The sequence below is a fragment of the Leiobunum rupestre genome, chromosome 6 (genome assembly GCF_980474605.1).
Source record: "Leiobunum rupestre chromosome 6, qqLeiRupe1.1.hap1, whole genome shotgun sequence".
Taxonomy (NCBI): Eukaryota; Metazoa; Arthropoda; class Arachnida; order Opiliones; family Sclerosomatidae; genus Leiobunum; species Leiobunum rupestre.
In genome coordinates, this window is record NC_143389.1 from 64,615,520 (window position 1) to 64,737,415 (window position 121,896).

General features: G+C 36.4%; 5 protein-coding genes and 1 non-coding gene across 9 annotated transcripts in view; 4 read left to right on the forward strand and 2 right to left on the reverse strand.

The window, feature by feature from the left end:
- Positions 1-18,247, forward strand: part of LOC149942976 (uncharacterized) — a 23,104-nt gene extending 4,857 nt beyond the window's left edge. The window contains exons 4-12 of the mRNA XM_090178632.1: positions 283-424; positions 1,859-2,085; positions 2,638-2,826; positions 3,045-3,253; positions 3,317-3,396; positions 3,480-3,624; positions 4,664-4,836; positions 6,273-6,360; positions 18,009-18,247. Of these exons, the coding sequence (XP_090034758.1) occupies positions 283-424; positions 1,859-2,085; positions 2,638-2,826; positions 3,045-3,253; positions 3,317-3,396; positions 3,480-3,624; positions 4,664-4,836; positions 6,273-6,360; positions 18,009-18,081 (1,326 nt within the window). The 3' untranslated portion in view covers positions 18,082-18,247. The remainder of the gene's footprint in view (positions 1-282; positions 425-1,858; positions 2,086-2,637; positions 2,827-3,044; positions 3,254-3,316; positions 3,397-3,479; positions 3,625-4,663; positions 4,837-6,272; positions 6,361-18,008) is intronic.
- Positions 18,248-26,821: 8,574 nt separating this feature from the next.
- On the reverse strand, positions 26,822-42,498 carry LOC149942977 (RCC1-like G exchanging factor-like protein). Of its 2 annotated transcripts, XM_090178891.1 has the most exons (9): positions 42,473-42,498; positions 32,536-33,004; positions 29,135-29,379; positions 28,721-28,805; positions 28,538-28,648; positions 28,314-28,472; positions 27,156-27,329; positions 27,002-27,087; positions 26,822-26,943 (listed from the first exon to the last, which is right to left on the reverse strand). In XM_090178891.1, exons 2-9 carry the CDS (start codon positions 32,996-32,998, stop codon positions 26,866-26,868), a joined length of 1,401 nt encoding a protein of 466 aa, XP_090035017.1. In that variant the 5' UTR covers positions 32,999-33,004; positions 42,473-42,498; the 3' UTR covers positions 26,822-26,865. The 2 variants fall into 2 exon arrangements, with proteins under 2 accessions (XP_090035017.1, XP_090035018.1); XM_090178892.1 differs by lacking the exon at positions 42,473-42,498 and having other exon boundaries at positions 32,546-32,636.
- A 2,540-nt stretch (positions 42,499-45,038) lies between these two features.
- Positions 45,039-64,712, forward strand: Hydr1 (abhydrolase domain containing Hydr1). 2 transcript variants are annotated; one of them, XR_016481179.1, is made up of 9 exons: positions 45,039-45,594; positions 50,905-51,071; positions 51,144-51,332; positions 56,507-56,549; positions 57,055-57,341; positions 61,130-61,181; positions 61,238-61,403; positions 62,109-62,392; positions 63,762-64,712. XR_016481179.1 is itself a non-coding variant. In XM_090177694.1 (8 exons), the coding sequence occupies exons 1-8, from the start codon at positions 45,460-45,462 to the stop codon at positions 62,300-62,302; spliced, it is 1,233 nt and encodes a 410-aa protein (XP_090033820.1). In that variant the 5' UTR covers positions 45,039-45,459; the 3' UTR covers positions 62,303-63,742. The 2 variants fall into 2 exon arrangements, 1 of the variants encoding a protein (XP_090033820.1); XM_090177694.1 differs by lacking the exon at positions 63,762-64,712 and having other exon boundaries at positions 62,109-63,742.
- A 1,838-nt stretch (positions 64,713-66,550) lies between these two features.
- LOC149942979 (endoplasmic reticulum-Golgi intermediate compartment protein 3) lies at positions 66,551-120,226 on the forward strand. Of its 2 annotated transcripts, none has more exons than XM_090178893.1 (13): positions 66,551-66,733; positions 71,084-71,242; positions 72,147-72,266; positions 73,408-73,439; positions 73,635-73,702; positions 74,706-74,871; positions 96,370-96,427; positions 98,718-98,749; positions 100,395-100,491; positions 111,789-111,853; positions 112,873-113,009; positions 117,242-117,297; positions 119,253-120,226. In XM_090178893.1, the coding sequence occupies exons 1-13, from the start codon at positions 66,637-66,639 to the stop codon at positions 119,330-119,332; spliced, it is 1,167 nt and encodes a 388-aa protein (XP_090035019.1). In that variant the 5' UTR covers positions 66,551-66,636; the 3' UTR covers positions 119,333-120,226. The 2 variants fall into 2 exon arrangements, with proteins under 2 accessions (XP_090035019.1, XP_090035020.1); XM_090178894.1 differs by lacking the exon at positions 66,551-66,733 and adding an exon at positions 67,174-67,232.
- LOC149942980 (reactive oxygen species modulator 1) lies at positions 103,258-104,878 on the reverse strand. The gene is made up of 3 exons (XM_090178896.1): positions 104,622-104,878; positions 103,498-103,634; positions 103,258-103,445 (listed from the first exon to the last, which is right to left on the reverse strand). Exons 2-3 carry the CDS (start codon positions 103,629-103,631, stop codon positions 103,337-103,339), a joined length of 243 nt encoding a protein of 80 aa, XP_090035022.1. The 5' UTR covers positions 103,632-103,634; positions 104,622-104,878; the 3' UTR covers positions 103,258-103,336.
- On the forward strand, positions 104,778-104,849 carry TRNAP-CGG (transfer RNA proline (anticodon CGG)). The gene has a single exon. It is a non-coding gene; the product is annotated as a tRNA-Pro (tRNA).
- Positions 120,227-121,896: the final 1,670 nt, after the last annotated feature.

Sequence of the window (121,896 nt, forward strand, 5' to 3'; positions counted from 1 at the left end):
AGTTGCTAGATGACTTGGGCCTAGGGTGGTGCCTTGGGTATTAGCCTAGCTGATTATTATTATTATTGTTGCAGATTTATTGCAGAACTTGATTTTGAATCTCCTTATTGATATGTAATTTTAAAAACCATTTTTTTTTAAATATTTTTGTGGCTTATGTGTCATAGTTGATCAATTTTACTTATGTAGCATTTATACAGCTGTCTAATTTGTAACATATTACAAGGAAGTTGTAATACAATTACTTAACTTTAATATTGGTGTTTCTATATTGTATTTCAGTATGAATATTTGAAATCCGAAGAGAATGAAGATGGAGAAATAGAACTTGTTGATAAAACTGGTCAAGCTGAAAGAAGATTCAAAGAATTTATTGCTTTACAATCAAAACTAGAGTCACCTGAGTTTAAAAAATATATGAAAGGTACATCTTTGAAATTGCTCTGGTCTGTTTCACTAATTTCTTATTAAAATGGATCACTTGCATACTAAATACTAGCTGGGTACCCCTTCCTTTGTCTAGCTCCCCAGCTAGTTGAGATGATCATGAAATTCTTATAGCGTAAGACACAATTTGCAAGTCTAAGGATCAATTTGCTAATTTAACCCTCAAGAGTATAATAATTTCTGTACTGTAACCGATATATTTTCCCCAGTTACAACCTAGTTCGATTGTTCCCTAACCACGTTAGTGCGTGAGAGTGAGAGAGCATTACAATTTACGACAGCACCAAAGAAGTTCCAATCATTATTTATTTGAGGTGATTTAGGTAGTGGTAGCAATAACAATAATCAAAAAGTAACATTTCTTCAATTAAATACAATAATAAATTTAAGATGAAAGAGTAACAAAACACAAAACATCATACCCTTCGTTACCATTGTGCAGCAGACATAGCATAGCACTAATTTTAAAGTAATAATTACTGACTTCCTCCGTAAGAGTGAAGAATGGCGGGATTATGACAAGTCAACAATACACTAACTCTTTCTAACATATAATAATTTTAACCTAACATTACAAAATATACTTTTATTTACAACTAAATAATGATATCTCCTACTAACTACCTAATCTACCTAATCAACCTACTCCAACAGCATCATCACTATCAATCTCCCTAAATCCTAGCTAACCTCCCTTTATATGCTGCCACAATGGGCATACAGCCAAAAGGTGTAAAAAAGATAATTTAACGATGTCATGAGAGACGTGCTCTAAGTGACGTCTACCTAAAACATGACGTCCATGACGTCACTAACGTCGACTGCTAAAGTTTAGCTAACTAAGCTCAGTTCAATATAAGCCTATGCCAATAAGTAATAAGTAGGAACATTAAAATAATAATAGGTAAATAAGAATGTGTAAACAGAGATTGTTCTGGTCTCATAGGATATAGGAATGTCAAGCTGTCAATGGTAAAAAACCTTACCATTTGCTTAGGCCTAGGCTGATGGAAACTAGGGTGAAACTTCCGGCGGTTACAGTACCCTTGTTTTTAATTTTTTTAAAGTTGGCACTTTCGTACTCCGCGATTAAACATTGGATCCTTTTTTATATTTTCATACAATAAGAATTAACTTAGTCTTTGATGTAAACAAGACCTCTAAATATTATAAAGTTGTCTAAATTTTTCTATCATCTACATTTCTGTTGCTATAAAAATAACAAAATTAACAGTGTGAGGAATGGAGACTCCCGGGGTGAAGCGTCCGTGGGCAGAGAGGAGTAGTGTCGCTCCTCGGAGTGTGTTTGTATTTTCTCTTTCGGGATTTATGGGCTATAGCCTAATGAGATTTTATGTTCTTTAGCATATTGACTTAAAAAAACAAATAATGTTTGTTACTCATTTCATAGGTATTGAAGGTCCAAGCAAATGGCTGTCAATGACAATATCACCCAAAGACAAAAGAAACATAGAGAAAAGGAGGGTATTTCTGGAAAAGTATTTGCAAACTTTGTGCTCAAGGGAAGTCATTAAAAATAATCCAGATCTTCATGAATTTTTGGGCTTTAAAGGAGATCCGAGAATTGCTTTTGTAAAAAATGCATCTGATTTTCCAGTTCAAAGAATTCTTGCCAAAGTAAGTATGAAGCAATTTTATTACTTTAAACCAACAATATAATAATATTTTGCAAAATATATTTGGCTCAAATGTTAACTTTTTTTTTAATATAGTTAGAGATAACTCTTTAAATGGCTAGGCATTTGTTTTAACTATGAACATAAAAAATTTTAATTGTAAAATTTCAACAAATAGGTGATTCTGAAATATATTTGACAAATACATGTATAAAGGAGTTTATCCTTTGGATGTGCGCTCTTGATATGCTAGTAGATATATCAAGTGCATTGAAAATAAACAAGAAACGCGCTCTCAAATATGACAGAAAGAAACCAAATTATGTGACCACTGATCTTTTTCGAAATCACCTATTTTCCTCTATGTTTGTGTTTTTTATTTATTATAATTTAATAGTTTCAATTGCTCCATAACCTTATAAACTATTTTTCTATGGTGGCCCAATATAAATATTGATGGAAACTAAATAAGCTACAATGATCAAATCTGCTTATTGGCTTTTTATGTAGCTAATGTGAATGAGGAATTTAATTTTAACTTCTCAAATTGCAGATGATGGGTTCAGCTTTTGATTTAATCAAGACGGCTCTACCTCTAGTGCCAGATGTATTAGAATCTGGTGAAATTAGTCCTAGTTCAACTTCAGATAAGAGCCCTGGTTCATCTCGCTCTCTTCTTCCACCTTTTGGAAAAACCAAGCCTAAAGTCAAAATACCAACTGTTCACCTTCTTTGTAACAGGGTAAGAAATTAATTTTCAAACTCTGTATTCATGAAACTAAAAGAATTAGTTATGAAATGTATCAAAATCATGTATATGCTAATGAAATATTGTTCATAAAAATAATTTGTCTCTTAAAGTTAAATCCTTGGCTATAAATAGCTATACCTTCTTCCCCCCTCTTGTCAAAAACCTCTGCGAATATGAACAGCTAATCAAATTTATATTGTTGTTTAAAGGTTTCATTTTTGGAGGAAGATATAAATAATTACCTAAAAGGCAATACAAATCCTTCCTCACCGGAAGAATCCAGAGCGCAATCTCCAAGCAATCTATTAGACTATGCTACAGGAAGCATTCCTAGTGATCTTGGTTCTGAGGGACAGCCTACTTGGAAAAGAAAAGCTGCTGATTTATTTATGCTCTGTGACCCTCCAGTAGGACCTAGGCAAGGATACTATTTATTTTCCTTTCTTAATTTACTCTTAACATTATTTATTTTTAATTTTAGAGTTCAAGGCGATGGCTGTGACTCAATTGAGCAAAAGTCTGAAGAATTAATGACTGCATTCAAATCAATTAAATTCAAAAGTAAGAAATTTAGTGAATGGTTTTTTTAACATTGAGTATTTGAATTTACCTCCATATTTATTTTCTTTTCATTATTACTTTAGATGTACAAAGGACATTTCAGTATGATATTCCATTGGCAAATACCCTCATTGATATTGTAATTATTGCATTGCTTCCAATTAATTCTCTTTCTGACGATTATGCAACTATTGCGTTCAAAGTACTATTTGGAGACCTTTTACAAAAGTTAGTGAAACATAATTTCATGGACCTATAGACTTTAGGCAATTCAATTTATTTAAAGCGCAACATAATGAGGTTTCTTGCTACCACTCTATTGATAAAAGGAGAAACAACAGTGCAAAGAGTGATTTCTTGTTACGTGTTACTTCAAAACCTATTTCCCCCAAATATGAGCAGCGTGCGAAGGTATTTTATTTTTGGGGTTTCTAACTTTCGACCCCTTTCAGGCCTAAAACTAACTTACGATTTTCAACCCCCCCCCCACCCTTGAAATTGATAAGCAAAGTTTCCTTTTGGGGGATTTGAACCCCCAAAAAATTTTATAAATTCCTATCAATTGTCTGCAAATTTCCCATAACATTTTTGCTAGTTTTCTATGGTCATCCTGCACTATGGCATCTCGTGTTCTTAAAAGTATGTATATGGCTAAATAGTAAAGACATTTCGTATGTATGTAGATATTCTCTCTTTCCCTACTGCTTTGGTAGAGTGCCAGTTTTTTTATTTATAGTTTTAGGTTTCATACTTATACTTTTCAAAATTAATTTTTTTTATGTTGGCATCAAATTCATTATTTAACCAGTAATCAAGACTATTTGAGATAAGCTAGTAGTTGTTTAAAGCTGGGTTTCCATGAATGATTTATAATACACGCTCCAGCTACAATAATTTTAGTCTCCACGATCGCTTGAACCTTAGCTTGAGCTTGCAAAACTGGATTGGTACAGGTTTCTAGCGCTGATCAAATCCAACTAGATATTTCCACGCTCAAGCCAAAGTTGGTGGGTCGGGTCTACCCACCTTACTGCAGTAAGCCATTGGGGGACTAGTTAGAATTCTTAGTGCAATACCTCAATTCCAGATGTCACCATGGGTCCAATAGAGGGTTTATTTAGACTGATTATTGAAAATTTAAACAAAAATATATGCTTACGAAATTAATTACATAGTGAAATATAATTCAAATGTATCAAAACCTTTATAATAGTAAGTAGTTTTGTAATTCTTTTTTTTAAACAAATTGGCATTGTTTTTATTTTAGTTGGATTCAAAAGCAGTTGAATCATCTTACAAAAAATGAACCTTGGGCATTGTGTTTGCATAAATTACATGAAACTTTGTGGCCATCAGAACCTGTCACTACTCGAAGGCAATATGAACATTTAAAAGCATGTAGGATAGCTGCAATAGGAGCATTAAAAGAAAATGTTCCAGGTACAGTTTTTTTTTAACATTTTGTGTTGTTTTCCTTTGTAATATTTAAGCCACATTTAGTCTTATTCAGTATTAGGGCAAACTTTAGGTGTCAAAATGTTATAAATTTATATTTTGAATTATCTTCATTATACTATATAATATTTCAATTAAGAAAAATATAGAAAAGACTCCAAACTTAAGTATTTTAAATTAATTGGGTACTTTATATATTTTACCAAGAATATATTCAGGTTCACAGAAAATGTGGTCTAAACTATAGCCTCTGCTTATATGATTTCTGGAAGGTATTCTCCACCTCCACGAAGCAAGAGCCTATTGGAGTGTTTTCCCATTTTACTATGAAAGATTACATGATGAAAGGTTGTGGTTTTTTCCAAGAAACTCTAAGCAAACAGGAGCTAAACACATATTCTGTTAACCTGAATACACTCTAATTACGCTAATTTGGAATGACCCATTGGACAGTAATAGGATGTTATTTCAAAAAGAACAATGTGATTATGAAGTTCTTCATTAAATTTTATACTTGCCGCTTGTTTCCACAGAAAGAGTTAATAGAACTCATAAAAAAAATCCATGCATGTATTGGTAAATGTTTATTGTATAACATAAATCAAAAGTGACCTATAATTTCTGAAAGTGCATGTATCAATGGCAGCGTTAATCTAATGAATGTTACTCGCTTTGTAAAAGTTAAGGAGGAAATGAAGCTCAACAGTATAAAAGTAGCAGGCTTATTAATTTTTTGCCACTCGATGGAAACTCTGCCGCCATCTGTCTACGTTTTAATACAAAACAGGAATGAACAAACCAGTAAATCTGTAGCATTGGGAAGTATAGGCACCAGCAAACTTTTGTAATTATGTTTATGCTTTAAAAATTGGGTTAGTAATTGAGGGGGAGCGATGTAATTGAAATCCCCATTTTGCATTACTTTAAATCTACACTTGGGTATCGTATGGTAGGAGTTTCCCAGAAGCTAATGTTGAAAATATTCAACTGGAAATGAATCGGTTTCCTTCTTTAAAGTCAATCAACAGCACTCCTGGCTTTAAAAATGTTAAATTAATTAATCCAAATCCTACTTTACACTTCTTTTAAGTCAAGCCTAGCCATATTACTTAAGAAAGGCTACAAATTAATTATTGTGTAGGCTAACCAAATAAAATTATAAGATACATGTATGATTTAAAGCTCTCAGTAACTTTTAAATTATCAAAGTGTTTCTTAAAAAATGACAGTTGTCTCAGTTAATATTTTGCTATGTTGACAAGTGGTTTTCCATGGGTTTTACTTGTTATTCACCGTTTAATCCAATAGGATTAAAGCTTAAATAAAGTTGCATAGAGTTCACTATTGGCCCATCAATATTCAGTTCCATCAATGATCAATTCATCGGACTTCATTAAATTAATGTTATATACTTTTTCTAGGAATTATTAAACGAATAGTTGGAGAAGAAATTTTACATGAAAATATAGAAATAATACTAGAATCCTTACTTAGTCAATCATATAATCGGTGAGTATTTTTATGTTTACATGTCACTGCTTTATATATTTAAAAAATGGCAATAATTAATTCAGCACTTTATATGAAACCAGTCTTTGGACATGGGCATTGGTTGAAAATTCTAAAAACAAAAATAACAAAGTTCATGTAAAAATTTTCTTGAATTATAAGATTTAATCGGATATTCTATTGGCTTATGATGAGGTTATATCGGGTCCATTAACTTGACCCCCCAGTAACGCGAATTTTTAATTATTACCTATAAACGAATTGCACTCAGCATGCACGACCTTGCACCACAAAAATTAAAGCTTGCACCACTGAGGCGGACGGTACTGGTAAAACTAAATGGGGGGCCAACTTAATGACCAGCCCCCAGGTTTAACATACACTTCGGATTTCAGCTTAAATAAATTGCACCCCTCTTGCACCAATAAAATTAGACCTTGCACCGTTATAGTTACGGAGTTACAAGAGAAACACTGGGGGGCTAACTTAATGGTAAGCCCCCCCGGTAACCAAAAACGAAACAAACACGCGTTTCTATACGCACTCGGCTTGCACCACCTTGCACCATCAAAATTAGAGCTTGCACCGCTTTCATTTCAAAATTAGAAAATTGTAGTAAATGGGGGGCTAACTTAATGGTTAGCCCCCCAGGTGACCAAAAACGAAACAAACATACGGTCCTATACAAAGATAATTACCGAAAGAGGGGACACGTGAAGGGTATGGTTCTTATAAGCTCAACGATATTGTAACTGAACATACGGTACCTACCTTCTAAAAATGGACATAGGTCATCTTCAACGCGTCAACACGAAGTTTTAACTTTCAAGTGTCAATAATTCAGTTTCCACAGTTTTATTTTTTGGGACTTTATATACCGCGTTAAATGTCTAGATGTTATAGTTCTTATATTGGTTAAAATGGTTTTTAAGAAAAAGACTAAAGAGCAGATACGAGGGGTCTGTCACTTGAGAAATCAGGTGTACATTTAAAAAAAAAACGATAATCGGATTACTAAAAATCACGAAATCCATAAAAAAATTCAGAAATCGGTAGAAATACGAAATAATCGTGAAAATCCAAAATAATCAAAAAATCTTTAGAAAGGCAAAATAAAATCAAAAAATCTCGAAAAAATCAAGTGTAATCAAAAAAAAATCGTAAGTGATTTAAAAAATCTTACCAGTTTAAAAAAAATCTAAAAAAATCCCAAATAATGAAAATAATCTAGAATAATCTGGAAAAATCAAAAAAATCATGAAAAATCCAAAATAATCCAAAAAATCAATAGTAATACGAAATTTTTTTTTACCTACCCCTCGACCCACCGACCTCGCCTTAGTTTGTTCAAGTGGCTTAGACACTATCTCTTTTTGTTCGCTATTGTTGGCTTCCAACTCGAGAAATGGAAATAGCTAGGGAAATACCAGTAAGCCGCATTCTTTCTTGACCAAGTTTTTCTTCAACTATTGTCCGGTTAAGTAAGCCAAACCGAGCCAAACGCAGGAACTCGGGCAGGTGGGATATAATACTAAAAGAGGAGCGCAGTAGCTTTGTTTAGATTCTTTCTTATAGCGGGAATGGGCTATATATTTTGTATTAGTCTCGAGATAAGGGTAAGAACATTATCATTCCTAAATCTTCGTTATGCTGGCTGTTAAGTACAAGAGATCAAAAACTAAGTAGTGATCGTTTAAAGCGAATGACGCAAAAAGCAGATACATCAAATATTGTTAATAATAAAAAATCCAGTTGGCAGTTGCACGTCCAATTTTCCCCTTTTAGAACCATTCCGCAAAGAAAAAATATTAAACGTTTCCGAATGGGCAATATTTTGAAATGAAAACCGAAAAAATGTGCTAATTGGACTCGTACTACATTTTTCCTACTGAAAGGGTGTTGCAATATCCAGAGAATATACTTTGAACTCAGTGCCCACTAAGCCTCCATCTAAAAATGCGAAGGGTATCGGTGTAGCGTGTAACTGGTTCTCTTGGGAATCTAGTTGTATTTTACGTAACGCAGAAATTCAAGGTTACGTATTTTATGATATACGCGTATACTATTAATCGTCCCGAAATTATGGGAAACGATTTGTTCGTTAGTAAAACCACATTGGAGAAATTAAACCAAATGGTTAAATGAGACAAATATATTTTTCGCTATTAAATTGACCATTTAGCAAATAATAGTTTAAAGTAATTTGGTTAAACAATCGGCAGTAATTAAGCTAAACTTGTTTAAGACTACTTTACAAGTTTTGTACCAATTCTTATTAAAATTTCAATCAAGATTAAAATTTGTAACAATTATTAGCTTGTGATATTTTATGAGAAAATTTTAGACCTGTAGAATTAATTTCGTGGAGAGTATAAAGCTTGGTTTCCACTAGCACGCGTCATTATGTTAATATTTTGGCGCACATAAGATATTGGGACACAAAATTTGGATTGTCGTGGTGACACTCGGTTGACACTAAGCTAAAAAATCACAAGTAAACCAAGGTAATGAAATGAAAGGTAAGAGCGACTAATCATTGGTAAGAATAAGAATAATGAAAAAGTATTAAAAAATATACATATAGAAATTGAAAATCGTTAAAAATCAATTAGCTTAGATATAGAAGCCCTTTAAGACATTTGAAAAAAAATCAAATATTTCCGAAATTTAAAAAATCAAAAGAAATCTAAGAATATTTCGAAATACGACCAAAATCGAAGAAATCATGCGGTTTAGATGAAAAACAATCAGTAATCTTTAATAAAAATCTAAAAAATTAAAGATTATTTATAAACTAAAGAAATTGTTGAAAATCAAAAAAATCACGGGAAATCAAGGTAAAACAAAAATCATACGAAAATCTTTGTAAAAATTTTTTAAATCACAGATTTTTTTTGTAATCGGAAAATATTCGAGAATCAACGAAATCTTTTGAAATCAAAGGAAATCTGTGGTAATCAAAAATCTGGTGTAAATTTTTTACTTAAGTGGCAGGCCCCTCGAGCAGATATTATTACAAGTGCAATAATTGCACATACAGATGAAATATTGAGTTCGGATGTTTGCCCCGGGAAATCCAAATCTGTGTGGAAGAAGATTTCGAAGGAGCTAGGAGGAGAAATGAGCGCCAACGCAATATTTACGCACGTACACAAAAATTATAATAATATTTGGGAAACTCGGATTTAGTAGTAAAAAAGATGAAACGGAGGAAAAAGGAACTTGTTAGGGTTTATTGAAGAACAACAACTAAACTGATATTAAACGAAGTTAATTTATTAAGAGCTAATTTATTTACAAGTTATCATCACTGATTCAACTAGGGAAGTGGCAAGCCACACGCGTTACAGCAGCCGATCTTAGTTAAGGGGAAACAGGGTTTCCAGTCAGTTCCCATTTTATACATGGAGGTATAACACACTCGATTTATGCCAAGGACTAATTATTATAGTACAATACTCCCCCTCTTTGACATAAATACAATCACAATATTAATATTATTAAGTACATATTATTGACAAAATATTAGCAGTTAACCCTTTACATTTAGTAATTCGACGTTATGTATGAAATTATGTTTCACTAAAATCTTGGTTAGTATATCCGCCGCATTTCTTTTTGATTCAACGTATTTCAATGTAAAGAGACCCTCATCACAAAATGATACCGCATATCTATGTGCTTTGATCTTTGATTTTCAATGTTTTTTTTAGTATAAAATACTTTAGGTTGGGTTATAGATACATTAAATGGTTTTAATTCCTCGAGAATGGGTAGAAACCATATTAGTTCTTTCGTGGCTTCTGAAATTGCATAGTACTCGGCTTCCATGGATGATAGCGATATAGATTTTTGTTTAACTGACCGCCAGGATACTAATGAGGAGCCATAAAATACTGTATATCCGCTTTGAGATATTCTTGTGTCCTGATCAGACCCCCAGTCACTGTCACTATAGATAACAAAATCCGATATCTGTTCTTGATGATAAACCAATCCGTAGGTAGCGGTGGTTGATACATAACATGCTAGTCGGCGAAATAACTCCCAATGCTTTTGCCTGGATTGCTACTAAACTGTGATAAAGCAGTTACGCCAAACAGAATATCCGGTCTAGTTCTTTGTGCCATAAATAGAAGACAGCCAATCAGGGACTTATACGGTACGTTCTCCATTTCCTGTTTCTCTTCTGTAGTGGTAGGGCTGTCCTTCCTACTGAGCCTCTCTGACGGATTTATAGGTAAATAGACTTTTAGATCAGCTCGTAGATCAAACCTCTCAATGATACGTTTGATATATGATTCCTGGTGCAATTTAAGACTACCATCAGATTGTACAGCAAATTCCACTCCTAATAGCTTCTTAATGGGTCCTAGTGTCTTCATTGTATATCGGGAGGACAATATGTGGTAAATATTGCCTAATATGGTGCTATCTTTCGCCAACACCACCAAATCATCAACATAAACTAGGACGATTGCTTTATATGGTAAAAAATAAACGCAGTTTGTACCTGCAAGTTTATGAAATCCAAGTATCCCGAAGCTTTGGTCTAACTCTAAATACCACTGACGCCCGCTCTGTGGCAGTCCATATAGAGATTTCTTAAGTCTCAAGCACTTGGATGAATCAGCTGTGTCAAATCCTGGAATTTGTTTCATATATATGTCATGATCGAGCTTCCCATATAAATATGCATTTTTTACGTCGAGGTGTTCATGCACCCACCCAAGGGTCATTACGAATATGGCAATAAATAAACGAATTAAACCGAAACTTACAACGGGATAAAATGTCTCATCGTAGTCAATGCCTTCAACTTGGGTAGATCCTTGAGCTACAAGCCGTGCACGGTAGCGTACAACATTCCCTTCACTATCGTATTTAATCGCATACACCCAGCGACAACCTATGATCTTTTTATCATGAGGTTTTGTTACTATCTCTGCTACATCTCGGCTGTTTAGTGTATCTACTTCATCCTTCATTGCTTCTAGCCATCTTTCTCTTTGATCCGAGATTATAGCTTCCTGGTAGGTTTTCGGAATATTGATATCTGTGCAATATGCCTCAAGAGGTTCCTGTTCTATATTCTGGTCGGTAGTTAATATGGTCATTAAGGAGGCTGCTAATGATTTCTTTGAAAAATCAAATGCATTTATATCACACTCGATATTATTCTCTTGCAAGTACCGCTGGACCTCTGGTTTGGACCTCAAACGATGGCCATTAGGATCAAAGTAATAGATGTCTGCTTGCCCTTGAGTGGCTCCACTCTGACGAATGACTACTTCTCTTTTAAATCCCTCCGGTAGGTTCAAAACCGTAGATTGACTTGGCAATGGTTCAGGCAAAGTCACCTCTGGTTCAGGTTCATCTCCTGATATATGTGGCATTTCTTCATTTAGTATTGTCCACACTAAAGTGGATGCATCTTCGTTGATCCTATAATGTGGAATATTTTCAACTCCCAGTTTGGTTTCATCGAAAGTAACGTGCATTGTTTCGACCACGTCATTGTCTAGTGGATACCAAATCCTATGCCCCTTCGTATTGTTAGCATAACCAACAACCACACCCAGTTTTGCACGTTGCTGAAATTTATTATATCTCTTCTGCCGAGGAATATGGACGAATGCCAAACTTCCTATTCTTCTAAGGTGGGATGCACTTGGTTTACGTTTCATCCATATTTCGAGTGGTACAGTGTTTAGTAATTTGGAATGTTTAGAATGATTTTTAACAAAAGCAGCGGTACGAACCAGTTCAGCCCATAGATTTGCGGATAATCTTTCATCATTGAGAAACTCTGACCATATTCAAAAGGGTTCTATTTATCCTTTCTGCCACTCCATTCATGGCTGGGGAATAGGTGTTGGTTTGCTCATGTTTTATGCCATCAGCATTGCAATATTCGTTGAATTATCTTGAACAATATTCAAGACCATTATCTGTCCTTATTGCCTTAATCTGTTTTCCGGTCTCTCGCTCAACCTGCGTCTTGTACCTCTTAAACATATGTAAAGCTTCACTTTTCCTTCTCATTGGATATACATGTAAATATCGACTTTTATCGTCGATAAATGTGATATAGTATCGGGCTCCCCCTAGCGAGGCGACTGGTGAAGGACCCCACACATCGGAATGGACTAGATCCAGTATGTCTTTGCTCCGTATTTCTTGGATTGGTTTGTGTGACTGTTTGGTGCTCTTTGCCAATTCACATGAAATGCAATGGTCTAAATCACCCTTTAAGGGTATCAACCCTCTCAACATTGAGTGTGAGGCCATATATTTCAGGTCAGACTCATTCAGATGCCCCATCCGTTGATGCCAAATAGTCAGGTTCCATTTGTCAGGTCTACCTTGCTCTGCCTGATATGCCTCGGGTAGTATTGCTCTGGAACCGCCATCACAGTCCAATATTGCATCCTTCAGTCCACATCGTAGAATCCTTGCGTGAACAGTGTAGAAGTTATCAGTTGATAACGGAGCCTCAAACGCAAAAGTTCCATTTGGAAAATATGCCGTAAATTTCGAATCCTTAGTGACACCAGTATAACCTGCCTGGTCCATTAGGCGTTGCGACATTAAATTTCGTCCCATCCCTGGTGTATAGATAACGTCCTTTAGACAGATAATATTACGTCCTGCATTGGTCATTTGTATCCAAATGTCTCCTCTGCCTTCCGCCTGTGACTTTCCTTCCCCTACCGTAATCTGCGCACTGAGTGGTGTGTAAGTGAAAAACCACTCTCTCTGGTTACAGAAATGCTTTGTGGCCGCAGAGTCCATAATCCAGTCATTAGTATCCGTGAAAGTACAATGTGCTGAAGCATAATAGGCGCCAGTCTGCGGTTTCGACGATCCTCCACGTGAACTTCCTCTTGTTCCACCTCTCGACCCTCCTCGCATCCTTCCTCTGCTTTGTTGTCTCCGACTTCTGCAGTCTGAAGATCAATATCCAGCCCGATTACAATTGTAACATGTTCCTGCAAACCCTCTTGGTTGAAGTTGTTGATCCTCTTTTGTTTGATCGGTCTTATCGTCCATCTTGCCTTTATTAGATGATCGTGCCATATAGGCGTCAGAGGTATTATCATAATTCATTGCTTTCTGAGTTTGCCTTCCAAATTGTGCTAGCAGCATTTGTTTAATCGGCTCCGGTTTGAACCTCGAGTCGTCCAGTTGGTAAATATTAGCAACCAATGACTCGTATGATGAGGGTAGTGTCCCGATAAATTTATACGCAATATCTTGATCTGCTATAGTCTTCCCCGCGTTTTCCAACTGTTTTTTCAAATGGTATACACGACCAATAAATACAGGCATACTCTCTCCTTCTATATATTTGATGCCATAGAATTCGTTAAGTAATGTTGATATTCGTGCTCGAGTTTTAGGTTCAAACACGTTTTCGAGTGTTGTCCACAGATTACTCGCTGTCGTTGATTCGGTTATTATACTTCTCAAGTCTTCAATCACCCCAGATGCAATGATGGAATAGGCCTTTGATTCTCGCAATTTATACTGTCTTATGGCTTCTATTTCCCTATTAGTGCTTTCTATAGTAGCTACCGGGCATGTTTCTATTCCTGTGGCAATCTCCCAAAGGCCTTGCCCTCTGAGTATCAGTTGCATATCATACTTCCATGTGTGATAATTTAGTGAATTCAATTTAGCCACTTGCCCCACCATTAATACAGCATTTCCATCCGCCATCTTGTTCTCGAACTGACGTCGTACAAAGAAGAGCACGTTTTATCTATTGCATCTTAAGCCTTGGCCAAACGACATGGTTCTGTAAATCTGGCCCATGAATATGTCAACCACGCTGACTGTTACCACATGTTAGGGTTTATTGAAGAACAACAACTAAACTGATATTAAACGAAGTTAATTTATTAAGAGCTAATTTATTTACAAGTTATCATCACTGATTCAACTAGGGAAGTGGCAAGCCACACGGCACACGCGTTACAGCAGCCGATCTTAGTTAAGGGGAAACAGGGTTGCCAGTCAGTTCCCATTTTATACATGGAGGTATAACACACTCGATTTATGCCAAGGACTAATTATTATAGTACAATAGAACTCAATCGCGAAGAAGTAGCGAAGAATCGCCCAATTCTTTGTTTGTTTTTATCTAAAAATAGCACAAACCTCAAAGCAGGGAAATACTGATGGAAGAAACGATAAATTTTAGTTTGACAATCTCGGCAGATGAGTACAAGACTATGCTACAAGAAAACGTAATTTATAAGAGAAATGAATGAAAAATCACATCACAACAATCCAGATCTTACTTAGTGTTCAAGAAAGGAAGCTGGACGCACGTCGTGTATCGCCATTTTATTAAAGAAACTAAATTGCCCTGTCTAATCGCCTTCAAACGAGCCAAGCGGAGCAGGTCAGACAAAGTATTGGCTAAAATATTTGGTCAAAGCTGTATGGAAAAATTGTCAATGAACCAATAATTGACTTTGATGTTGAAGTAATATGCAAAATTATGGGTAACTTTAACGTTGAACACGACCCTACAAAGAAGAGTCTGTTATCTGGTTTGGCAAGGAAAGAGACGATATGGTTGGAAGGGGTGTAGCTCTGAGCGCTCTTTGAATAACTAAAGCCAATGCCATGATGGAATTTGGAGATAACGAACCCAGAGATTTTCCTTCGAGTAACGTACTTAGAGGAGCTAAACATGGTGCTTTAAAAAAGACGCGACTAAATCGAGATCATGTTGTCGCATTGAACATTATGATGGTTCATCGCCAGTTCAAAGGAATAATAAGAGAACTTTGTTTTCGACCATTCGAAGTAATTTTTGATCTGCCGCTCAAATCCATGTTTACCAAAAGTACTGCTCAACTGCCAAATCGCAATTGGCAATAGATGCTACTGGTAGTCTAGTTAAGAAAATTCAGTGGCCTTCAGGGGAGAAAAGTGGTCATTTTTTGGAATCAGGGAGTACCCAGTGGTACACTGTTAAATAAGTCTTCGGCCGTTGGGATTTTGGCACTTATTTGCAATTATCTCAAAAACTATGAATGATAGCAAGTTGAAACCAATTTTATTTTTTATATTTTACTAATATCTTTCATACCTATGTCTTGATTCACGTGTAGCATTTCCATATCCGCCGGAAACGCCAAATATCGTTTTTAACAACTTTTTTAATAATGATGTTACGCCCCTGAAACCTGCATTTTTGGATTCACAAGGGTCAATTCATATTTAGAAAGTGTCATTGTTTTCCGGCTACGTCGAATGGCTGCTAAGATATGGCCTATCGAACATTCGGGTCTCATTCGGAAATTTCTAAAATGCCTAATTAATCAATATTATTAATCCGGCATATATCCACAGCATTCCAACAACTCGTTAAATCAATATATATATGCTTATTGTGTTACCCGCAATGAAACGACGAAAGTTGTTTTTTTCCTCAACAATAAGATATTATTTCGCGGTCGCCTCGAGCATTTTAGAATTTTCCGAATGAGACCCGAATGTTCGATAGGCCATATCTTAGCAGCCGTTCGACGTAGCCGGATAACAATGACACTTTCTATATATGAATCAACCCCTTGGAATCCAAAAATGCACGTTTCAGGGGCGTAACATCATTATTAAAAAAGTTGTCAAAAACGATATTTGGCGTTTCCGGCGGATATGGAAATGCAACACGTGAATCAAGATATATGTATGAAAGATATTAGTAAAATATTAAAAATAAAATTGGTTTCAACTTACTGTCATTCATAGTTTATTGAGATAAACGCAAATAAGTGCCAAAATCACACAGAGTGTACAAATGTTGTCCGAGTCGCATAATTCTGACGTTGTAACCTACTGGTTAAATATTTGGATTAGATCAGGAGGAATTTCGCCCAAGACCGTAGTTACAGATATGTTATTAGCGTTGTTATCGGCAGTCTGCCGAACGTTTAGTGATACAACATCGCTGAATACCTACTTAGCACGATGCTTCGATTTATTTGTTTTACATAAAAAGGACGTGAAATTACCAACATTTTTTGTGCGTTGTGAAGTTGCGCACACAGTTAAGTTGATTTCGAACTGGCCCAGTTTAAAGAAGAATATTAGAAGAACCAGACCATTTTATTTAAGGGCTATGGGCCAAATTCTATAATGTTCTCAGTTGGACGACATGCGTAGTTTATTAAAAGCAGTTATAACTGTGGCTCTTTCTGAAACACAAGGAGTTAAGCAGTGAAACCTCCGAAGTTAGAAACGACTGGTTAACGAAAAGATTGGCCACCGATTTAGTAGAAGATTCTGTCAAGAAGACTATATCGGAAAATCTGGACAATGAAACTGAAGACAGTTTAATTAATACCCAAGGACAGGAAGGTTCTGGTGACGTTAATACGGATAGCTTTGAAAAGTGGGTTGGGGTCATTATAGAAGAATGTCAAACAGAGCTGTCAAATAGCAATGCGGAATGGAACATAAGTTAGCCCCCCATTTACTAAAATTTTCTAATTTTGAAATGAAAGCGTTGCAAGCTCTAATTTTGACGGTGCAAGGTGGTGCAAGCCGAGTGCGTATAGGAAAGCGTGTTTGTTTTGTGTTTGGTTACCTGGGGGGCTAACCATTAAGTTAGCCCCCAGTTTGTTTCTCTTTTAACTCTGTAACTATAACGGTGCAAGGTTTAATTTTAGTGGTGCAAGAGGGGTGCAATTAAAGCTGAAATCCGAAGTGTATATTAAATCTTGGGGGCTGGTCATTAAGTTGGCCCCCCATTTAGTTTTACCAGTACCGTCCGCCTCGTAGTGGTGCAAGCTTTAATTTTTGTGGTGCAAGGTGAGTGCACTTCGTTTATAGGTAATAATTAAAAAAAAAATTACGTTACTGAGGGGGTCAAGTTAATGGACACGATTAGATCTAGAGGATGATAAGGATCTTGTTGGAAACTATGTGCACACTGATGTTTTTAAGTAAATTTTAGATTCTACCTTGGTGGAGATTATTGGTGATTTTCAGGGAAAATTTTAAGATTACTACTAACTATGGAATAAGTACGCAGTGGTTGGTTACCTTACCCTGTGAATAAAAAGTGCACTTGGGATTGATTGAATCCTTCACTCTAGAGAACCGCATGTGGTATTAATCTACTTTTTTATTGGAAAAGATTATTATTTCTGAGCTTAAAAATTAAATTTATGAAATATTCCTTTAAGTATATTTGACAGTTGGGTTCAGTTAACTTAACTTAACTTTTATCATAGGAAATGTAACACAGTCCAGGCTGTCTAAAATACTAGTATTGATGACTTATGAGTGTTTTTATAATTAACTTCAACACTTGCTTAAAATGGGGGCATAAGTGAGCCATACTCAATATTTATATAAATTTTCGAATAATCAGTTATATGATTATTAATTTATTTTATCTTATAAGCAAAGGTCATCGATTGTGTTTTCCATTAACTGCTCTTGGGAGTGAATGTTCTTAGACCACTCATTCAGAAATATAAAATGGAACATGAAAACTAATTTCAAACACTCATGAGCAGTAAATGAACAACAGCTTTTGGCAAACTCTTTTAGTTTCCAGTACCATGCGTTATATAAGTTGTTATTAATAACAATTTTTTTAAATTTGGGTTATTGTTTTTTAGGAATTTGTTGTATCAACTTTTAGACGTAATAATTGAAATGTTGTGTGCACAAGAGCTTTTGCAGAAAAATTAAAGAAGACCAAGTTCCCATAAATTGTCCTAACCTATAGTAACTGGTATCCAGAAAAGTATTTATTGAAATATATATTTAATAGTATTTTTGGCATGATGTCCGATTTTTTTCTGGTGTGAAAAAATTAAAAATTCCCATTTATTTTGTGATAAATGAAAGTTATATTTGTAAAAGTTGTTACATGTTGTTTAATCAAATGAAAATTGTATCCTAAATGTTATTTATAAATTAGAGAATTTAAAATTTATGATGTAATCAAGAATTTTTTTCATATGCCATAACTAGACTGATATATTTTCCAGTAAATAGCAAGCGACAGCTAGCAGACAATTGGTATTTTATATGAAAAATACTTAGTCGTCATCTGTCAATAAGGTGGAAATATAAAAGAAAATTTTGTGTTATCTTGCATAATCTTTCGTTTCTATAGGGTTTAGTCCAGGGATGTAAACTAGAAATTGCATAACTAGACTTTTGATTTTGTAAGATATGGGTCATAATTATTTCCTTTCCAAATGGAATATACAGGGTGTTACGGGAGACTGTCATAAATTATAGGGCGTATTCTTTGGGTCCTACTGAATTGAAAATGTCTAATGAACATGGGTCCTAAAGTGTTTCGTTTCATAGTTATGGGCCTTCAGAAATCGGCCATCAAAACACAAACAACCTTAAAAGTGAAGTCCTGTATTCTGCCTTGATCCAAATTGTTTTCAGTTATTACCCATTTGTTTTTTTGAGATTTGATAAATTAGTATCAAAAGTGCATTATTTCATTAGAAGTAGGCTACGTGTACTACTGAATTTAATAATGATTAAGGTCTTTGAAAATGTCAACGCAGTTACAAATAAAGATGTTCATTGAAATTGGACCTTTTTAATAATTTGACATTCAAGGTATCTTTCACGTCCATCAATATCACCCTTACCATCTTCAAAATGTTCAATCACTTAACGACGGGGACTATCCAAGATGAACTGCCTTTTGTCAATGGCTTGTGCATAGAGTTGCTGTATATCCCGAGTATCCAAATTTGTCTTATCAGCTAACGAGGCCAATTTCTCCCGTGACGAAATAAATTTGCATAGAAGTCACCAGTAGAGTCAAACCCTCACGCGACTACTGTTAGAACACACCAAGAGCAATTTAGCGTAAATGTCTGGTGTGGCATTGTGGGCGACCATTTAGTTGGACCTTACTTTCTTCCACTTAAGCTAAATGTTGAGAAGTATTTGCGTTTTTGCAAAACATCTTACCCGAGTTATTGGATGACATGCCATTAGCAACACTAGAGCAAGTGTGGTTTTTGCATGATTGAGCTCCACCACATCTTAGCAGGCAAGTAACGAACCACCTTGATAGAACATTTCCTTTGCGATGGATTGGTTGAGGAAGCGAAGTTCTGTTCTGAAGCTCCCGGATTTCAATTATCCCAATTTTTTTCTTTGGGAACAACTCAAGGACCTTGTGTACTACACTGAAGTCTGCGACATTGACAACCTATGCCAAAGAATAATTGACGCTTGTGACACTATTCGTCCCACACCTGGAATCTTCGAACGGGTTCAAAAATCTTTCGTAATAAAGAAATTTGGGAAATTGAAAAGCGCACGTCCGCCGCGACACCTGGTGAGAAATCGGTGATACAGAAAAACATAAAAGCGCGCGCTGCTGAAGACGCAAAAAAATTGTTTTGCATGCGTGGCGCGTTCCAGTTATACGAGACCTAAGCCCAAATTGCGAAATTTTAAGTTAGGATAGTTTGCAAATCGCTCACTAAGGTTCTACTGGCGCTGGGGATACACCTTAAGATGGCAGCGAAAATTCAAACCCAAATACTTGGTGTTATTTTGCATTTCAACTTTTTAGGCCAGAAACTATTTTTTCAAGACTAAATAGGGTACGTGTAAGTATATTGAACGTCTTGATCTTTTGATAAGCAAATAAGGTGATATTTGCAAAAATCTGTTCCCCTTTAACATCTTTATTTGTAACTGTGTTGACATTTTCAAAGACCTTAATTCTAATGAAATAATGCACTTTTGATACTAATTTATCAAATCTCATAAAAAAACACATGGGTAATAACTGAAAACAATTGGGATCAAGGCAGAATACAGGACTTCACTTTTAAGGTTGTTTTTGTGTTTTGATGGCTGATTTCTGAATCCCCATAACTATGAAATGAAACACTTTAGGATGTTCATAAGACATTTTAATTTCAGTAGGACCCAAAGAATACGCCCTGTATATTTTACATAGTCCCCTGTAACACATGTCACTGAAAACGTATGACAGTAATTTCTGCTAAAAATTACACGCTGGATGTCTTGCCTAGATAAGTGAAGAGTGTAACAGTAATAGAATAGAATACCATGCTTAATGTGCGCATCAACAGTACAGTCGACCTTCAAGGATATACACAGCTTAGAATAAGTGATATTTCTAAGTCGAATGTGATAAATTGAATTGATAAAATATGGCTTTTTTGATTTGCACTTTAATAAATGTTATTTATAATGGTCTGACTGATTTTGAAAAGTACACATTTCAAACCATTGTAAATAACATTTGTTTTCTATAAAATATTCTAATCTAACTAAGTTATATTTTATATTCAATTAAAAATATTTTTAAAGAACAGACATTATTTAAAGTCAAATATTTCTATCTATAAGTATTATTCTTAACAATGACAAAATTTCCCTACATCTTGGTCATTTAGCCGTAACACTAAAACCATGAAAAAATATATATAAGATGGTGGCCAATTTTTGAATAGGTTCCAATCATTCAAAGCTGGGGAAAAAATTATCCACATTTGTCAATTTTTTTTACTAATTTCTAAGGCTCTGGGAGCACTCGCTTAAATAGAGTACTCGGCTCGAAACTAGATAAGCCTTGTCCAGAAACTCGCCAAACTTTAGAGTTTAAAACTTGTCCAAGGTTAAACTTGATTAAAACTTGTTGTGTGGGTTGTCTTGACAATAAATAACAGTGGTTGAAATAGTCATGAAAACGTTAGGTTTAATAAAAACTAGTTTAAATTATATTTACAATACAAATAAGGGCAATGTAAGCCACTTGTAAGAGACGACTAGTATAAGTAACAAACATTACGGAGCGCGGCAAACATCGTTGGTGATGGTAGTAGTCGGGCGAACGTAATACCTCCTCTGCAGCGGTTTATATACCCATAATTGGCGACTGTAGTGCGGCCTCGCGACCGCACCGCGTAACAAAAACAAACAATCTATGTTCAGAAGTAAAGGAGCTGTGCGTTAGTATGACAAAGTTAATATAGTTGGTTTTCCAACAAAACTCGTTAAGTAGTTTTCGTATTACCGAGTTTCAGGGTTATCCGAGCACTCGTTTAAACCGATTACTCAAATCAAAAATGGAATAATTCGCCAAGCTTTCGTTCTTGTCAGGTACTACGTGCTTTAATAAAAGGGTATTTTGTGTTGTGATAAATTTTGGGTAATTTATTCACCAACGTTATAGAGTTTCAAAAATATACTGTCATGACTCTCCACCAACTAGGGCTCACAAAAAAATTCGAAGTCATACTTTATCTGCTACTGGTTTTTCATTGGATCTTGTGACAGGCTGTGTCATTTTAAGTTTTAATTTTGGTTTCTAAAATAAATAAAAATACTAAGCGAAGTTAGCGTACTCCACCTATTGTCATTTCAACATTTCTGATTAATTTTGATAGAAAATAAAAAGTAAATATTTCTTCCAACTTGTCAACTTTAACTTAATAATTAGTATTACACATTACAAGTAATCAATCATGGATGAAAGTTTTGAAGAAAATGCAAATTCTACTATAGAATTCGATGACAGGCTAGACAGCAACTCAAATGATTTTGGAGTTCCTGGGCCTAGGTCAAAGCAAAGAAAAACAAGTTTGATTTGGAAACATTTTGAGGATCTCGAAAATGGTTATGCTCACTATGTGAAATCATTTGAAAAATAAACAATGACCAATATCAAGAAGGACAGTTGGAAGTTCATTCCAAAGAGAGTCAAAATTAAAACAAGATTCACTCAAAAGCTTAAATCTAAGAAAAAATAAATTTAAAAGTGAAGATCCCAAGGCCAGAAGTATCACGAGATATATTTATGAGATGATAGCACTGGACTTCCAAACATTCTAGAGGACCTTGGATTTAAACTCATCGCAATGCTTGAACCAAGATATGAAATTCCAAGTCGTACTACATTTAGAACACAAATCCCGAATCTCTATACTATTTGAGAAAATTAAAGATCAGCTTAAAGAAGAAGCTATTGCTGGAATTGCATTCACTACTGATTTTTGGATGGCTAAAACTGGGGATTCTTCATTCATCCCTCTCAAGTGGTTCAATTCCTATTTAGAGAATAGGCAGCAGGAAGTACATTTTCAAGGGGCAAAATCAGAACCCCTTACAGTAAAATATGGTGTCGCTCAGGGGAGTGTCCTCGGACCGATGCTCTTCATTGTTTATACTGCTGATGTTCACAGCCACTCAGCTGCTAATGAGTACGCTGATGATGACGTGCTCCTACTTGTCGGACAAAACCTGAATGATATGATTAGAAATGCAGACTCAAGACTTAATTTCTATAAGCACTCGGTTATCACAAAAAGGTTTAGTCCTCAACAAGACAAAAACAAAATGTATGATTTTCAGCCCGTCGTGTGCTAAGAAGACTGAGGCTGAATCTATTAAACATATCTTGAATTCCCAAATAGAACGAGTCAAGACGTTTAAGTATCTTGGTATTTGGTTCGATGAGGACCTCTCTTGGAAATTTCATATTGATAAAGTTGCTGCCAAAGTTAGACAACGCCTCTGGATTATGAGACCTTTACAATGTTTCATCTATCCTACTTATCTAAATTGTCAAACCAATTTTTGATTATGGAAACATTATTTACTTTAATGCCTCAAAGACTAGTCTGGATAAATTAGAAATTCTTCATAACAATGGTGCAAAGTTGATTCTCTGAGTGTTTAAGAGATATCCTCTACAGAAGCTCGTGCTACTCTTAACTTACAAGCAAGCCCTCCTCACTTTTATGTATAGAGTGAAAACCGTACAAACTGACTATATTCTTGAGTGGTTTCGAAGTCATACTTCCCTGAATTTTCTTATGAGTCTAACATGCCAGTTCATTGGAGAACAATTTAAACCATATTTCTACACTATCTGTTATGCCATTTGTTGAAAGACACGTACATCAGTGTATATCAATGAAATTGATCAATTTGAAGAAATTGTTTGATGTTATGTCGTAACTGATAATGGAGCTAATATTGTCGCAGCAATTTTAAAGCACCAGTTGGATCCACATTTCCTGTTTTTTTCATACACTACAGCTCACGATCAAAGATACTTGGAATAATTTACAGATGGAACAAGAATCTGTGCCGATTAAAGATATCCTTTCAAAGTGTAGGGGAATTGTAGGTACAGAAGTACAACTGCATCGACAATGTTGGATAAAAAACAAGCGGCATGTAGTCCATACAAAAAAGGAAAAAACTCATTCAGGATGTGGAGACGCATTGGAATAGTACCTTTTACATGTTAGAAATACTTCTAGAACTGAAAATTCTTTACTCAAGCGTTAACTGATTTAGAGACTGATCATGATATCTTAATGTCTATGGAGTGGAAAGTTGTGAGAAACGTAAAGCCATTCGAAGAAGTAATCATTCATTTGAGTGCTGAAGAATATCCAATGTTATCCATGGTTTTTACGGTTCTTCATTGCTTGCAAGTTGAATTATTAAAACAAAGTTCTTTACCTCAAGAACTTTCACAAAATATTTCGGATTTTTTTTTAAAGGCTTTGCGTACAAGATTCAAGGACTTAAAAATCAAGGTGTCTACTATAATTCTGATAGCCATGAAAAAACTGGCAGCTATACGCTTCTTTAAAATAAAATTGAACTATGTAGAAATGATAAAAATCAAGATGGTGAAACTAGTCAAGATGAAATTGATGATGACGAAAATCAAACATTATGGAGTGCTTTGGACGCTAAAACTAAAAGCTCTAAAAAGGACTTGGTGAGTGATGAAATAGCCTGGTATTTGGAACAAAAACCAATTCGCAAAGAATTAGGAATGCACCGATATATCGGTGATAATATTAGCCGATATTAACTAAGTTATCTATCATAACGGTAGTGTATTGTTAAAGACAGTTGTAGCACTTTTTATATGGGATATAATAATTAAGTTAAATTAGTTCGTTAGTCTAGGGGTTAGGAAATATAATGGAAAAAGTGCTGACATTATTTAAAAATATAAAAGAACGAAACTGATTTTACGATTCTAACGAAATTTAATTAATACGATATTAGTATTGGAATTTAAAAGTTACAAAACACAAAAAAGGGTGGTCATTGGTCTTAATTAGTAATTGGCTCTGGTCTCTACATTAATAATTAGTTCTATCTTACGATAATGATGCTCGGAGAAATATCAATGAACACACATGGTTGATCCGGCTGGGATGAACAGCGGGACGGTCCGGTGGAACGGGAATGGAGACTCGTGGTAGGATGGCAAAACTAGGCCGCACTTTTATTGTCGCCGAATTCCACCGCGTAAAAGTTTCATCAGGTTGGCGGACATCTTAAAAATGTATCTCGTCCAGAGAGAGAGAGGAGAGTTCCTTTCGGGACAGGTGTTCCCTTTTTATACCCGCGGTTCACTAGGACCTACGGGGTGGAGTTCGTAATTCCATGTTTGGAAAGTTCTCGTTGGATATTGCCGTTATTTCACGTGGTGCAATGGGAAATTCCCTGGAAGGGTCGAGTAATGCGAGACCAGAGCAGTGTATTGTGTGAGCCAGAGCCATGGCGAATATACTTGAAAGGGGTCGTTCTTAAATATATAACTAGTAATGTTAATAAACGATACACAGTGCAGTGCACTGTCAGTCTGTCATACAATCTTATTCTAATTATTCACGAAAAAAAGGTTGCAAGAGCATATTCGAATGTTTCGTTTCATTTTGCGTGATACATATTTTCTATAACAAATCGAATACCGTTATTTAATTACACTTGTAACCCCCTGTCTAAAAATAGGTATGTTCTAACTTCTGAAGTCTGGCGTATGTGGCACGGCCAATCAAATAAAATGTCATTAGTTAATAAAATTGGAATTTTAAATGTTTTTCTGAAAATATTTTTCTAAAACCGGTATCAGCCGATATTAGAAAAATAGGCCGATGTATCGGTACATCCCTACAAAGAATTCAATGTATATGAATGGTGGAAAGTACACGAACGAGATAATCCTCATGTGGCCCAAGTGGCAAGAATATATTTAGTTATTCCAGCTTCAACTCCCAGTGAGCAGATCTTTTCGGCTAGTGACTAAATAGTCTGTTACCAGAGCATGTAGAACTGTTAACTATGATACACCAAAATCTTCTAAAAAATGTGGTTTAAAGAAAGTTAGAAGTTTTAAATTTCTTAGAATTGATAAATAAAAACCTTTAAAAACTAGTCTATAGTAAATACGCTATTGACTGTTGTAGTTGTGTAATAATTTTATGCATCAATTAATTTTGTTTATTTTTTACGAATATTAGATTTTAGTTACATATTGATTATACGGTAACCAAAATTAATAGAAGATTATGGATTTTGTACCCTTTCTTTAGATCATTGGACATGTTTACGGCCAAGCTATTGTATGACTCCCTAATTTTCTCAATTTTCACCTACGGTAACACGTTGTATATGAATGCTTCAAATGCAACGTTAAATAGTCTGCAGGTTGTTCATAATAAATGTGCCAAATACTTGTTGAGAAGAGGTAAGCGTGCCTCAGCTACTATGGCTCGTACCGACCTAGATTGGTTAACTTTAAAACAGTATTACTATTTGTCACTTTTGATGTACCGTGCATACCATGGAAAAGCCCCGGAATATATCAATAATATGTTTGAGCGTAATCTTCATGGTTATAGCACCTGAGGAAGTATTAATAACTTTGCAGTGTCTATTAAGCGTAACAAATTTAGTAATCAAAATCTAAAAATAATAGGCGTGGAAGTATGGAACAATTTGTCTAATGAGCTTAAAACAAATGTCTTACTCTACTTTTAAATCTAAATGTAGAGAAATTGTATCAAAAATCAATGACTAGCCGTAAGGTATGGTGTGTATAGTTGTAGGATTTTAATGTAAATTTTCTTTTTTTATTTTCTTTTTAATTTAATTGTGGATGAGGTGTGGACTCCCTTGTAAAACAGAATTTCTGAATGGGAATATCCAATTAAAGCTTTATTATTATTATTATTAAACTCAAATGCAATGGTCTAATAGAAACCCGTTAAGAGGTTATTCTAAAACTAGGTTTTTTAAACTAAGAAAATTTTTGAAAACTAACTCGACACGGTAGTTAAAATTTGATACTCGCACAGCCCATTTCGCTAGGCTAGTTCTGCGGGTTTTTGATGAAACTAAGAAATCTCAAAATTGGTTAAATCACTATTGATATAAGAATTTCGGCTAAAGTTGTAGTAACCTTGGTCTATTGCTAACCTGAAGAAGCAATGTGGAGAAAGCAGTGACACTTAACATTATTTAAAAAAATTCTTCTGGAATATCAGAAAAGCTAAACTAGTCATAGTTGAAAAGTTTTTATATAATTTTAGGTATCAAAGTATTTTGCATTATTATCATTAGATAATGTAAAATTTCTAAAAATGACAATTAGTTCATATTAAAATTTTTATTTACTTATGGATGTAATATTGCATTTTATGAAAATGTTTCGCAAAATGCAGCAGCATGTTCAGTACCAAAACTTAATTTTTTAACTTTAGCAGGAACGCAAACCTAGGAATAAAGATAAATATTACAATTTTACAAATGAAACTGCTCATATATAACTCACTCTAAATGGAAAAAATTGATTATTTTCATGTTTCAGGCCTAGGATTTGACTCTTATTCCTTCCCCACACATAAAGGTCCCCTTGATCTAAAAGAAAGAGCTATTTAGTAAACTCTTGGCATACTATCAAAGTACAGATTTAAATTTGTATGTACTTGTTATAGCAGCGTACTGATTCAAACCACATGTCACGCTATCTACAAGAACATCTGGGTTCAATTCATTTTTTCCAAATAAAGGATCAGGTAATAATGTGGGTTTTGAAAGGTGATCTACTTCTGGTCCTTGTCCAAGTATGCCATAACCCCACACATAGACTTGTCCTTTATCTAAAAAAAAACAAATTAAGCAAAACCTTAATAATTTTAATTCAGATCAATTTGTAATCACTTTCATTTTTGTTATTAGACACATTATAGGTAGATTAAATTGTTTCAAAATAATAAAATGCTTGAAACGTTTCTTAACTGCTCCAATAACATTCAAAAAGTCGGCAATTAAATGACCAACACTTGATTACGTTACTGTTGTGTGTTTCAATCGCTTCTGAAGACAATGTTCAGGGACCCATTAAGATACCAGGCTGATTAAATTTTTAATGGAAAGGAGCTTATTTTTTTAGTATGGGTGGGATTGGGAGCATAGCTAAAAATAAAACAATACAAATTTTAAATATAAAATGTTTTTATCCGCGCCACGAGCGCCAGTTATTTAAGTGCTTTACTTGCACGAGAGATGTGCACGCGGGTTTCAGATTTGGAAGAGTCTTGCGACTGCCGCGCGTGCACTCTACCTTCAAGAGCTACGGCTAAGTGACGTAGACAAAACATTGTCACATGACCTCCCGTATTTTATAGAAACACCTATTGACTCAAACAAAGTCATTATCCCAAAATATCAATACTTTCTGGGTACTACCTAGCAACATCTGTCAGGATTAACTTGTTTAAAATACTGTCTTCACCGAAGAGTATTTTTATGATTAAATTATTGATTTAATTCCGTCTTTAATTTGTATTTGTTAAACCTCGCCTTTCTCTAAATAATTACACACATTACAACCAAAACTAGAATACAATTAGGGGAAAAAGGAGGGTTTCTATTCAAGTAGATTATGCAAGCGAGCCTGAAAGACTCTTACATTCTTTAAACCCTTTAAAGATAGTTGGTAGTATTTGGAGTGAAAAAGCCCGTCTTTTTTGGCTTTGACTCTAGGTGGTTACGAGTACTTTATGGTGTCAAAAAATTATTCTTACGAGTGGTGATTCTATATAACCCTCAAATAAATTCAGGATACCAAAAATGTTACATACCACTAACAATTCCACACATAGTTCCTCCAGCGGATATGCTCTTTGCTTTTCCAATGTTCGGTAAGGATAAGTGTTTTGACACATTGTATTGAGATTTATTTGAACCAAAATGAAGCTGGCCATACTCAGAATTTCCCCAACCAAACACATCTCCTTTATCTAAAATAAATTAATAATTTTGAGACTTTTTAGATTAGCTTGAAAGACTATAATTATTATTAAACCTGATAATGCAAGTATGCAGTCTGCTGAACCAGAGACTTCAATAATGTTTTCTCCTTCAATATCTCCAATTACTCTCTGGGGTACTCCCTGATTTTCAAAATTGCCTTGACCTTAAAATAGTGTGGCAAAACGTTGATAAAATAATTTTTAACCCTTCTAGAACTTATATATATGTAACTAACCAGTTTGACCATCACTCCCCCATCCACAGGTATAAACACTTCCTTTTTCAGTCAGAAAAACAGTATGATCCTGACCACATTCTACCTGTTGAGTATGCAAAATCCATTATTAAAATTAACTTAATTTTTTTATTAGGGTAAAGGTTCATAACATCGAACTGCTCATGGTTTACAGCCAAGGTTTTTCCCCACACCATGTTATACCCCAATTTCAGATTCAGTATTTTGCCTTAATTACTTCAATTGCACTTTTTTTACCTTGAATTTAGACGCAAATAGACCAATTTTGTGAACAAATGATGTATTTTTATATTTAGGGATAATGAATTTAGTGGAGACAATCTGTTTTCCCCTTGCTTGAGAGAGGGGTGCTAATTCACAACTGAAAGCCCATTTACCATTAACAGTACTTACATGAGACACTTTTTCGTCTATTCCAATTACATTGTGAATTAAGTTACTGCCTTCATATATTTCTCCTTCAACAATTGGTCTTCCACACTGTCCATATGAATTGTTTCCTAAGCTGAAAACCCCTTCTTCATCCGTCAAAATTATGGTATGAGCTCGTCCACAAGCTACTTGAAGCACTTTTGTTTTATTATCAAGTAAAGGTACTTGTATAGGAACTGGACTTGCAAGAAGAACCATAGGGTGGCCTGCAATAAAATAAAATTATGAATTTCAAATAAATGCCAAAGTAAACTATTTTGAGATGAAAAGAATTTTCATATCTCATCGTAAGAATGAATAATCTGATTGATGTAGATAATTATCAGTGAGCATTATGCACAACTGAAACAACTCTCGAAGGCATATGTACCGAAGTACCGCGCTTTTTCAAATTGAAAACTGGTCTACCTTAACCCTTGTCAGGGTCGTAACCAGGGGGGGGGGGCGGTCGGGCCATGCCCCCCCCTGAAATGTATGGTTGTATGTACAATTTTTTATTTTATTTTTATTTGTTTCCATTGCGTGCCCCCTCTGAAATCAAATCCTGGTTACGGTGTTGACCCTTGTCCAACTAGGTAGCACTGCTGTGCCAAAGTTTTCTCTTGTCTAAGGTTCCACTTAGTGTGTATCCTTTAGTCAATAATATTTCAACAACTAGGTACATCTGGTTATTAGCCACTTTGCCAATGTTAAAAGGAGTAGGAACTAAATAAAAAAATTGACAGCTAACACACACTAGAACTTGTCTTTTTAAACCTGGCACCAGAAATTTTAAATTCATTGAATCACTATTAAGCTCAGCTTCAATGTCTTAACCTACACAAAATTTCAACAGAAAGTATCTTAATGGTCTCATGGTGGAAAATAAATAGTTCCCCTTTAAGGGACAAAACAATCATTTTCAAACCAATTTCTCTTAACATAAACAAAAACGTCAAACCTTGATAAATACAAAATATTGTTTACTTGATGGGACAAAACAGACTGTGTTAAATTGATCACAAAAATATCATTTTTAGATGGTTTCTGGGTTAAGCAAATGCGAGAAACAGGAATAAGAAGTAGTTGCCACGTTACCAGGGAAAAGCCAGAAGAGCCACCTTAAAGGGAAAGTGTGTCACCATCGTGATATGAAGATAAACTATTCAGTCTAATCTCGCAGTTTGATCGACCTTGGCTATTCATATAAATAGTTGGACTAAATTAGTAGCGGGGTCTTTGGTTTTTCCGTTTATTCATGATCTTAACTCTTGCAGTTAAAATTTTACTAGAATAAAATCTAGTGTCTGGGGTACGGTGTTGTGAAACTTTTGGCTAGGTGGAGATTGAAGACAGTTTACGTCGTAGAGCATCTTATGAATCCTCTCTTAGGACTACAATCCAGCAGGAATTTTCAGATAATCCAGAGTAGCTGCATAGACCAGTTGCCAACAGTCATACCACAGCAAGAGTTTGGAGAGCTGTTTAATGGTTTAGGAAAAATTCCTAAAGTTTGTCGAATCAGGTTGAAGTTAGGAACAGTTCCATATGCTTTGACAAACCCGAGAAGAGTGGCGATACCATTAATGGGAAAACTAAAAGGGGAGCTCAATAAAATGGCTTGGCAGGGTGTTATAAAACCAGTTGATGAGCCCCCAGGTTGGTGCGCACCGATGGTCATTGTACTGTTAAAATGTTACTAGAATAAAATATAAGTTTACAGTGGATTTAATTGTCTTGAATGCCGTGTGCGTAACATTACAGAAAGAATACCATGATCTTTTCCTTACAGTCCAAAAGCAGCAAGGTTTAAATACTACATTTAACAAAATTTGTCTATTCAGAAATGTGGTTTAAGACTCATTAATGTGTCCATAACACTTTCTCCACTAGTAACCAGGAAAACAAAGCCTGAAAAAGTGAACCACAAAAAACCACTTCCTTAGGTCAGAAAGTTCATTACGTTGGTCATATGTTTGTTACATAAGACCATTCAAGTTACTACGTCCAGAATACAAGCTATATTAGTAGCAAAGAAGCCACTAAAGCAATATAAAACCCATTAAGTCTTTCTGGACACTGAAATGGGCTTTCTGACAACCTAAATGTCCATTATGCCCATCATATAACTTACTTTTTGTTCACTGTAACACTATGTTGTCCAAACCGATTCCTAGGAACATAACGGACTAGTCATTTACACATTTGTAGGCTATGTAATAAGCTTTCAAAGCACTCGATGGCCTCAATATTATTTTACTTTTTTAAAAAATTACTGTAACTGGTAAAGTGATTCCAGATTATTATTAATCTAATTTCAACACAATATAATATTTCGAACCCTAATGAAATATTTAAAGTTCAGCCCTATTTAACATACTACAATACTACTATATATTAATTTCAATAATTTCAATAGTGTAACAGATTAGCAACATTATTATTATTAGAAATACCCAAAAATTTGCACCATATTTCAATCAGAGCCCCCCTAAAGGATTGACTTAGAATTAACCATGTACGGCAATCAAACTGGAAAAACTGACGAGGTAACGAGCAGCGTTGCCAGACGTACCATAATTATGATACAATATAATTCTAGCATTGAATTTATTCCTACCATAATTTTAACAGTGTGCTATATGGTATGCCTTATTGCAATAATATTAATAGGGTGTACCATATTTTCAAAAATTCTGATAGGACTTCCCATATTTTCAATAATTTTCGAACCCACTAACATTTTGCAATCATGTTCAGCTCAAAAAGGGTATTAGTTGCCTTTGTTTCAATTAAAACTTGAAGTTCCCAACTGCAATTTTTTGTAGTTTTATCATGAAAAATCAGTTATGTTTAAAAGCTCGCCAATTCCTGAAAACAAGCCTTCATAATGGAAGTGAAATAATTTTGCCTAGAGCATTTTATTTACCTAGAAACCATTGAAATTTTTTCTTTTCATTATTGTGCAGGTTAATGCAAATTTTTTCAAAAATACCTGTTTTGCCGATATAAGTAACTTTTCTGGCTAATCCAACACAACCGTGTTACTGAAATAAACTATATCAGAAACCATTGAGAAGCATTTTCTTGAAAATTTGGTCTATGCTAACAAAAAATTTCATAATAAATGATGTGGGTTTTATGGCTAAACTGACAGATATAACTGTTGAGATACAAAGTGTTGAGATACTTTGTTGCAATTTTGTGTGTGTATAGTTTGACTATACTATTAATATGGTGTGTAGTGGGCTATTCTGACACAATCTGTTCCTTCTTTACTCATTATTGGAGATATTTTTGGATAATCATTCATATTAGCAGATAAGAATTACTGGGTACACTATGCCTTAAAGCAAAGACAGAATTACATGAATCTAGCTTACCACGTCTCACCTCATGAAATCCAATCTGTGAGTCACTATTAAGGCCAGTTCCAAATACTTTAAAATAGTTATTCGGATCAGTCACCAAAAAAACTGTGAAATTGCTCCCACAGGCAACATCTTTTATCTTGTGTGTTGCCGAAAATGGTATTTTGTAAGGTCTGTTGACTAGTTTCAGAATTTTTTGTCCTTTTCCGGGTTTGACAAAAGTTGGGTTTCCAAGGCAGCCAAAGGAAGCGTTTCCCCAGCTGTATATTCTTTTTGATTGCTTAGAATATTTAGATGCATATTCATTAACAGGCATATCATTAATTTCATCAGCATTCTCTTTCTTCAAAAATGTTTTTGAACTGTACATGGAGCTTTGAATGTTCATTAATTGAGAATGTACAGATGTTAATGCTCGTAGAGAACTAATTGACTTGAAATTTCTTAACAGTTTCACTTGAATTTTACAATTCATAATTGGCTGTACAAAAAGAACAAATGTTAAATAAAATTCAATGTCATAGCCAGTAGTGTATTGGCAAAAACAAAAGTGCCAGCTTGCACATGTGTGCTCCTCATAGTCTTAAATATAGCTAGTCCTCAAAGACAACTTGTGAGTCATCTGGGGAAAAAAGGTACTGGCTTGTTGAGCCAGTGCGTGCGCTGCTCTAATACACTACTGGTCACAATAGTATTAATTATAAAAATATTTTAGTTGAAAAATGGACTGGTATGTATTTGACCTGAAAAAAAAACCGGCATTGGTTTGAAGAAAAATTACTGCCTTTCATATAATAGTGGGGGACGGAATTAGTTTTGAAATATGTTCATTTAGGTGAAGTGCTTTATAATTTTGTTTTCTCGTTTTAACCAGAATATTTAAAATACTTGGATTGTTTAAGGCTTCATTGTCTACCCCCAAAACAGTTTGGTCTTAAGCAATATGTTGAATGTAGAATGCAACACATTTAAAAAATAATCACTACCATGGGAAAAAATGTTATAACCAATATTAAATCCATTATTTTTATAGAAATCCTTTGTCCTTAAAAGACCACAGAATTTTTCGAATTTCATTAACTTCCTGCACTATTACGCAGAAATAGGATCTACTTCTCCTAACTATGTTTTCTTGACCTCGTTCCAGAACTGATAAAATTAAAGTTAAAATCGAAAAAGTAAGATTTTTACCCAAAACTTTAAAAATAATTGACTTTTAATGCACTATAACTTTAACTAAATTTTTTTCGCTTATCACCAAATTGTAGAGCCAGTCGTAGGCTTTTTGTTGAAAAAAAACGATCTTTAATACTCGCCTTCACATTATTAATCAGTTCTACAGAAAATTCAGTGTTGCTATTTTAACTCATGTAAACTTGTTTAAATACAAATTTCATAAATAATACTAGTTTTATGTTTAACCAGGGTTGCCACACATCAGGGAAATCATGGAAAAGTCAGGGAATTGTCAGGGAATTAAATTTTATCTTGACACTTTTTGAAGGTAAATTTACTCTAGACCTTTGACAAATTCTATGATTATCATTTATTTCCTTGAAAGTTTGGCTAATTTTTTCAACATTCTAATAACCTTTTTACTGAAATATAAGTCCATTTAAATTCTGTTGAAAGTAAAGCATATAATAAAAATTTTGGCCTTAAAAAGTCAGGGAAAATATATTAAAATGGTCAGGGAAAACAGGGAATTTTAATCTTAAAATTTGGTTGCAACCCTGTTAACTGTTTGCGCTTTACTGCTAGCTGAATTAATTTTCAACACTTTTACATACAAAATCCTGGATGATATATTGCTATAGTTACAATTAAGTTAATGGAACGGACAAAATACAATTGTGACACCCCCACTTCTCAATCAAAAAATATATAGTTTAGCCGCTGGCTATGGTTATATAAGAACTTCAATGTCCCATCGGTTTCTCTTTTGGGTCGTTATAAGGAGCCATAGAGTGTGTGGAAATTTTGGTTGCATAACCTCATTCTGTTAGGATTGTTGGCTATCTTGGAACTTGGTCACCATTTTGATTAAACACATCTAACTCAAAATCTACCTAACCCAATACAATTAAGGCCATATAATTATACTTGCCATGCCTATCGCCAGAAACTCTTAGTATGTCGGTATTGCACAAAGGTGATAGGTAAAATACCCAAATACCTCCAAGTAAAACAGTTAAAACATTTTTTTCATTCTTTTTCCCTATTAATTAAAATGAAAAGCCGTGGCAAAAACACCATGGCTTTCTTAACAGCCAAACTTCTTAGTAGACCCAAGCTCCCACCTGCGAGTCTTAGAGCCATCAGTGAACCAAACAATTTCACCTTTCTAGTGGTGGATTATCCATTATTCACACTAACAATTGTAAGTGCGCCTAGGGCCTCGTGGTCTTTGGGGGCCTAGAAAATTACATAGCAATAAAAAAAAATTACACTTTTACTTTAAAGCCCTTTATAAGAAAATTGCGCTTAGGGCATCAAAGGAACATAATCCGTCACTGCACCTTTGGTTCCAAACACTGTGCTGCCAGTACAGTCTAAACAACTTGGAAAGTGAGAACTAAACAACTTCTCAAAGTGTAAATTTGCAGATCGGTAACTGACTAGAGTATTTCTGAAACCATTTGATGTCGCTACATTCGCAATTAGTAAACCTCCACCAACCATTATGCAGTAACCAATAAGCACCCATATTTGCAACCTCCTCTATACAAAGATGTAGCCGAAAAATATTCAGGGGCACATTTAGAGAAGCACGTCTTGGGGCAGTTCTCACACAGGTCAGTCTTTGTTGAGTGCATAATTCTGCCTGTACCGACTTAAGCATTACCCTTGACCAACAGACTACGGCTGCGTATGACAGCATGCCATGGACTTGATGATGATAGTAATAATAATAATAATAAAAGCTTTTTATTCAGATATCCTTTTCAGTATATACATTGTTTTACAAAAGGCTCTGGGTCATTAAAAAATTAAATTAACATACTATATACATATTTTGTAGTTTTAGTTCATTTATTGTTTATACGAAACTCAAGTGGTCGAGTATAGTTTTATTAAAAGTAGGTAAGGTTATGCAGCTATTTATATTGGTGAGTAGAGCATTCCATAGTCTCATATCATTTTCTTTTACATAAGGTCTTTTTTGTATTTTCCGCTTGCCTAAAGAAGCTGTTCGCATAGTAATCGCAGCTACAGAGTACATGTGAGGCAGTTTCCTCCTCAGCTAGACAAGATCTGCAAATCGGGTCATCACTGACCCCGATAAGCGTTAAATGTCTGTTAAGATGGCACTGACCTGTTAGTAGGCCAGTAACAATCCCAATACTGGACCTAGAGAGCGAGAGTAATTCTCTAGCTCTCTCCCTAGAAGGGCCAAGAGTGAACTCTTTGGCCTGCCTTTGACCCTCAATTTCAGACCATTGTCTGAGTTGACGATCCGACATAAACTTGGAGATTAAGCCGCGTACAAGTCCTCGGGAGATGGGGAGAGCAGGTTCTGGACCAATGAACCCAGCCCTCGCACCTTCCTTGGCCAAGGCGTCGGCCCTTTCATTCCCAAGATGCCCCTTATGCCCAGGTACCCAACAAAGTTGAACTTTATTGTGCAACCCAAGAGTGCAGAGGAGATCTAAGCAGCTAAAAACCAGTTTAGAAAGAATACTATACTGGCTGAGAGCTCTAAGAGCAGCCTGGCTATCTGAATAAGTCTGGATAACCTTCCCATGATACCCCTGATGTAAACAGTGAGCAACACAGGAGCAAATGGCAAAAATTTCAGCCTGGAATACACTAGTGTGTATCCCTAGACTTTCATAAAAGCCAAAATTATTAATAAGGCAATACATCCCCGCACCAGTGCCATAGTGTGTCTTAGACCCATCAGTGAACCAGACGATCTCTCCTCTGGTACCGAGGGTCAAGTGACTCCACTCCGCACGGCTAGGGAAGTTGACCTCAAAAGGTTTACTAAAGTGGAGTTTAGTAACCATCAGATCAGAGCCCATTGTTAAAATCGGCATCTGATTGGACATATCTCGGAAGAGCTTGGTGTGGCTATGCTCCCAATTATTAGCCTTCCACCAGCCATTTTGGTTAAGCCTATAGGCACCTAAAAGGGCAGCTTCCTCAATAAAAAGGTGGAGAGGAAGCATATTCAGGAGTATTTCCAGAGAAGCGCTTGGGGCTGTTCTCATGGCTCCTGTAATGCCGACACAAGCCAGCCTTTGCAGAGTGCGCAGATCAAACTGCACAGTCCTTAAAGTAACCCTTGGCCACCAGACCACAGCTGCATAAGACAGGATAGGTCTGATGATCATGGTGTACAGCCAGTACACAGTCCTGGGGCTTAAGCCCCAGGTCTTGCTAACTGCACTTCTAGTTCTCCAAAATAACATTTTGCCCCTCTTGACTATGTAGTCAAGGTGTGGTTTCCATGTTAGTTTGCTATCCAGGATGACCCCGAGGTACTTCACCTCAGTGCTCTCCACTAGGTCCTTTCCAAATAAGGAAATACCCTCAAACATACCTTTTATCCTTCTACGAGTAAAAGGAACCAAGACAGTTTTATTAGGATTAACCATGAGGTTGACCTCCCTGCACCAGCTCTCAACTGATGCTAGGGCCCTCCTCATTACGTCCTTCACTGTTGCCGGGAATTTCCCAGTAATGATGATAGCAATATCATCGGCGTAACCGAAACAGCGGCATCCTCCCCTGTTCAACCTCCGAACGAGTTCATCCACCACCAGGCACCACAGAAGGGGAGAAAGAACGCCCCCCTGTGGGCAACCACGACTGGTGGAGACCATAAGGGAGTCACCCAGCAAGGAGGATACCACTTTTCGGTCAGTTAACATAGATTTGATCCAAAGGCACAATGTGTCATTGATACCAAACCTTTTCGCAGCCTTAAGTATAACTGCGCTGGAGACCTTATCAAAGGCTCCCTCAATATCAAGAAAAACTGCTAACGCAATTTCCTTGTGCTCAATTGCTTTTTCCAGGCAGCTGCTGATACCATGCAGGGCGGTCTCAGTAGACCTGCCCTTCTGGTAAGCATGCTGCGCAGTCGACAGAGGAGAGTTGCAAAGAACCTCCTCCCTAATGTAGTTGTCCACCATTTTCTCCAGAATTTTTAGGAGAAAAGAGGTAAGACTAATTGGCCTAAATGCCTTAGCTTCCAGGTAATCAGATTTACCAGGCTTAGGTATGAAGATCGCTTGAGAAAGCTTCCAGGTGCTAGGTAAATGCCCTAGAGCAATACAAGCCCTGTAGATTCTCAGCAGCATAGGGCATAGAATATCAATGCCCTCCTGTAAGAGGATAGGAAAAATCCCATCCGGTCCCGGGGACTTATAGGGTTTAAATGACTTTACAGCCCATATAAGTCTAGAATGCGTGACGACCTTATTCGCCACTTCCCAATCATCCCTTTTGGTTCGATTGATCCGGAAAGTGTACATCTAACATGTGTCAGAGTGTCCTTACCGGACGTGGAAAAACTACCATCTTTCAACTTAATGGTGTCAAGATGCTTAGTATTATCGTGTGCCAAAATTTTCATTAATTTGGCCGTACTGGGAACATCCGCTATGTTCTCACAGAAGTCTCTCCATGAAGCCTTCTTGGCATCGCGGATAGACTTGTGGTAGGTGGTGAGGGTGCGTTTATAGGCTGGCCTGTAACTAGTGCTGTTTACACCCTTGATGGATCCCCACTCAAGCAGGTTACCACTCAGCGTTACCTAGGAGTGGTCATCACTGACACTCTGGAACGGAGCACCCACATAGATCGAGTTACCTCTCAGACTGCAAGAGCTCTTGGGTTTATTTGGCGGCACCTTGCGCATTGCTTCTTCACGACAAAAACTCTAGGGGTCAAAACTTACGTTCTCCCCATCATAGAGTACTGCTCGGCAGTATGGTCCCCCAACAATACCAGCGTCATTTATTCTATCGAAATGATCCAACGGCGTGCCCTGCGCTTTAGGGCCAATATGGACTTCTCGTGGAGCATCTGCATGACTCGAGTCCTGACAAATTTCAACTGGACTACCCTTGCCGCTCATAGAAGTGTTAGGCGGCTCACCCTTATGAATAGTGTCATTCACAAAACATGTGGCGCTCTGGTCCCCCTTATCCCGTGCTATTTCTCCTTGGCGCTGATCCCTGAGAGGGTGCAGGACAGCATAAAAAAACCCTTCGACTTAGTCCCCAAGACTTGTTTATAGTACTTCAAACCCTACTGAATAACATTTTTGCCTTCTTGATAATAAGATCAAGATGTGGCTTCCAAAATAATAAAAAGAAAAGATTTTTAATAATTTATATTTTAATTATTTCCAGTCAACTACTTATAAATACTAAATTGATGTAATACTATCACATTGTAACGGGTTTTGTGAAAACCGACGTTAACGTTATGTGTAGATGCTACACTTTCGTATAATATAAGCCCATATCCGAAGTTAGATATTGAAATATTTATTAGTCATGGAATAAAGACTAAAGGGAAACTAAACAAGTACATTTATTCGTGAGAAAGACTTACACTATGATTATGGTACAATGGTATATTTACATCTCTTCACCTTTCCCGTAATGACCTTCGTTCTTAGGGGGGGGGGGGTCCGAGGCTACGGCCATCGGACCAACGGCAAACTCTCTTAAGTCCTGGATCGAGACTTCCCAGTTCGGATGGTGTACTCTCCCCAAACTCTGAACATTATTCCTATGATTGACCAACGATCTTCCGCTATCCTCAACTGACTGCCATCGCGGAATCCCTTGACGGACCGACAATCTTCAGCAATCCTTGATCGTCGGACATCAGACTAACATGTACAGCGTCCGGTCTCGAACTCTCGATCCTACTTCCCCCAGGTCGTTCTTTCTTCTCCCACTCCTTTATGGGGAGTTTTGTTTATATACGTGATGAGCGTTAACCCCTCTGACGTCACCGGCTTCTGGCGGAGATAAGGAACCTTGGAAGCTCCCCAGGGGGCCTTTCTTTTATCTGTTTTCCCGACACTCCTGTCAACAGCTAGATTACACTTTGCACCCCTTATTTATTCGCGGGAAAAAAACCAGTTCATCACATCCTCCCCCCTCGAGAAAAACGCATAACCACGCGGGTTAAAAAATAAATTTAATGGGCAGAAAAGAATTCAAATCCAGAGATAAAATATGTAAATAACCATTAATGAAACCTGATTCAATGTATACAATAACAAAGGTAAAATAATTTATGTATATAATTTGTCGGAGAGATTTTAAATGTGGGTGAGGGTATAGACTGGAGTTGGAATATCATTACGGCACACTCTTATGAACAAACTATGATAAATGAGGCCTACCCCGTACTAATGTTATTCAGCGGAAAAAAGATACCCAAAAGGGCGTCAAGGACTACGCGCTTACACCTAAAACTGAACGTATCCAGCGTCCTTGACCACTTTAGGCCTGGCACTAATGAGTCAATGCTATACAAACAATTTAGCAGCAATAAATACAACCTTACGTAGAACACTCTTTCCTGAGCTATAGAAAAGAGATATGAAGGCAGGTTAATATTTTTAAACATTAAATTCAAAACATATCAAAACAAAATGGAAATACAACACCGCGTATAACACTCCTTCTGTGCACTAGGAAAAAGATATGTAATTTAAAGACAGGGAAAGATAACTGTTAATTCCTCTAAAAAAGCTAAAACCCAAGGATCTTTTCTGTCTCTCCCACTGACTCATTTTGTGATGGGGAGAGATAACCTTCATAGCTATCTGTCCAGGAATAGAAAACAAAAAAACTGTCTCTCCCGTTTACTAACATAACACATCACAGGACTAACCATATGGCCTTTTCTCACTTAAACAGTGGAAACCGAGACCTCCGAAAGGGTAGAGATAACCGATTTGGCTTTATTCCAAAAATCTAGAAAAAGTGGTTTTTTATCTCTCTCTTCTACTCGTAACCATATGTCCCCCAATTTACAATATAACATACAAGACAATAAATATCCACCACCCAAAATTAAATATATTTCATTCCATGACTAATCTTCGGATCCTGGCAAGCTCGCCAAAAATGTAACAGGTTTTGTGAAAACCGACGTTACCATTATGTGTAGATGATACACTTTCGTATAATATAAGCCCGTATCCGAAGTTAGATATTGAAATATTTATTAGTCATGGAATAAAGACTAAAGGGAAACTAAAAAAGTACATTTATTCGTGAGAAGGACTTACACTATGATTATGGTACAGTGGTATATTTACATCTCTTCACCTTTCCCAGAATGACCTTCGTTCTTAGGGGGGGGTCCGAGGCTACGGCCATTGGACCAACGGCAAACTGGATCGAGACTTCCCAGTTCGGATGGTGTACTCTCCCCAGACTCTGAACATTATTCCTATGATTGACCAACGATCTTCCGCTATCCTCAACTGACTGCCATCGCGGAATCCCTTGACGGACCGACAATCTTCAGCAATCCTTGATCGTCGGACATCGGACTAACATGTACAGCGTCCGGTCTCGAACTCTCTATCCTACTTCCCCCAGGTCGTTCTTTCTTCTCCCACTCCTTTATGGGGAGTTTTGTTTATATACGTGATTAGCGTTAACCCCTCTGATGTCACTGGCTTCTGGCGGAGATAAGGAACCATGGAAGCTCCCCAGGGGGCCTTTCTTTTATCTGTTTTCCCGCCACTACTGTCAACAGCTAGATTACACTTTGCACCCCTTATTATTTATTCGCGGGAAAAAACCAGTTCATCACAACATGAAGACTGAAGATTAAATTAAAACTTTCATTGGCGTTGTGAAGTTATTTAGAGCTTTGGTGTGGGAAATGGGGAGTGGCAATCGAATGATAGTTTTGGGATTTTGTATAACTATCATCCTACAAAAATTCAGCTTATTCCTAATTTTTTTCCCGGCTTTACCATTTTCTATTACATTCAATTTTTACATTTGCCGTTTTACTCTGAGGTATTTAGGTATTTTACCTATGACCTTTGTGCAATACCAACACACTAAGAGTTTCTGACAATAGCATGGGACGTCGAATTAGTTTGATATTTGGATTAGGTAGATTTCGAGTTACTAGGGTTGGCAAATTGGCAGCCATGTTCCAAGACAGCCAATAATCCTAACAGAATTGTGTGAGTTTTGGGAATTTAATTAACTAGTTATATACTATCATCCTACAAAAATTCAGCTCATTCCAGGTTTTACGTATTTTGATTTTATTTTCCCTGGGCTATAACGGAAATGAAAGTCATCCAATAACAAAATGTTTCATAAACATTTTCATTTCATAATTGCCATAATCAATGGACTATTTTCTCAATCAGTGGTCTACTATTTTGGAACTTATTTTATTTTGAGTCGTTTGTGACGTGTGGGACAATTCAGTCCTCTCGTCCATTTGATTAATCAGGACGAGATATGTGTAACGGCCACGCCAACGGGGGGATACGTGGGGACAGGGGTGGGGACACCCGTGGCGGAAGTATTCCGACCACCCGTTGGGGAATTGGTGGTCGTCCTCACACCGCTATCCACAAACTCTGCCTCCCAGACGCTTGGGATTACAGGAGTACGCCACTACTCCCGGCCTATTTTGGAACTATATGTGACATTTTAGTTTATTTACTCATTTCCTTCAAATATTTAAAAATATATTTACAAATTAAGTCGAAAATTAAATTTATCGCGAGTCCCAGCTCTATCTACAAAGTTTCATTTACTGAAATTTCTAATGGCGCAAACACCTGGCTGTTATATTATATATAGGTATTGCTGTCTGCTTGGCCTAAGTTGACTAACAGACACTTTAGGGAGAACAAAAAATGCTTTATAATTTAGTTCAAAGGGTAATTTTGATCAATTAACATACAAAAGAGAGACGGTAATAATATTACCTAAGTCAATCTTCCAGAATTCCTAATCCTAAACCGACGTCAATCTGAAACTTGAAAAAGATAACATTTACGGTGCGGTAGAGTACCCGACGAAACAGAATTAAGCTATGGTCATAACTACGGCGTAAAACATTAGAAACTGTTTTTAAACTTTAATAACATTACGGGAAAAATTATCTAACACACTAAAAACATTGTTTACTATTATTAATAACCATAAAAGCCAGAGTTATCTAAAAATACGAGGAAAAACATAAATTACAAATAAAACTAAAACAGATGGCGGTACCGGTGTCTTGTATTTTTCGACCGCGTTTTTTAAATTTTCCTTTAATTTACTAAAATTTGACCTACGAAATGTGATTGAAATAAATATAATTTTACTGATATTAACGTCAATGATACTACAATATGTGCTTAATTAAATGAATAGGAAAAGTGATTGAAATTAATATTATTTTAATATTATAAGGGTAATGATAAATTAATTTGGGTGGACGGACAAGATGAAATATTAAAGATTAAACCTAACCCGGTGTTGCCAATGTTTGACGAGCGAAAATCCCACAGTACAGTTCCAAAATTTCCAGCCAAACCCCCTACACGTTTTTAGCCACGCCCCCTCCCAAAACTCCGCGGAAAACATGCCAAATATTTTCAAGTTTCGTAGGCCAGCGCGGGAAAAACAATTAAATAAAAATTACTAATAATTTTTATAAATTTAGGAAATGTTTTGTTAAGTCATTTTACCATCTTCTTTGATTGAAACGTACGCTTAAATGAGCAGTATTTTTAAAATTGCAAGAGATTTAATATTATGGTTATTGTGATTATAGAAGTCTGATATTTTCGGTTTATGAATTTCTGGAAATAGTGCTTTTTCAAAAATGCAGGCCAAAAATCCCACCAAATCAACGATTTTCGCTTAAAAATCCCTTTTTCCCACACAGCCCAAAAAATCGCCAAAAATCCCACAATGTGGGATTTATCCCACACATTGGCAACACTGACCTAACCAGATTATTCCGCGTCAATCAAGGGGGTCTCATATACGAAAATAAATGCTATTGGCCGAACCCGGTGACGTCACTTGTAACTTTGAGAAGCCTAGCATTTTCCGAACCAGTGACGTCATGTACTACAGTAGAAGGCTGAGTAACAGACCTAGAATCAGACGACGGGTAAATCAAAGCCCCCTTTTCGAGGCAACCTTTTCTAGTCCAAATTTTACCAACCTTGGCGTCAATGGCGTCTAAAGCTGGTTTCTCACTCGACCGAAAATATGACGGAAAGACGATAATAAACGCCGAGCTGAAAATTGATTCCCATTACATTTACCGCTAACGTTCAACTTTCCGCTGTTAATTTTCCGTCGAGTGTGAAACCAGCTTTTGACGTTTCGGGTGCGATATTTAAACCATATTTATTGATACAAGTTGAAATATTAAAGATTGAACCTAACCAGAGTATTCCGCGACGGTGGTGCCAAAGACATTTCGGGTGGGATATTTAAACCCGATTTAATTAAATATGACATGGTGAATCATGTTCATACGACCACCATTGATATAAAAATTACATCTGAAGCTTGACGTTCCTTGTTATGGTTATACTACCTTTAAGTGTGAGTTATAAATATTCAAACCTTCAATATGTTTTCAAATGCTTTAAGTATTCAATCCTAATAATAGAGGGCGCGATCTACCGATCGAAGGTAAAGGTCTACCTTGGAGAAAAGAGCTAGGTCTACCAAGAGCATCCACTTTTTCTTCAATAGCCCCCTCCGACGAGTGGCCACAAAGAGAATAAATAAATTATCTTTGGTGACCAAATGTCACTACAGTGTTGGATTTAGCACCGCCCATGTACACCCCTCCATACTATTCCTTCATGGGTGAAGAAGACACTATTTTAACAGGCTCGCCATGCAATTTTTGATCTAAATTTATACGACTTCCGATATGCAAGGCAACCCTGTTATTCTAGCCAATGTATCGCTAAGCATTAAAGCGAAGTAAATGAAGTATAACAAAAATGAGTGTCATATGTATGGAAGATCATCCAATTTTAACCGAGGCTGCTAATATGAAAACATAATCATTAGTTAAAATGTTTTAAATTATGTTAATTTTACCATTTCAATCAATCTTCTTCTTGTTTTTGACTTTATGACCATTTTGTCTTTTGTGGCATCCATCTGCTATGCTTATTTATTTTTTTAGTGGCAATGTCTACTATATTTAAATCTTTTGTTTACTGTATCGCATTCTGGCCCAATAAGCGCGTACGTTTATATTCATTTCCATAAATAAAAGCCTATGTCTTTTTTTAATGCTGGAATGCCTACCTCGTTTCAAATATAACGTAAACGTCCGCGTAAATTTGAATTTTATCGGAATCGTAGACATTCTACGATTATGATAAAATTAAAATTCCCGCCAGTTATCACACTTACGATAATGCTTTTGTGAAATCGTAAATTTTATGGCTTTGGTAATATAATTTGATTTTCAGTATCTGGCAACTCTGGATTCCTCTATAGCTCATATTTATCCCGAGCGTTTTGTTGAGTTTGAAGTAGTAAGACGTACGTTGGTTTGCAGCTTTCTGCGTTTTATAGTACGGTTTCGTGCCTAGCCGGCTAGCCCTCGGTAAAAGTCAATGCATTTCGTCTTTTAAGTCATGATCAAATGTTATTTTAATACGAATAGGGCATGTAAACATAGAAGTGAAAGTTTTCGTTCATTCGCGCTGCGTTTATTAGGATATGAAAACAATTCTTTGTGTTAGCCGGTGTTTCGTTTAACTGCTACTGCTACTACTACCACAGTAACCAGCAAGGAAGTGTAACTTATTACTTGATTTATCTGTTATCCAAATAGTCCTGCAACCTGTCATTTGGCTATGAACTCTTTTTGATCATCACTGGCTTGGATGCATCTTATTTAATGCCCATATACTGTTGATATATTTTCCAAGCTTTTAAGATGACTACTGTAGATGCCATAGGAGCAACACTATTTGAATCTGTCTCTCAACTTTATCAGTCCAAACCTCATTTTACATTGGCAATTAGTTGTATTATTGTGTATGTTATATACTACTTGGCAGATGTTGCAAAGGTAAGACATTCTATGTACATTTTTTTACCGCTGCTGTAAGATTAGACAATTATTTAAATAAATTCATGAGGTATATGTAGAGATAAATATTTTTTAAATGGATATCTTATTAGCGTTATTTTAAATAAATATCTTATTAGCGTTATTTTAAATGTTAACAATCTCTTAGTTAATACCAATTGAAACTGAGTAGAATTTTTCCACTACTATTTTTTGGGTATGTAGCTTGTAGTATCAATCTAGACCATGCAATATGGTGAAAATTATTATAATTTCATCACATTCAATATAATCAAGGCTGTAATTAAAGAAAAACTGACATCACCACATTTTAAAAGTGGTGTTCATTTTTATTTTTTCTAGTACTTAATAAAATTGGCCAGCCTAATACCCAAGGCACCGGCCACCTTAGGCTACTTATGCTCCAGTCAGCTAGCGATGTTTAACGCCATTAATTTAGGTGGCTCGGCTACAATGTGTAGGACAGTGGTGGCAATGCCATGCGAGTCAATAGTTCCCTACACTACCTATTACCATTTAACCTCAACAACAAACAAATGTAATATTTATAAGATTGATGGTTAACCAAGTGTTTTTGGTATCGGTTTACTGTTTTAATTAACATTTTGCTGTATATTATAAATTTGAACGAAATTTATGTAATGGTAGGGCAGTTTATTTTTAAACATGTACTGTTGAGAAACATTTTTAAATTAACCAACTTTCTCAAGGCTATGGACTTTACAACAGTTAAAAATTGATAAAAGTCTGCTAATTTGTTTCGGGGACTCTTTGAAGTGTCAGTAATGTAATTTTTCTAAATTTTTATGTAATTTAATTATAAATGTTAATTATACAGGGTAATAAAATAATTATGGAAATAAATGTAGACTACATTGTAAGTGTAATAGTAGTTAAATAGTGTCAGTTCTGGTAACATTTTATATTATACATAGTACAATATGTTTAATGCAATAAGGTCATTATAATCTAGTTTTAATGCTATGGCCTTCGTTACTCATTTTCCAAATAAATTAGAAAAGAATAGGATATGCCATCGCTATTCATGGAAAAAACGTATGAGATAATTTTTACATCATAGGAATTGTTTGAAAGGATAAAAGAATATGAAAGTCATAAGTATATTTCTATAATTCTATAAACCAAATTTTTACGGTAATTACCTTAGTTTCAATAAAATCATGAATTTTTTTATAATGAAGACTGGTTTTTTACCGGGCTCAATGGTACCCTCTTGTGCTCTGTCAGGGTATATCTTGATTAATACCCCCTTAGCTACTCCACTACCCCTGGTAAAGAGTCTTTCTTCGAGACATAAATTTATGGCAAAATTTGGCTCTTTCTGTGAAATCCTTTTGGTGAGCTTAAGTTTTGCAGGGAAGAAGGATTTTCTGATGACGTACCCCACGTAGAAGTTAGTGATTGGTTGATCAAAGCGTAAATAAAACTGCATTTTTATTTAATTTTCTTAATTAGTGAAGATAATAACTATTAAATTAATAGAGCTTAAAAAAATTCCTAGTTAATCTTGGTCAAAGCTATGCAACTTGAAGGGTTCCACGAGCCATGTGAGAGGATAAACATAACCCCAAAATTTATCTCTTCTTTCTCAGTTTCCTCTCCTTCGACATATTCAAGAGGGAGGGGGGGGGGGGTTGTCTTTCACAATTTTCCCCATTTATAAGGCTGTTGGATCCCTTAAAGCTAGGCATCCACTAAATTAAAGCTTTATTTCTCTATGTTGATATTCAGGCTCCGTTGAAAAGGGAAGAATAATTTGGATGATTTTTAAATAAATGAAGGTATTATTTAACATGTGTGCCTTCATTTTGAAGTGCTATATTTTATGTCAATAATGTAGAAAAATTTGTTCAAGTCCCTACAATTTGATTACATATTTGGAAGTTATCACTGATTCATTTTATCTTTTGAGAATTCTGACTTTGTGTCATCTGTATATACATGTAATTGTATTCTTATCATTCCAGAGGAGTGAGAAAAAATCTTTCTGTTTTTGCAATCTCCAAGTTTGATTTTTGTATCCTCCACTATTGTATATATAGCATCACAAAAATTATGAAATTTTAAATTTTGAACTAGGGTTTTCTGACCTATTAGATACTTCAAATCAGCAAAAGTATAGTTATCTTTACGCAATAAATACATTGAGAATATACGTATAGGTTTCTTATATGGAATATTTACTGCTAAATGGGGTGTTTTGCTAAGCACAACATCTGGTTTTGGTTTGAAAAATCACTGTGGTGTGCAGTAAATAAGTTAAAGTGCTGGGTCCTGCGGTTTGCGAGAAATAAAACTAGATTGATATCCTGTAGAAATGTCCCGTAGTATGCAATTCGTCAATAATATCAAAATCCTTTTACTGCCACTACATATGACATATATATAAATAAGATCTGATAACTTAGCACAGCAACAACAATAGGCAAGTTTCAACACTAGTATATTAACTTCATTAACAAATATTTTGACAAAAAGGCGAAGCTTAAGATGATGTAATCATTGATGTATTTTTAGTGTAAACATTGATGTATTTATAGCGTAATCAATTTAATCTAACTGGAAAAACTTAATAATAATAATAAAAGCTTTTATTAAGAGGTATCCTTTTCAGTGTGATACACATGGATTTACAAAAGAGTCTCTATTTAAATTATTAAATTAACAAATAAGAGTAAATTATTATATTCGTCAATATGTGATATTTACATTCAACTTACAGGTTAACATTAAGTTAGAGCCCAATAGGCTAGTCCAATACGAATTTATTAAATTCAACAGTATTAGTTATTCCATACCATAATTTTATACCATTTTCTTTGATGCTCTTATTACACCAAATTAATTTAGAATTTTCCACTGGTCTATAAAAATTACTATTTGTATCCTGAGTATTGTGATTAAGAATTAAATTTCCCTATTGAAATAATTTCATGATATAATCTGGTTGATTATAATTTTGCACTCAAAACATAAACTGCAATAATGCTAGCAAGTATAATTTATCTTATGGTATCCAGTTTAAAGCTTAAAGTAAGTCTTTTGATGGATTAAAAAATTATAAAAAACTTTATTAGGTACGACCTCTATTGCTTATTACATATTATATGCTCAGTGGCGTAACTAGGTGTATTGGGGTCTTCATTATTTTTAGGGGTTCACAAGTCCAGCCATCTTCCACAAATAGTGAACTGTCTGCGGCAGAAATATAGATGGAGCCCGGCCATTTTCCAGTTTAGTATTGGGCCCAATTTTGATAGCTACAAAATGGCCATTACAAGATTTATACCAATACTGTCTCTCATCACTATAGTTAAAAAAAATCTGAAAACCCTTAACCCTCACCCACCGTTGATTGAATACATTCATACGGAAAACCAATGGATTTAGGGAAATGGTTCCAATTTGAAAGGTTTTGCATCGGGTTAAAGTCATTTAGATTTAAAATTTCAATTCACACACTTTTAAAATTGGAACTATTTCTCTAAATCCATTGGTTTTCGAGATAAACTTTGAATAAACTTGAATCATGAGTTAAAGGTCATCCGAGTTTGAATATTCTAAAGACCTCCTACCAGATGAGTATGTCTAGCAAATTTGTATACTCTAGCATGGGCTCAATTCATAGCAAATTATCTTTATTTCACTGATTAACAATAAAGGTCTATCTCTAAGCACAGTTGAGCTGTTAGATATCAAATTCCAATCTTACCATTTAAATTTATTCTATCCGCTAGTGAATGTAACGCATCTTGTATTTTCTACTCAGTTTCTCTCTTTTTTTTAATGTTATAATTGCCTTTAATTTTAATAAAGAAATTACATGACGCAAAGCTGGCAGGAATGTCAGTCATCTTGGAAAATGGGCACCATTAATTTAATCTCAATTGCAATTTATTTGGTCTTTAAATCTTACAAATGGTTATTTATAGGCAATTACTTAAGACTGAAAAACACATTTTTTTAGACCTTTTGTAGGATTGCAAGTAGATATACAGGTGGGGTGGTGGAGTGGTTAGCACTTTCGCCTCACAGGAAGAGTAGCCGGGTTTGATCCCAGCTTGTAGCACTGGGTGAAAACTCTCTCCCCACTGGTTAAAGGGAATTTCCCCAGAACTCTACAGTAAAACTTGTAAAAGTGAACAGTAATAATTAGTGTAGGAAGCTTTTGGCTCGCGTGGCATGGAGGGCTTGCCACCACCCTCTTACACAATTTAACTCGGCCACCTATTGTAACACTTTTTAAATGAGATGGTTAATTAAGGTACTTGGTTCGTTATGTCTAGGGGATTATTTAGTAATTAAGATTAAAAGTGTCAACATTAGAATTAATAATATTTAATAAAATAATCACAGCGGATTAAAATTGATCAAATAAGTTTATTTTAAGAACAATTTTTATGGCGCACAAAAACATTATATAATTAAACAAAGGGGTTTGATTTGGCTCTCTGGTTACCCAACGTAATAAAGTTTTTATACTTAAGCTTCCTGAAGATAAATAAATAAATAAATAATCAGCTAGGCTAATACCCAAGGCACCACCTTAGGCCTAAGTCATCATGCGACTTGATACTGTCCAGGGTTCAACGAAGATTTGAAGAAGTCTTGCCTCGCGCGACGACTTGGCCGAATAATTTTGTGCACAGGGTGACACGGCGTACTGCGCGGAACATAATTTTAGCTCACGGTAAAAACAAGGTTCTTGACCGGTTCAAAGAGGAGGGTCGTTGGAACCCGCGGTTTACGTTGTCGTCGCAGGTTTCAGCTTCATCGATGGAACGGGTGCTCTCATCAGGATACGGAGTCTCTACTCGAATAATCCCTCTCCCACGTATTTTCAAATATCCTTAGTAGAGAGGGCGCTACAAAGTGGTCTTACCAGGATCATACACATTTCCCCCTTTTTTAGTACCCCCTTTTCTCCCAACTTGTGGGAGTAAAACTGTTACGGAAGGGGAGCGAAAATCGCGGGTTATTTCGTATCCTTTAGCTATTATCCTTGGTTATTCATATGCTCGCACTCCCCCTTATGAACTGATATTACCAAAGATGAAGTGTCACACTTTTTCCAATAGAGTATAGTAGCACTCCGTAGCTTTGGTCATGGCCGCCATTGTGGGTGCTAATTTTTTATGAATAGGAAAAGAATGGATGACGTTGTGTGATGTAGCACTGCCATTACTCTATTGAATCTTTAATTAGTGTAGTTATTTGTGGACAAGATCGAAAAACTGCATCTAACTTTATGGTCTTTTTATATTCTAGAAACCAATTTTGGCTTGTAGGGAAGGAAAATTTAAAAAATTCTTGGATGAATCATGTCCAATTCTAAATCAGCGATTTTGGCCTACTCTCTGGTGTTTTGGAACTCATGCACAAACTGCGTTAGCTAATTTATTCAGAGGGCGTTTGCCAAATATATCCTACCAAAGGTAAATAACTGGCCTTTTCTATATTAGAAATGTTTACCGGTATCTATAATGTTATTATGGTTTTTGTTAAAGGGAGATCCTTAAGTTGTCAGATGGTGGTGCTGTTGCTTTAGATTGGCTTGATGGAGTACCAATTAATCCAAGAGGAGGATTGAAGAAAAAAGCGCCTGTCATTGCCTTGTTTTTGCCGGGTCTAACTGGTGACAGTCAAACTGAATACATTAAATCTCTTGTTCCTGTTGCTCAAAAAATGGGTTGCAAGTAAGAATGATTTATAAAGTTTGCTTTCAAATATTTTATTCTGATTATAAAAAGTATATAATAACTTCATATTTTTTTTAGAATTAATTAGTTGTTTTATTACAAAAACTAATGAGTATAGCTATAGCGCTTGGTTAGAGTTTCTTAATTTAATCAGTTTCAAATACATCAAATTATAAAATCATTTGTGATAGTCAAAATAACTTGTTTTGAGAAAAATATCTCTTTGACACCTAATATTTGACTTTTTATTTCAAAGGTAAAATTCATTCAATTGCTGATAGCTAAAATTTGTTTTTTTATTATTTTCAGACCTTTTAAAGGGAGAATAACCCCTCTTGTTTGGTAGGGTGCGCTTAGACTATACTGAGTAGCTTCCACAAGCCTTCCTAGCGAGGGGTGGCAAGGAGTGTGATCAGGTTTTACACCCAAATTCTGAAAAAGGTTATACACCTTAACTAAACTAACTCCTTGCCGCCCCTCGTTAGGAAACTTGTTAAAGCTACTCGGTATAGTATAAGCCCACCCTACCAAACAAAGAGGAGTTATATAAGGGTGTATAAAAAGGCTTTATTTAAGCAATATCAATGTTAGATTGACAATATGGAAGATTATTTGTTTCCTTGTTCGGGTCAAGTTAGGCTAAGTCTAGTTGAGAGGCCAGGTAAAAGTAGTTATAGACTCTTAATTAAGATTTCCCTGCAAATATCAAAGAAGAGATGAGAAATCAAGTAAAAATTCCATGGTAGCATGTGACATTTGCTTAAATTACTTCGATTTACCATGCATAAATCTAAAAGTTGCTGAAGTGAAGCGCTTTTATTGCTGTAAAATCTGCAGAGAACGTTTAACTAAGACCTGCACATGCAAAGGCTTAAATCAAGAAGTGCAGGCAGAAAATGAAAATGAAACCAGTAATTGATTTAGAAACGCAGCTAACTACCACAAAGTTACATCTAAATGAGCAAGTAAATTAAATGAAAACAGAATTAGCCAAAATAGAAAATGAAGTAATAGATTACCTCAATGAAAAGCTTAATGATCTGCAGATTATAACATTAGAGAGCATTCAAGTACTTGAACAGAGATTGGACTGACTTACACATGACCATGAGTTAAGTAAAGCTTGTGATATAGACTTAATTAAGCCCTCACAAAACTATGTTGAAGCTACAAAACGCACATTACAACATTAACACAGAACCCTAACTATGCCCCTCCATCGAGAGGCAAGTCAAAACAAAAGGAAACCCCTCAACAGCAAAATTATACCAAAAAATTTATCCGTGAGGATAAATCAGCACAGCAACACAAGGTTGGATCAAAAACTGTAAATATCAATCGGTCATCATTCTAGTCCCAAAAATTAGGCCAAATGCCTCAAGATAAACTTGCTAATTGTAAACTGAATAAATCCCAAAAATTTTATGACTACTTCATCGGTAACTGCAAAGCTGACTCTAATGAAGACTAATAAAAATCATATATACAATCTCAAAATATTGAAGTTGAAGCTATTAGACTTACACAGAAATCACTTGACCAAACACTGCAATAAATTGTTATATCTTGAGTTCATCAACAAATTCAACTACTATCTTAGACCCAGATATATGGCCAATAGGAATTTCTTGTCTTAAACTGCAATCCAACCAAGATGGAAACAAGAAAATTTGGGAAACAATGCTGATGAAAATGCACTTACACTTTCCAACGCTCCATCTTATAAATATTTTCTTTGAAACTGCCCCAAAGACTTAACAATTGAAAATATTGAAGTACGCCTAGTGGAAATTGGAATTTTGGATGCAAAAATTACTCTAAGAGAGTCAGAAGTAAATCAGAACTGGAAATCAACATACATAATTGAATGTTCCACAAAACAAAACACTTCAATTCTAAATCTTGAAAATTGGCCGCACCCATATAGGATACAGAGATATCGCGCACCATGAAGAACTAATAAGCTAGCAACAGATGAAATATGACTCCCGGCAAGAATCCACGTTCAGAACAAGCCAAAAGAAATCAATATTGCTTCTCAAAAAGGACTGAAAACAGCCCACCTGAATGGAGTGGCGTAGCTGGGGGGGGGGGTCCGCCCACGGGCGTAATTTGGGGGTGACACCGGACCGTGAAAAAATTAAAACTTACACAAACTAGAGACTAGTAAGTAGCACACCATGATATCCGCCCCGGGTGTCACCCATGCTAGCTACGCCACTGCCTGTATGTTCGAAGTCTTAAACGACATATTGAGGACATCGTGTACCTCACAGATAAATATAATATTGATATTTTTGGGAGCTCAGAAACCTGGCTTGTAGCATCAATTCCTAATATTGTAATAGAAATTGACGGATTCCATATCTTAAGATTGGACAGAACAAACAAAGGTGGCGGTGGTCTAGTCATTTATATAAAGCAGCGGTTCCCAATTTGTTTTTGCTATGGAACCCTAAATTATCCACCTAATTCTGGCGGAACCCCAACTCATTTTATTCACTTATTTTAAGACTCTTGACACAAACAAAGATGGCCGCGCTGCGAATTTTCGGAACCCCTGTGACCTTTCCACGGAACCTCAGGGTTCCGTGGAACACCATTTGGGAACCGCTGATATAAAGAACCAACATAATGTTACTCAACTTAATATGCCCCGAACTATAAATGAGACATCTGACTCTCATCTGGAATCTCTATGGTGTACCCTATGGGAACCAGGGTGTAAAGGAGTGGCCATTGGCATTTGTTATATCCGTCCAATCCCAAATAATAAGGACTCATGCACTGACCTTAAGCTTCAAATCGATGAAATCCGCTCCAATCCAAAAATAGATGAAATATTGATTTTGGGAGACTTCAATGCAAATCTACAACCACCTCTAACGTCGTGAGTGTAAAGGCTAGAAATTTGAAAACTGCAACTTATTCTTTCACACAAATGATCACAAACCCAACAAGAGTCACCTTAGACAGCAGTTCGCTAATCGATCATATTTATACAAACTACCCATGTAGAATCAAGATGGCATCAAACCTCCCGCTGGGTATATCTGACCATGATATGATATTATGTATCAGGAGAAAGAAGTGTCCGAAAATAGAAATAGAGATTCGTAAAGTTAGGATATTTTCGAAAATGAATACTGACCTCTTTATCAGATAGATTCAAGAAAATATAAATAGATATGATAAAGAACTTTTAAACGCCGATGAAACTACTGATGTTGATGCAGATTGCTTTTCTAACAAAAACAATATTGAATACCTTAAATAAATACGCTCCACTTGTAATAAAGAGGATTAGTATTAAAAATCCCCCATGGCTATCAGCTGAAATTAAGCATTATATGCATTTGCGCGACCTGAATTTTCGCAAGAGTAGAAACTACCTGAATCTGAATTATAGACAACTATAAATACTACAGAAACATAGTAACCTCAATGATTCACGTGCAAAAGAAAACCTATTTTGAGAAAAACACAAACTTAAAAAGGACGGCATCCCGAACGTCCTTAACGTCTTGAAACCTTTCCTAAAAAAGAATTCTCAAACAATTTCGGCTGTGAGAGTAAATGACCACGAATATATAACTCGAGACACAATGGTGGCCATCTTTAATAAATGATCCTGCCCTTGATGCTGATACGTTTATGGAATCTAATGTGTTCAACATTGTGAAAAACATGAATGCCAAAAAAGCCACTGGTTCGGATCAACTACCTCCCAAAATAATCAAAGGCCTTGCGATAGTAATTTCTCCAACTCTTACCAAAAGTAATAAATTTCCAACGCAGTGGAAACTGACAAGAGTCGTCCCAATTCACAAGAACTGAGATTATTCAGATGTGGGGAACTACCGTCAAATATCCATTCCTGTATGTCTGTCAAAACCACTTGAATACGTATTCTGTACTCAGTTAACTGAACACTTAAATACATACAATATCTTAAATCCTTTACAATCTGGATTTCGAGCAGAACACTCAACCGTTACTGGTATTATGTAGCTTCTTGAAACTATTGTATCCCATTTAAATAGTGGACAATTTGTTGGAATACTTTTCGTTGACTTAAGTAATATTATTGAAAGGGGTGGAAAGCCGTGCACTTCGACCTTAGGTTCATTGTGCAACCCCCAACCTGTGACTTCAGGTAAAAAGTCCTATTTCTGACACAAAGTTAAAAATCTGTTTGGCCGGGATGTTGAAGAAGTCATGAGTCTTCAACCGATGCATACCAAGATGCTCAAACCTTTGAGCCACATAATAGTCACAGCTACATAGAATGTGAGAGGCAGTTTCTTCCTCGGCTAGACAAGCCCTACAAATTGGGTCATCACTGACACCAATAAGATTTAGGTGTCTGTTAAATTGGCAATGGCCTGTTAGTAGGCCAGTTACCAATCTTAAATTCATCTTAGAGAGCGAGAGTAGCTCTTTTGCTCTCTGCCTGTATGGGCCAGGGATAAACTCCTTGGCCTGCCTTTGACCATCCATTAAAAGCTTTAAATACCTTGGTATTATAATAGATGAAGAACTGACATGGGGTGAACATATAGAAACTTAATTTCAAAATCAAACCAAGAATTCAATTGGTTGACTCTGAACCAACACTATATATTTAACCTTTGTGTTATGATGTATAAAATCTTCAACTCAGCTTGTCCTACTTATTTACAAGAACTTTTCAGAAAGTCAAGAGACATTCACACCAAATTAACAAGAGCTAGTGCTCTTAACTTCTTTGTTGAAGACCTACAGACTTCCTTGTGACACAGGAGCACAAAATGTCGCGGAATAAATCTGTGGAATAATCTGCCAACTGCTATAAAGAAACTAAAAACTCTATTCAAAATTTAAACTCTTAATTAATTATAGAAATTGTTTTAATTTATTGTTACGGGCCTCCTTGAAAAGCAGTCATGTACTGAAGGTGAAACCCAATAAAAGCATTTTTTTTTTTATTATTATTATTATTATTATCTATTCCGTGGGAAAATATGCCCTTAATTGTGTGTTTTATTAATTTTCCCTCCTTACAAATTCAAGCTAGAACCAGAATATTAGTCCTCCAAAGAAAAAACTTGAATAGTTCCTGCTTTAAAATCAGATTTATAATTTATTAATTAAAATGTTATCATTCATTCGTACATATCATTTCTTTTCAGAACTGTTGTGTTCAATAATCGAGGAATTTCTATTAATTTGCTGGTTTGTATAATATTTTTTCCTGTGATAAATATTGCTAATTACAAACTATGTAACATCTCACACTGAAATTCTAAATATCCTGAATTTTTCTAATGATTTAAAAAGTTCCTTATTTAATCTCCCAAAGACTGGTCTGGAAAATTCATAAACCTATACCTGTAAAATGAGACCCAAGTGGCAAATAATACTCATTACGCAACATAGTAGTGAAAGACACTCACTCAGAATATAGACTTGCTAGAAAATGAATTTAAGAAACCCCGATTAGTAGTCATATTGAATATCATGCCTGTTAATTTGATAATCATCCGGGCCACCCTAGTTTTCCTTAGACATTCCAAGTGTATACAGATTTATTTTCCTGACTTAATGGGATATAACCCAGTTACCTGAATTAATGGCTTTAAAAGTCGCTTGATGACTTAGGCCTAAGGTGGTGCCTAGCAGATAATTATTATGTATACAACACCAAAGCTTTACGAATTAATATTTTTTCCCCTAACAGACACCTCGAACTTATTGTGCAAACAATTGTGATGACCTGAAGGAAGTTCTGGCTCACATTAAAGGAAAGTTTCCTGACAGCCCAATAATTGCCACTGGTGTTTCATTGGGAGGCATTATTACTGCTCGCTATTTGGTTGAAATGGGAGCTGAATCTCTCATTACGGCAGCAATGTTGGTGTCTGTAGCCTGGGATCTTCATGCTGGTTGCTACAGTCTGGGACAACCAGGACTTAACATGATGTTAAACAAACACCTAACTGGACACCTAATTGAATTTGTGAAACGGTAAATATTTTTATCAAGTGTTTGACAGATGTGGGTAAAAAAACGTGGCATTTATGCTCTTTAAGATGATTAAAATGTGCTTAAAAGTTCCAAGATTAGTTGTCTTTCTCATTAGCTTAATTTTAATTGATTTTAATAAAATAAATCACGAAACAAATGAACCGAAATATTATAGATATGAATATACCACAATATATATTTCATGAAAACAAAGTTAATACTTCATGGATTTACAGTATTTTATTTAGGTATTGGAAATTTTATCTAAATTATGTATTTTAAATCCATGAAAAAATACCAGATATTTATATATGAATTTGTTCATATTATACAAATGTTGACATGGTCATCACATTAAAAGATAAAGCAAAAACTATTTAGACCCTTACCAAAAAATAAGCTGGTTTAAATAGCTCTTTATATGTACTAGGTTAGTACCTAGTTTTAACCTTGGATATGTCTCAAGTACCATAATAATACTATGTAAATACTACCTTTCATAACCAGCTTCATACCATATTGACAAAATAGTTTGGTTTAAAACTAGGTCAATACCTATTTGATAACCTTTACATTACAAGGTCGCTACCCAGTTAAACTAGGTCAATACTAGTCTTAAACCAGGTTGATACCAAATTTATACTAGGCTTATACTCATCATTAATTAGTTTGATACCCAGTTTATTCCAGGCCTATACCCAGTTCATTCCAGGCCTATACCCTACCTAAACCAGGTTGATACGCAGTTTATTCCAGGCCTATACCCTACCAAAACCAGGTTGATACCCAGTTCATTCCAGGCCTATTCCCTACCTAAACCAGGTTGATACCCAGTTCATTCCAGGCCTATACTATACCTAAACCAGGTTGATAACCATGTAATATACCAGGTTGATACCAATTTCATACTAGGCCTGTTACAATGTTTGTCATCAAATGGACCTATCCATACAACATCAACTTAGAGCAATGCTTGAAAGACCAAACTTTTATAATATGCTGCAGAATCGATTTCGGGAGGATGACAATGGAAATATTTCTGCTATTTACAATGGTTCTTTATATCAAAAGTATTACGTAAATAATGGAATACTCTCAAACCCAAACAATATCTCCTTTACTTGGAATACAGACGGGGTTCAATTGTTCAACTCTTCAAAGAAAACTATGTGGCCAATATACCTTGCTATCAATGAACTCCCCTATAAGGAGAGAATTAGGCAAGAAAATGTTATTGTTGCAGGTGTATGGATTGGGGTTACAAAACCAGTTATTAACAGTTTTTTTAAACCAATGCACCATTCTTTCAAGAAGCTTTCTGATGGTTTTGAAGTCAGATCACCAGATCAAAATGAACCATTCATAATGCAAGGTTTTGTGCTATGTGGAACTTGTGACTTGCCAGCAAAAGCTATGGCATTAAATATGGTTCAATATAATGGAGCATTTGGTTGCTCTACATGTACACAAGAAGGTGAAACATATTTCATCACAGAAACCTCCCATGTGCACATTTATCCATATCAACATGCTACAAATGTAAGGACTCATGACGATACTGTAGCTTTGGGTATAGAAACAAACGTTTTGGGAAGGTCTCTATTAGGGGTTAAAGGTCCCACAATTTTAAACAAAATGGTTCCCGATATTATTAAATCAACATCAGTAGATGCCATGCACGCTGTATTTTTAGGTGTTACCAAGAAAGTTCTTTTACTATTGCTAGACAGTCAGTATTCTGCACAACCATACTCTTTACATAATATAAGGCCATTAATTGACGAAAGATTGCTTTGCATTCATCCACCTTCATTTGTTCAACGTCTTCCTCGGTCCACCCAAGATATTCCATACTGGAAAGCTTCCGAATTTATGTTATTTTTGTTATACTATTCTGTGCCTGTCTTGCACGATGTATGGCCACCAGTTTATTTTAATCATCATTTACTTCTAGTGTTTTCAATGTATATTTTAAGGAAGTCCGGAGCCTCAATCGATGAATTGCAAATAGCCAAATCACTACTGATAGAATATGTTTCAGACTTTGAACAGCTATATGGTAGACGACATATGTCAGCCAACATTCATGGGCTGCTTCATTTGTCCGAAACATATTCTACCTTAGGTCCACTTTTAGAAACTTCATGTTTCCAATTTGAGAATTTAAATGGAAAATTAAGCAAAATGTTTCATGGAACGCAGTCTATCCACAAGCAGATTGCATCTTCTGTATCTGCTTTTGTCAGCATACCAATTTGGTATGAAACATTAACTATTGGCTCAGATTCCCAGTATTTTTGCAAAAAGATGTTAGCAAAAGGAAAAAGACACAAATTATCTGATCAAATTAAAGAATGTGTTTCAGTTGTAGGTGTAGCTAAAATTGTTAATGATATACCATTTTATGTTCGCCAAGCACTACTTGCTCATTTGGATCAAATAAATATTTTTCAGGTTTTCAAACGACTAAAAATTAACAATGTGGTGCTTGAAAGCGAACAATATGTAAGATCCAAAAAACGCAACACAATGTACGTAAAGTGTAGTAGTCCAAATGAAATTGTGTTTGGTAAAATTAAATATTTTGTAAAACACATTCCCAAGTGTACATGTCGTGCAAATTGCATATGTGTTATTGCATATTATGCAATAATCCAACTACTAAAAATGTCAACACCTTTCCAAAATGGTCCAAATAGGGAAAGATATTTTGTAAATCACATAAGAAAGATTGATAGCGAATTGACAATACAAGCAATCAATATTGCTGGTAATTGGAATTTTTTACCATGTTTTTTTATAATTCCTGAAAAAGAGGGAACAATGTTTTTGGTTGAGCCTGCCAATTTAATTGAAGCAAATTAATTGTATTTAGTTATCCATCAATAAAATATGAACTTCCTTTAAATCAAATGCATATAATTATAATTATTAAAATTTTAATAAATTAAAATTTTATTTTTCATATTCCCAAATTGTATTTATGTTAAGAAACTAATTTTCTATAAAAATGCAATTAATACGTACACTTTGAATAAAATTCATTAAATTAAGCTAGAGCAATATTAATTAATATGGCTCTAGATTAATTTAATTTATTTTAATCCATCAATCAAGTGTATATGTATAAATTAATTATGTCATGCTTTTTTTATTAGAAAATTAGTTATTTTTTAACATTATACGATTAGGGAATATTTATTATTAAATAACATTTTAAATTTAGTTAATTATGTACGCATTTTTTAAAATAAAATTTTAATTTGCAATATGCTTATACCTTCTTGCAATCAGCAGGCATAAAATATTTTTAAATTACCAGGTGCAAATACTACGTAAAAACTAGTTTCATACAGTAATTTTCTGACCTAAAATCATTAACCAATTGAAAAACGTTATTACCATGTCGAAATCTATCAACTTGATGGGATGGTTTTTAAACCAGGTTAAAACCATTAATGTTCCACCTAATAAATTTAAAGATTTATCTGGCTAGGTAAGGATGATTTTAGTTCTAGGTATAAACCAGGTTGATTTTGTGGAAAAATCAAAATTCAGCTTCATACCATTTCAATACCAATTAACAAATAGTTCAAAAAGTATGAAGTTAGGTTGTGCCAGGTGAATACTATATAATAACCTTCTTATTTAAGGAAAACCAGGTTAAAACCTTAATAAAACCAACTTATTTTTTGGTAAGGGGAGGCAGGTTTACCAAAATAAATGAGTAAAAGGGTTGTAGGATAACGCATTTTTCGAAACTTAAATTTCCATTTCATTTTTAACAGTAACAAAAATGTTTTTGAAAATGAGCCAATCAACATCGAGGATGTTCTAAAGGTACGACTTGCTAAAAAATGTATGATAAAAATTACTAATGAACTTTAATTATTTAGTGCAATACTGTGAGAGAGTTTGATGAAAGATTTACCTGCAAGATTTTTGGTTTTGAGGGAGCAGACCACTACTACGCAGTTGCTTCTCTGAGAGGACGATTGCATAACATAAAAGTTCCTGCTCTGTGTATAAACGCCGCTGATGACATGTTTGCACCACTTCATGGTATAATTTTCAACTTTTAAATTGAAATTTAACTTGGCTCAAAAATAATTCGGGGATATAATTATTTTTAAATTTAGGTAACAATTGGGTATATTGAAAATAGTTTTCCTATTTTTTAATCCCAAATTCCTAAATCTGGTAAAAAGGTACCACTATCTGCATCATATTGACTTTAGAAACCGATTTATCTAAATTTGGAAGTAAATAACATCCTTAAGTTGAAATTATGTAGTTAGGCATGTCCTCCTACTCCAGCCAATCTGTAGCTCTGGCCATATTTACCTTCATCTTTTCCTGCAATGACTTTCCTAAATTACATTCGCTAAAATAAACCTCACTTTATAAACGAATTATGTGTAAATTATAAAGTGAAGTATCTTTGTAAGTTTAAGAATTTTTTTTCCCCTTGTTAAATATTTATGAGAGCTATTTTGGCCATGGGTCTTCAGACTAAGTGGTTAGCCCAAATAAGTACTCTTTGCGTCATCATGGTCATTTCTTTATCGCTCCACATCTAGCCATGAGAGAAATTATTTTGAATAATTTACTAGCTTATGGAATGTAATTATAAATTTAGGATACCGCATGAAGTATATAGGCTGTAGCAAAACCTTTAAAAATAGGCCAAATTCTAATAAAAATATAAAGGACAAATTTAAAGACCAATGTTTATTTTTCTAATGATACATGATGAAATTATTTTAGCATTACCTTGTAATGAAGTCAATCAAACTAACTATGTTGCCATGGTCATAACTGCTCGAGGTGGACACATAGGTTTCATGGAGGGATTTTTACCTTCAACACCATTTTTCTCAGAAAGGCTTTTTGAACAATACCTTAAAGGACTGCTTAAAGTGATTGCCGAGGGAGAAGATTTGAGGCAGTATTTTGGATAAAAGAACTCGCGAGGGTGATTGAAATATAATATGAAAATTTAAAACCTAAAGTGACAATGGACAAATTTTTATTCACATATTTATAATAAGGTAAGTAATCACCAATAATAATTGGACACAGCCTTTTCAAAGAAAATCAGCTTCTAGTCGCTATGTATTAATATATAAATTGGGTAGCCATAACTGGGAATCAGCTTTTACAAACTACCACTGAAGTATATTTGTATGTTTAAAACTTTCTGTGATACCGGTACTGGGACAAAATTAGGTTGTTAATGTATTTCGATTTACTGTAAATATTCCTGATATGTTAAGTGTAATTTACGTTCAGTAAAAATGCACAGGGCTTTAATTTAATACACCAGATTTATCCGGGAACGTTTTATGAATAAAAAAATATTCATAGGTTTCTCGTTTTAAGGACCAGCTCCAATCGCTTGTTATTAATTTTGTAGAGATATCGGTATATTTTATCTTTTTAGATATGAACAAACATTGTACTGGTATTGGCAACACTTGTGAACGTTTCGTTTATTAACTGGTCTAATATTTTTTAGTTTCAGATTTTATTCTTTAATATAAACTTCCTTTTTACAAATATTTATTGAGTGTCTAATTATTGAATGAAATATGAAATTTTTGTGTATAATAGTAATATAAACTGGAGTCTTATGTACAGGTGGAAATTATTCAATAGAGAACGTTTTTTTGTCTAAAAAATACTTCAATATTTTAAAGACTGCCTAGATCAATTTTTTCATCAAACGTCTAAAAATTACAATTTAAAAAATAAAATACGATAAATTTAAAATGTTAAACAATTATGAATTATTGCAGTCTTACAAATATTTAAGATTACGTTTATCAAAGAGGTCTATAAACTTCATTGACATATCCCCCTCCAACAAACTTCCAGTTAATGACAGCCAGCTAATTTTTGCTGAAGGCCAAGGCCTATTAAATATAGATGCTTTGATAGTTAAAGATAATTACAATATCTTGCACAAAATAATAACAACTTACTTCAAAATTTTTGACTAAACATATGGTCATTACTGAACCTGGTTCTACCAACAAAGAGATACATGTCCTCTGTAGCTGAGGTATAGTTTTTATGTAAATGAAGTTTAAAGCCCTTTTAAGTGTTAAGTATCTCAATTATATAAGTTAGTGTATGCTTTTTCTCTTTGTAACAAACCTGTTCATAAGATTCATGCAGTAAAAAAGTACTGGGTATGATATGATAACCAAAAAACATGGAATCTTTGATTCAATAAAATTGCAAATGCTTAGTGATTTGTAAGTAACCACTTTTTTAAATAGTGAACAAATGAAATTTTGTTAACGTTATCATGTATCACAGAAGGAATAACTATAAGAAGTAATGGTATTTTGTGAAAAGTTTAGACACAAAAAGAACACATTGTAAACATTCCCATTATTTTTTTATTTTATAAAGATTTCTTCATAAGACACGATTATATTAGGCTACAGACATTCTTTCATGCATTTCTCTAATATTTCCAAAAACGCAACAATGGTTATCACAATGTATTTAATATCCAAAAAAGAAACTTATCTTTTTTTTAATTTCCTGATGTTTAATTTTATAGTAGATGATTATTAGCGGAACTTCAATAAAAGGGCTCAAAGTTTAATATGAGTATAAAACTTTTTAAGAGAAAAAGTAAATTCTGGGTATTTGTTTTAAAAAAGTACACAGGTGTAATTTTCACCTGAGTTTTATTTTGAATTTAATCAATAACTTTGATTAATACCAATAACTCGGTATATTTTATTTAGTAAAAACCGGTAACATTTTATAAACACATAACATTCTAAAACCATTTGCAAAAGATTATTTTCAAATTAATTTTTTTTCTAATATGGGTCCATGTTTTTCCCTAATCTAGTCAGTGTTATTTTGAAGCCACTAAGTTTTGCTTCTTTTTTCATATTTACATTTAAACAGTAAACAAAGTGTTCTTTTAATTTAAATAAATTTATATTTTTGTATGCCAAATTTGTAATGAAAAAGCACATGGTAATACTATTCAGAGTATTGTGATAACTTTTGACCAGAGATTGTTTTAGTTTTAGAAAATGGAAAGAACAAAAAGGGCTTAAACTCCATTTCTTTCTCTTCAGCAAACTGTGGTCGAAAGTTTAGCTCAATGCACGTGACAAAAAAACAATGCTCCACATATATTATTATGACCCTTTTTATAAGTTTAAAAGGTCAACTCAATTAACAATTAATAAAACTTGTAAATATATTACTGGTAGAAAACTGTTACCAGTTTGCTTTAGAGCAAAAATAAGTGAAATTTAAAAATTCTTCACTGAAATGTCTTAAGGTAAAAAATTGTCATTGTATAAAAAGTGCTAAATGTAATATAATTGCTAACAAGAATATGTTCTTAGCCAAATAAAAAATAGACGTACAAATTGTTTTTTTCTTCAGTTGTCAGCATTTCTTTTGTCGAAATTCAAGGGTGTGCAGAGGGAGAACTGTAGCCTTTAGAAAGTGTTAGCGTTGCATAATAAATTTCCACAGCTCCAACCGTAGACAAGCACCCCCCTTAAATTACCTCGTAATGTAGCCAATTTTGACAGAATGGACTTAATATTTTGATGCATCAACCAGGGTTGGCTGGTTTAAACCAAGTGGTTTTTTTAGTCCTACGCTTTTTTATCTTTGCTACTATTCACTCTAATTTATTCCCAATTATTTGTACATTTTCTTATCAAAACACTATGAAACAAAACGTCTTCTTGTCCAAAATATTTGTACATAATCGAAACTAAATCTATAACTTTGCATTTTAAAGCGATACTGCTATAATATAGTTGACTAAAGGCTAATAATAATCGACTAGGCACAGAGAAAGTATCTATACTTGTCTGTTGATTTAAAGTCTTTAACAAAGATGTTAAAGAAAATAAAAAATAAAATTTTAATCTGTGCATATAATTTTGGTACTTCAATTTTTTTTAACTTAAATTCAATTAAAGTAATTAAGAACAGTATGTACAGTTAAAAAATTAACAAAAGCGAAAAACCAGGTTAATTTCCAGCCCTAGAATCAACCCCACTTTGGTAGTAAGGATCCCAAACATATGATGCATATTCCATAAGTGGTGTATGCAATGAACTTCACTAAAATTTGGCAGGGGATTTCAATTGCATGTACCTACTCCGAGGTGCTATTTACTGTGTCAATTTATCAATTTCCATTTAAAGTAATAAGTAAGCCTTTTCCTCTAGTTCACATAACTTTGATTTGTGAATCTTCTTTTAAACTAAGATAGAAATGAGAATTGCTTATAAAGGTATTTTAATTTAAGAACGTTTTAGTTTGGATGGAGAAAACGCCTCGAAGGCCAAATTTCCCTAAATTTAAAATGTTTTAACTTATTCAAATAGGAAAAATTTTATTTATAATGAAGTAAAACTAACATTTATCTTAAATATTTGTGATTAATGTGTAAAGTAATTCAATTTAAATTATGTTTTGGTTACAAACCGCAACAGTATAACAAAATCCTGGATATGCCCTGTTCTCAGAGCAAATAGATGGTTTATTTTAGCCTGTTCTCGGAGTAAAAGTGTATTCTTTTTACACTAAAACGTTTTATTGCCTGTTCCGGGGATGATAATTACTCCGCCCCATAAACGTTTCGCGCGTTCCAGGGTATGGCGACTACTATTTTTACTCCTTCTGAAAAGGAGGTTAAAGAGAATAAATTGGATTTTGACATCTGCTAGCCATAATTTATCTACTAAAAGGCCACAGGCACCCATTTTGGAAAAATGTCTTTATTCCGATTCAAACTATTCGTCACCTCAGAATCAGAGTAAAATTACCCTACTCCTAAATCCCGGAACAAGTTAAAAGAAATCAACTAATAAATACACTCCAGAGATACCTACCAATTAAAATACAATAACTTTTATATAAAACACCCAGACAAGGTATGTAGCGCCCAAGAGAAGGTAGAGGCATTGTTACATTTATAAATTATATAGTACGCTGCAAATGAGAGTTTGAGGTAAGTGGATTGCTAGAAAACAAACCTGGTGGCTAGTAGGTATTAGCTTTCAAAAGCATTTGAAAACCTTTTATTTTAAAGGTATGTTTGTGATTTGAAATGTCATTTCTCAACCTCATTCACCGTTTGAGTAATTTTTAGTAAAATTTCGTTGTTAAAAAAAAATTTAATATTTTTCCCACTTCATGAGTCCTGGTTTATCTCGGGTTGCGATTGTCATTTTATGGTTTGTGGCTGGTGTATTCTAGTCGTGTCAACGTGTTAATTTAAGGTTCTTCATAATGCAAGTTCAAGCTTTATTTGAAAAAATCAGTCGGTTTGATGCTTATCCTAAAACCCTAGAAGACTTCAGAGTGAAAACATTCGGAGGTGCTGCAGGTAATAATGATTAATTTTAAGCCTATGCATCTCGAATAACGAAACTTTTGGTAAAGGTAGAAATCTGACCAACAAAAAAGGTAGTTTAGACAAAACTAAACAGCTCGAAAATTGAATTTATGATTCCATAAAGTAAACAACAAGGTTCATCTTCGGTTTCTTTTTAGTCTTGATTCAACTTAAATTAAATATTTAAAAGGAATTTTTATGGAAAGAAGATTATAATAGAAAGTAGAAATATGACTTATTCAACTGTCAAATGCCTGTGAGATTAAAATTGTATATGCAGCAGAACGCATGACGACCAAAGTATACTATTGATTAAACTGTACTAAAAGGGTACAGAATCGAAAAACCAGTTATATATAAACGGCTATAAACCAAATATAAATAAATAGTTAAAAATAAAAATAAAGTTACAATTACTATGATTCATCAGCCGTAATCTCAAAAAAATCCAATATTATTTGTAATAATAATGATAATCAGTAGAGCAAAAGTAAGTTCCCCCAGATAAAGAAAAGGACACTTACAGGTTTCTCTGATATATGTAAGGTTTTTATGGAAATTTACTGAATCGTGATGATTGATTGTTCCCAGAAATATTCCTAGCCCTTGCTCAAAGATATTAATTCACCAAGGCGGGGGAAGATGGCGACAAAATGCGAGTCGTGGCCTTATCGTGGAGTGAATTAAATCTGAGAGAGGGGGTTAAATACAGGGGAAAAATAAAAAAATTAGGGGAGATTCGAATTCAGAATGGAAACCCTTTGTCGTTAATCAATCACAAAATCTTTATTTAACACTCAAAATTTATAAAATAACACTAAAATACAAAACAAATTAACAAAATTGCGGGGGGAACTAAGGGGATAATCTTACTTTGCTTCTAGTGATGGTTAGGCCATCTCTACTATGGTTCTTTTAGCTTTTTCCAATATACGAGGGGAATTTAAACACTAAAATATACACTTTGACCTTAAATTTGTTAATGAAACTATCTCTTACTATTTTCTATGGGATCGGTTCCAGTGTCCCTATTCTCGGGCATCTTGGGCGCGAAGGATGGAGGGGACAGAAATTAATATACACTTACACTAAATAATAATAAACACTACAATTAAATACTACAATTAAAGATTCTACAATTAAACAATGATAATAATTAAATCAAAAAAATGGCAACAGCGAGGGTACAACGCGAACGGAAAAGTAATCTATACTGTATAAATACAAGAGGCAGAATGAACTCTCAACCTCGAGGGGACCGGTCTTAAATCCTTTTCTCGGACAATAGCGAGGGATTAAGCTTTCTTTTCAAGATTTTTTCTCTACTTTTCACTGGCTACTTCGTATTTCGACCCTGGGTACTCTACAATGGGGGGGGGGGGGGGGTTATGATGGAAATTCTACTCATCACTTGGTTTTGGTATCCTCTGCTACGTTGTTGTCTCTCCGTTTACGGGTTTTCTCGTTCCTCGGTTTACGTAAGATGCCCGACACACGCACTTCACAGAACGGGACGTCTTTGGGGATTGCTTGCTTACGCGTTTCTTTATTCACACTTTTCTTTAATTCTCTTCATTTACTCGTCTACGGTTTGGCGGCCGGATTGCGAGTTTCTTCCTATATTCTTTTACTTCACAAGCGTAGGTACTTCGGGTTTCAGTCTGAAATGTCCGGCTAGGCTAGGGAATCGGTCTCGGTCATCTGGCTGTCTTCTCTCGGAATGGCTAGATATTGGGTGATCAACAGGTGATTCGAGGGTGTTGAGGGCATTACGCTTCTCAGACTTATTACTGCTCGGCTTATACTCTTCCGGTCGGAATGTCCTGGCTGTGGGTCATCTAGGCAATCATTGAGGGTTATTCTGATCATGTGGTTTGCATTGAGGGTTAATTAATATTTAAGAGCGACTTCATCGCACATTATTTTATATTTATTTCGACATAGTTCTTCTCTTGCCCGAGAAGCAGAGTTCTGTGCAGTTCTGTACCGTTCTGTCCTTTTTGGGGCTCTGTCTCTTGGTTTTGTTCCAAGGATTGTAGGCGGAGTTGAAACAAAAGTAATTAGTGACCTCCCTTCTTACATGGGTCATTGGTGCACCTAAGACACGTGTCCTATGATGGTACGTATGACGTCGTCTGATCCACGAAAGGTCACTCGGGGTTGCGGGGGGGGGATGCCAGGGAGTCTCGAGGTTACCTTCTTTTTGTCTCCAAGAGGAAATATCCGGGCGCCATCGTGACTCTATGGCGGAAACCTTGGAAAACGTCCGCTTTTCTTGGGATCTTGCTACCTGATAGTTAATATGAAGCTTGTGGACTTGAAATGACTTCATGGGATCGCTGTGAGCTGAGGGGATTTTACTGGTCTAGTTCGGAAAGTTTTTTGGGAAAACCTGGGTGTGGATGGCTCGAAATGTATTGCAACACGGTCTTGTGACCGAGAGAAAAACACTTTCATTAGCGAGGGATTAATATTAACGTTGCCGAAGGCAGAGATTTAGTTTATAATTTATATTGAGAGAATGGTTTAATTAATTATCTTAATTTTATATTTTATCGTGGGGTTTGATCGAGTTCTATAAGGCTTATAAACAATAATTAATTTGTATGTATGGTTCAAAAGTTATTTAAGTTTTTAGTTTATCATTAAATTAATTTTATATTTAACACTGGGATTAGTTTCATTAAATAGAGCTCGGAATTCTAAGAAATTTGACGTATGTTGCTTTACGAATACTTAACAATTACTATAGATGGCCGAGAGTGGAGGGAATAATGTAATAGCAAAAGTAAATTAACACAAAAAAATAAAAAAAATAAGTATACGGGGGAAAATCAACCTGAAGGGTTACACATATTACATGATTGCAGGCCCGGACTGGCCCGGGTGGCTAACCGGCGATCGCCGGTCAGATCGGGCCAACTCAAATTGGGGCCAAAGTAGAAAAATTTGGCATTAATGGGAAATGAGGCCAACACGATTGCATAGCCGGTGGGGCCAACTACTAGCCAGTCCGGCCCTGCATGATTGTTATTGTTAATATTTTTCAACTTAAATTTTTTTTAAAAAAGTGGTTTTTCTAGGCCAAATTTTTTGAGGATGGTTTTATGAGAAGAAAAATAATTAAACTTTAGGAAACCAATTTGTAGCTGATCACAAACAAATGGCAATATCTGTGGCTCTTATTATGATAAATTTGTATTATGTGCCTCATTTTGAAGGTACTTGTGCCACAGTTATATCTGTAGGATAACATTTACAATTTTTATTATAGATAAAATTATTTTTTTTAATTTTTTACACTTTTCTTAATATAAAAAATGCAGAATTAAAATATTTCCTTGAGTATCCCTTACCAAAAAATAAGTTGGATTTCAGTTTGTATTTAGTTTGTATACACATTATTAGTTGATATTAACTTGGTATTAAGTAAGCTCAAGTTGTCAGCATATTTCAAGTTACTAGTTGAAGGGGTAATAAGTTGTTATTCAGTTGGTAGGAAAATACTTCTTTTGCTAAGTTTGTAATTAGTTGGTTTTTAGTAGTCAGAAAGTTACATATTATTTTTAAGTTGGTTTTAAGTAGTTAAATGTAAAAGTTGATTCTGGTTTAGTTGGAAATAAGTTGATTAATAAAGACGATTTAAGTTATTTTTTAGTAGGCATTTGTCCCAAATACAAACTGAAAACCAAGTTGAAATACAAGTTGTCGTAAGTGGGTTTTAGCCAACCTATTTTTTGGTAAGGGTATTTAAATAAATAAAAAAAATTTAAAAATTTTTTAAATATCAAATACCCCAGGAAATATTTTAATACCCCTTACCTAAAAATAAGTGGTCTAGGAAATACTTTAATTTGGTATTTGGAACAAATACCAACTTAAAACCAACTAAATACCAACTTAAAACCTACTTAAAACCAGCTTACAAATAATATGTAATTTTCTGACCACTAAAAACCAACTAATTACCAACTTAAAGAAAAAAGTATTTTCCCATCAACTTATAATAACAACTTATTACCCCTTTAACTAGTTTATTGAAATATTCTGACCACTTGAGCCTGCTTAAAACCAACTTAACGTCAACTAAAATGTGTATGCCAACTAAATACCAACTAAAATCCAACTTATTTTTTGGTAAGGGACAGCATTTGATGCTCAAAAAAATTCAACAATTACATTGTTGTAGGTATCAGTTTTTGAATTTTTAAAATTTGTAAGATAACAGTGTTCAAGTAAAAGAAACCTTCCTATATAATATCATATCTTTACCAAAACTCCATAAAAAATATTCTTTCTTGTTTTTTTTTTGAGAATCAATAAACATTTTCTTTTTTTTAGTGACAGTTATCAGTGGAATTATAATGACAATTCTCTTTTTGTCTGAACTGAGGTACTATCTAACACCTGAAGTATCAGAAGAACTCTTTGTAGATGTAACTCGTGGTGAAAAATTGAGAATAAATGTAGATGTCATATTTCCAAGAATATCATGCCCATGTAATTATAAATTCTTCTATTTTGAATTTCAACAAATTTTCATATAATAGGGGGATCTTAAATCAGAATACAGGATGACACGGCACAAGTGTAAAAAATTTAAGGGTATGAATCTACAGGTGATACTGATCACAAAATGTCCTATGAACATACCACACATCTCAAACGGTTAAGAAAATACAAGGTATTAAAGTTCCTGTCTTTAGCTGTACTAAAATTTACTTCGGTTTCATAGTAAAAGCAGACGGACAAACTGTTATATGGGTCTTACAAAAAAAAAGTGTGTATTATAAAGAATTAACTAATAAAACTTTTTAATTTATGAAATTTTATGTGCTAAACATCTGAATACCAATTACAGGCATATGAAATTGAGTCCGCCTTTTTTTGTGTATAATTTTACAAAAATGATCTTTACTAGTCATCACCCACAAATGTTTACCTACTCAACTATGTTCCACTTGAAAAATTCCGAAGTACTAAGATTCCTAAATTTTTACTTTTGGTGATGATTACTAATTAATTAACTGTTCAACTAGGGGCATAGGGAAGAGTGTTTTATTGGGGGTGGAGGTAAATTAACGCATCACCAACTCCAGCCAAGGTGGGTGCTGTCAAAGGTATTCAGAGTTAGGAACTCAAAGGGGGATGGGGCTCTGGGGAAGGCTAACATTGAAATCACCTCTATCAAATGAACCCATAAATTGGAGAACATTTTTGTGTAACCATCACTTTATAAGTGGTGTAAATAACGGCGGTGGGTCGAAAAATAAATAAAGGGCCGCATACATTCCGAAAATAATGGAGCTCTTAATAAGAAGGGCTCCAGAAATTAATTATACCAACTGGTCTCAAAGAACTTAGTTATTCTACTGCATTTTAAGTAACAAATTTTTATTCACAGTTTTAAGTTTGGATGCTATGGATGTTTCTGGTGAGCAACATCTAAATGTTGAGCACAATATTTATAAAAGAAGACTTGATTTACAAGGAACTCCCCTTGAGAAACCAGAAAAAGAAGAAAGTAAGGATTACCTTTATTGTATATAATATGGAGTATGGTACATCTTAAATCTGAAAGATTTTTATATTTTTTCAACACCACCAAGAATTTAGTTATGTATATTTAGGGAGAATGACTATGTTGAGACAATTTTTAGCATTGATCGTGCTCTAAAAGTAAGCTCCTTCCTTGTTAAAAGATCAAATCAGCCTGGTATCATCTCATAGGTACCTTCAAACTTCGTCTTTTGATGCCAGTGACGTTGTTGCTCTCCCTCCTTTGACTCCTAAGGAAAATTTGAACATGATGACTACGGATCATTTCAACATAGTCATTCTCCCTAAGTATAAATAAATGCATTCTTGACAGCACCCAATGGAAGAATGGTTAAAAAATGATTTACAAAGGAGCACAGTGTGCTTTAAGTTCATAATGTAAAGGCAGATGCTGACTTAAATGTCTTATTGTTTGTATTTATTTTATGAAGTACATTTTAGTTTCGGATAGTAATAAGTAGTTTAAAGGAACCCTCTTGAATATTAGAGCAGAAGACCATTTTCCGCCATAGAAGAAAGCCTAGATTATTAATTTCTTTATAAGTTATTATGTATAAAAAAAACGGCAAAAAAGTGGTGTGGGTTAAACTAATTGGCCACAGAACCACTTGATTTTCAAAAATAGGGCTTGAAGAATACCAAATTATCATTCGTTGGAAGGGGAGGAGCTACTTGAAATTCAGGTCGAATTTTTCCAATGATACTGTGGCCCTTTAAACTGCACTATGATACTGAAGCTCATGCTTTAATTGTAGCACGCCAGCGCCACAAGGGAACTGCCTTATAACTAGATCATACCTCCGTTTTCCTCTCTCCACAATGTCACAGTGCCAATTGAGCAATTCTTGCCATATATTTAACTGCTGTTAAAGGGGCTCCAAAGTTTGGTGGCAAAAAAAAAGAAAATTGAGCATGCTTTTCATTCCCCCTAACCCCTCACTCGGCCTTGGCAGAGGCGGGCAGTGTCAACCGTGAATTTCACACTTTACTGACTTTACACACATTTTGCCAACGAACTTCTGAGCCCCTTTAATTACAACCTTTTACCTGTATCCATTTTTGGTTACATTGATGCACACTTATTTGGTATATCTTTTTCTTAACAGAACTTGGCGATGCCTCTCAGGAAGTAGTAAAGGTAAAATAATATCATATATATACATATATACAGGGCTGGCCTGGTGCACGGCGCTTTTCAGCGTTCCCCCCCCCCCCCCCCCACCCTTTCATTGTCAAACTACCGTAACGCCAGGCCTGCATTTATCATTTCCAGTTACTGTGAATTTGGTAATTAGTCTCATTATTAAAATTATCCATTTGCTCTATGTTCAAGGTATTAGCTTCAGAAGTTGATAAAAATAGATGTGAAAGTTGCTATGGAGCAGAAAGTGAAGACAAAAAGTATAATGAAACTCAGTATTCTCAGAAATACATGAACCGAAATTATCAGCGAGCGTTTTTTTAGGGGGATACGTTTTCTTTGTACGCTAGGGGGAGGGTGGCGAATTTATCTTCGTTTATTTCGTCCCACCCGCCCGCAGGGAAAATATCAGAGTGCACCACGGGTAGCTAGTTCACCATCTAGTGAGGTAAAATGTTTCCTTTTTTTTTTAAACTACGCGAAAGGTAAACTGTCAACCGAGGGCTTAGTGTATGAGAGCTTAACGTCTGTTAGTTAATAATAATGGAAAACTTACAGAAATTAATTCGTTATTTGGGAAACCTTACGCGTCCGTTTATTTTGGATAGAAGAGAGTTATTTTTAGTATAGTTAGTCTGAAAATGTATGTAAATATCTGTTAGAGCTTCTGAAGTTGTATGAAAACCTAAAAAGCAAATTTTAACCATCTATTCCTAAAAAAAACGTAGGAGTTCAAAGAAAAAGATGCCAATAGATACTGAACAAGTGGAATAAAATGAAATTATAGATCAGACTGAATTATTTTTCACAAGCAAGGGAATTAAGAGAGCTTAATCTTGACACTTTTGGTCATGACGAAGCGATGTTGGGAAATATCACATCGGAAACACTGTAAAAGCATCTATACTATTCATTTTGAAGGTTTTCGTATTAAATTTTAACAACTTATAAAAAGGAAATTCTTGTGGTTTTAATTTTTTACACAGACTAAAAATGATGCATGCGAAGCACCTTTTTAGTTTGTGTTAACTCAAAAGTTTACCTAGGCAACACCGGGTGGCGTATTCAAACGCTCACCCCGGAAAAGGAGATTCCCGCTTTTTGATGAGGGCGGGATTACATAAGAAGGGGAAAACAGAGAATTTGCATCTAGCGTTAGAGGAATAGGTCGCTGATAATTTTGGTTCATGTATTTCTGGTATTCTACTAGTTAGTTTTACATTTGAGACATCCTATTTAATACCATTTAAATTTTAAAAAAAGGTGCTGTAATACATGTGAAGAGGTTAGAGAAGCTTATAGAAAAAAGGGCTGGGCTTTCCAGGATGCAGATAATATTGAGCAATGCAAACGAGAAGGATGGTTTGACAAAATAAAGAAGCATGACAATGAAGGATGTCAAGTCTTCGGTTATCTAGAAGTTAACAGGGTAAGCTTGTTTATTTTAATATTGTTGTGTAGGTACACACGTATTAACAGGAATTCATACCTCGAACTTGGAATGGTTATCTGGCCGTATTCCCTATGGTAAGATCTCGGGGACCGTTTTCAGTGACGTGTATGAAAAAAAATCGCCCCCTCGCACGCGTCTCCCCTCTTAAGGAGTTTTTACCCCGCGCAACGTCCCGTTTTTACAACTGTAGTTTTTTGTTGTTGGACTCCCCGGCCATTTCAAAATTTAGGGTTTGAAACTCCACCATTCAGCTCGCTCTCCCGACCTCTCCATGTGGAAGGATTAAGTCCGGCATTGTTATAGCGCTGTCAAATTGGCAGCAGTTACAATGCCCTTGAGAACCGCGTAGTCCGAATGACGAGGTGACCGTCGCTATCAATAGAGCGATAGCGAAGGGAAAAGCAAAAAGATGTTTGAACCCTTTTTCGACACAGGGGGATGAAATTATCCGAAACTAGGATTTAATACCATTGAAAATCGTATGAGAAAACACGTATGCTCTGACGTCAAAATGATAAAAAAAAAACGGTCCCCTAGATAGAGACGGAAATTGGGCGAGATAACCATTCCAAGTTTGATGTATGAATTCCTGGTATTAATAATACTTCATAGAACACAACATTTATTGAATAAATTTATTATTTACATATGTTATTTCTTCAACCTCCACATACACAGTGCAGATCCCCACACCTATGTTCTTTACCTCTAGTATCATATGTGGCTCCCCCCCCCCCCCCCCCGGCAGCTTATAAAACTATATACAGTCATGGTTTTTATTTTTAGTAGTGTCTGAAATTACTAATATTAACAATAGATTTTTTATACAGGGTGTCTTAATTTGATCGGCCCAGGCGTTTATCTCAAAAACTATAGTTGCTATAAATGTTAAATTATCAGGATATACTCTCCCGGGAATTTTCAGAAAAACCGTGAAATTTTTATTTTTTGAACGATAGGTGGTAGACGAAAGTTTTCAGTCAACAAGTTGTAGAGCGTACTCGAAAACCTCTAATGAAATTGGTTTGGTCAAAAACGGACAATTTTTCATTGAAATAATACGTCATGAAAAAAACAAGTTGGTACTACCCAAAAAGGTTTACGTTACATGAAAAAGAAAGTTAGAGAAACCCATCTAATTTGAAATGATAGTATGTTTGTAAAGATAAAAAAAGGACTTTTTTTAGCCAAATCATTTTAAATCCACAATTTACATAGTAGAATTCCAGAATTAACGCGTCTTATTTGGGGCAAGAATGTTGCAAGAAGTCCACGAAACCGTCTAATTTATGCCAACTGAATTTCCTCAGTGTTTTTTATTTGGCACTACTCTGTCGCTTAAAGTGTGGCTCCATTTTAGTATTTAAAGAGACACAGCTTCGTTTTAAAATCATTCTCTGAATGTACTCCAGTAAAATAAAAAGATGCCTCGTTATACCTGTGAACAGCAGTCCAGGATGGTCGAATTATACTACGGAGATGGTCAACGAAATGCATGTGAAGTGAGTCGATTATTTCAAATGTTGTATCCTGACAGTCGTTCAAATCACCACACTGTTCTCCGTGCTGTCCGTGACTTTGAAAACGAAGGCAACGTGAATCACTGATTCCACGGACCTGGCCATGACAACATCAACATGGAAGACACAGTCATCGTCTACTTTGTCGCCTACCTTCGAGCAACCATAAGAATGGCCTGCTCTGATTTGGACTTGTCAAAGTACTTCGTTTGGAGTGTCCTTGACCGTCATAACTATCACCCATTTCGTGCCACGCTCCACCAAGCACTTTAAGATGGTGATCAGCGACTTCGGCTGGATTTCTGTAACTGGTTTTGTACTATGGCCGACGGAAACGAAGATTTCCTCCGTTTAATTCAAAAAAAAAAACAATGCTCCCCCTTGCTATGATAATCAGAATGTATTATTTAAATGAACATTGTTACATATTAATTTTATATTAGTTTCATTTTCCTACAAAGATTATTAAATTGTTTACTGGGTAACAACTTCGTAAATATATCAGCTATGTTGTTCTTAGTGTTCACATACTGCAAGTCAAAAAGTCCTTTTGCATAGCTCTCTCCAACATAATGGAACCTTAACTGGATGTGTTTCGATCTTCCATTTTCAATGTTATTCTTTACGAATGTTATCGCTGACTGGTTGTCACAATGGATTACCAACTCAAGAAATGGCTTTAACTCTGCAACTATTCTTGACATCCATACTGTCTCCTTGGCAGCCTCCGATAACGCGATATATTCTGACTCCATCGATGACAATGCGATGCAGTCTTGCTTTACTGACCTCCAAACAATTGGGTTATCACCTATTCTAATAATGTATCCACTAACTGACGTTCTTTCGTCCAAATCTGAGCCCCATGATGCATCAGCGTAGACATCAATCCCAATCACGTTGGGTTTGTGATATAGTAATCCCAAATGTTCTGTGTCATATACATACTGGAGTGCTCTTGTCAAATACTCTTCATGTTTTGCCCCTGGGTTGGCACAAAACCTTGATAATCTTGCTATAATATATGAAATGTCCGGACGTGATCTGTGGGCTAAATAAGACAGCATCCCAATTATTTTCCGATAGTCACTTGTCTTTGGGTCTTGTTCAGTTGAACAATCTTTCACGGTTAATATGGTACCGACGGGCAATGGTACATCCTTCTTTCTATGATGCGTTGCACCGTTATCCAATGTTCCTTTCAGCATAGTCTTCATCCTTTGTATGTAGGTTCTCTGGTGTATCAACAGGCTACCCTCGGTAAACTCAAATTCCACTCCAAGGAAATTTTTAACGCCTCCTAAATCCGTAATCTGGAACTTTCCATTCAACATGTCTACTACTGTCTTCATGATGATCTCATCTCTGGCTACTAGGATTATGTCATCAACATATGGATATCAAGCTTTGATTATTGTATATCTGTAGACACAATTACAACTGTGGATTCTATCAAATCCTAGTGCCAATAATGTGTTATGAAGTTCGGAAAACCATTGCCTCCCACTCTGTTTGAGGCCATATAATGCTTTCTTTAGGTGTAGAACATGTTTTTCTTTTCCTTTTTCGATAAACCCTTTTGGCTGTTCGATGTATATTTCTTCCTCCAATGTCCCATAAAGATAAGCATTTTTAACATCCATTTGCTTATGGCACCAACCCATACAGACAACACATATCAATAGTAACATCCGGACCAATGAAAATGTAATCACTGGGGCATATGTATCATCATAATCTATCTTATACTTCTGTTTAAAACCTTGCACTACCAGTCTGGCCTTATATCGGACAATTTCCCCGGATGCCTTCTTCTTGAGTGCGTAAACCCATTTGGAGCCAATTATCTTCCGTCCTTCAGGTCTTGGAACCACGTCCCAAACCCCTCTTTCATTTATTGTCTCGATCTCCGTATTCATCGCGCTTTGCCATTTATCAGCTTCTGTACTTTCTATAGCTTCTTGATATGTCTCTGGAACCTCTATACAGTTTAGTTCTATGTTCTGTCCTCTGAGACTTGGTACAGCTGCAGCTTGTTCAGTTTGCTTTCGTGCTTCTAGGACTCTATTTACCTCCACAAGGGACCTATATTGCACGTTATCCTCATCATAATAATAGTGATCTACCCTATTTCCGGTTCGTCTCGCTCTTTCCTCGTGTCGCCACCCGGGGGGTAATTCTATCTCCTTTCGGATTGTTGCTTCTTTCGCGGGAGTCTTTGATTGTTGATCGACAATGGGTTCATTCTGCATTTCTTCTACAGTTTCTTCCGTGACTACATTTTCCACATTCTCCTCTTTTCCATTGTCCTCTGCTTCCTCATAAATCTCTACATTTTCAGTCCTGTCTTCCCACGAAGGCCACCATTCATTATATACTCTGCATGTCTCCTCCTCTTCAAACCCATTTACATTATTATTATTATTATTATTGATGAAGGGGTGAAGGGCTTTGGAAATGCCCGTTCGCGCACGTCGACCAGAGGTCCATTGTGCAAAACCCGAACCTTAAGACTTAAAAAGTCCAATATCCGACACAAAACGGAGAATCCTCTTGGCCGGCATATTATAGAAATCAGAAGTTTCCAGTTGATGCATACCAAGATGCTCGAATCTTTGGGCCGCGTAGTAATCGCACCTACAAAGCACATGAGAGGCGGTTTCCTCCTCAGCCTGACATGCCCTACAGATTGGATCATCACTGATTCCAATCAGGTGAAGATGTCTGTTAAGGAGACAGTGACCTGTTAGTAGGCCAATGACCAACCTGATATTAGATTTGGAAAGCGAGAGCAGCTCCTTAGCTCTCTGCCTAGAGGGGCCCGAGATAAACTCTTTAGCCTGCCTTTGGCCATCCATCTCAAGCCAAAGCTTGAGTTGACGGTCAGTCATGGAGTTAGAGATAAGGCCGCGAACTATGCTAGAGGGGATAGGAACGGCAGGTTCAGGACCAAAGAACCCAGCCTCTGCCCCCTTCTTGGCTAAGACATCGGCCTTCTCATTACCATAGTACCCCCGATGGCCAGGAACCCAATAGAGCTGAACTTTATTATTGGTGCCTAGCTCCGAGAGGAGGTTCAAACAGCTGTAAACCAGTTTTGAATAGACCTGAAACTGGTTGAGAGCCTTGAGGGCTGCTTGACTATCCGAATAAATTTGGATAACCTTGCCATGAAGCTTCTTCTTAAGACAAAAATCAACACAGAAGCAGATAGCGGCAATTTCCGCCTGGAAAACACTAGCATAGACACCAAGGCTTTCAAAGAAGCCGAGATTGCTAGTAAGGCAATACATCCCCGAACCTGAGCGAGAGCGGGTCTTAGACCCATCGGTAAACCAGACGATTTCTCCTCTGGCCCCGAGGGTACTATGATTGGCCCACTCTGTACGGCTCGGAAAATAAGTATTGAAGGACTTACTAAAATGCAGCTTCGTAGTCATCAAATCAGAACCCATGAGATATACAGGTAACTGACATGAAATTTCCCGAAAGATCTTGGTGTGGCTATTATCCCAAGTATTCGCCTTCCACCAACCATTCTGGTTGAGCCTATAGGCTCCCATAGCAGCAGCTTCCTCTATAAAAAGATGAAGAGGAAGAATGTTCAGCAGAATTTCTAGAGAAGCACTTGGGGCTGTTCTCATAGCTCCTGTGATGCTGACACAAGCCAGCCTTTGTAGGGTGCGCAGATCGCTCTGCACAGTCTTAATTCGGACTCTTGGCCACCAGACCACTGCAGCATAAGAGAGCAGTGGTCTGATGATCATGGTGTACAGCCAGAAGGCCACTTTAGGGCTAAGCCCCCATGACCTGCTAACTGCACTCCTAGTCCTCCAAAGTAACATCTTGGCCTTCTTAACTACACAGTCAAGGTGAGGCTTCCACGTTAGTTTGTTGTCAAGAATAACACCAAGGTACTTCACCTCCGTGCTTTCCCTCAAAATAGTCCCAAATAAGGAGATATCATTAAAAGAGTTTTGCAGCCTTTTACGAGTAAAAGGAACAAGTACCGTTTTACTAGGATTAACCGTAAGACCAACTTCCCTGCACCATTTTTCCACTGATGCAAGAGCCCTTCTCCTAAATCGCTAGTAGTGTTGGGGAATTTTCCCGTAAAGATGATGGCGATATCGTCGGCATAGCCGAAGCAGCGGCACCCATCCCTGTCTAGCCTCACCAAAAGCTCATCCACAACCAGGCACCACAGCAGAGGTGATAGAACACCACCTTGCGGGCAACCACGGCTGGTGGAGATCATAAGGGATTCACCGAGCAGGGAGGATACCACCACACGATTCGTCAGCATAGCTTTGAGCCAGAGACACAGAGTGTCATTAATGCCAAAGCGCTTAGCAGCCTTCATGATGACTGCGCTGGACACCTTATCAAAGGCGCCCTCAATATCAAGGAACACAGCTAATGCTATTTCCTTAAAGTTAATAGCCCTTTCAATGCAATTGGTTATGCCATGAAGGGCAGTCTCAGTAGATTTGCCTTTTTGGTAGGCATACTGAGCCGTCGAGAGAGGTGTATGAGAAATAACCTCTCCCCTAATATAGTTGTCTACCAATTTCTCCAAAATCTTTAGAAAAAAAAAGTCAAACTGATTGGTCTAAAAGCCTTAGCCTCGAGATAGTTAGATTTCCCTGGCTTCGGAATAAAGATCACCCTAGAAAGCTTCCAGGTGCTAGGAATATATCCAAGGGCAATACAAGCCCTATAGATTCTACTCAGCATTGGGCAGACAACGTCAATGCCCTCCTGCAACAGAATGGGAAGTATCCCATCCGGCCCCGGAGACTTATAGGGCTTAAAAGACTTTATAGCCCAAATAAGTCTCGAGTGCGTGACAATTTTATTCGCCACCGCCCAGTCCTCCCTTTTGGTACGTGCAATCCTAATAGGAAGGGGGTCAGAATCAGTACTGTTTGTAATTCTGGAGTCGGGAAAGTGTACATCTAACATATGAGTTAGAGTCTCCTTACCCGACGAAGAATGACTGCCATCTTTCAACTTGATAGTGGCAAGATGTTTAGTCTTATCGTTGGCCATAATTTTCATTAACTTTGCCGTACTAGGAATATCAGAGATATTCTCACAGAAATTCCTCCACGAGTCCCTCTTGGCCTCGCGGATGGCCTTATGGTACGCAGTGAGGGTTTGCTTGTAGGCAACCCAGTCACCCGACCTCTTAGCTTTGTTAAAGAGCCTCCTAGACTCTTTGCGAAGCCTGCCAATCTCAAGGTTCCACCAAGGAACTAGCCTTGGCTGGTTGGCAGACTTCACCGGACAGTTACGGTGGTAGGAGTCGATAATGGCATGTTGCATGCGATCAACAGCCAAATCAAAATCCAGCACCGATGACAGCCTAGGCTTATCATCCTTCAGATGAAGATTTAGATCATCCCTAAAACCAGGCCAATTAGTTCGCCTGGGATTACGAAGTTCGGTACAAACCTGAACCACTTTCATCCTGACTGTATAGCAAATGTGTCTGTGATCCGACAGTGATGGTTCACTAGACACATGCCAGTCATTAATAAGAGCTGCGACATTTTCTGTGCACAGCGTGAGATCAATGACCTCACTTCTGTTACGAGTAACAAAAGTTGGTTCATTGTTCCTATTAAGAATATGGAGTTTCGTACTAACCACATATTCCATTAGTTTATCACCACGATCGTTGCAGTTACTGCTGCCCCAGATAATATGGTGAGCGTTTGCATCACAACCTATAATGAGTTTCTTTCCCGACCGCTCACAGTGGTTGACCAGATTGGTCACCTCCTGTGATGGTGGGGGCAGAGCATCATCGTAGGGAAAGTAAGCAGAAGCCAGCGTGAGTTCATCATTCCCATCAGCAGAAGGGGAAATGATTTTAACCACAGCAGTGTCCCTAGAGTGATAGATTGAGAGCGGAAGGGCATGAATGTCCTTGCGTACCAAAATACAAGCTCTAGGAGAAACGGAATTATGGTCATAATAGATATTACCTGCACTATTAAGACCAAGGATTTTACCCCTGGCAATCCAAGGCTCCTGAATAAGAGCAACATCAATTTGCTCCTTAGCAAGCCTTCGACAAAGTACAGCGGAGGCTGCCTTGCAGTGATGAAGATTTATCTGCACCACCTTAATGCTCATGGCGACGGGCCTAGATTGGAGGTTGACCAGTGACACCGCCCCCTCCAGTGGGGGGTGTGGAAACCACACCACTCCCGCTGGTTAGGTTAGTACCACCAGTCTCCCCCACCACTGCTCCATCTGGCTGAGCCACCATGCCTTGGACCTCTTCACCGTCCGAGACACTGAGGTTCTTGATGTCCTCTGTCAGCGTATCCCCTTCCGAGTAATCGCTGAGCAGAGGCTCTAGGTCCTCTAGTCCTGAAATTACCGAGTCGTTAGACTTGGAATCATTAATAGGTGTAGGATTATCCACACCCTCTACAGCACTTACGACTGAGGTTTGATTTGGTTGACTGAGTATCTTAAAGATACCCCTATCCAAACCTGTCTGAGCGGCAAATCCTGCCGCTTTGATGGCGTTGACCGACTCACCATCCATTAGAAATATCCAACGGATGGCAGCCGGTTCCTCGGATTTGCCCAGCACCTTCCAGCGGCTGGTGTTCAGCGCACCGTTGAAGGCTTGAAGACGCCTGAGGAGCACTTTAGGGTCCTTCGTCCAGACGTCCCTTGTACGGAGAGCGACCTTAAAAGGTTTCGGCAGGTCACTGGCTTTTGTTACCAAAAGCTTCGTTCCCTGGAGAACCTGTTCGTTGCGGTCGAACTCCTGGCTTAACCATTTACCTGTGAAGTCATCCTTACACAGGTAAACCAGGGCACCTCCTTTCAGCTGGAATTGCAGGAATTGAGGAAGAGGGTTACCCGAAGGTATCCCGTCAATCCTCTCCAGAACTCCACGCTGGATGGTGCCCATTTCTGCCTCGGTTAAGCCGTTCGAGGGAAAGCCTTCTTTAATGATGGCCATCCGCATCGAACCCACAGCTTCACTGAAGGTTAGTGGTTTGGACTTCTTGGCAGCCTGTTGTTGAGAGCTAGGAGAGTCTTGATCTGACTCCCTTGTTCTCTTGTTAGAAGAGGAGTTACCCTTTGGAGAGTCGTCTGCCACCTTCTTGTTTGTCTTACGACGCCTGTTCCTCTTGCGAGTACGAGCATTGGAAGCACTTACCTTGCTTCCCTCCGTCGGGGTACTGTCTTTGGTAGACTCCGGCTTCTGATGCTGGGTACTGCCAGAGGCAGACCCTAGCACCATGGACTCGGTATCCTCCACGACAGACCCACGACCTGAACTTGTGGAAGGGAGGGTAGTATCCTGAGATACACCCTTCCCCTGGCTAGAGCAGGGTGCTGTCAAAGACAGACCCTTGCCCGATGGTTTTTTGTTTTGTTTTTTGTTATTGGAATTCATAAAAGATCCCACGAGAAAAGAGGAAAGTAGAAGGTCACCGCCCTTAATCCTCTGTCCGGGCGGAAGGCTAAAATACAACGGGGTGTCGCCTGGTTCCCCGAGGGGATCGTTCACGATACCGTAATTTCGCTTCCCCGGTACCACTCAGCCCTCAGCACGATACCACCCACCTTAGCTTAAGGAAGAAGCAGAGCCTTAGTTGGCCAGCATGAAGGGTTGCCCCTCCACCTGTTACTCCCTTCCACCACGAAGAGGTACAAGGTTGCAGTTTATGGAAGGGAACCCATTTACATTCTTTGGGCCAATCTTGGTTTCGTCAAATCTAACATGCTTCGATTCTATTATCTTATGTTCGTGTGGTAACCATATACGGTACACTTTTGTCCTAAACGCATAACCAACCATTATACCTGGTTTGGCCCTTCGTGATAATTTGTTGCGGTACTGACTGGGAATATAGACGAATGAGAGACTACCATACTGCCTGAGATGACGAACAGAGGGTTTATAGCCAGTCCATCTTTCTTCTGGTACTTGATCCTTGACTTTTATATGTGGTAGTCTGTTACACAGATAGGTATATGCATATAATGCCTCTGCCCAGAATGCTTGAGGTAATGTTGAATCTTCCAATAGGGTTCGTACTCCATTCATTACTGTTCTATTGTACCGTTCAGCTACTCCATTCATAGCTGGTATATACACGTTGGTTCTCTCAATGTGTACCCCATCTTTTATACAACATTCCTCAAACTTACTCGCGCAGTATGCGAGACCATTTTCAGTTCGTAGCTTCATTAGCTTCATTCCTGTTTGTCGTTCAGCCCATGCCTTATATGTCAAATATTTATCATACGCTTCACCTTTCGATACCATCGTATAGACCGTAGCTTTGCGGGAGAAATCATCTATAAACGTGATATAGTATCTGGCACCTCCCAATGAGGTGACTGGAGATGGTCCCCAGACGTCGGTATGGACTAACTGAAGTAGCTGTTTCGTTCTGATCTCATCAATGCCTTTGCATGGTGCTCTTGTCGATTTAGCCAATTGACAAGGTGTGCATAACTCGCCTCCAGAAATAGTAATGGCTGGTATTCCCTTTACCAAGTTATTCCTTGTCACGTCCATTAACCTCCGCTGACTAGGATGTCCAAGCCTTTTGTGCCAAAGTGACTCTGACGATAAACTGCTTCGCTCCTCAAAAGTTGGTATTTCCACTAAATCCACTCTGACATACCCATCTATAATATACAGGTTGCTCTTTGTCAGATGCGCTACCATAACTTCACTTCCTTTCCTATTTGATATTCGTACAGTTCCCTTCTGAATTATGGTTTTATATCCCAGCTGATCAATACGCCGGGCAGCAAACAAGTTTCTCCTATAATTGGGTACATAAATAACTTCTCGTAAGAACACCAATTCCTCTCTGCCATTATTCCTAGCGACCAAAGCAACATCTCCTACACCTACTGCTTGCGCAACCCCTTGAGCAATATCTATAGGTACGCTTATTTCTCGATAGTTGTACAACCATTCCTTATGAAAAGTGAAATGGTGAGTTGCCCCACTATCAAATGTCCAAGATAACTCTTCTGCAGATGCTGTCAATGAGAATGCTGAAGAAAACATTGAATGGAAAACTCTCCCCTTCTGTACACCAGAGTTGTTCTGTTGTTGTTGTCTATCATTTCTTCCTTTATTCATTTTCTTCTTGAATCTGCAATCTCGGGAGAAATGCCCATCTTTTCCACAGGTATAACAAGCATTATTCGAGGGTTGGTTATCGCTTGATTTATACACTGGCTTACAATATGTTTTCTTCAAGTCCTCCCTTGTCTGCTTCTCATGTCTGGAAGAATAAGCTTTTACAACCATATGTTTATCTCCCTTTCCCTCATCTATTTCTCCTCTTCTTATACGTTCGTACTCAGCAACCAATAAGCGCTTAACATTGGAAGGAATAAATTCGGTGTCTGATAGCGCATAAGCCCGACTCACCACATTATCATACTCAGGAGGTAATTTATAAATCATTTGATATGCGATTTCATCATCGCCCAGTGTCTTTCCCGCTTGTGATAACTGGCCAGCCGTATTATTCACCCTCGCAATGTAACAAGCCATCGCCTCTGGTGGTGTGTATCTTAAATTGATAAATTCAGCTCTCAGGGAAGCAATTCTGACCCTTGACTTAGGTTGATAAAGATCTCTTAATGTCTCCCAAATATCTCCTGCACTTGTACAATTCTCAATAACTCTTTGATGTGGCTCATCTACTGATAATGCTATCCTGGCAAAGGCCCTTTCTTCCCTATCATTATGCTTATCCATGTCAGCCTTAGTTGCCGTTTTGGGATCTGGCGATTTTTCATTTCCATTTACTAGACCAAATAACCCTGCAGTAGATAAAGCCATTCTCATATTAAATTTCCAGGTATTATAGTTATCTTCATTTAATCTCTCAAAATCCATAGCCTTCCTTAATTCTGAGCTACCCTCCATCTTGGTTTATTCAAAACTCGGCCCATTAGGCTTAGGTCTACAACTTGCCGTTCTGAAGCCTTGGTGTAAATCGGCAATGTGCTGTGGTGTGCTTTAAACTGTTACGTCACCTCGGGAACCACGTTCTGCTACCAATTGTTAAACACATAACAATAAAAACGCCCAAGGTGCTGTTAAATTGTCAAGGTTTATCAATTTAATAAACCTTGACAATTTAACAGCACCTTGGGCGTTTTTATTGTTATGTGTTTAACAGTGCTCCTTTGGGAGAGACGGCCCATTTAACAGCCAAAATAACCACATGTGGAGTGATGAAAATCCGCACTGGGGATTTCCTCACCACAATCAGGTACAATTCCGTTTAAACGTCTGGGCTGGTCTTCTGGGAGATCGCGTTATTTGGCCATTTTTTCCTCCGCGTCGACTCAATGAGCAGAACTACCTGGCCTTTCTACAAAATGAAGTCGCAGACGAGTTGGAAGATGTGCCATCCCTTACCAAAAAATAAGTTGGATTTCAGTTTGCATTTAGTTTGTATACACATTGCAACGGGTCGGCCGACACCGACAGATGTCGCCCGCCTCGTTGCAGTCTCTCTCCCTTTCATATTTTTTCCGACACGGAAAACAAACGTACTTTGGTCACGTGTGACAAATTAGTTTTTTTACTTTTGTTTTTCAATATAAAAACTTGAGTCCGGCCAATCTAAAGAGAGAGAGGACAATTTTTTCCCTGCCTTTGTAAATCCAACAGGACTCATTTTCTCGACTTTCAATAATTATCTCTAACGTTAAAAGGGAAAATGATAAAAAGCGAACAATTAGAATTAGATGGCCTGGACTGCATTGTAAGTTTTCTTTCTGTCTTAATTTCTATTAATTGCCACGAATAAAAATAATTATTCCATTCAATCCATTGTCATTGCTTTCGGTAGGCCTAACAATAGATTTTACGGGTCTAAACTATAACTGTAACCGTTGGCTTCGTTATCCGTTTAAATATTTGTAAATAAGGGTAGAAGCCGGTTACAACATTATTAGTTGTTATTGAGTTGGTATTAAGTAGGCTCAAGTTGTCAGCATATTTCAAGTTACTATTAAAGGGGTAATAAGTTGTTATTCAGTTGGTAGCAAAATACTGCTTTTGCTAAGTTTATAATTAGTTGGTTTTTAGTAGTCAGGAAATTACAATATTTTCAAGTTGGTTTTTAGATGTTTCCCTAGTAGGATTTAAGTTGCTTTTAAGTAGTTAAATGTAAATGTTGATTCTGGTTTAGTTGGAAATAAGTTGATTAATAAAGAGGATTTAAGTTATTTTCAAGTAGGCATTTGTCCCAAATACAAACTGAAAACCAAGTTGAAATACAAGTTGTCGTAAGTGGTTTTTAGCCAACTTATTTTTTGGTAAGGGATTAGTCGACGTCCCACGCCTTTGGTTCCAGCATGACGGTGCACCTGCCCACCAAGAAAGACACGTCGTGCAGTACCTTAACAACGAGTTCCCTGGGCGATGGATAGGCAAGAACGGTCTAGTACGATGGCTTCCGAGGTCCCCAGATTTCGCACCGCCGGACTTTTTCCTGTGGGGATTCGTCAAAGAGGAAGTGTATAAAACGCTTGTCACTAACGACGAAGATATACGGCAGAGAATCATCGCAGCGTTCCAACTCGTAACTCCCGAGATAATCCGTGCTTCGTTTCAAAATATGCTTCATCGCGCCCGGATTTGTATTGCAGCAGACGTTAGAATTATTGAACCTTATTTAAATTCTGGAATTCTACTATGTAAATTGTATTTTCTCTAAAATATTATTTAAAATGATTGGGCTTAAAAAAAGTCCTTTTTTTATCTTTACAAACATACTATAATTTCAAATTAGATAGGTTTCTCTAACTTTCTTTTTCATGAAACGTAAACCTTTTTGGGTAGTACCAACTTGTTTTTTCATGACGTATTATTTCAATGAAAAATTTCCGTTTTTGACCAAACCAATTTCATTAAAGGTTTTCGAGTACGCTCTACAACTTGTTGATTGAAAATTTTCGTCTACCACCTATCGTTCAAAAAATAAAAATTTCAAAACAGTGAAAAATTTCACGATTTTTCTGAAAATTCCAAAAGAAAAGGGTCCTCCCCGAGAAAGTATATCCTGATAATTTCACATTTCTAGCAACTATAGTTTTTGAGAAAAACGCCTGGGCCGATCAAATTAAGACACCCTGTATAGTAAGCCCTTTAAAGTGAATTCTTTCTGATATAAATAAAACTGACATCAGTCACGCAAATAATGATGTTAATGTCTAAATTAAAACTGATCAAAAAACTATTTACAGTATATAATAATAATAGTAGATTTATTGGAACATCTTATAAGTGTACTGTTGGAATAGTCCGACGTCTATCTGTTCAGCTTATATCTGCCCAGGAGGTATCGAGTAATCTTAACCCGCTAACTGTACTTTATGTATATATTGTTTTTTTAACTCACGTTGTTTTGCTATGTAAAGCGAAGGTTGCTATACATTTATATTCTCAGTTGTTCTCCGTTTGTAATAAAACTAACTTGGTTTTATCTCGTTTGTATTATTTATATCTACAAATATGCCCTACATAAGAGTCCAGTTACACAATAATTAAATTAAATTAAGAAAAAAAGAAAGTTCTAGAAGCAGATTAAAAATGAAGAAAAGACGTTACTGTGGAGATCACCATAATGACGAGTTAATATAAGTCAAATAATGAGTGGTGATAAAATTTTTAAAAAGATTAATACTATCTACGTTTTTTAAAAGATTCGGGAGTTTATTCCAGTTTTGAGAGCCTATTACTTTGACACTTTAAGGAGTCTAGCTTGATCCAAACGTTTTAAAAAAAAATCCAATGTAAAAGTTATCATTAGCACCCCGCGTATTAATATTATGGGGAGAGGGGGGGGAATTTATCCAAGACATATTGAGGGACTTGATTGTTTTTAACTGTAAATATAAGAGGTTATGAAAATAAGAAAAATCAACAGAATTAACGCGAGCAGTATGCTACCCTTACCAAAAAATAAGTTGGCTAAAAACCACTTATGACAACTTGTTTTTCAACTTGGTTTTCAGTTTGTATTTGGGACAAATGCCTACTTAAAAATAACTAAATCCTCTTTATTAATCAACTTATTTCCAACTAAACCAGAATCAACATTTACACTTAACTACTTAAAAGCAACTTAAATCCTACTAGGGAAACATCTAAAAACCAACTTAAAAATATTATGTAATTTCCTGACTACTAAAAACAAACTAATTATAAACTTAGCAAAAGCAGTATTTTCCTACCAACTGAATAACAACTTATTACCCCTTTAATAGTAACTTGAAATATGCTGACAACTTGAGCCTACTTAATACCAACTCAATATCAAATAATAATGTGTATACAAACTAAATACAAACTGATTTAGTAGCCGACGCATAGAAAATAATGCCATAGTCAATAATCGGTTTAATGAAGGTATTAAATATTAAAGATATGACTTTGGAGCAGTTTCATAAGCCAAAGCCTACTCTTGACTTTGCTGATGATGTACTGTATATTTGGGTGCCAATCTAAAGATTCTTCGAAATATACACCAAGATATTTAAAGATGTTTATCCTAACGATGGTACCATTACATATAGAGGTAATGGCACTAGCAGCAGCAGCCTTTTCGCAGTTAGGGGAGAAGAGCATCATTTTTGTTTTTTCTTTGTTGAGGCATAGGCGTTTATTAATCAAGGCCTGTTCAAGGGAGAGTAAATCACTTTCACCATTAGAGATTAATGTAGTTAAGTCAGTAATAGCCGATGAGATGGCATTGTCGTTGGCGTATTCATTAGCTAAAGAGTGAGTGAGGCTCTTGTGTAGATCCATATAATGTATACATTGAACAGGAGTGGCCCCATGACGCTGCCCTGGGTCACCCCATGTTTTACTATAAAATATGAACTAAATGTGAATATAATATTTGTTGATTTTAATGAGAATCACAGAAATTGAACTAGTGCTGTTGATTTCCAATGGTAGATCCCTAGGTGGTACCATGGAAGAAGTAGAGAAGGAAAGGCGGCCAGAATAGGAAAGCCTGTACCGAAAATGTTGTTGTCTTCCCTCATTTCAACCCCCTTTTGGTTAGGGCACTCCGTCCTTAATGCACATTATTCGACGCGCACCACGTCACGAGGCGGAGTCTAGTCAACTGTAAACATTACAATATATCTTCCATGTGTTTGTGTTGAGATTCACAAGGCACATAGGCCTAATTTATTTACATTTTTTTAAATAGTTTTAAGTTAAGCTTATGAATCTACAATGGTAAACTATAAAAAATGTTGTTACACGGGTTGTAAAAATAGCAGTAAGTTTTACAAAAACCTTATATGAAGAACGTTTCCTTTTTAACATTCCCTAAACCTAAAACGAAATATGAGAATTGCAAACTATGGATTAAAGCATGTGGTAGGACCGATTTAACCACGGATTTAATTAAAAAGACTCGCTATATTCCATTCATATAATCTTGATTGCTTAATCTCGAATCGTTTTTACACCCTTTGTAGCAACAGTTTTTCCCAAAAATTATAATTAAAAGTTAAATCAGCAATTTAATTTGCCCTAAAGTACCTAAGCCTTACACATGAAAAAATATCCATTAAAATTTTAAAAATAGTACGCATGGGAGGAATGAACAAAAAGGAGAATTTCTAAAGCTTTTTGCGACAGGTTTTTTAACATGAGGCCGCCGTTCCTTCTCTACTTCTTCCATGGTGGTACTAGGCTAGGTATTATTATTATTGAGTGGGGTGGCAAGCCAAACACTTCGACCTAAGGTCCATTGTGCATCCCCAAACTGGGTGACTTAAATAAGTCCTATTGCCGACATAAAGCTTAAAATCTGCCCGGCCGTGATATTAGAGACGTCATACGTCTCCAACCGATGCATACCCAAATGCTCAAACCTCTGGGCTGCATAGTAATCGCAGCTACAGAGTACATGTGAGGCAGTTTCCTCCTCAGCTAGACAAGCTCTGCAAATCGGGTCATCACTGACCCCAATGAGAGTTAAATGTCTGTTCAGATGGCAGCCAATAACAATCCTAATACTAGCCCTAGAGAGCGAGAGTAATTCTCTGGCTCTCTCCCTAGAAGGGCCAAGAGTAAACTCTTTGGCCTGCCTTTGACCCTCAATCTCAGACCATTGTCTGAGTTGACGATCTGACATAAACTTGGAGATCAAGCCGCGCACAAGTCCCCGGGAGATGGGGAGAGCAGGTTCTGGTCCAATGAACCCAGCCCTCGCACCCTCCTTGGCCAAGGCGTCGGCCCTTTCGTTCCCAAGATGCCCCTTATGCCCAGGTACCCAACAAAGTTGAACTTTATTATGCAACCCAAGAGCACAGAGGAAATCTAAGCAGCTAAGAACCAGTTTAGAAATAATACTATACTGGCTGAGAGCTCTAAGAGCGGCCTGGCTATAAGAATAAATCTGGATAACCTTCCCTTGATACCCCTGATGTAAACAGTAAGCAACACAGGAGCAAATGGCAAAAATTTCCGCCTGGAATACACTAGCGTGTATCCCTAGGCTTTCATAAGAGCCAAAATTATTAGTAAGGCAATACATCCCCGCACCAGTGCCATAGTGGGCCTTAGACCCATCAGTGAACCAGATGATCTCTCCTCTGGCACCGAGGGTCATGTTACTCCACTCCGCACGGCTAGGGAAGTTGACCTCAAAAGGTTTACTAAAGTGAAGTTTAGTAACCATCATATCAGAACCCATTGTCAGAATCGGAATCTGATTGGAAATATCCCGATAAAGCTTGGTGTGGCTTTGCTCCCAATTATTAGCCTTCCACCAGCCATTTTGGTTAAGCCTATAGGCACCTAAAAAGGCAGCTTCCTCAATAAAAAGGTGGAGAGGAAGAGGGGCTGTTCTCATGGCTCCTGTAATGCCGACACAAGCCAGCCTTTGTAGAGTGCGCAGATCAAACTGCACAGTCCTTAAAGTAACTCTTGGCCACCAGACCACAGCTGCATAAGACAGGATAGGTCTGATGATCATGGTGTACAGCCAGTGCACAGCTCTGGGGCTTAGGCCCCAGGTCTTGCTAACTGCACTTCTAGTTCTCCAAAATAACATTTTGCCCTTCTTGACTATATAGTCAAGGTGTGGCTTCCATGTTAGTTTGCTATCCAGGATAACCCCGAGGTACTTCACCTCGGTGCTCTCCACTAGGTCCTTTCCAAATAAGGAAATACCCTCGAACATGCCTTTTATCCTTTTACGAGTAAAAGGAACCAAGACAGTTTTATTAGGATTAACCATGAGGTTGACCTCTCTGCACCAGCTCTCAACTGATGCTAGGGCCCTCCTCATTACGTCCTTCACTGTTACCAGAAATTTCCCAGTAATGATGATAGCAATATCATCAGCGTAACCGTAACAGCGGCATCCTCCCCTGTTCAACCTCCGAACAAGTTCATCCACCACCAGGCACCACAGAAGGGGAGAAAGAACCCCCCCTGTGGGCAACCACGACTGGTGGAGACCATAAGGGAGTCGCCCAGCAAGGAGGATGTCACTTTGCGGTCCGTTAACATAGATTTGATCCAAATGTGTCATTGATACCAAACCTTTTCGCAGCCTTGGTTTAACTGCGCTGGAGACCTTATCAAAGGCTCTCTCAATATCAAGAAAAACTGCTAGCGCAATCTCCTTGTGCTCAATTGCCTTCTCTAGGCAGCTGCTGATACCATCTAGGGCGGTCTCAGTAGACCTGTCCGACAGAGGAAAGTTGCAAAGAATCTCCTCTCTAATATAGTTGTCCACCATTTTCTCCAGAATTTTTAGGAGAAAAGAGGTAAGACTAATTGGCCTAAACGCCTAATTAGCTTCCAGGTAATCAGATTTACCAGGTTTGGGTATGAAGATTGCTTGAGACAGCTTCCAGGTGCTAGGTAAATGCCCTAGAGCAATACAAGCCCTGTAGATTCTCAGCAGCAGAGGGCATCGAATATCACTGCCCTCCTGTAAGAGGATAGGAAAAATCCCATCCGGTCCCGGGGACTTATAGGGTTTAAATGACTTTACAGCCCATATAAGTCTAGAATGCGTGACGACCTTATTCGCCACTTCCCAATCATCCCTTTTGGTTCGATTGATCCTCAAAGGGCGAGTGCCATTGCCACCATTGCTGGTGAGCTTAGAGTCCGGAAAGTGTACATCTAGCATATGTGTCAGAGTATCCTTACCGGACGTGGAAAAACTACCATCTTTCAACTTAATGGTGTCAAGATGCTTAGTATTATCATGTGCCAGAATTTTCATTAATTTGGCCGTACTGGGAACATCCGCTATGTTATCACAGAAGTCCCTCCACGAAGCCTTCTTGGCATCGCGGATAGACTTGTGGTAGGTGGTGAGGGTGCGTTTATGGGCATCCCAATCACCCCCCTTCTTTGCCTATTGAAGAGCCTACGAGTTTCTTTGTGCAGCCTGCCAATCTCGTTGTTCCACCAAGGCACTAACCTTGGCCAGTTGGCAGGCTTTGCTGGACAATTGCGGTGATAGGAGTCGATAATGGACTGTTGAACGCGATCAACAGCCAAACCAAAATCCAACACCTATGACAGCCTTGGCTTATCACCCTTAAGGAAGAAGCTTAAGTCTTCCCTGTAACCGGACCAATCTGTGCCCCTAGGGTTACGAATAGCGGTACAAGCCCATACAGGTTTGACCAGAATATTTAAGCAAATGTGTCTGTGATCCGACAAAGACGGTTCGTTAGACACATGCCAGTTCTTGATTTTATCTGCGACATTCGCTGTACACAGTGTGAGATCAATGACCTCACTTCTGTTAGAAGTATCAAAAGTTGGTACATTGTTCCTATTCAGAATGTGAAGTCTGGTACTAACCAGATATTCCATTAAGTCTTTACCACGCTGGTTGCAGTCTGAGCTGCCCCAGATTTCGTAAACCGATGACCAGCCTCCTCCCCGAACTCTCACAGTAGTTGACCAATTTGGCCATCCCCTGCGAGGGCGGGGTAAAGCATCGTCGTACGGTAGCTATGCCGATGCAATAGTAACCTCTCCACCACCATCCGTGATGAGTTTTACCGTGGCAATATCCCTGGAGGTGTACATTGAGAGCGAAAGGGCATGAATGCCCTTGCGTATCAGTGCACAAGCCCTGGGTGTAGCAGAGTTATAATCATAGAATATATTACCTGCATTTTGGAGACCAAGTATCTTTCCATTGGCAGTCCATGGCTCCTGTATGAGAGCGACGTCGAAGCTCTCCTTGGCAAACCTTCTGCAGAGTACAGCAGAGGCTGCCTTACAGTGGTGCAGATTGATCTGCAGCACCTTCAAACTCATGTTTGGGTGGGGTTAACTTGGTTGCTGGCCAGTTCTGCCAAGCCGTACCCAGTGGAAGATGTGGAGGCCACATCACTCCCACCGGCCCGACTAGCGTCCCCAGCCTGCCCCCCTGTTGCTCCCTCCATATGAGCATCCTCCTTGATCTCGTCGATATCTGACAAGTCAATAGCCTTAAGGTCCTCTGCGAGAGTTTCCTCTCCAGATTCCCCAATGGCTAGAATCTCGTCTTCCATCTCCGAGACCTCAGATTGTTCCCTATTCGGTGAAGAGCCCTCCAGGTTGGTCAGGTCCTTCGAGCTGCCCGTGCTTGGATCAAAGAGTATCTTGAAGAAACCCCTGTCCAAGCCTTAACTGACTCTCCATCCATCTGAAAAATCCAGCGGATGGCAGTCGGAACCTCAGACTTGTTGACTATCTTCCAGCATTGCGTATTCAACGCGCTGTTGAAAGTCTTGAGTCTGCGTAGAAGGACATTAGCGTCCTTCGTATACACATCCATGGTGCGGAAGGCGACCTTGAATGGTTTCGGCAGGTCTGTTACCTTCATTACTGAAAGTAATGACCCACCAGGAACCAATTCCTTCTGGTCAAACTCCTTCCCAACCACTCTGCAGTAGACACATCCTTACACAGGTAGTGTACTGCGCCTCCTTCCAGCTTAAAACTCCAGAATCAAGGTAGAGGGTCCCCCAAGGGTATCCCATCTATCCTCTTCAGAATCCTTCGCTGGATGGTGCCCATCTCTTCTTCAGAGATGGTCTTCATGGGATAGCCATCAATAGTGATGGCCATCTTTATAGAGTTTAAGGTCTTACTATAGGTCTAGTCGTGGACCTTAGACCTTTTGGAGACCTGAGACTGGGAGTCCGGAGTTTCGTCCCCCCTTGGTCTCTTGCCTTGCGTAGGAGGAGGGTCTTCCTTATTGGAGACCTCCCCTGACCTTTGCTTTTCACGGCTGCGTCGATTCCTCTTTTGGTTTTTATTGAGGGGCACTTCCCCATCGATCCCTTGCTTCGCCAGCTGGGTCTTGCCAGTGGCAGACCCTTGAAGGCTAGGCCGGGTTCTATTTGGGGAGAGTCCCTCTAGCTTAAGGGTGGGTTCTTTCGAGCCCTCCCCTTGTTTTGGGTTGGGTCCTTTCAAACCCTCCCCCTGCTTTGGGTTGGGTCCTTTCGAATCCTCCCCTTGCTTAAGGCTGGGTTCTTTCAAACCCTTGCCCGGTGTTTGTTTTTTTTGTTTATATTGTTGTGCATCCATTTTGGTCCCACGAGAAAAGAGGAAAGTAGAAGGTCACCGCCCTTAATCCTCTGTCGGGCGGAGGGCTAATTACAACGGGGTTTCGCCTGGTTTCCCGAGGGGATCGTTCATGATACCGTATTTACGCTTTCCCGGTACCATTCACCCCTCAGCACGATACCTTACACCAAACTAGGCTAGGTAAGCTTCAAAATAGTTGTATTGGTCATGAATTTTACAGTGTAAACAAATCTAATCTTTTTGATATGACATTGACAGACTAAGTAATGTAGGAAAAAGGAAGAAATTAGTTTTCTGCTGTAAATCTCATTACTTATAAATATTAATGCTAATATAACGTAATTATAGGTTGCTGGGAATTTTCATATTGCTCCTGGCAGAAGCTTTTCTCAACATCATGCACACAGTAAGTTTCATACATCATCAATTTAAGAGGCAGTCACAAACTAAACACATTTAGGCAATTGCCATAATGTTTTACAAGGCACGGAATTTTTTGGGCAGAGTAGAGTTCTTTGGAATTGTTACTTTTTCAAAGTGCCAAGTTTGTTTGCATTTAATTTTATTGCAAATAATTCAAATGATATTTTTATTGTTCTGAAAATGTTATTGAAGAAACATTTTTTAAGAGAACTGATGAGTGATTTTAGCATTCATACCAAAAGTGTGTTGCTGTGAACCGAACCATATAAGAAATTTATATAATTAATCAGTAGCTTAATTAAGATTAATGTAGATGAGATACTAATGCAGAAAAACAAACTTATGCAATTCATTTTAGACTGCTGCTAATATTGATTACTACAGTTATTTACTGTTAAGATTAGGAAGTCCTTGGGTGTATTTGATAGCAGAACTCTAAGCATAATTTTTCATAAGGAATTTCGGTGGATCCATGTGTTTTTGTTACATTATATCATTGCATTCAAGAGGTAGTATTTAGGTTAACTTTAAAGCAATATTACTATTTTTCATTGTTACTGTTGATGTACAGTGCATACCACGGAAAAGCTCCGGTGTATATATCAATAATATGTGCGAGTGATAATTTCCATGGTTATAGCACTAGAGGAAGTGTTAATAACTTTGCAGTGTTTATTAAGCATAACAAATTTAGTAATCAAAACCTAAGAATAATAATAATAATAAAAGCATCTTTATTGAGGAATCGGTGTGGAATTATGGAACAATTTATCAAATGAGCCTTAAAACAAATATGTCTTACTCTACTTTTAAATCTAAATGTAGAGAAATTGTAACAAAAATGAATGACTAGCCATAATTTATGGTGTATTTAGTATAGACAGAGTTATTATTTCTGAAATCATCAGACTTTGCTGCATGATTTTAACCAAACTTTTTTTTGGGTTCATCTACCTCTACAATGAAGATTTCCAAAGTTTACCGGAAAAATTTAAAAAAATTTAAAAGTTATGTTTTTCTGAAATTTGAGTTTTTGGCTTAATTTTGATGTATGTTATTGACATTTAGTTTAATATCGCATTCGCTGAAGGTTGGAAAACATAAAAAAGGGTATCCTAAGGTAAATCTGTACGCTGCCACATAATTTGAAATCTATTTCATTTTATCTGCTATACATTTTGATATACGAGCCAAAACGTGGGGTGACACTTAAAATTTTACTCACTAGGCAGCACACCTCCAATATCAAGAAGACTTTTTCAGTGCATCATCTTATACACAGAAACGTTCTTGTAAAATATCGTTTTGGTCTAAGCATTATTTCTATATAAAATAAAAATTAAATTTTTCTCATTTTTGACCAATTATTTATTGCAATTTTTTTGAAGTAATATAAAAAAAATACTAATGGATATATTAAACAATTTCTATGCAATTTATTCCATTTGTAAGAACGGTTCTTTGGCCTTTTTCAAACATTCGTTCGCAAAATAGTAATGTCTTCCCCTTGATGATGTGGGACTTTTAACTACACAAAGAATTTCAAATTCCGAAATCCAGTGTTCATCTTTTCTATTTGGCCAGTTGTAAGAGCTCGATATTCCGTGGGGGTGAATAAACTAAAAGTGATTCTCTGCATTCATTTGTTTCTCTAACAACTCCGAAATATAACTTACGGCCCCAAATTGTGGATGCGATGTTTCATCGCAGATTTTAACTTCCAAAAATGATTCTTCACAACGAGAGTCAGTTTAATATTATCACGATGTAAATCTATGTAGATTTACATCGTGATAATATTAAGTGTCATCCCATGTTTTGGCTCGTACATCAAAATGTATAGCAAATTAAATTAAAGATTTCAAATTCTGTTTCAGTGTACAGTTTTACCTTAAGATACCCTTTTTATGTCTTTCAAACCTTTAGCGAACGCGATATTAAACTAAATGTCAATAAGCCAAAAAACTCAAATTTCAGAAACAAATAACTTTTAAAAAAATTTAAATTTTCCCGGTAAACTTCGGAAATCTTCATTGTAGAGATAGATTAACCCACAAAAAAGTTTGGTTAAAATCTGTTACTATCATGCAGCAAAGTCTGATGATTTCAGAAATAATTACCCATAGTTGTAAGATTTTAATGTTAATCCTTAATTTAAAATTTTTGATGTGGGGTTGACTCCCTTGTAAAACTGAAATTCAAAATGGGAATAAAGCTTTATTATTATTATTATGCTCCTAAGTATTTATTACTAAAAATATATTTTTTTACAGTACATGATCTTCAACCTTTTACTTCAACCCAGGTAAGAAAATTTTATACATATAAAAGTATGTGAATATATTTTGCCTATCCAATCTACCAGCACCAATTAACTACCAGTTGGTAGTCATGTACAAATCATAAGGAAATCACAGAAATTCACAAATAGTGAGAAATGACTGGTATTTAATAAAAATTGTAATCAGATGAATTAAATCCCTCATTCAATTCCACCAAAAGTGTATCTCATAATTGAAAATAAATAGCCACAGGCAGGCAAAAAATATTCACCTATTGGTTTTGCAAGTGATATGTCTATCCATATATACTATAAAAAGGGAAAGGTTCTAGGTTTTTATTGAACTACAGAGATAGTGAATTTTATTGTAGAGAAACAACTATATCATTCATATTGCGAAGCCATGTGGGGTGATGGTAACCAATTTTCAAAGTGTAAAGGATTTATTTTATTTTGAAATAATTTGTGTCTACATACATTGATTATGCACAAATTGAAAATCAGTGTTCTTGGTAAGCATCTTGTGAAGAAATTTCATGGAATCTTGAAACTTCTACACGTATTCCAAGTAAAGTTATATATCAATTATGTTTTGATTGTGATTGCAGATGAGCAAACGATAAAGTTATTGAACTCAGATAATTCAATGATTTTTTTTTACAAACGTCGTTGTTGTCCTTTCACAAAATGCAATGGCTTTTATGGCTATATTTATATGAAGACAAATTTTATTTTTTGTGTAGTTTTGTGTTTTTGGTTTAAAATCGTCTGCGTTTTAAGACAACGTGTAACGAGTCAGCAGTTGCTCAATAGCCTTTCATTTCGCTGGGTGGATCGACATTTTTACCCTTTTAATATAGGCGTATATGTAACTAGAAATACATTAAAAGGGTCAGTCCAACATAGTATAAATTAGTTAGTGACCTATAGTCTTACAATCACTACACAAGTAGCAGTGCTGTAATTATGCAGCCCACTCTGCACTAAAGATATAAACATTGGTTCCTTATATCATGCTTACTTTAACTTTTATTGATTTGTAAATTAAACATTAAAGGGCAACAAAAATTACGTGGGAAAACTACGTGTAAGAACCTGGTCAAATTGCACTGAAGCTAGTACCTTTAGTGTTATGTGTGAATTTTAGTTGAACTAGATCAAGCCACATTTTCCTCAATGTCACGGTGTAATTTGAGTAGATTCTGCCACTTAATTTTCCTTAAACTACTTTTGTTGCCCTTTAAACAAACTTTGAGCTTCAAGAAATGTCATAAAAGTTAAAAGTTATATAATTCTTTTGTTAATAGAAGTATATTTTATACCAGGTTAATTGGCATTTATTATTATTTCTGGGTTACAACACTGCATATATAGCAAAACAATTTATTTAAACACTTCCAATATTAGCCTCTCCATTATATGACTTTAGATATTTCGGATGTTAGTTAGTGAATTCTTGTTCAAATTGTTAGGGGTCTTCCATAAAGAATGCGTAAATGTTATATTCCCTTTAATTTATCACTTTTAGGGTATCTTGACTTATGTAAAACATACCTGTACATATTTCAGCTTTCACTGTCAATATTTATAATCTTACTGTAAACTCAAAGTTTTTGTTTAATACCATTTAAATCCTTGAGCTAATAGCACTATATTATATTTATATCAGTTTAATACCACTCATCGAATTCGTCATTTGAGTTTTGGACGAAATATTCCTGGGAAAACCAATACTTTAGATGGAATGCACCAAGTAGCTGATCAAGGTAAAAAAATTATTCAAAATTCATTTTTTAACAAATACAGTGCCAGAAGGTTATTTCTTTTGACTAATAATTATTGTCAGTTTGTACTTATATAATCATTAGAGAAGTGCCATATAGAAAGTAGGGTTTTTGGATCAGCCTTATCTTATCTGGAGACGATATAGAAGAGGTGTTAGACTAGCTGATTATTATTATTAAAGTGGGTTACAGAGGAAATTTTATGAAAACCTTTCAAAGTTATTGAAAAGATAAAGAGCTATATTCTTGGCTCAATATAAATTTTACTTTGGCACAATAGCTTCAAGCAAAGAGTATATAAAACCTCTAATTTTCTGTACCAGCTATGTGAAAACTAAATACTTTGTATGCCAGTGGAAAACAACATGCGACTAATTGAAAATTGGAAATTTTATTATGTGAGCACCATTTCTTCCTCTAAGCGCTACCCTCAAAGGTTGTGTGCATGCGCACCTCTGAGGGAACACTGAGTGACTTCCACCATTGAAACAGAGCACATTGAGAGGATGGCACTCAAAAATGTGACTCCTGAAAAACCAGTACCACTTTACCATTGATGTAGTCTTACATACCCTTTGCTACAAGACAATTATGACAAATTGGTCAAAATGGGAAAACTATAGTTTTGTAAATTAAGTTAACTAGCAGAACATTGTTAATTAATTTTGAACAGCCTCAATAAAGGACTATTCTCAAGGGCGTGTTTTATACTACTTTAGGCCACCACGCGCAGTGATTTTCAGACCCATTTGCACATCCTCAATACCTAAAACGAAATGTACATTTTGCATTTCACCACCCAACAAAATCAGGGGCTGGACAGTGTTATTTAATTTAGTAGTTATTGTGACTCCTAGGGATCCACCTATCTGATTGTTTAGGAGTCATTGACTACTGGGACTAAAAATGGGCAGTACATTGTCTACTATCGCAATACTATCACAGCTACAGGAGAAATGATTTTATTACTCCTACTGCAGATGGAAGTAAAATTATTATTACTTTTTACATCAAGTTTAAATTGATATATCGTACTATTATTCTAATACCGGTATCGGTCAATATCAGGCTTAAGCGAAGCCGATATTGGTCGGTACCGGTATTAGTAAAATATTTTCAGGAAAACATTTATAAATAGGAAAATTCTCGATTAACTAATTATAATATTTTATTTGTAGGGATGCACCGATATGGGTACAGCCGATATATCGGCCTAGGATAGCCGATATATCGGCCGATATTAACAAAGTTACCTATCACAATATTATGCTTTTTTGTTTACTCTCGTAACCACCTGTTAAAAAATGATATGATCTATGGCTTTTGGAGTCGAAAAACCACTTATGATTCCTGACTGTTTTGGACACGAATAATTATTTCCTACAACAGCGATCAACTGGCCTTTTTAAGGTTGTGGCAATAAATGTTTTCCATTAATTAGTTAGTTGAGTATCGCCTTTTTTTAAAGTTTTTCCTGAAAATATTTTTCTAATACCAGAAGTATCGGCTAATATCGGCCTCGCTTAAGCCGATATTGGCCGATACCGATATTTGAAAAATTAGCCGATATATCGGTGCATCCCTATTTATTTGATTGGCAGCGCCACGGACTCCAGATTTCAGAAGCTAGATCATACCTTTTTATAGAAAGGGGGTTAAGAGTGTAAACAAATAAAAAACAAACAATATTCGATTTGTGATTGAAATCATGTATCAAGTAAAATGAAAAGAAACATAATCATATATGCTCTTGCAAACATTTTTTCATGAAAAATTAGAATAAAATGGTATGACAGTGTACTGAATTCTCTTTTATCATGATTTTATCATATACACTACTGTTATGATAGATAACTTTGTTAATATTGGCCTTATATATCGTTCGATATTATTGGCCACAAATAGCCAATATATAGGCTGTACCCATATCGGTGCATCCCTATTTAAATTAATGTATAGGTCAGTAAGGTATGCCCCAAAATCTCAGCCAAATCACTCCTCCAATTAATTTTTAGAACATATTTTTTTATTTTAAATTTCAACTCTGCCACAAATTTTTACTAATTAAGTACTCTGAAGATGGTGTTGTAGCCAGGGGCGTGGCAAAGTTTTTATGGGAGAGTGGGAGCAAAAACAATATTGTAAGCATGTGCCTTGTTAAATAGGCTGCGTCCGAAAAAAAGGTAGAAAGAAAACCAATCAAAAATGGGGGCAGCACTCCCTCTGTAAAATAGAAGTGGGGGGGCGGGTAAGGAGAGTTTGTACGAAATTTTTGGATTTCTAATCCCAGACTTATCCAGGTTATTCCTGGTAATTTTAATTATTTCATAGCTAAATGTACAAACTTAATTGAGAGCGTCTCTCTCCTTTCTCGGGAAAAGGTGCCAAACATTAGCGCCCAAGAAGATACTTCATTTTCTCTGCAATGCATAGTTTGTTAACTAATAAAATCCAAGAGATTTTTACGATATTATTTCATTCCCCCCAATTTGAAAATCCCTGACTTATCCAGGTTCCGTACGAACCCTGGCAAGACGCCCCCGCTGCCCCCGTGTGTGGCACGCCCCTGGTTGTGGCGCTTTACCTCAATTCCTCCACCACCAAATTCATTGCATGATAATGAAAAACTTTCTTTCACAATCCGCAATTTTATCTCGGTTTAGGTTTTTTTTTGAGACACTGCCATGTTTGATACTTTTTAAGGCATGCAGATTTTGTCAGCTTGCTTTATATTTGTTCTTAGACTAATTTAAATAAAAATGTATTAAATATTTATTTTCAAATTTACATAATTCTAAAGCAGTAGTAATAGTTGTTTGGTTGTAATTTAACACCGAATAGCTGTTCCAATGGACATAAATGTTCCAAAAGTACCTCCACCTTGCAACATCACTTTCCCTATATTTTGAATCAATTCTCTTCCTCGCATGCCATACCTAAAAAAAAGATTTGAACTAAAATTGTTTTTATAATAATGGCAAAATCTACCTAAGTGCAGAAAACCCTCCAAAAAGAGCTCCAGATGCCATTCCTACACAAAATCCAATTGTGAATCCCATTTTAACTCTATCCCAACAGCTTGGCCCTCTTTGCAAACTGCCACTTTGAACTGGAATAGGCATTATCTGAATAGATAAAATTCCATTAAAAATACAGAAAACTATACCTTTTAATACTTTTATAGAATAGTTACATTACAATATGGTTAGTGAAGAATAGAATACTACAATATTTTAATTGTTTTAAAAAAAACCAGCTGATTATAAAAAAAAGTCTAATATTAAATTACTTTCAGTGCTGCATAGGAACTAGGGATGCACCGATATATCAACCTGTTTTTCTTATTATCGGTATCGAGCGATATATCATCCGATATTACCGACGATATATCGACTGTACCAATTTAATTACTGATTTTCTATTTTACGAGAAACATTTTAATCAATATCTTTTTACAGAGAAACATTTTAATCAATATCTTTTTACTGAGAAACATTTTAATCAATATCTTCAAATTTTTAATGAGAAATAATTTGATACTCGAATCTACTTTCAAATACAGTACCACCTAGAACAAAGTTCACTAAGCTAGCGCTCGCTTAAAGCGGCGCTTATGGGGGGAAACATGAGCTAGGGCTGCTGCCAGACCCCCGTTTCGCTTTAAGCAAGTGCTCGCTTAGTGAACTTTGTTCTAGGCGGTACTGTACTTAACGTTACTTATAGATCTAACATTTTTTGGGATAGGCTACAGTACAGCCTTGGAACGTCGTATAAGTTTATGTAATAAAATTGAAGTGTAACAATTAATTTTGAGTTCCCCACCAAATGTTATGGTTGTCATGAGTATGTTCAACAGGAAAATAATGTATCAACTGATATGAAGATCTAGGCAGTCACTAAAATTGATGTTATGTTATGAAAAAAATTTCCAAATCAATTCTTTTGCATGTTGCACATTGTGCCATGTATGCATGAGCAATGCAAAATTAGGCCTAACCTTAATGAATGAATTAAATAAATAAATTTGCAGTATACTTCAAACGGTTTCAAATATATTTCTATCCTGTAAGCTTGAATTGTTTATAATGGAAAGTTTAGCTAAGCCTACTTACCGGCTTTTTTGTATATTAAAGATTAGAAAAGAGGAATCAATCAGTGAGGCCGTTGAGCCGATAAAGCAGTTGAACATGCAGCAGTCGAAATTTTGACAAAATCCAAAGTTGCTAGATCAGGGTGAAATCTTGGAATTAAGGAGTGAAAAATACGTCGGCTCAGTGGTCTAGGGGTATGATTCTCGCTTCGGGTGCGAGAGGTCCCGGGTTCAAATCCCGGCTGAGCCCTCTGCCAATATTTTTAGTACGTTTTATCCCTTAAAGTCGTTTTCATTTTATTTATTTATTATATTGTTTTACGTTAATATCTATTTCTAAATACTTCGCTAATATTTTATAAAAAATTTGCGTAAAGTTATAATTCTCTGTTAAATCCTTAACAATAAACAATAAATAATAAATAAATATAAAACAACATTTAATTGTCAATTTAGTAATTTACTGCCAAATTTATCTCAAGCTTTTCGAAGTTTTTTATTTCCACAAAAAAACGATTTTGAAACTATACTTTAAATGTTTTATACAGAGGGCAGCACGCTCTTCAAAGTATATCGAATTTCTACTAAAGACGCGAATATTGAACCACCACACAGTGTTTCCAAGAGCCCAAATTTTGTTAAAAATTAAAAAATTGTCTGTTACAAATAATATGTACATTTTTATAATAAGGAAATAATGGAGTGACGCAGCACCAAAAGTTTTTAGCTGCGACCCCTAGCGGTGAAGTTACTTTCCCCGAAGAAGCACAGCGTTTTCGCTGTTGTCATTCGATAGATCTTAGCGAATTTAGAACATGGATAAACATTTTTAGTCATAAGTTATTTCAAACAATAGTTACAACTAGTTTATGGGTTGGTAAAAGCCATTTTGTAGCATGTTAACTCGCGGTTTATTCCGAGAGACGCATGTAGATAACTATAATTTTTTCAACGTTTATTAGTAAACGTTACAATTAGTTCATTAAATAATTTTATTAAGTTTCCCTTTGCAACCTTTGGAGAAAATTGGGTTTTAAAATTTAAAAATTAATAACTAAATTCCTAGCGAAAATTTGTCTAGAAATAATTGTAGCAGAATAGAGTGTTGTCGTCTGATACGATTTTGAAAACTTGTAACGTCACAGCTGTAGTGTTAATACTGGCCGCCATGCCAGTTACCGTTTTTTATTTGTACCAGTAATCGCTAGAGTACATTAAAAAGATTTAATTCTCAGATAAATACCGAAGGGGTGATAACTCCCCGCAATAGGTGTAAAATTTGTAGCTTTGACTGTACTAAAGTGTTTACGTAACTTACAGTTTCATATGCCTGTAACCGGTGTACAGAATTTTAGGAAGTGGTTAGCCCCTTTATAAATACTGATACCAGTATAATAGCAACTGCTCGGCTCTAATTAGTTAATTAGTCCATGGCTCTAACATTGCCCCTGTATTATGAAAAGGCCACAGTTAGTAGAGATGGTCATGAATCTACCGATTTTGGTTTAAAAAATGCGTTTTTTATTGGAGAGCGTGGTGCCATCTATTAATGGCAAAGGAAGCTAAAATTCAAAATAACGAAATGATAACGTCATCAGAAGGCCATTGTGAAGAGTATTATAATTAGACTTTTACTTTATTTAGAGGACTGTAACATAAATTATGTATCTCGTGTAAAAACTAATGTTTAAAATTAATTTATTTAGGTAATTAACCAATTTACAAACGATCCAATGAACGCGAGGGTTACCTATAAGTACCGCTTTTTGATTTCGACGCTAATGACATCCATTGAAAAAAGAGTTACTTCACGTCGATCCGACACTTGTTTAAAAAGCAATATTTCTAAATAAAGATAAATTTATAACATTTAAGATAATAAAATTAAATAAAATTATTTTATCTCCGCCCTCATTTTTAAGAAAAGTCTTTCATTAAAAAGATAATATACGTTTAAGAATATTGAAAGCTAGGTTAAAAATGCCATATTTGGCTATAAATTGTAAAAGAAGGCAATGAAAGGAATGATTAATAAATTTGGTTTAACTAATTTACAGATGGAAATTAATAGTAAATAAAGTTATCTGAAATATATTTGGCTATAAATTGTAAAAGAAGACAATGAAAGGAATGATGAATGGTTAAAAATTGTTCGATTACTTCAATGGACGCTTCAATAAAAGATACTCGGTTTTTACTCCCCTCTCGAAATTCATCTGGGAAGGAACTATTTCCGGTCGATCGGTTAAACGGTTAGAATATCTAGCCAAAGAGTCGTATCAAAGATAATTTAAACTCGTACCCTAGATTCGAATACTGAGAGCTTTCACATTGACGGCTTTGTTACGAAGCGTTTACCCTTTTCCGGCACGTGACCTCAGAAAAATCGGGCTCCATCGGTTGTGGCACGGCCAACTTCGATCACGCGCTGCCGTGCTATATAGCGCGTGTTCGAAGTTGGCCGTGGTTGCGGTAAGGCGCAAACCATGGAGCGAATTTTTTCTGTGTTCCGACTGGAAGTGGGTAAACGCTATCGGCAACGCCCGAGAGAGTGATTTCGAATCTAGGGTACGAGTTTAAATTATCTTTGGTCGTATTCAAACCAATTTGAGACGCGTTTTTGCCCGCATGAGAATTTTGCGTCAAATAAGAAATGCGTCGGCTCACGTGTATAAGGAGCATACTAATGTTAATTTTCGATAATATATTCTAGGTAAAATATATAATGTTACTAAAACTAAGTATAAGAAGATAATATTATTATTATTATCATCCTCTTATGGTATAAATAATTGATTATACGGAATATTTTTATATTACCGGGCAATTTTAAGGCTTCTCATGGAGGCAGAGTTAATAGTTCTTTTTAAAAACTAACGTGGCCTTCTTGTTGAAATGTTGCTCTTACGTCACAGTCTCTTACTTTCATAAGCCTACTAGCGCGCGCTACATTCGCGAGGAATATAGGGTTTTTTTAGCGCGCGTGCAAATCGCTCGTGCGCAAAATATACTACTAAAGCTGTGTCTTCTGACGTAAGAGCAACATTTTAACAAGTTGGGCAAGACCACTTTTTATTTTATAAAATCAACTATTCATTTCGTATAAAATTATCTTTCGGAAAAAGATGAAAACTAATTCCTTTAGAACTAAACGTATTACTTTTGCAGTACGGTATGCAACAAGTGTTTCCTTTTAACCAGGTATTTTTTTGGCATGTTAAGGCTTAGCAAAAAACCGATGTTACGTTCGAGAAAGGTTTCCAGCTTTCTAGTATTTCAACAAGCCCTATATAAATAGTAACTTATGAGTCCTGGCTGTCGGAAATATTACTTCTTGGCAATTTCTGGGAATATGTTTTATTTAAGCGCCTATTAGAAAGAGAGACCGAATATTGTCATTTTATTCGATCACGGCCAACTTTGATGACGCGCTGGCCAACTAACTTGGCCGTGGTCTTATCTATAGTTGGTTACCATGGTAACATTGGAGCAAATGTTTTTGGAGTTCCGGCAGGAAAAGGGTAAACGCTATTGACTACGTGCAAGGCAATGTTTTCTAATCTAGGGTGCGAGTTTTATATTATCTTTGGCAAAAGTAACGGTTCTGCAATGACTGCCGTAAAGTTTTTGGTGTTAATTTATAGCAAAAATGCATGGAAACCCTGTTATAATATTATCTGCTTATGAAACCTCTTCAAAGAAATCGCCAAGAAGTAATATCCTTTATTTGGTGCTTGTTGAAATAATAGAAACTTTTCACCTGTAAACAGAACGTCGTTGTTTTTGCTAAGCCTTAATATGTCAATAAAAGTTACATGGTTAAAAGTAAACACTTGTTGCATACCGTACAGGTGAAAAGTTTCAATTATTTCAATAAGCTCTATTCACGACCGAAAACTATCGGTTGCTGAGATACAGTGCAGTCACATGTTTTAAAATGACTGTGAACCCTACCATTAACCATTTTTAATCTCAGCTTCTACGTAACCCAAAAATTCGAAAGAGGGCTCATTTTGAAGGAATTGAAGAGCGCATTGTAAATAAGCACTTAGGTTCATGCTATATATAAGATAAAATACAATAAATCAAGTTTTAAATAGTTGACCTTTGACCCTGAAAATAGCTCATTTTTAATTTTCAAAATTAATTATTTTTCCGCATTCCCTATACGCGTTTTAGTTGCAGTCAAAAAACTGCAAGGGTAATATTTTTTGTTTTTGAGAAATAAAATTATTTTGTGTACCCCTCCTTAAAAAATATATAGAAATTTAAGATTAGAATACCACACACGACTTTATGGTTTTTGGTCTAACATTTCTCGGCTTCCCATTGGTCAAATTAGATCGGGTCAAAGTTGCTTAGACTTAAAATTAAACGTAGAACACATTTCTAATTGGAACCATTTTTCTAATTCTAATGGTTCTCAAGATAAAATTTGAATGACCTTGAAGACCCGGTTCAAGGTCATTGAAATTTTCATTGACATTTGTCCCCCTGCACCATCTATGTAACCTGCAAATTTAAAATTCTTACTTAAAACACATGTTGAGTAATTGGCTCTGTAACGTTTTTTATTTAACACCCTCTATATATTTTTTAAATTTCTATATATTTTTTTAAGGAGGGGTATACAAAATAATTTTTTTTCTCGAAAACAAAAAAATTTACCCTCGCAGTTTTTTGACTGCAACTAAAGCGCGTATAGGGAATGCGGAAAAAAATTAAATTTTGAAAATTAAAAATGAGCTATTTTCAGGGTCAAAGGTCAACTATTTAAAACTTGATTTATTGTATTTTATCTTATATATAGCATGAACCTAAGTGCTTATTTACATTGCACTCTTCAATTCCTTTAAAATGAGCCCTCTTTCGAATTTTTGGGTTAAGTAGAAGCTGAGATAAAAAATGGTTAATGCTAGGGTTCAATGTCATTTTCAAAAATGTGAGTCACATAAGAATTATTTTTGTTTTTAACTTTTCTACAGTTATTTTTTTCAATTCCTAGGTGCTAGGCCGACTTTGTTGCTTGTTAGGCCTATGCCATCGTTTCAGTCTCACTGTCTGCCGCCTGCGTTTAATTAAACTGTATAATGGGGTATAGGGCTAGCTATAGGTAAGCTCGATGTTGGAAAATTTGCTGTAAATTATTAGCCGATAGCCGGTGGAAAAATTCGGAGTACAGAAAAAGTTCGGTAACGAAAATTCGGCACCAAGTTAGAAGAGATATACACATTTGCCCCTTCTCTGGAGCTTAGGCTGATTAATTTGAAAACTTCTGTTTTTTTTAAATAAGTAAAATCAGATAAAGTGACCGAGATAAATATTACTAAACATATTTTTAATGTAAAAATTATAGATAAGTTGTTTTAGAAGATTTTGTTTTATTTTATAGAGTATATAATATACGAATATATTTTATTCGTAGCTTTGGCTATAGCCGCCATTTTAGGCGGGATTTTTTTCTAGGTGACGTTGTGCCACGTGATACTGAAATCACTGTATACACCGAACGTTCCCAGAGGCGAATATTTTAGGAAAGTTCTAGATTTAGGGGGTGCAGTTTAGACGGTGAATTTTGCGACTCCCCACCACTTTTTACTATTCAACGGGGAGGGCTGGTGCTATTCCTAAAAATTAAGGGGGTACATTAACATCCCCCCCCATTTTTACGCCACTCGAGGGGGCCCCCAAAATTAAAAGTGCCAGGGGTCCAACAGTATGTAAAGACGGCCCTGAATGTGACTACACTGTATCTCAGCAACCGCTCAACCAATCTTCTACGGTCAAATTAACCCTAAATACAAGTTTTCACGAAATTTTGCGATGGTCGGGTGAACAAGTGGGAAAATCTGTCCTGGAATGACCCGAAGGGCCTATGCTATGCATCAGCTTCCAAAATCTACCACTTGGAGGAAATAGGAATAAAATCCGTTAGCGTCTACCGTTTTCCAACTTTTGAAATTGCTGTCACGCCTTTTTTCACGATAGTTATTGTCAGTCAAATCCCCGGGCCCGGCGGAAAAAGGCCTACAAGCATGATTTTTGGGGCCCATTGCAGCGACCTTCCCCAGCACGCCACGGTCGCCACCCTTGGAAACTTCAGTCGACATAATTTGCCTACCTTACATTTGATAGGACCCTAAAAATGTTACTAAACGACTCAAAACCATTAAAACTTACAAGGAGAGTACCCGAGGTGTTTATTGCCGATTTAGTTCAAAGTCGGCCGTAATGTGGACCTATATGAGATATGAAATTTCCCAAAAGGAGACGTTGCACTACCCATTCGATTTGCCATGGCAACCGAAAATGTTTTTGACCACTTACAACCAAAATAAGATTTTTCCCTTATTTTACCACAATTTGTTACAAATTTACCCTAAAAATGTTTCAATATTCCCAAACTTGATGAAATTTACCTAAATGTGGTCCAAATTACACATTTCGTGATTTTAAAATTTTTTCAAAATCCCATGCTTTTTTAAATGGAGATTTTATTGTTTTAAGTGATCAAAAACTTTTTCGGTTGCTATAGCAAAACGAATGGGTAGTGCAACATCTCCTTTTGGGAAATTTCATTTCTCATATAGGTCTACATTACGCCCGACTTTGAACAAAATCGGCAATAAACACCTCGGGTACTCTCCTTGTTAGTGATACCATTTGGTGGTTATTGGTTTACTAAAACTACATTTATTTTTAGTGCAAGAATAAAATTTTAATTTTGAGGGTTAATCACCAAATTTTGCTAGCTGTAAGAAATCAAAAGGGTCCCAAAAATTTTTCTAAGAGGCCACAAAAATTATGGGCCCATCTTACTAAACAATACTGGTTATTGGCCAAGTCTTAAATTCAGTTTCGAAGAGTCATTTTTTAAGAAAATGATTAATATTCGTTCCATGCTTAAGCTTGGAAGACACATACGTAAAAATTTCACGGAAAACCAAACTAAAATGTAGACGTAAAAATATTATCGTAAATGTACAGCGTAAACACGACGGAAACATGAATTGAATAGTTTATAACTCTTTGCGTTGTAAAATATCCTACCGTCAGCCAAGGGTTTTTGAGACTCCATTTTTTTTCCACCTCACTATGACTACGCGGTCTCTATCTGCTGAATTCAGCTTCATATGACACATGACTCTGTTTTTTCTTCAATATGGAATTAAACTTAATATATTTTTAGGAGCCATGATGTTTCAATACTACATAAAAATTGTGCCAACCATGTATTCCAGAATTGATGGACAGGTAATTATGTTTTTAGGTTTTTCTAGTTTATATAGAAAGTTTCATGTTCTAAGAAATCGTTCAGCAAGATCCTACATCTCGTTGAGCAACGACCTCAGCGAAATTATGTTTTCGAAAAACGGTTTCTTCCCCGTTAAGTCTTCGTGAACTCAGGTATAATATAATGTCACACGAGACAACAACGCTTTATTTACTTAAAATTAGCTTGAGCCAAGACAATGTTCTTATACCATATGTAACATAATAACTAAAAAGTATGCCTTTCTATAACATTTCCATAGAAAAATTTTCAATCACAGCTCGTTTCACACGAGACAAATTAAGCAACGCGTTAGGCATTCTGAGCGTTTAAAATTTCCGCTTCTTTAAAGGGCCACATCGGCGTTTCAATTTGGCCTGTTTCACGCGCTAGAATATCATTGGTCGTATCTGATACCACGTGTTAAATTCGGGCCGAATCATTCAAATGTCGATGTGGCCCTTTAACTTCCGTTTCGCATCTATAAAGTGTATGACGCGTTATTCGTCATGGCGTTGGAAATTACGTACTTTGCGTCATATCCCCTTGAACAACGTTTCATCAACTAAAAATCCTTTATGGCATTCTTATCAGCCAGGAATTTAACCTCCTGGTTATCAGTGATTATGTTACATATTCTTATACTTTTCAGAATTATAATCTGCCATCTGGAGGTTGCAACACCTATAAATGTTTTAAATGAATGACCAAGGTTCGAATTCTGTTTCCACTAGATCACACGTGTTTAACATTTTCTTAACATAAGTTATATTTATTTACGTATTATTTAATATTTCGATTGTAAAAAATGTCATTATTTTATTATAATTACTTAAAATTATACACATTTTATATTTAACATAATAAGTTTGAAAAATATAATTACAAAAATTATTTCAACTTGGAGCATTCAATAATAAAAATGTCTCAGTATTGCAACTTCTCGATGCAGATTTCAGGACATATCAGTTAGTCACAATTTGTTTCGATTTGTTTCCAGACGCTGTACACAAACCAATTCGCCGTTACCCGGCATCAGAAACAAGTGTCAGTGGCGTCCGGTGAACATGGTCTTCCAGGAGTATTTGTTCACTACGAACTCGCCCCCTTAATGGTCAAGTACGCGGAGAAAAATAAGTAAGCATCTATTTCAGACAATTTTGATCGGTTATAAAAAGGTAATATTTAACATTCGCGACCGAAACGAGTCTGCTTTTGTCAAATTAGAGAAAATTACCTAGATCTAGAGCAGGAAATTGTCTATTGAACTATTAATTTACGGCTTTTAAAAATTCCTTTTTGACCGTAGACATTCTTATGGTAAACAAATCCGAGAGCCAGCCCAGTGGTCCTATAATTCCTGTGAGAGCCAGCCCGGTGGTCCTATAATTCCTGTGAGAGCCAGCCCAGTGATCCTATAATTCCTGTGAGAGCCAGCCCAGTGGTCCTATAATTCCTGTGAGAGCCAGCCCAGTGGTCCTATAATTCCTGTGAGAGCCAGCCCAGTGGTCCTATAATTCCTGTGAGAGCCAGCCCAGTGGTCCTATAATTCCTGTGAGAGCCAGCCCAGTGGTCCTATAATTCCTGTGAGAGCCAGCCCAGTGGTCCTATAATTCCTGTGAGAGCCAGCCCAGTGGTCCTATAATTCCTGTGAGAGCCAGCCCAGTGGTCCTATAATTCCTGTGAGAGCCAGCCCAGTGGTCCTATAATTCCAGTAAGGGCAAAGCCCAGTGGTCCTATAATTCCTGTGAGAGCCAGCCCAGTGGTCCTATAATTCCTGTGAGAGCCAGCCCAGTGATCCTATAATTCCAGTAAGAGCCAGCCCAGTGGTCCTATAATTCCTGTGAGAGCCAGCCCAGTGGTCCTATAATTCCTGTGAGAGCCAGCCCAGTGGTCCTATAATTCCAGTAAGAGCCAGCCCAGTGGTCCTATAATTCCTGTGAGAGCCAGCCCAGTGGTCCTATAATTCCTGTGAGAGCCAGCCCAGTGGCCCTATAATTCCTGTAAGAGCCAGCCCAGTGGTCCTATAATTCCAGTAAGGACAAAGCCCAGTGGTCCTATAATTCCTGTAAGAGCCAGCCCCGTGGTCCTATAATTCCTGTAAGAGCCAGCCCAGTGGTCCTATAATTCCTGTAAGAGCGAGCCCAGTGGCCCTATAATTCCAGTAAGAGCCAGCCCAGTGGCACTATTATTCCAGTAAGAGCCAGCCCAGTGGCCCTATAATTCCTGTAAGAGCCTATATTTTTCAATCTATCCTATATTAGCCTGTAATTTCTGGATATGTAATATAAAGTCCTATATATTTGAGGTAGTATGTGCTTTCAATGCACATAATTACTTAGTTGCATTATTCTCAAACGAAAACTATCGCTACATATTTTCTGGGTTGCTTCCATAGAGCAAGGTATTTAAGAACGATTTAGTCTTGTAACATTATAAATTTATGTTATTATTATGAAAGTTTTAGTGAGAATTTACAATGAAACCAAAAAAATCACTCCAGTATTTTACTTAAAAATAAAATTTGCATACTTTTAAAAAAAAAAACTGATTTTAACCTGGGATTTACCATATAAATATCCTTTAACTAAGAAATTTTTGTCCTATATTATCCTATAAAGTCACATTTTGAGTCCTGTGTAATCCCATAATTAAAAAAATCCTATTTTTCCTATAAGGAATTTAATTTTTTGTCTGGGCTGCCTGCTATTGTTATTCACCTTAATAAATTATCGTGATACTTCATTTGTAATGGAACTATGCGTCGATTTTGCATTATTGGGCAAATTATCCCACTATCTAAAAATTTTATGAAGTTTCAAATTTCAATTTTCGGATAACTTTTTATAGCTATATTTTATCTCAAATTACAAAACCACGTGAAATCGATCGATTTCCCGAAATGGTGACCGATTTTCCACAGTTTTCGGCAATTATTTAATTTGCCGTTCATTAAAGTGTTGGTGGCACGAAATTTTAGCTATGGATGATTAATCATTCATTATAAAGAGCAAACATTTTATAGCACGTACAGAAAATGTCGTCAAAATCGGTTAAGCGGTCTTTGAATTATTATAAAAAGAAGACAAAATGGTGGAAATCGAGTTTTTCGGCGATTATCCAGACTTCTTAAATTATTTTCGGCACCCGTGACGTCAGAAAATGCGAATCGTATAATTGGCTAATTGTCTTTAATACATTTCTTTACATCTGGGATTAAAAGCAGGTTGATTTAACACCCAGGAAAAAATCCTACGCAGTAGTAATAGGCGCTTCAATAAATGCCGCTCTCTTTTACTTTCCTCTGCTACGCGCATGCGCGAGCCACCGAATAAAATAGTCACGTGGTTAAGTTAGTTTTAATTGTAAGGATAAGTAGATAGCGCACGCGCATTTTTTTTTCTTTTAGGAGGCTCGTGTGAAATTGAACAAGCCCTTCTATACTGAAATATTAAGCAGCGCGTGCTTTAAAATATTACGTTTTTACAAGTATGCCCTGGCTCTCTGTATTACTAATTCTGGGAAAATCGCTGAACTGGTTTTATTTAAGCGTCTACTGAAATAGGCATACACAAGCCTACGTAGTAGAAAACTGATATGAAACCGAAGCAAGCCTTGTAGAACTGTTATTATTTTATTCTTCGTAAAAACGTTGTGTCGCACGCGTCGCGAAGCGCGCGCTTAAAAACAATATTTTTTATTTCGATAATAAGCCTAATATTATGATTAAAAATCTTTGGTTTGAAAACTTCTACAAGTAAATAAAATAGTACAGCCTCGATTTGCTCGTGCTACAGAGGAGAAAAATTCGAGCAAAATTTTTCGATTTTGAGGAGCGAAAAAGTAGAGTTTTGGACCCAAACCTAGTACACTTTGGCTTGAAAATTTGTTTCGACAATTACATTTATGGAAAGATAACTTCCAGGGGGGCGATTCTGTATAAAATCGAATGAGAATTCGATCTCGATACCCTATACCCTATACCATTGATTTATGCTTATTCGAAATCTTTACCGAATACCATTCGTCGAGATCTCGAAGTTCGAAATCTAGTTTTCGATCGAAAATTGGATTTCGAATATTTACAGAATAGGCCCCCAGGGCTTCAAAACAAGCCCTCATGCGTTCGATTTTATTACTATCGACATTTCGTGCAACCAACACTTCAGTATAATATTCTAAATGTTTTATTTTTAATTGACCGATTTCAAAATGACGTTTATGCGCGTGACACTACCTTTACATTGTGATGTATAGCTGACATATTTACCCGCTTTTAAGGCCCATTTTCATGCTCGCTGGTAGCGGATAAAAATTGTCAAATTTCGCTTCCGCGACTCGAAAGCGTGAAAATAAAGCTAAAATATCTGTTTGAAACAGATCGACGCGGAAAGTGAAAAAGTGTGTAGCGGAAGCGGATTTTGTCGATTTTTACCCGCTACCAGCGAGCATGAAAATGGGGCTTAATTATACCCTAACATGGCGCAGTATTTTCACGCGCAAAATGAATTTTAAGTTCCACCGATTATTCAAGTTAAACCAATGCAATTTAATCATTTTGCCTTTGGTGTTGAAACACAGCTAAAAATGCAATATGGGTTTAAAAGAGCAGGAGCGTAGCGAAAAGTAATTGTTTTTTTTTTAATTTTTCGGAAATTTGAGCCGAGGGGAGGGTGTTGACGGAAGCTTCCACAGTTGAATCTCCAAAGGTGCAGCAGTTGCTCGAGGAACCTTTGAAACTCAATGAAAAGGTTAAGAGGGAGCTCTCCCGGTGCCCCATGGCAATCGTTGCCGAAATGAAATGTTTGGGACGCTACTACATGAAACCAATACATGCTTTTCAAATATTGAGGAAGATTTTTACTCCGACTATGCTGAAGATGGCGCTACAAAACACTTCCCGTTCCTTTTTAATTACGGCGCACGTTCCAAATAACACGTTGTTAAATAGATGCTGAAACCTAGGAGCAACAAACACAACACCCCACACAAGGAGAACGCAACCCGTCAAAAGTCGTGGAGTTTCTTGCGTACGTTTTTTATTGGCTAGACGCTTTAGCGCCTGCTGCCGTCGGAAGGGGAAAATTCGGAAAGTGTCTTCCCCCTTTCCGTAAAACGTTCAGCGTAAAGGCTCGTGCCGCTCGTCCAATGAAATTCGTACACAACCCTTCGTTAGCGTGTTTAAAGGCTAGCTGCGTTCTCCTTGTGTTTGTTGCTCCTAGCAGAAACGCCATCTTCATCATGATCAGAGTAATGTCTTGTTCATTGCCAAAAGTGATACAAAAAATAGTTATTTATAGCGTTACCCCTCCGAAAGGATTTTCTCCCATGATCAGAATTGATAGTTATACTTTTATTTTTATTCTTAGGTCATTTCTGCATTTCTTAACGAGTGTTTGCGCGATCATTGGAGGAGTATTTACAGGTGAGAAACCCTTAAATCAGCCGTTAGTAATAATTTGAAACCCTAAATATAGAACCACCGCCGTCTGTAAGGATTTATTTTTAACCAGCGATATTATAAAGTAACGTGGCACTCTTGTTTTAATGTGAAGGAAGGCTTCGACGATGCTTCCAATTGTCTTGGAACCAAAAAACTAAACTACGCGTCTTCTCATAATAACAAGCTAGGCAAGCGTAGTTAATTTTACGCTCTCGCTTAGTGATTTCTACTTTTTAACAAGCCCTAATAATAAAACTCGCGAGGGAAACAACTAAATTCGTTCGTGGTGTGGCCCTTTTAGTAGAACCACGAAGTTATTAATATACACCCACTGGGAAATGGGAATCGAATAAAGAAATATAGATCTACGATAGGCAACTATAGTTACATAACGACGCCTCGCGTAACGATGACGTCTTAGCCGTACCATTAATAGCACTCGCGTATTTTTGAAGTGGATGGTGCAATTATATGGGTGACGTCTGTGAAAATGACGCTACCTTCGAGATTTATCTCTTTGTTAGGGCGCTTAATGTTTTTAGTTTGATGAGAGTTTATTACTTTTATTTACCACGCTCGCTATGAAAAATAAAATACTATAAATTGTACTGAAGGCTTAATTTTTCTGTCAAAATTACCATAGAAACTTTTATACGCTAACTTAAGTGAATCTAAATTGGAGTGTTGTTCCTAAAGGGAGTATAACCCCCACAGGGAAGGTCAACCTTCCATCAATACTCACTGGCGGCGTGACAGTCTAGAACGTAGTGGAAAACTGCTGGCGGCGGGATTTGCTACTAAGTTCTAGACTGTCGCAACACGAGTGAGAAAAAAATGACGGAAAAGTCAATTTGATTATTGAAAAATTACCTAAATATTCATAAATAATGGCGAATATGGCGTATCATAAATTCATCATTCATCAATCCCATTTTATTTTTAAAAAATGTGATCGGCCAAAGTCATGTAACTCATCAAGTTATAATAAACTCCTATTTTAATTCTAACGGGTAAAGCAAAATGTTGGCTGTACTTATTGTTTTTATACCCCCATTTTACCCCCACTAGTCAGTGACTACTAAAATAAATTAAGATAGGAGGCTCACTAGTCAGGCTGACTACTTAAAAAAAAATATCCTTATGACCAACCCTGTTAGGGTCATCCCTCTACTGGCGAAAAATTGAGTTATTCACTCTGCGAAAGTATCACACGGATCGATCCTGTTAAGTAGCGTCCTCTCCTTTTTGCGTCTCTCATAGCTAATATTTTTGATAGTTATGAGGTGGCGTTTAACAGTGCGGGCCCGAGGCAAGTTTTAGGATGGAGCGAGATCCGATTATGGCGCCCCCCTTGCTTGCTCCAAATATAAAAATATTTTTTCCTTTATTTTTCTTTACCACTGTGGCGCCCCCCTGAGACTTGGTAGGGCCGGCCCTGGCGTAGCTTACGTTCAACCACGGCCAACTTTGGTCACGAGCTGTTCGCGCTACAGCGGCCAACCCATTCGTTGAAGTTTCTATGTTAACCTATGAGCAAAAGATATCTGTATGGTTTGAGCACCCCTAGCGGAATATTATTTTTAGAATAGTTTTTGCATTGAAGCCAATATAAAAACGAACGTGGCGCTGAACTCCTACAGTTTATAATACAGTTTATAGGGGGGAAAATCCTTGCACTCGGAATTTCGATGAATGGGTTGCCCGCTGTAGCACGATAGATCAAAGTTGGCCGTTGTTCAACATTTGAAATTTTCGGCTTGTGATACCTTCGCACTTGCGCAGTGGCTGTTACGTCTATTTTCCCCGATAGAGGAATAAGAATAACCATATCGCGCTCTTGTTGGGCTATTTCAGTGGAAGCCAAAAGTCCCGAGTTAATTAGTCCAAGGCTGTTGTAAATCGATCATTTCAAGGTGTTTATTGTTTTTATTTTCAAGTGGCTGGTTTGGTGGATTCCGCAATTTATCATTCTGCTAGAGTAATCCAAAAGAAAATTGAACTCGGAAAAGCTAGTTAAATACTAAAGATACACCGGACGTCAGTTTTGAGAAGGCTTTACTTAATTAATACAGAATTTCAAATCGTGTCAAAATGAAGAGCGAATTCCAATGTCTCCCAACGATTTAAAACCTGTGGTTTGAAATTTAAAGATTTGCAAAATGGTTACTTATTTGTTCCAAATATTCATTTTGATTTAAATTTCTAAAGCGAATTTCAAATAGTGAAAATTGTTGGTCTTTATTCTATGTCCGTTAAAGCTTGGACGAATAATTACTGGACTCGAAACCTAAGAAAAATCCCCGGTTCCACCATTTGCATCGCCCGTCAGCGCTCCCACCAAGAGAATCTCGAAATATTTCTATCCAAATACAAAAATGTCAGATGACCTACACTCCGCCCTCTGCTCTGCTGATTTTAATAGAAGTAAGGCTTTTGGAATTTTAAGAGGCTTTAGATTATTCAGTAGTAATTGTATTGGAATAAAAATAAAAGGGTAATGATTTCATTAATTTAAATAGGAAGTTCGCTTTAAGGTTTTTGCATATATAGTTTGTGTGAAGGTTTAAAGAGTTCATAAATTTAAAAATGCCTAGTCAAAATGGAAATAAAGGTGTACGCTTTGACGACAGTGACGAGCTAAGAACGCTAGGCCTAATGTAGTCCGTTTAGTATTTGTATAGAAATATTTCCAATACTGGATACTACGGCGCTACAAGCGGCGCTGCCGTAAAAGAACCAAGCTCGCCCTTTGGTTTCGGGTCCAGTAATTATTCGTCCAAGGTTAAAGTTGACAACATAAGTGACGTGCGGGAAAACTACATTACAGGCCCTGCTCAAACTGCACCGTGAAACTGAAGCGTTGTACAGCAGCGCCACAGGTGGAGTTAGTTTGAACTACATCGTGAAAGGTTTTCTTGCCACCACCCTCCTACGCAGTGTAACCCGGCCACCTGAATTAAAAGGCTTCAAAAGTCGCTTGATGACTTAGGCATAGGGTGGTGCCTTGGGTATTAGCCTAGCTGATTATTATTTTTTTTTATTTTTTCGTTAGTCGGTGTCAATGTGCAGTTTGAGCACATTCTGACAGTTATTTTCCCCACGCCACTTTTTGTTCCCTTTAAAAGAGTGGCGTACCAACGGAACTTTGGTTTTAGAACGTCTTCTGTAATCCGTAGTCATCTGAACTTGGAATTCGCTCGAATTTATAAACCTAAACGGACAATTGAGACATTTTTAATGACATTTTTAAAATTTCGCTTCGTCACTGATGTAGCTTTAATTGAACTGTGGCGTATTTTGTTCTACGCACGTATAACATTGATGACGTCGTTTTATCAGGAAGATAAATCAATAAATCGAAATATTACCGAGTCTACCCTATCAGTGTAGTAATCATTATTTGAGATATGTTTATTAAATTAAATTCCCTTCAATTTGCCGATAACTTAGGGATTTTCTTGAAAGATTGGTGAGAATTCCTACCTTCTGGTTCCGCTTCTAAAATAAAGTTATCCCAAGAATTCTTGCCAGCTTGTACCCCTTATTTACATTTTTATATTGTTTTGAATGGAAAATAAACACTTATGATAATTTTTATATGACGCAAATATACTGTTTCTTTATTTCACCCATCGCTTTTTAAATTGTGATATTGGAAATTTGTAAAAATGCCCATTCGTCGAAAACGTTTTGTATAAGTTGTATTTTAAATGTACGCAACTTTGTATCTTCCCAAAGTATGTTTTCATCGTTCACGACTTTGTATATTTTAAAAGTATATGACGCAACGAAAAATGGAACGTGCCATTGTAAATCGTAAGACGAAAACTCACACAAAACCAAAGTTTTCAATTATAATCAGTTCCCGATACACGCGACAAGGCTTAACGAGATACGTAGATAAAACGTGTATTAGTGCAAATCTCTAGTAACCTTGGATAAAGGCTTCAAAAGTCGCTTGATGACTTAGGCCTAAGGTGGTGCATTGGGTATTAGCCTAGCTGATTACTTGTGTTTTAAAAAAAAACGTGCTGTCGTCGGTGTATATTCGCGACCGAAACGAGTCTAGGTGGCGTAACGGCGCTAGCTTCTCCGAGGTAGCGCCTATGATCTAGGCTTGCCTACAGACAAATTAAAAAGTCATAAGAACGTTTTTTCTTAAAGGCATAATGAAAAGCATATATAACCTATATTTTATCGATTCCTACTCCTAAAAGAAGTACAAAAATGATACTCGCGTTACGAGATAATTTAAATTCAATTTTTAATTTCGTTAAAAATGTGCCTTGGATTTCTCAAATTCTCCGCCAACGCGAGGGCAGCCAATGGGAAGAGATTTTGGCGCAACGCTACTTCGGCCAATGGGAGAGCTCGCTTCATCTTCGTTTCCGGAAAAGGCGGGAGCCATCCTAAAAGCCGCTGCATTACAAAAAGAAATTATAGAAGACGACGCAATGTTTTAAATTTTTAAGCATTGTCGACTGCCGAGTATATCGAGAATGCCGCAAAATATTATTTTCCTATTTCCTCATTTGGCGGGAAAACGAAAGTTGGCCATTTTCAGTGTAGTTTAAAATAATC

What these genes read in the sequence shown, in the direction of transcription:
- Hydr1 (XM_090177694.1), top strand. Translation starts at nt 45,460, where the DNA reads ATGACTACTGTAGATGCCATAGGAGCAACACTATTTGAATCTGTCTCT. An exon ending in ACTTGGCAGATGTTGCAAAG is followed by an intron (nt 45,595 to 50,904) that starts GTAAGACATTCT and finishes TTTATATTCTAG; the next exon opens with AAACCAATTTTGGCTTGTAG. An exon ending in CATGTTTGCACCACTTCATG is followed by an intron (nt 61,404 to 62,108) that starts GTATAATTTTCA and finishes AAATTATTTTAG; the next exon opens with CATTACCTTGTAATGAAGTC.
- LOC149942979 (XM_090178893.1), top strand. Translation starts at nt 66,637, where the DNA reads ATGCAAGTTCAAGCTTTATTTGAAAAAATCAGTCGGTTTGATGCTTAT. An exon ending in AACATTCGGAGGTGCTGCAG is followed by an intron (nt 66,734 to 71,083) that starts GTAATAATGATT and finishes TCTTTTTTTTAG; the next exon opens with TGACAGTTATCAGTGGAATT. An exon ending in TCCAAGAATATCATGCCCAT is followed by an intron (nt 71,243 to 72,146) that starts GTAATTATAAAT and finishes TTTTATTCACAG; the next exon opens with TTTTAAGTTTGGATGCTATG.
- LOC149942980 (XM_090178896.1), bottom strand. Translation starts at nt 103,631, where the DNA reads ATGCCTATTCCAGTTCAAAGTGGCAGTTTGCAAAGAGGGCCAAGCTGT. An exon ending in GGAGGGTTTTCTGCACTTAG is followed by an intron (nt 103,446 to 103,497) that starts GTAGATTTTGCC and finishes TCTTTTTTTTAG; the next exon opens with GTATGGCATGCGAGGAAGAG.
- LOC149942977 (XM_090178891.1), bottom strand. Translation starts at nt 32,998, where the DNA reads ATGAATTGTAAAATTCAAGTGAAACTGTTAAGAAATTTCAAGTCAATT. An exon ending in TAGACGAAAAAGTGTCTCAT is followed by an intron (nt 28,806 to 29,134) that starts GTAAGTACTGTT and finishes CATACTCAACAG; the next exon opens with GTAGAATGTGGTCAGGATCA. An exon ending in GGGGAGTGATGGTCAAACTG is followed by an intron (nt 28,649 to 28,720) that starts GTTAGTTACATA and finishes CACTATTTTAAG; the next exon opens with GTCAAGGCAATTTTGAAAAT.